Raw genomic sequence first — 144,179 nt, forward strand, 5'->3', positions numbered from 1 at the left:
TTAGATTACATTTAGATTTATGTTTATGTTGAGTTTAAGACTAGGTTAGATTTAGATTTACGTTAGATTAGATTTTGGTTTATTTAAGTTAGATTAGATTAGATTAGATTAATTTAGGTTTATTTTGAGTTAGATTTATGTTAGATTAGATTTATGTATTTTTATGTTAGATTTAGATTTACGTTAGATTAGATTAGATTTAAGTTTATTTTGAGTTTAAGATTAAATTAGATCTAAATTTATGTTCGATGGACTAACTTTTTTAAAAATTTAGGTTAGATTTTAGTGCATATCAATGAAGGTGCACTTTGCGTGTCAATGAAGGTGCGCTCATGATGTTAAGCATTGTATGAAAAACACTTTCTCATATGAAAACCACTGAAAAAGACTCCATTTTCCTACATGAGAAACTTTCCTACGCTCATCACAGCTTCGACAGTCCATGCAGACCAGCAATTCCACCTGCATGTTCGACTGCTGCTGCCATACAATAAGCCGTCATGATCAGCCAATGGAAGAGCAAATTGAGCCTACACAGAAATTAGTGATGCAAGATGACGATTCCAAGGATCACACACACACACTACACAGCTCGTCAAATCTAGAGTAAGAATTAAGTGCTTTGAGCAGGCATCAGCTACATTGCAAGAATGGTGTACCTGCATGCTACAGACAAAGATCTACTATGAAAATATATTAAGATGCTGTGAAATGCTACAGCTAGAGAAGAGGCAAAGGAGTTTTGTCCACAACATGCACTATCATGTAGACGTCGGTGTGTAGATTTCTTGTACCCACAAATATAGGCATTGACCAATAAAGACGAGATTATAACCCAGTGGTTCTGATCTCCGTGCACCTCGACACTGAGGTGTGTGGGGATTGGACATGACTAGAGAATGTGAGGTAGTTTACAGTGTGAACACACACACACACACACACACACACAGAGAGAGAGAGAGATAAAAGACGGAGGATGCCAATAGAAGATTAAATTTATGTGCAGGTTATAAGGTTTTCACCCTCATTATGAGTAGTGACGAGGATGTGGGGCCGTCCAACCGAAACATCTATCTCTCAACGAGGATCTTATGTCCTTGTAATCAATGCAAGCACTTGCGACGGACAAGACACGTTTCTTTGCAGCACATTCGCGAATTTGGCGAGTTTGATCCATCTATTATAGATCGAGTTGTTGCCAATTATAACTCGTTGGACTCTGATGCTGGCCAACAGGCAGCAATCTTGCAACCCAATAGACGTGTTCACATGCGCTTTGGTCAAACAACATATGTGAGGCCACAAGATGTAGCCTTTGACAACTCGGGGGATGATCATGCAGACCACATTCCCAACGAGGCAATGTTTGAGCCCAAGATCGATGAAATGATTGAGACGATCATGGATTCAGAAAGGCTTATCTATGATGATATGAAAAGTGAAGCCGATACACCATTGTATGATGGAGCACGTGTGTCTAGATTGAAGGCGCTCCTGGTTCTTCTCAACATGCAAACAAAGTTTGGATGGAGTGACACTAGCGTCACAACGCTTTTTAGGTGATCTATTACAATGTGTTTACTTTAATAAAAAAACTCTAGATGTATAATGAACTGATAGATTTTTACACAATTGTACCGTATTTTTTCGCTGTGTAGATCGCTCAAAGAGCACATATTTCCAGCTTATAATGTGATGCCAGATTCCAGAGAGGAAGTAAGAAAGATCTTGCGAAACTTGGGGATGGATTACAATTCGATCCACGCTTGTCCTAACGACCGCATTCTTTTCAGAGGGGAATACATAGACATGGAGAAGTGTCCAAAATGTGATTTCGAGAGATATCGCGTAGATCTCCACGAAACAAAAATTCCACAAAAGGTTTTGCAACATTTTCCTCTGCTTCCTCGCATCATGGAATGAGGAGAATAAATCTTTGGATGGTGTGCTACAGATTCCTACAGATTGCGCAGCCTAGAAACATATAGATGAAACATGGTCGGATTTTTTCAGGGAAGCTCGAAATATGCGCCTAGGCCTGGCTATGGATGGCGTAAATCCATTTGGTCAAAGATCAACATCTTACAGTGTATGGCACGTTGTCATCGTCAACTACAATATTCCCCCGTGGTTGACTACGAAGAAGGGGCACCTATAGCTAAGCTTGATTGTGTCGGGGCGGTATAAAGTGAAGAATATAAATGTGTATCTTCGTCCACTATTGGAAGAGCTACAACAACTGTGGATTGGCATAGAGGTGGTGGATATGAGTCGACACACAGGTCGACGGAATGCTTTGATCAGAGGCATTCTAATGTGGACCATACATGACTATCCCGGACTAACAGAATGCTCATGTGACTTACACTTAAACTCAAACACTGTAAATCTTGGTTTTTTTCAAGCTTATCTTTTATCATGTGTATACATGTAGGGCTTCAAACAAGCGGATACAAAGCATGTGTCACATGTGGACCTAGACTGAATGCACGTCGAGCGTTTTCATTAAAGAAGCAAATCTACGAAGGTCATCAAGCGTATCTTCCAGAGAATCATGTGTTACGCGATGGCTTTTTGGGAAGAGAGCCACCGAGGATGTCTGCGCAAGCATGGTTAGACTAGAAGGAGATGTGGGATGACAGTTTAGCTCCATGGATGAAGAGACTCTCTCTATGGTACGAGTTACCATATTGGCTCCGACTCATGATCAATCACTTGCTCGATCCAATGCACATATTCAAAAATGTGGGTAATCTGCTATGGGACCATTTGACCGGCAAGAAAGATAATTTGGGAGCCATGGTTGACCTTAGAAATGTGGATCGTATGGAGCAATATTGGACACAGACAACATCCGATGGATCGATAAAACCTCCTAAAGCACCATGGATTTTCACAGGAGCCCAAGAACGCAAAGTAAAAGACACCATTCGATCTGTGCAGACCCCCACTGGCGTAATGCACTCGCTCCGAACATGTTTTACTAAAGAAGGAAAGCTTACCGGTTTGAAGTCACACGACTGGCATAAAATGTGTCAGGTATGTTCATAGTGGAATATATCATAGTGGGAATTGTGTAACAAATTCGTGTGTGGACTTTACTATCATTGCTGCACGTGTTTTGTAGTTTATTTTACCGGTGGCCATTTAGGGATGTTTGTCTCTTGACGTCCGTAACACAATCTACAAACTTGCGAAGTTCGTGCAATGGATCTCACAAAAGGAGATCAACGTAGACTCCATACCATTCGCCAAACTAAACGCTGTCGAGGTGGTGTGCATGTTTGAGAAACACTTTCCTACTACCATGCTAACCATTCAGGTGCATCTTCTTGTTCACATAGTTGATGAGGTGGAAATAGATGGCATAGTACATTCCAGATGGATGTTCTTTTTTAACGTTCCATGAAAACACTCAAGGGATATGTGCGTCAGAAGGCACATCCGGAGGGTAGCATGGCAAAAGGTTGGCTGGTATCAGAGTCCCTAATGTACATTAGAGTGGCTAGACGGATTTGATAAAGCCCGGGACACGCTATGGAGAACCATAGATGATGAGCGCATATCTAGGATTGTCATGTGCAATCTCGGTGTTGAGAAGAAGATGATGGAAGATCTAGAGGCTAAAATCAATCGATTTTGCATGCTTCACAATCCAGCGATGCAAAAGTGGATTTCACAGTAGGAGGATGCAAAGCAAGAGCGACAAAGGGCACAAATCGAGTGAGATGGGGAAGATGACCACCGATGCACTATCCGACGGATCTAGAGAGCCTACCAAAATTTATGAGCTTAAGATGGTTGCACAACCAATTGAAAAGCGCACAAGAGTGCGGTGAAGAAGTGATTGAGGAGGAGTGGGAGTACTCTCGGGGTTGCACGACCAAGGTAAGTTTGCAATGTATGACTAGTGACTTTCTAGATGTTGGAACGGCCACTCATAATCTTTGTTGGTTGTAGTATAAGTCATACACAGCAGCATGGTGTAAAGGTCGACATTTTAGGGTGGAACGGATCGACAAAAAGCGTTCTACTCAAGATTGTGGAATCATGGCAAAATTTGAACAGTCTAGCCGACGGTGGTCCTCTGATGCAGATCCTCTGGTGGCGGAACTCACTTAGTTTGGCATGCTACAAGAGATTTTGAGGATCGATTATAGAGTATTTTTTGTCGACTTGTTCGACGTGCAATGGTTTAAGATAATCATGGAGGATCGCAATGCTACTGTGTGTAGAGGAGAGTCTGGTTTTCTTGAGGTGGATTCAACTAAGAAATGGACTGGCCTAAGAGACACTTTGTACTACCCGAGCATTGTGAACAAGTAAGTATGTAAATAATTAACATCCAATTTTAGAAGTTATGTGCTTGGAAGCTCTCATGTAAGTTATGTGGCTCTGGCAAGTGATATTTCATCCTACAAATTCTGCATCAAACTGGTGGTACGTCATAGAGGTAGCCCCTCGTAGTGCATGGACGTATGAAGGCTACCATGTGCCAATCATAGCGGCATCAATGGCAGAGATCGGAGAAGATGCTCAGTCAGAAGCTGTTGAGGTGGTGCCAGACGAGCATCAAGCTGCTACTCTCTATGGGGTGCATGCAGAGGATCTACAAAATGAAACGGAGGACATCTGTTTAAACGGAGAGCTCTATATAGATATAGGAAGTCATGCTGAGCTTTGTGAGGATGAGAGAGAGACCTCTTAAAGCCATAAATATTGTATTTGAACAATTTTGCTCCCTTTTATAATACATATTGTATTCACGTGGCTTTTTGTACATTTCTGTCTATATGCGTCATTGCGTCGTTGCATTTAATGGTCTTTGCGCCCCCTCCAGGTATGTATGCTCTAGGTATGTTCTCACAAGCAGGGATGACGAGCACTACGCTCCGAGTGCGATGGAGACTGAAGCTGCAATCACGAAGGTCTGCTCAATTTGAACCATGCTGCCCCAACGATAACATCCTCATGTTTGAGAGGGGAGATGAAGAAATCCCCTTTGTCCACATAGCTTTGGGCATGAAGCCTCAATTTTCCAATTAAGGGAGTACCTGAGACATCTTGTCCCTTGATAGCTCCATCGGATTTCAATGCATCTCCCATCTCGTGGGCTTGTATGCCTAGCTTGGTGGTCAACTCTGTGGATATGAATTTGTGAGTTGAACCAAGGTCTAACAAAATAAAGGCATCATGCTTTTGCATCTTTCCCCAAGCATAGGAAAGGAGAAATCCTTGGCAATGAGCATCCTCTTTTGGAGCTTCAACCATAGAGACTCTAGGAGGCTCATTGTGCACATTTCTTTTGGGGCAAGCACAATAGGATTGTCCTTGCTCCCCGCACTTGAAGCACCGGTTATCTTTGCAATAACACTCTAGCTCCTTGGGAGAAAGTCACAGCAGAAGGTCTCCAAAGCCTGCTCACATCTGTGTAGATTTGCCTTCTGGCCCTCTAAGTACAAGGCTGAGTCGTTGGCAAACTCAGCGTCCAGAAGCTCATCTCCCCGTATAGGGAGTGTTAAGCCCCTCAGACCAACCTGCTGTGACACCAAAAATCTGCTCATCGCCTCTGCATAGAACAGAAAGAGAAAGGGGGCAAGAGGACAACCCTGTCTGACCGATCGTGTGAGCATGAAGCGCTCACCTCTACCTCATACCAAAAGCACCTGACTGTGAGCCTGTCTGTACAAAGCTGACACCCCTCTGATCCAAGCATCTGAGAAGCCCATCCTGCGTAGAGTTCCCTCTAGAAAGTCCCAGTCAACTCTGTCGTATGCCTTCTCAAAATTGAGAAGAAGAATCACAAGGTCCTCCCCATGGAGCCGTGCCAGGGCAGAAGCCTCCTAGAAAGTGAAGATGTTGTCAAGGATACTGCGTTCCTTGACAAAACCTGTCTGAGTCCCATGTAGAAGGCTCTCCAAAAGTGGCTGAATCCTCAAACTCAGAGCCTTGGCAAGAATTTTGTAGGCTGAGTTGAGGATGGTGATGGGGCGCCACTGTCTAATCTCATACAAGGAGCCACCCTCCTTTGGAATGAGGTAAATCAGGCCCTCACTCATGCTATCCGGCATCACTCCTGTGTGCAAAATGTACTGAAAGGCACTACAAAGATCTGGGCCAAGCAGGTCCTAGTACTCCAAGAAGAAGCTGGGAGTTAGCCCATCCTCACCTGGATAGATACCACGAGGAAGGGCCCTAAGAGCCGTGTGCAGCTCCTCAAGCTGAAGAGGCATCTCTAGCCTCTGGCGCATGTCCTCAGTCACAAGACAAGGCATCTGTGCCCAAACCTGCTCCCTGCATGCATCCTGCCGCTCTGACTGGGGCTCAGCCCCCGACAGTAACTCACGGTAAAAGTCAGTAGTGACTGCACGCATATCCTCGGGCTCACAAACAACTGACCCATCGGGTCTCCTCAATTGATTGACCTTGGCATGCGAGTGTCGAGGTCCCACTGTAGATTTCTTGTACCCACAAATATAGGCATTGACCAATAAAGACGAGATTATAACCCAGTGGTTCTGATCTCCGTGCACCTCTACACTGAGGTGTGTGGGGATTGGACATGACTAGAGAATGTGAGATAGTTTACAGTGTGAACACACACACACACACACACACACACAGAGAGAGAGAGAGATAAAAGACGGAGGATGCCAATAGAAGATTAAATTTATGTCCAGGTTATAAGGTTTTCACCCTCATTATGAGTAGTGACGAGGATGTGGGGCCGTCCAACCGAAACATCTATCTCTCAACGAGGATCTTATGTCCTTGTAATCAATGCAAGCACTTGCGACGGACAAGACACGTTTCTTTGCAGCACATTCGCGAATTTGGTGAGTTTGATCCATCTATTATAGATCGAGTTGTTGCCAATTATAACTCATCGGACTCTGATGATGGCCAACAGGCAGCAATCTTGCAACCCAATAGACGTGTTCGCATGCGCTTTGGTCAAACAACATATGTGAGGCCACAAGATGTAGCCTTTGATAACTCGGGGGATGATCATGCAGACCACATTCCCAACGAGGCAATGTTTGAGCCCAAGATCGATGAAATGATTGAGACGATCATGGATTCAGAAAGGCTTATCTATGATGATATGAAAAGTGAAGCCGATACACCATTGTATGATGGAGCACGTGTGTCTAGATTGAAGGCGCTCCTGGTTCTTCTCAACATGCAAACAAAGTTTGGATGGAGTGACACTAGCGTCACAACGCTTTTTAGGTGATCTATTACAATGTGTTTACTTTAATAAAAAAACTCTAGATGTATAATGAACTGATAGATTTTTACACAATTGTACCGTATTTTTTCGCTGTGTAGATTGCTCAAAGAGCACATATTTCCAGCTTATAATGTGATGCCAGATTCCAGAGAGGAAGCAAGAAAGATCTTGCGAAACTTGGGGATGGATTACAATTCGATCCACGCTTGTCCTAACGACCGCATTCTTTTCAGAGGGGAATACATAGACATGGAGAAGTGTCCAAAATGTGATTTCGAGAGATATCGCGTAGATCTCCACGAAAAAAAAATTCCACAAAAGGTTTTGCAACATTTTCCTCTGCTTCCTCGCATCAAGCATTTCTTTGAATCTAAGTCCATGGCCGCCCTAGCATCATGGCATGAGGAGAATAAATCTTTGGATGGTGTGCTACGGATCTACAGATTGTGCAACCTAGAAACATATAGATGAAACATGGTCGGATTTTTTCAGGGAAGCTCGAAATATGTGCCTAGGCCTGGCTATGGATGGCGTAAATCCATTTGGTCAAAGATCAACACCTTACAGTGTATGGCACGTTGTCATCGTCAACTACAATATTCCCCCATGGTTGACTACGAAGAAGGGGCACCTATAGCTAAGCTACAACAACTATGGATTGGCATAGAAGTGGTGGATATGAGTCGACACACAGGTCGACGGAATGCTTTGATCAGAGGCATTCTAATGTGGACCATGCATGACTATCCCGGACTAACAGAATGCTCATGTGACTTACACTTAAACTCAAACACTGTAAATCTTGGTTTTTTTCAAGCTTATCTTTTATCATGTGTATACATGTAGGGCTTCAAACAAGCGGATAGAAAGCATGTGTCACATGTGGACCTAGACTGAATGCACGTCGGGCGTTTTCATTAAAGAAGCAAATCTACGAAGGTCATCAAGCGTATCTTCCAGAGAATCATGTGTTACACGACGGCTTTTTGGGAAGAGAGCCACCGAGGATGTCTGCGCAAGCATGGTTAGACCAGAAGGAGATGTGGGATGACAGTTTGGCTCCATGAATGAAGAGACTCTCTCTATGGTACGAGTTACCATATTGGCTCCGACTCATGATCAATCACTTGCTCGATCCAATGCACATATTCAAGAATGTGGGTAATCTGCTATGGGACCATTTGACCGACAAGAAAGATAATTTGGGAGCCATAGTTGACCTTAGAAATGTGGATCGTATGGAGCAATATTGGGCACAGACAACATCCGATGGATCGATAAAACCCCCTAAAGCGCCATGGATTTTCACAAGAGCCCAAGAACGCAAAGTAAAAGACACCATTCGATTTGTGCAGACCCCCACTGGCGTAATGCACTCGCTCCGAACGTGTTTTACTAAAGAAGGAAAGCTTACCGGTTTGAAGTCACACGACTGGCATAAAATGTGTCAGGTATGTTCATAGTGGAATATATCATAGTGGGAATTGTGTAACAAATTCGTGTGTGGACTTGACTATCATTGCTGCACGTGTTTTGTAGTTTATTTTACCAGTGGCCATTGAGGGATGTTTGTCTCTTAACATTCGTAACACAATCTACAAACTTGCTAAGTTGGTGCAATGGATCTCACAAAAGGAGATCAACGTAGACTCCATACCATTCGCCAAACTAAACGTTGCCGAGGTGGTGTGCATGTTTGAGAAACACTTTCCTACTACCATGCTAACCATTCAGGTGCATCTCCTTGTTCACATAGTTGATGAGGTGGAAATAGCTGGCATAGTACATTCCATATGGATGTTCTTTTTGAACGTTCATGAAAACACTCAAGGGATATGTGCGTCAGAAGGCACATCCGGAGGGTCGCATGGCAGAAGGTTGGCTGGTATCAGAGTCCCTAATGTACATTGGAGAGTGGCTAGACGGATTTGATAAAGCCCGGGACACGCTATGGAGAACCATAGATCATGAGCACATATCTGGGATTGTCATGTGCAATCTCGGTGTTGAGAAGAAGATGATGGAAGATCTAGAGGCTAAAATCAATCGATTTTGCATGCTTCACAATCCAGTGATGCAAAAGTGGATTTCACAGTAGGAGGATGCAAAGCAAGAGCAACAAAGGGCACAAATCGAGTGAGATGGGGAAGATGACCACCGATGCACTATCCGACGGGTCTAGAGAGCCTACCAAAATTCATGAGCTTAAGATGGTTCCACAACCAATTGAAAAGCGCACAAGAGTGCGGTGAAGAAGTGATTGAGGAGGAGTGGGAGTACTCTCGGGGTTGCACGACCAAGGTAAGTTTGCAATGTATGACTAGTGACTTTCTAGATGTTGGAACGGCCACTCATAATCTTTGTTGGTTGTAGTATAAGTCATACACAGCAGCATGGTGTAAAGGTCGACATTTTAGGGTGGAACGGATCAACAAAAAGCGTTCTACTCAAGATTGTGGAATCATGGCAAAATTTGAACAGTCTAGTCGACGACGGTCCTCTAATGCAGATCCTGTGGTGGCGGAACTCACTTAGTTTGGCATGCTACAAGAGATTTTGAGGATCGATTATAGAGGATTTTTTGTCGACTTGTTCGACGTGCAATGGTTTAAGATAATCATGGAGGGTCGCAATGCTACTGTGCGTAGAGGAGAGTCTGGTTTTCTTGAGGTGGATTCAACTAAGAAATGGACTGACCTAAGAGACACTTTGTACTACCCGAGCATTGTGAACAAGTAAGCATGTAAATAATTAACATCCAATTTTAGAAGTTATGTGCTTGGAAGCTCTCATGTAAGTTATGTGGCTCTGGCAAGTGATATTTCATCCTACAAATTCTGCATCAAACTGCTGGTACGTCATAGAGGTAGCCCCTCGTAGTGCATGGACGTATGAAGGCTACCATGTGCCAATCATAGTGGAATCAATGGCAGAGATCGGAGAAGATGCTCAGTCAGAAGCTGTTGAGGTGGTGCCAGACAAGCATCAAGTTGCTACTCTCTATGGGGTGCATGCAGAGGATCTACAAAATGAAACGGAGGACATCTGTTTAAACGGAGAGCTCTATATAGATATAGGAAGTCATGCTGAGCTTTGTGAGGATGAGAGAGAGACCTCTTAAAGCCATAAATATTGTATTTGAACAATTTTGCTCCCTTTTATAATATATATTGTATTCACGTGGCTTTTTGTCCATTTTTGTCTATATGTGTCATTGTGTCATTGTATTTAATGGTCTTTGCGCCCCCTCCAGGTATGTATGCTCTAGGTATGTTCTCACAAGCAGGGATGACGAGCACTGCGCTCCGAGTGCGATGGAGACTGAAGCTGCAATCGCGAAGTTCTGCTCAATTTGAACCATGCTGCCCCAACGATAACATCCTCATGTTTGAGAGGGGAGATGAAGAAATCCCCTTTGTCCACATAGCTTTGGGCATGAAGCCTCAATTTTCCAATTAAGGGAGTACCTGAGACATCTTGTCCCTTGATAGCTCCATCGGATTTCAATGCATCTCCCATCTCGTGGGCTTGTATGCCTAGCTTGGTGGTCAACTCTGTGGATATGAATTTGTGAGTTGAACCAAGGTCTAACAAAATAAAGGCATCATGCTCTTGCATCTTTCCCCAAGCATAGGAAAGGAGAAATCCTTGGCAATGAGCATCCTCTTTTGGAGCTTCAACCATAGAGACTCTAGGAGGCTCATTGTGCACATTTCTTTTGGGGCAAGCACAATAGGACTGTCCTTGCTCCCCGCACTTGAAGCACCGGTTATCTTTGCAATAACGCTCTAGCTCCTTGGGAGAAAGTCAATTCTTGACTTTGTAGACTCATTTTTCCTTAGCTTTATTGTTGTTAAAAGAGTTTCCTTGGGAAGAAGTTTGAGCATTGCTTTTCCCCTTTGCTTGATTTCAATCTTTGTTTTACATGGGCTTGGCATTCCTTTTTTTTTTCGAGAAAAAGATCCTTCTATTAGTTAATGAAAACTGCCCATAGGGCTACATCTACCTCTGCAAGAGAGGGCTACAACAAGCATGATGGGGAGACTCTCCCAATGAAAAAACAGCATATATACAATGAGGCTGAATCAAGAGATGGGAGGAGGGAAGAGCCACACAGGTGGACAGTAGTGTCATGTGAGCACCCCCTAGACTATGGTGTAGAAAGGCCCAGGGCGCCAGAGTCGAAGGAAAGCCTCTCGGCGCTCCCGCATGCGGTCGGAGCTACCCTGTAGTCCCTCAAGCTGTCCTCTGAGAGTATGGATCAGCTCTAGCCAAAAGTCACGAACAGTCTCTGTTGGTGGCACAGGGCGAGCCTCAAAGATGCAGAAACAGCGGGCCCGCCAGATGAACCAAAGTGTCAGGCCATTGATGAGCTCCCAACACTCCTCTCTCTCACTGCACCACTCCTGTGGAGTAAGCTCTATAGCAGGCTGGAGTGTAGGTCGCCCCCCCTGCATCACTATCATCCTGCTGGTGGAAGATAGCTCAAACTGAAGTGCCGAGCCCGTGACGGTGGACCAAGCCGCTGCCCCCCAAGTGTACTGTCGAGCCGTTGAGAGGGCAGGCATCAGCCAAAGAACTCGTAGCCACACCTGCTGGGCCGAGGGACAGTCCCAAAGACAATGACGCTGACTCTCCACCAACTGGTCACAGGCTGCACATACGGCCGAGAGATCACTATGCACAAGCCATCTCCCTACTGTTGTGACTCTGTGTGCAACCATCCACTGAAACAAAGTGACACGCCTCGGCTATCTGGAGTCCCACAGCCTCTGCCAAAAGGCTGCCAAGAACTCGACTGTGAGGCCCTCCTCCTGCCAATGACGTACTGCAGTGGGGGGGCCTCTCTCTGTGCTGCAAGTATATGACGTCCAAGCCGAAAAGTGTACTGAAAGAAGGGGACTCCTGGGCGGTCTCCAGAAGAGAAGGGTTCCCTCCATAGCCACTCACCAAGATCCCACTGTACTCGTGCCAGTGGACAACACTCCCAAGCCCATAGCCTCCAATGTCCTGTCTCAAGAGCTGCTGGGTCAAGGTCTATGACGCAAGTCCTCCCATAGATGCCCACAACTCGGATCCTCTGGAAACAGCACTCTGCGACCTGCAGGGCCTCTACTGCAACTCGCTGTAATTGTCCCCCACCCTGAAGCTCAAAGAACAGTGCTGGGACAGTCTCTGAGCAGGCCCTGACTGAAATGACAACCTCCAGTCGTGTGAAGGCTCCCATCCATTGGGGTGCTACTGGCTCTAGAGGCGTGAGCCACTCACCTGGAACTGACTCTGAGATGTCCTAACACATGCTCTGCACCGCTCTCATGCCCTGTAGCTGGAAACCCTGCACCTCCTCTGACAAACCTGTGAATTCTAGCCAATCACCTAGAGAGCGCGCTGGACCTGCTGCCATGGGACCCCAAGAAACATGAGGCCGACTTCCAACCAAGTGACCTCTCTGGGTGTTGACCATGGGGTTCCAGACGAGGGGCTGCCGTAGGCGCTCCTCCGTGAACGTCAGCTGTCTCTCCTCTAGGACTCGCTGTAAGAGCTCCCAGGATCGAAGCAAACTCACAGCGAAGCGGTCCTCCAGTCTCCTGCTCAAACCAACTCGGTGCAACTCTGTAAAGATCCATCTGGTCAAAGGTTGACAAGGGCCTCCTGACTGAGGCACCCTGTCACGAAGCCTCTGTAGCAAGAACTCCTTCCAGGGCTCCTCGCCTGGAAGAAGTCCTCTGACGACGAACTTCCCAAGAAGGGCTCTGCTCTGCTATGCTGGATCAATGATCCCAAGCCCTCCCTGAGAACAAGGAAGTGTGATGACCGACCAAGCAACCTTGGCTCGGGCAATCTGAGTGCCACGACCTGACCAAAGGAAGTTCTTGATTAGCCTCTCTACCTGGCTGATGGAAGAACTCGAGAAGATCCAGCAAGAAGTGATGTACCACATAGTCGCCAACAACACCTGGTTGGCAACTACTACTCTACCTGTCAGTAAAAGCCGTGTTGAGCTCCAATGTAACAACTTTCTCCTGATGGTGGACAGGAGAAGAGGAGCAATCTGCTGCACGGGGGACAAGTCCAAACCAACCTGACAACCCAAGTATCAAACTGCAGTCCCTGGGGGAATCCACCTGAAACCCTCTCCTGGCATCCAATCTGGCACAGGAGCACTGCCAACCGAGAAAGCCACTGTCTTTCTCCACTTGATCAGTGCGCCCGATGCACAGCAGAAGGTCTTCAAAGCCTGCTCACATCTGTGTAGATTGGCCTCCTGCCCTCTAAGTACAAGGCTGAGTCATCGGCAAACTCAGCGTCCAGAAGCTCATCTCCCCGTATAGGGAGTGTTAAGCCCCTCAGACCAACCTGCTGTGACACCAAAAATCTGCTCATCGCCCCTGCATAGAACAGAAAGAGAAAGGGGGCAAGAGGACAACCCTGTCTGACCGATCGTGTGAGCATGAAGCGCTCACCTCTACCTCCTACCAAAAGCACGTGACTGTGAGCCTGTCTGTACAAAGCTGACACCCCTCTGATCCAAGCATCTGAGAAGCCCATCCTGCATAGAGTGCCCTCTAGAAAGTCCCAGTCAACTCTGTCGTATGCCTTCTCAAAATTGAGAAGAAGAATCACAAGGTCCTCCCCACGGATCCGTGCCAGGGAAGAAGCCTCCTAGAAAGTGAAGATGTTGTCAAGGATACTGCGTTCCTTGACAAAACCTGTCTGAGTCCCATGTAAAAGGCTCTCCAAAAGTGGCTGAATCCTCAAACTCAGAGCCTTGGCAAGAATTTTGTAGGCTGAGTTGAGGATGGTGATGGGGCGCCAATGTCGAATCTCATCCAAGGAGCCACCCTCCTTTGGAATGAGGTAAATTAGGCCCTCACTCATGCTATCCGGCATCACTCCTGTGTGCAGAATGTACTGAAAGGCACTACAAAGATCTGGGCCAAGCAGGTCCCAGTACTCCAAGAAGAAGCTGGGAGTCAGCCCATCCTCACCTGGATAGCTACCACGAGGAAGGGCCCTAAGAGCCGTGTGCAGCTCCTCAAGCTGAAGAGGCATCTCTAGCCTCTGGCGCATGTCCTCAGTCACAAGACAAGGCATCTGTGCCCAAACCTGCTCCCTGCATGCATCCTGCCGCTCTGACTGGGGCTCAGCCCCCGATAGTAACTCACGGTAAAAGTCAGTAGCGACTGCACGCATATCCTCGGGCTCACAAACAACTGACCCATCGGGTCTCCTCAACTGATTGACCTTGGCATGCGAGTGTCGACGTCCCACTGTCTCAAAAAAAGCACCAGGCACTCTGTCACCCACCTGAGTCCACTGAGATGCCTGGCGGTGAAAGGCAAACTCATGACGCCTCTCCTATGTGCAAGCAAGCTCCTCTCGAGCCTGCTGTAACTGCTCCTCCAACCATGGACTGTCTGGATGCTGCTCCTGCATCCTCTGTAGTGAAGCAATGCCTCGTCTAAGACGCTACTCCTCCTCTCTCGCTGCAGCCCGTCGAGCCAGAGACTCCTGGAGAAAAAAATTGCTAAGCTGAGCTAGGTCTAAGGTCACTCTGTCTGCAGGCAGAGCCTAGCTATCCATGCCCTCTGTCCAGAGAGCCTCTACTCTCTCTCTGAGTGCCGAGTCCAACAAGACCCGCTCTGGGATACGAAGCATCATGCTCCCACTCCTCTGCCTGTCTGCAACTGTGAGGATCATTGGTGCATGGTCCGAGAAGGATGTCCCTGCCAGGATGCCCACTGATCCCCCCAAGTCACTGAAGTGGTCACTAGTGTAGAAGCGATCTATCCGCGATAGATTCACTCCTCCCACTCTGCGGTCCGATCTAGAGAAGGCTAGACTCTCTAGAGGCCTCACAAAGCCACAGTGTTGCCATGTATCCGAGACCCTCAAAGTCATACACAACCTTTCCCAAGCTGCTAACTCGACTCCATGCACAGTAGCATGGCTGCCTCCAAATCCTGTCAGAAGGGTCCTCCAACATGTTGAAATCCCCTCCTACACACCAATGGTCAGCCTGTGGCAAAGACTCAACAATCTGTGACCAAAACTCTGCACGAGCACTCGCCACATTGGGCGCATAGATGTTCCGAAAGCCCACAAGGCCACCCTGAACTTGCATAGTAATCCAGTGAGCCCTGCCTGGCACAATAATCCCTCTACCCACAATGGCCTGCTACAATGAGTCCGAAATAGTCATACATACCCCACCCTGGATGCCTCCAAGTCCAAAAGCAGCTGACCAAAAGGTATCATATCGTCCACGCAAAATCTGACCACATCGCCGAATGCGGCTCTCAGACAGATGGTGCTCGTGAAGCATAAGGAGATCAATCTCTCCTCCCACAAGGCAACGTTGAAGCTCCTAACACAATTGGCCCCGATGTCGTTGAAACTGGGGCCCACCTAGTCCCTGCACGTTCCACGAGATGATCCTCATGGGGAGCGAGAGAGAACAGATGCTGCCACAGCAACAAGACGGGCTATCTTTGAGGCTAGCTTGGATAGGGAGTAATCCGCATCCGAACGTCCTCTAGATAGGCGAGACTACAGTGAGTGCCTAGCCCAAGCCCCCAACCAGAGCGAGCCGTGCATAAAGAAACCTCCTCTGTCCAGGAGTCCTCATGAATGTATACATAGAAAGGAAAACACTGCGTATCAGTAAAAAAGTACACCACAATGTGCCTACATCCTGCTGAGTCTGGGGGTGTCACCGCAAACTTGGCCAGTGGCCACAAAGTCTGCAGCAAATCTCTAACTCCAAGTTCTCCCATGTGGTGAGAGAACTTGAGAACCTGTGTATGCAACCATCCCACCACTGAGTCGAGGGACCACTCTGTCTCGGTCCTACCACAGAGGGGGAAGGAGAAACCAACTGCTGAGTCCAGGGCATCTATCCCCCTAGCGGCAAGGAACAAAGCATGGACCCTGAAGCAGGATGCCTCGTTGTCTGCTGCAAAATCGCTGAGAAAGCAAGTGAACCCGTAGTCGAAGAAATCCCAGCGGCGTCGTAGGTCAATGCTTGTCAGACCACGAGGGATAGCTGCAAGGGATGATGTCTGAATCTGCAGAGGGGACCGCAAGAAGGGCTGACCCTCTCGCGCTAGGCGACTCATGGCAAAGGCACTGCCAACAGATCTCCTAGCTGTCGGCGAGGGACCAGTCTCCTGAGACGACTGTGGAACAGGAGCAGGAGGGGGGGGGAAGAGGGGGGGGGGGGGGGGGGGGGGGGGGGGGGGGGGGGGGGAGGAAAAGCGGGGTGGGGCGACAAAGGCAAAGAGGCGAGGTGGGGAGTGGACGGAAGCAGAGGGCGAGGGGGAGGATGAGGAGGAGGAGGGGAACTCTGAAGGGGGGGCGGCTGGCGAGGGTGAAGCAGGGGTGGAGGCTAGCGTAGGGGGATCCTCTTGCTCAAGAGGACCAAAGCAGTTCCCTGTGGGAACCCACTGCTGCTGAGTAGGCACCTAAGGGCCACTCTGAGTGTCAGGCTGTCGCTGTGGCCCCTGGCATCGACGGTCACGGGCCTGCTGCCACCCCTCCTCCGCTGGAGCCCCAGTCTCGGAGGGTGGCTCTGAATCTGTGTGTTGTGCCGCTGGCTGTGTGGCTGCGGCCCAGCCTTGGCAGGCTGGTGCAGGTCCTAGCCTCCTCCGTGGACAGGCCTTCGCTAGGTGGCCCATCTATCTGCAAATGAAGCACTGGTTCGGGAGACCCGAGTACTCCACAATCTGTCTAAACCAACCCCCACTCACCCGACGCAAAAGGATGACCTTCGGGAGCGTGTGGGTATCTCTGACCAAAACTCGAACTGAGGGGATGTCAGCCGCCTTGGCAGCTACTGATGCTGCCGTATGAGGTGACTCCAGGACAGTCCCGATGGCGGAGCCAATCCTGGAGAGAAGTGGTAGGTACTCCCTCCGTAAACCCGGAAAGCAGACTGAGATGGGGATGTCTGCCTCCTCTACTAGCACATCCGAAGTCGGGTCAAAACCATGTCGCCATTGTCGAAAGTGGACGCGTGATGCTCAGATGTCCAGTGGACTCATAGCTATGACCTTGGAAGCCATCTCGGAGGTCTCGAACTGTCTCTGGTAGTACCCCCGTCGGAGAATCTGGACATCCAAGATCTTGCCCACCTCTGCGAGAAGGCAGGCCTGGAGAAGGTCTCGCAGCTCTCCTCTGCTAGGACGGGTGTCGAGAATTTTGCACATGACCGAAGTCGCCTGCAAACGCTCAACCTCAGCGGCTAAGCTCTCTTGATCTGACGGCGATAGAGCAATTCAAATGGTGGGCTCAACGGGGTCATGCGAGGGGGCTTCGGATGAGTCCCTCTATGGCGGAGCTGGAGCCTCCATCTGTGTCTACTGATGTGGCGAAGAAGCGGGCGGTGAAGAGCCTCTGCAACCGAGCACGTCGAGCACTGTCCGAAGAAACATTGTTGCAAAGCCAATTGCAGGAACCTTCGCGAATGACGAAGACGGGGGGGGGGGGGGGGGGGGGGGGGGAGAGAGAGAGAGGATAAGGCAGTGAGCGAGAATTCAAGGGGCAGCGGGCGGGGGGGGGGGGGGGGGGGGGATGGCGGCCCGAGAAGGGGCAGCGAACGGGCTGGGGGGCAGCGGGCGGGGGGGGGGCAGCGGGTTGCTGTGCGCAAGGGCAGGCGGGGCGGGCTGGGCTGATGCACGCGGACGGGCAGCCTGGGATGGGCAGAAGCGCGCAAGCGCAGGCGGGGGATGGGAGGCAGCAAGGGGGGGGAGGGCGCAGCAGGGGGGGGTGGCGAGCAGCAGTAGCGAGCCAGTCAACAGAGCGGCTTGGCATTCCTTTTAGCCCCTTGTTGGAAATTGATGTGCAAAGCAACCATAGTGTGGTGGATTACTTCTGTGATAGAACAAGGATGTTGGGAGTTGACATACTCGGCCATTTCTTCAGGTAATCCCGCACATAATTTTTGCTTTTGCTCAACGAAGTCTATTTTTTGAAAGACATTAGCCTTGAGATGTAAATCCCAAAACTTGTCCACATATTTGTGGATAGACTCATGGGAGAGAAGCTTCAAAGTCCACCATTCGATAAACACTTTGTCCTTTGCATTGCTTGCAAGGAATTGCTTTTCATGATGGAAACTCGTAGAGATTTCCATGTCTTTGGGGATTTGCCACAACCACGAAGGCTGGCCCACCATTGACGAGCAAACTTCTTAAAGTGCATAGATACATGGCGTAGCTTGGAGGACTCCATGAAGCCCTTGTCTCCAAAGGCCACATCAAATTGCTGGATGAAGGCCTATACTTTGTCGGTAGCACTAAAGGTGCCATCATAGGTAAGAAAAGAGATACTCTTTCCTCCCTCTTTGAATTTCTTGAGCTTCACAGACCTTCTCCACGCAGGGTAGGATTTGTGATGTCCTCTCCTCTTATATTCTCTAGGAGAATAGCTATTGCTTTCATGAACAGAGGAGAAAGATGCTAAAGAGGGATCCAATGAGATTCTAGTTCAACAAATATCTACATACTTTCAAGCTCTCTCTCTCAAAGGGGTAAGGAGGACACTTGTCCAAAGACTACCCATGTTTCTTGAAATGCATTGTGCATGTTATTGGCTAGGCTTAGAGAGATCCAATGAGCTTTAAGCTTGAGCTACAAGGAGGGGTCGACCAAGGCAAGCAAGGGGTGTGCTTGGGGGTATACACCCTCTCACACACTCATTTTCACACATTCTCACTTGGTGAAAGTGGAAGAACTCTATCTCCTTTTCCAAGCTTGTTGAGAAGTTGCGAGCCTACACCAACACTCTTGGCTATGAAATGAAAATCCAACCAAGAGCCATGCTTCAATGCTTAATATTGCCATCTTCTCCATCTTCATTACAATGCTATTATGTATGCTAGCAAGAAGATTGATGATAAGTGAGGAGCTATTTCTTTCTCCTATTAATGATTCTTCTTCCTCTTCCCTACCCTCATTCCCCACTAGCTCTCTCCACCTTCGAAGGTGTTTGAGGCCTTGGGACTGAGGATGGGGATGGTTAATACTTTTTACAAGTCTATGTTATGCTCGTGATGCATGAAGCTTTCCATCTTCATTGCATCACCTAGGTCACAAGGAACACAAAAATTGTATTGTACCAAGTCTCTCTTTATGGGAGAATCTATAATACAAAATCCTATCAAAGGGGGGACCGGCTCCACATAAATCCGGTCCTCAACTATTGTCAAGTTCTCTAATTCTCTCTCTTGAAAAAATATTGTTCATGCCACCACCACACACACCCCCCCCCCCCCCCATCCCGCACCATTTTGCACTGCTTTGTGCTCCTCTTGTATCTTGCACCTCCCATGCTACCTACCTACCTCCATCGTCCTATGCTCATAATGCACTAAACTAACATGCGGCTCCTGTCCACCCTCCCTTAGCTCAGCGATGGCAGGCAACACATAAATGTATGCACCATCGTCCTTCTTGGTTTCGCTAAGGATACAGAATTTCACCTTGTTTGAATGCCCGAATTCCTCTGCTCCATGACAATTGGATGAATCCTCCATTCACCGTGCATATAGAGGGAGCAGAAAAAAATCCTCCCTCGCCTCTGTGGACATCTTGGCACACGGCACTCTGTGTGTGTGTGTGTGTGTGTGTGTGTGTGTGTGTGTGTGTGTGTGTGTGTGTGTGTGTGTGTGTGTGTGTGTGTGTGTGTGTGTGTGTGTGTGTGTGTGTGCGTGTGTGTGTGGACATGGCATCTCTAGATGTCTCCCACTCTCTCTATCTCTCCTCGACATCAGACACAGACCATTTGTCTATGCCTTTGGTCGCACATGGCGTTCTTGGCAATAAACCACCGAGCTCTAAACCACAACGATGGAACCTCATGATGCACCCCTCCCTTGCCAACCTTGATCCCTCTCCCTTTGCAACCATCCTGCTCGTCATGTGATCATAGTCATCTATGTCTTCCTTGCATTGTAGCAAATACCACCATAGCATATTTCACTGCTCGCATGCCAAATTCCAATAGCTTTGCCTTGCTCCATCGCAATGTTGACAACACACACAAGATTGCCTCCAGTTAGCATTTTAAAAAAACTCTCCGTCTATCCCTTTGCCTTCACTGCACATGGCATGACTCTCCCGCTTCTCTATTTCCTACACATGACATCTCTTCATTTTTCCCCCTCAAAGACAAAAAGAGCATCCTGCCCATATTTCTCTTAATGAAACCCATTTTGAAAATTTGGCACACCTATTTACTTGCAAAACTCCCTTTTGTACTTACATTTGGAAACTATCCATATTCCAACCAATTTGATTTAAGCTTGTGGGATAAATTGGAATAAATTGTTCTACCCGACCTTAACACCTCTCACTATCATCTTCTCTTTGTATTGAATAAGACCCATATATGAGCAGTACTGTTCTCATTCTAGTGATTCACACATTAGCCGGAATAGTTTCTCCATACAGTACGTACTAGCACTATTTTGGTCCACTCTCACTTATTAATAGGAATTCCAAAAGATCCCTTATTTTTTTCTCTCTCAAACATCCTTGCCTTTGTTTTTACAGTGTTCCTACGCGCCTCCTTGATTACTCTACCTGCGTGAGATCACCACCTCCTTGAGCGCTATCGCATGTACTCGCTTTCTCTGCACAAGCGAGATGGCCTCATGCACTCCAGGCCCTTGACACCCCTTTTTCCAAAGCAAAAGCATTCTCCCGTGCACGCTCCCCAACTAGCTCGCCTTCCCAGAAGACACAATCCCTTCGTGCTCGGAGGGGAAATGAATGGACATACTCCTTTTGCGTTTGTAGCTCCATGATGCCGATACTGTTCTACATTATTTCTTTGCCTCTATCCGGTTCGTGCTTGCATTGAGAGAGAGAGAGAGAGAGAGAGAGAGAGAGAGAGAGAGAGAGGAAAATATCTCCTTCACACCTGGTGTGCCACCTCCTGGTGTCCTTTTCCCTCGTGACCTGCCACCTGGACACCTGTCCGGCATGTCATCCCATGCCACCTCTTAGCGTTTCCGTCCGTTTCCCCTGCCATGCCATGCATCCCCAATGTTATCAGTAAATGAAGGTGGCACATATACATCTTGCTTTGATCGACAATGTAGAGAGAGAGAGAGAGAGAGAGAGATCATGGCGATGTGCCCTCGGGGGCCTTCAACCAGTGGCACCAAGCCCCTTCTGCAAAACTGGCGGCCACGGCTCATGCAAATTTGCTTTTCCTTTCCTAGAGAGAGAGAGAGGTATGGAAGGAAGGGAGCAACTGTGAGATGAGACAATACCGATCTGCAGACAAAAGTCTCATCTCTCCCCTTTTTCCTCTCCACACGTGTCATTTGCCTTCCTAGTCGGCATACCTTCTAATCTTTATTCCTTTTCGACAATGGAGATCCATTTTGAGTGCTTAGCATGTAATTTGTCACAGATCACAAAAAAAAGGCCATATGTCTAAAAATAATAGCGATTCATCTCCAAAGCCTATATAACCAACTCAAATTCTAGTTTTAGAATCTTGTTTTGATAATAGACAATCACTCTTCTTATGAAAATTCAATCTCACGACCAGGGGTATTTTGGAAATTTGAAAGGCATTTTGAAAATTTTGACAAAATATTCCAGGTATTGTGAATTTTTTTGAAATTGAGGTGTATATTGGAAATTTCCATAAATTACAGGGGTATTTGGTAATTTTTCCTTAAGAAAGATAATTTTTTTAAAAATGGAAAGACCGTCACTTTCTTGAGCAACTTTTTTTCCTCCACTCACTTTTCCTCTAAGAAAACAAAGCATCTCTTAAGATTCCCTCAAATCAACTTAAAAGCAAAATTGGCACAAAATTTAAAATGGAAAGACCATCACTTTTCTAGCAACTTTTCCTCCTCCACTCACTTTCCCTCTAAAAAAAACAAAGCATCTTTTAAGATTCCCTCAAATCAACCCAAAAGAAAAATTGGTGTGGCTTAATGGATTCAATAAGTTTTATAACTTTTTGGCTTTCTAAAAGAAGGCTTAGAGTAGTGTTGGGTTAGCATACTTTTAATGTTTTAGTGATGATGGAGAGATACCTTACTTACATGTTATTTGAGTTTTAAAATAGTACATGGATCTTTTTATTTCACCAATAGTTTTCACATCAAACATGTCTCTACTTTTCTTGCATTTTAAAGGAAGCCTCAGAGGAGTGTTGGGTTGAACATAGTTTTAATGTTTTTAATGATGATGGAGACATATCTTAAATTTTATTTTAGCTTTAAAATAGTGCATGGATCTTTTTATTTCACCCTTCATTTCACATCATGAAATGTCTTTACTTTTGTTGCATTCTATCATTTTAGAAGTTTAAAGTCAAGCTTCACTTTGTATAATTCTAGTAAATTCTACACACACACACATTGATGAGTTCTTTTTATTTTACATTTCATTTCATAGCCTCACATGGCATATTTTTTTTTGCATTCTATAAATTAATTTTTTTATTTTTTATTTAGCAAAACTCACAGATTGTGAGAGAATGAATTAAAGACAAAAAGAAATACATAGATAACCATACTCAATCCGAGTCATGGTTGCATTAGTACAACACACCATCACCTCAAGACCCTCGTACATCGGCCACCACATCCCGAACCTCATACATCGACTGACCAAGGGAGCCACCCTGCCACCATCATAATTTCACACAAAAAAATCAAATATCCAAATCACCAGTATGACTGCCACATAGGGCACTTCCATTGCACCAGAAGAGCCTGTCCCATACATCTCCGGGCACAAAAAACTAGTCGAAGCTAGAGAGAAGAAGAGAGCTTACCGTCGTAGTAAGGGCAGAGCCAAACACTCCATCACCAACGAGACTCCAACAATGCAATTGCACTCCGGGGGAGTCACGGCCGAGTGCCAGATCGATCAGACTGCCAACCAAGTCAGCCAAACTCGAAAATCCATACATACAGGCTATTGAGGTGATCCATACACCTTCTGGGTGCGACACAAACGCCAAAGACTGCCACTGGAAAGTAGAATACTGCCACCATCCCACCTTCCGTCGCGCCGGCTTCGAGCCCCACCCACAAAGCCACATCGGACAGGCCAAGCATCATGCATACCATCTTGCACCTGAGATACCACCACCCAGAACACCCATGGCTTATTTTTTCTTGCATTCTATAAATTAATTCTAATCATTATTCGAGAAAGTCTCTTCTATTAAGCGGCCGTGGATCGAATTTCTTCCTCATCACAACAAAGTGAGCCGGAAATACTAGCATAAATTTGCAAGATTTTTGAACTATTTTCTCACATATTTCACTGTTTTTCTTTCCTCTACCATGGTTTGCAACTAGCTAATCTTGATTTTCAACCGGTTTAAGGCTAAGCTGAGGCAATTCTTTCCCGAACACTGATTGCAGTTAAACTCAACCTTAATGACTTTAACACTTTCTTATTTTTTTAGAAAGCCACCGTTGGAGAGGGGGGATGGGGAACACCCCCAACACACAAACAAAAGCCTCCCTATAGCTCAGGGCACTCACAGCACCTCTATCCTCTAAAACATACCTTCAAAACACGCACTGCTTGCTAGCAGAGCTCCACTTGCACCTCACCTAATCACACACACCCTTAGCGGTACCACAATCGAACACACCCATGCCACGATGCTCAGTCCTTGCCCTCCAGCACAGATGACATCTCTCTCTCTCTCTCTCTCTCTCTCTCTCTCTCTCTCTCTCTCTCTCTGCAAATTCACACATCGATGGCTCAAGGCGTACACACACACACACGTACGCTACATCGCAAATTGCATAAGAGCATAAGACAAGAGCAAGGGGAAAGGGGAAATTGGCACCAAGAAGCAGACAATGTTCCTTCACTTTCCTCAAGACGATCTAGTACAATCAGCTCCGTCGACACAACCTCGACGAGCACCCAAAGAAAAACCAGACCTCGATGGCCTTCGTTGGCGCCATTCCGATGGTGGAGCTTTTTTCTTTGCTTCCTTGCCGCCACACACGTGGGAGAGCTTCCTCTCCTTGAGCTTTCTTCCCTCTTCGATGAGCCGAAAACCCGAGCATAAGAAGAAAAAGAACACCCTCTACCCTCAAGTCTTCTTACTTTTCCTTATATTTCTTTCCCCCTTTTTAATTCCCAAGGGGCAACGAAGGCGCGTCGTTGCTCCCTTCCCCTTATTGCTTTCTCGTTGTTTTCAAACTTTCCAAAAAGAGAGGCTTTTCAGCGAGCGCCCTTTCTTTTGGGTCTCCACCTTATCCTTTTGCCATTTTTCTTTCTTAGCCTTAAGGCTTATCCTTTGCCTTTTCCTTTCTTCCCTCAAGAATACCCACCATTTAACTTTTGCATTTTCAAAAAAAAACTCCCCAAGTACCCATTGCGCATGTCGTTCGTGCTCACACGTACACACACTTTTTGTCAATTTTTTGGGCCATTCTACATTGGAGTTCCACCTTGCAATCACCACACCCCTTGAACTCCACTGCATTCAAATCAAATCTGAAAAAATCAACTCGACTTGCCTTCGTTGTATTGTTTTCCAACTTGAAATTGGGCGTATCTCAACACCTATGTCTCCAAACATCGAGCCACAAATTCACTCAATTCCCCATGTTGCATACAAATATTTAAAAGCCTTGGCAAGCCCAAAAAAACCTCTTTCCGGTGCGCCTATTGAGGCAATCAAGTTGGACACACCCGACCCCCGATAAAAATTCCACAGGCCATCACTTGCCCATATGGGCTCCAAAGGGCAATCCAAAAAGACGGGCATGCTCCACAGCTCTAGCTTTACGTGTGTATCCATTGATTCTAGTTTTGGCCACCTGTCTGTACCTGCCCTACTTCTCGGGGATCTGCAAAAGTATTCCATCTTTGAACAATCATAACTTTCACACAGGGACTCCGTTTGAGGAGTCGTCTAGACCAACTTGCAAAGCATCTCAAAGACCATGTTCTAGAGCACCAAATTAGCATCTTGGGCACCTTTACCTGTCACCCCCAATTGGACCATTTTGGGCCCTTTTTGACCAAAAAAACCGCGTTAGACATACACTTTCACTATCATTTGCCTACCCAGGTTCTCCACATTGGCCTTGGTCCCTTGTCTTGTACCTGCTAGCACCCATACCTTAGCATACAACACTTCCCTGCACAGACCGACTTTGGTTCCACCATCATTGCCCACCTCCCTGTTGAACATTCATGTTCAACCAAAAGTAGCTTTATTGAAATTGAAACTTGTAACACTTCGCAAACACCCAAGCACACTCAAAAGCGCATAACCGTATGCACAATATGTATACTATGTACACAATTGTATATCTTCTACTCTTGAGTCCCTTCAAGTGGGTTGCCCAACCCCCCTGGTCAAAATCTGACTCACATCTGGCACCACTCCTCTATCAAAGTACAACTTGAGTTGTACACCATTTACCCTGTGCCTAACAAACTTACCATTAACTCTCACCAACTGATAGGTCCCATTCAAAAAGGCCTTTTGTACTTTGTACGGACCCGTCCATTTCTTCTTGAACTTCTTCTCGAAGGTGAAGTCCAAGTAGCTCTCACATTTGATTACCAGGTCTCCTTTCTCTATCTTATTTTCTGGTAGACTCTTATTGACTTTGGACACTCATCTTTCCTGTTGCTTCACGTAGTATACTACAAGAGGTTGTGTGCACTTGTGACGTTGTTAGCAACGGCAATACATTGGGTTTTTATACTCCCCGGCGTCGCTAAGACCGTCCTGTAAACATCGCTATGATCGTCGCTATAACCGTCACTATAGCCGTTGCTATATAGCGATGCTTATAGCGACGATCATAGCGATGTTTACAGGACACCTATAGCGACGTTGATAGCGATGCTGGAGAGCCTTATATAGTGACGCTCATAGCGACGCCCGAGAGAAAAAAAATTGGTGGTAGAGCATTGAATGCCCTGCCACCCATCAACCATATTGAATGTTTCAATAATTGAGTAAACCTAAATGAATCCAAGATAAGCCTAGATTCACCTTTGAAAGAAAGTGCAAGCTTAGATATAGACCCAAAGTAGTCACCCACAAGAAAATATAACCATTAACTCCATCATCCATAGTACTGTTTGTAAAATAAAGATACAAAACTGGCAAAAGTAAATTGATGAAAGTAAATCAATGACAATTGTACACATTATAGGCAAAATCACTTGATTGTTGAACTCTGCAAATGTAAGAGTTACAACACCATTGTCATCAAACGTCATCTCATGATACATATCCTATGACAAAAGGAAACTAATGCTATCTAGCTATGGCTAGACTGACGTCGTCTAATCAGACGTCTCATCGCGTCCAAGTGGCAAATCTGTCAAATTCTGCAAAAAAAAAAACAATAAGACAACTTTCTATAAGTATAAACATATAATTTTTTAAACAATACAACAAATAGAAAAGAGTAAACCCTAATACTAACCATGCCGTCGCGAGAACTCAGAATGTCCATCAGGGCGTTTAAGCCCTTCCTGCCTGCGTACTCGCGCTCGTATGGTGTGGGGTCGCGTCCTGTCATCAACACTGTCAAAACATACAAAGAATCCATTATGTTAGAATTTAAAAACCCCTAAACCCTAAACTATCAAACCTAAAGAGCAATGCGAAAACACTTACAAAATCGGCCTCAAATGATGCCCACTCGCTGCTCCCCAAGTGGTGCGAGCTCCCTGCCTCTACTCGTGCTTTGGATGCCTCCTTTTGTTGCTTCCACTTGTCGGGATTCTCGTGCGCTGCTTTCTTCGCATTCTTCCAATCTTCTTTGACCAGCCAATCTGGTCTGTTCCACCCATGCTTAATTGCTTTTTGCACCTTGGAACGCTTGTGCTTGTAGTATTCACGTATTCGAACCTTCATCAGGTCTTCATTAAAGCGGTCATCGCGTGTTGAAACGGGAAACTCATCATGAAGCATGCTGATGACTCTATCTTTTAAATCACTTGGTGATTCTTTCCAAGTGTTTAGTATGTAGTGTTTAAACACCTGAGAGCAAAGACCGTGCATGCAGGAGATCACCTTCTTGCCTTCATCATCCAAGATGATGCCGCCGTTGAAGTCGACGGAGTATATAGCTTGGACAAGTGGTGGACCTAGTTCTAATGTCATCACTAAACAACTATCCAACTTGCATCTCAATGTCCAAGTAATCCTTAATTATATTGACATTCAAACAATAGAGGTGAGACCTTTCAATAGAGCTAGCTTGGACATGAATGGATAGTAGGTTGGACAAGTGGTGGACCTCTTCCCCAAACCATCCATGGTAGTAAACATAGTAGCTATACTCCATTCAAACTTTGACCTCAAACAATAGAGATAGGACTATTCAATAGAACTAACTTGGACATGTGGTGAACCTTCAAACCACCATGGGCTAAAACCTCCATAACACAATGATTAGTAGGTTGGTCAAGTGGTGTACCTCTACCCCGAACCATCCATGGTAGTAAACATAGCTCGGCTCCATTCACATATTGAGCTTGAAACAATAGAGATAGCTTCTTTCAATAGATAGATGGGGGACCTTCAAACCACCTTAGGCTAAAACCTCCATAACACAATGTTTATTAGGTTGGACAAGTGGTGGACCTCTGCTCCAAACCATCCATGGTAAACATAGTAGCTCCACTCCATTCTTTCACTGACCTTGAAATAATAGAGATAGCTTCTTTCAATATATCTAGCTTGGACATGTGGTGGACCTTCAATAAACCACCTTGGGTTAAATTACTCCATAACACAATGGATAGTAGGTTGGAGAAGTGATAGACCTCTGCCTAAAACCTTCCAAGCTAATAGACATAGTAACTACACTCCATTTACACATTGACCTTAAAACAATAGAGATAGCTTGTTTCAGTACATCTAGATTGGACAGGTGGTGCACCTTCAAACCATCTTGGTCTAAAGCGTCCATAACATAGTGGATAGTAGGTTAAACAAGTGGTGGACCTCTTCTTCAAACCATCCATGGTAGTAAACATAGTAGGTACACTCCATTCACACATTGACCCTGAAACAATAGAGATAGCTTGTTTCAATAGAGCTTGCTTGGACAGGTGTTGGAACTTCAAACCACCTTGTGCTAAAGCCTCCATGACACAATGGATAGTAGGTTGGACAAGTGGTGGACCTCTGCCCCAAACCATCCATGGTAGTAAACATAGTAGCTACACTCCATTGACACATTGACCTTAAAACAATAGAGATAGATTCTTTCAATAGAGCTAGCTTGGAGAGGTGTTGGACCTTAAAACCACCAAGGGCTAAAGCCTCCATAAGATAATGGGTAGTAGGTTGGACCTAGTTCTAATGTAATAACTAAACTACTATAGAACTTGCATCTCAATGTCCAAGTAGGCCTTACTTCTTTCAATGGAAGCAAGGTTTGAGAAGTGGTGGGTATTGGCCTAAGAACCCCTCCCTATTTTAGTGACATAGCTTGGACAAGTGGTGGACCTAGTTTTAAAGTTCATTGTCCAAGGTGGATTAGTGGAAGACCCTGCTTCCTAGTGTCTAAGTAGTCATTGCTTCTAAAAATGTAAGCAAGGTTGGACAAGTGGTGGACCTACTTTTAATGACCAATCTCAATTTCCAATCTCCAAGTAGCCCTTGTGGAAGCTGAACTACTAATGCAAGAACAAAGTGGTTGGTGGTGGATAGTGGACTAGGGTTACTATGTTCAAGCATAGCTTGGACAAGTGGTGGACCTAGATTTAATGGCCAATGACTAAGGTGAAATATTAATGCAAACGCGAAATGATTGGCAGGAAGACCAAGTGGTGGAAAGTGGATGAGGCCTGCTAAGAGTATAGCTTGGACAAGTGGTGGACTAGTTTTAATGGCCAATGCCAACGGTGAACTACAATTGCAAGAAGGAGTTGGTTGGTGGTGGACCAAGTGGTAGATAGTGGACCAATTTTCCTATCTAGTTTTAATGGCCAATTCCAAAGGTGAAATATTAATGCAAGAACAAAGTGGTTGGACAATTGGCGGGGTGGAACCCAGTCGCGGATAGTGCTATTTTAGTGTAGTACAACTTGGACAAGTGGTGGACCTAGTTTTAATTGCCCATGACTAAGATGAACTACTAATGAAAACCAAGTGGTTGGCGAGCAGAACAAGTGGTGGAAGTGGACAAGGCCTACTAGAAGTATAGCTTGGACAAGTGGTGGACCTGATTTTAATGGCCAATGTCAAAGGGGAAATATTAATGCAAGAACAAAATGGTTGGACAATTGGCAATGGAACCCAGTGGCGGATAGTGCTATGTTAGAGTAGTACAACTTGGACAAGTGGCGGACCTAGTTTTAATGGTCCATGACTAAGGTGAACTACTAATGCAAAAACAAAGTGGTTGGCGGGCAGAACAAGTGGTGGCAATGGATAGGGCGTTGCCATAGTATAGCTTGGACAAGTGGTGGACTTAGTTTTAACAACCAATGCTGAAGGTAAAATACTAATGCAATAACAAACTGGTTGGACAATTGACGGTGGGTTCCAATGGCAGATAGTGGACTAGGCCTACTATGTTAGACTACATGTTGAACAAGCAAGTCGTGTAGGTTTTGGGCTAAGATCTTGCTTCTCGATGGGAAGGGCTCGGAAAGCAACAGAAGCAGTCATGGAAGAGTCTAAGACCGGTTCAATAACGTGACTTGTCTCTATTTTGATTACCCTTTTGGCCAAGAAGTTATACGCTATAGGAAGGTCTAGCAGTGGTGCTGCTTCCACCAATTCTCTGACCATCCGTTCTTTCATCACATCATTACTAGATTGGTTTTCAAGTGAAGCCATGTGATAGCTTTTGGGAATATGAACACCTTAATTGTCCCTTTTTGTGCTTTAATTCTATGCAGGTGGCCTTTGAAACTGATATGAAACTTGTATCTCTCTAGACTTTTTAGGGTTAGGATGCTTAAGTTGGGTACCCCAAAAGTTTTAACTTGGAAAAGGTATTAAGAAACGCCTTTAAAATCAAAACCTAGCAAGCTTTCATCCTAGCCCTTGGTTGCTATATTTTGAGTTCCTAGTCAAAAGTTATGATAGCACAGGCAACTTGGACTTGAAACAGGATAATAAAATTCAAAACAGACTATATTTAAAGTTTAGGTCCCATATGTGCCATGAGGCACAAACCACAATTTAGGTCATTATCCTTCTAATCTTAAAGGCTGCATTTTTGTTGCTTACCTTGCATTCGCACACAAAAAACACAAACCTAGGGTCGCTTTCACGCACAACGCAAATAGGTGATACTGTAGAGGTCGTCATCAAAGGAACATGTCACTATTGCCATCGTCGAGCAGGTCGCCATCGTAGAGCGGGTCACTATTGCAAACCAGGTTGCTATTGCAGGTGGTATCACCATCACAAAACAGGTCGAGACTGCAGAGCAGTTCGCCATCACTATCTGAGAAAATCAAGTCTCTATTGCCATCATCCAACAGGTCTCCATCGTAGAGCACGTTGCACCATCACATAGCAAGTCGCTATTGCAAAGCAGGTCATTATTGTAGAGCAGGTCGCTATTGCTGAACACATTGACATAGTAAAACAGGTCGACACAACAGAACATGTCCATCTTTCTCTCTCTCTCTCTCTCTCCCCCTCTCTCGCACTCCCTCTCATCAATTCTCTATCATTCTTTTTTTCAAAGAGACATAATTTACGTTTTTAGGTTTTAGGGTTTAGTATTGTTATTATGCAAATACACATATTGTATTACTATCAAATACACATATTTCAAACATACAGAGATATGCAAATATATTGTTTATGTAATATTAAATACATAGTGTATTAACAGTAAACGTGAATGACAAGTTGACTTACTTGTGTCAATTGCTTAAATCTTGGTTTGGCCAAATGGTTGGTCTTTGTTGCTGATGGCTACTTTCTTTGTCTGCTGTTTCTGAAATGGATGAAATATGAAATGTGTGAGCTAGAATTTTGGTGGATAGTATAATGTTGGGGTTTTTCTTGGTGTTACTGGTTGGGCAAGTGGTGGACCTTGTTTGGCTATAGATGCAAAAAATGTGATTCAACAAGGGCGGATTTAAATTTAGGCGGGACAAAGACATCCTTTTAACTAAACTTGCTTTCAAAATTGAATTTGGATGGAAAATTTTGAATTTAAGAGATGGTGAAGTTGATTTAGGTGGGACTATTTAAATTTGAGCGGCTTGATTTGAATTTAGGCGGGATTATTTAAATTTGGGTGATTTCATTCAAATTTACATGGGATTATTTAAATTTAACCAGTTTCATTTAAAACGAGCTAGCTTGGACAAGCGGTGGACCTTAAAACAAAACACAATGGATAATAGGTTGGACAAGTGGTGGACCTTTTCCCTAAACCATCCATGGGGGAAAATATGGTAGTTACACTCCATTCACACATTGACCTTCAAAAAATAGAGATAGCTTCTTTCAATAGAGTTAGCTTGGACAAGTGCCACGTGGACCTTCAAACCAACTTGGGCTAAAACCTTTATAACACAAGGGATAGTAGGTTGGACAAGTGGTGGACCTCTGCCCTGGACCATCCATGGTATTAAACATAGTAGCTATACTCCATTCGCACATTGACCTTCAAACAATAGAGATAGGACTATTGAATAGAGCTAACTTGAATAGGTGGTGGACCTTCAAACCACCTTGGGCTAAAACCTCCACAACACAATGGATAGTAGGTTGGACACGTGGTGGACCTCTGCCCAAACCATCCATGGTATTAAACATAGTATCTACACTCCATTCACACTTTGACCTTCAAACAATAGAGATAAATTCTTTCATACCACCTCGGGCTAAAACCTCAACTACACAATGGATAGTAGGTTGGACAAGTGTTGGACCTCTACCCAAACCATCCACGCTATTGGAGTAGAGAAAGGACTATTCAATAAATCTATCTTGGACAAGTGGTCGGCCTTCAAACCACCTTGGGCTAAAACCTCCATAACACAATGGTTAGTAGGTTTGATAAGTGATGGACCTCTATCCCAAACCATCCCTGGTAGTAAACATAGTAGTTACATTCCATTCAACATTGACCTTCAAACAATAGAGCTAGCTTGGATAGGTGGTGGACCTTCAAACCACTTTGGGATATAACCTCCATAACGCAATGGCTACTAGGTTGGACAAGTGGTGGACCTTTGTCCCAAACCATCCATGGTAGTAAACATAGTAGCTCCACTCCATTCACACATTGAACTTCAAACAAAAGAGATAGCTTCTTTCAATAGATCAAACTTGGACAGGTGGTGGACCTTCAAACCACCTTGGGCTAAAACCTCAATAACACATTGGATAGTAGGTTGGAAAAGTGTTGGACCTCTACCCCAAACCATCAACGTGATCAGACTAGAGATAGGACTATTCAATAGAGCTAGCTTGGATAGGTGGTGTACCTTCAAACCACCTTGGGCTAAAACCTCCATAAAAAAATGGTTAGTAGGTTGGACAAGTGTGGTGGACCTCTGTCCCAAACCATCCATGGTAGTAAACATAGTAGTTACACTCCATTCACAGATTGACCTTCAAACCACCTAGGGCTAAAACCTGCATAACACAATGGATAGTAGGTTGGACAAGCATTGGACCTCTACCCCAAACCATCCATGGTAGTACACATAGTAGCTACACTCCATTCACACATTGACCTTCAAACAATAGAGATAGCTTCTTTCAATAGGACTAGCTTGGACAAGTGGTGGATCTTCAAACCACCTTGGGCTAAAAGCTTTATGACACAAGGCATAGTATGTTGGACAAGTGGTGGACCTCTGCCCCAGACTAGCCATGGTAGTAAACATAGTAGAGATACTCCATTCACGCATTGATCTTCAAACAATAGAGATAGGACTATTGAATAGTGCTAGCTTGGACAAGTGGTGGACCTTCAAACCACCTTGGGCTAAACCCACCATAACACAAGGGATAGTAGGTTGGACAAGTGGTGGACCTATGTCCCAAACCATCCATGGTAATAGAGATAGTAGTTACACTCTATTCACACATTGACCTTGAAATAATAGAGATAGCTTGAATAGGTCATCCACCTTCACACCACCTTGGGCTAAAACCTCCATAACACAATGGATAGTAGGATGGACAAGTGGTGGACCTCTGCCCCATACTATCCATGGTAATAAACATAGTAGTTACACTCCATTCACACATTGACCTTCAAATAATAGAGATAGCTTCTTTTAATAGAGCTAGCTTGAAACCACCTTGTGCTAAAGCCTCCATGACGCAATGGATAGTAGGTTGGACAAGTGGTGGACCTCTGCCCCAAACCATCCATGGTAGTAAACAAAGTAGCTACACTCCATTCACACATTGACCTTGAAACAATAGAGACAACTTATTTCAATGGAGCTAGCTTGAACAGGTGGTGGACCTTAAAACAACCTTGGGCTAAAACCTCCATAACACAATGGATAGTACGGTGGAATGCTGGTGGACCTTTGTCCCAAACCATCCATAGTAGTAAACAAAGTAGCTACACGCCATTCACACATTGACTTCAAAACAATAGGGATAGCTTTGTTCAATAGATCTAGCTTGGATAGGTGGTGGACCTTCAAACCAACCTGGGCTAAAACCTCCAAAACACAATGAATAGTAGGCTGGAAAAGTGGTGGACCTCTACCCCAAACCATCCATGGTAGTAAACTAGTAGCTACACTCCATTCGCACATTGACCTTCAAACAATAGAGGTAGGAATTTTTCATAGAGATAGCTTGGACAGGTGGTGGACCTTCAAACCACATGGATAGCAGGTTGGACAAGTGGTGACCTCTATCCCAAACCATCCATGGTATTAAACATAGTAGCTACACTCCATTCACACTTTGACCTTCAAACAATAGAGATCTGACTATTCAATAGAGCTAGCTTGGATAGGTGATGGACCTTCAAACCACCATGGGCTAAAACCTCCATAACACAATGGTTAGTAGGTTGGACAAGTGGTGGACCTCTACCCCAAACCATCCATGTGACGAGACTAGAGATAGGACTATTCAATAGAGCTGGCTTGGAAAGGTGGTGGACCTCCAAACAACCCTTGGCTAAAACCTCCATAACACAATAGATAGTAGGTTGGACAAGTGGTGGACCTCCACCCCAAACCATCCATGGTAGTAGAAAAAGTAGCTACACTCCATTCACACATTGACCTTCAAACAATAGAGATAGCTTCTTTCAAGCAAGCTATCTTGGACAGGTGGTGGACCTTCAAACAATCCTGGGCTAAACCTCCATAACACAGTGGATAGTAGGTTGGACAAGTGGTGGACCTTTTCCCAAACCATCTATGGTAGTAAACAAAGTAGCTACACTCCATTCACACACTGACTTTGAAACAATAGAGATAGCTTTTTTCAATAGATCTAGCTTGGATTGGTGGTGGACCTTCAAATCATCCTGGGCTAAAACCTCCTAAACACAATGGAAAGTAGGTTGGACAAGTGGTGGAACTCTGCCCATGGTAGTAAACATAGTAGCTACACTCCATTCACAAATTGACATTCAAACAATAGAGATAGCTTTTTTCAAAAGAGCTGGCTTGGACAGGTGGTGGACCTTCAAACCACCTTGGACTTAAACCTCTATAACACAATGGATAGTAGGTTGCCTCATATTTGGGGCTCATAGCAGCACCTTGCACTCATATGCGATTCTTGATCCTTCATCCCCTGCCAATTTGGCCTTCCCAGCCCACTACAGCCCATAAGCTTCTTCGCCATCGTTGTGTTTGTCTGCAAAACAGAAAATCATCAACGGGATTTTTATTTCCACTTTTTTTTTTAAATTAGCCAACCTAATCAACCCCTTTAAAATAAGAGGATTTTCACACCCTCTTTGTGAAGCCGACACTGCTTTGAGCCGTTGCTTCCGACACAGCAAGCTTTTTCCTTTTGGTGGTGAAGTTGGTCGTTGAAGGCATAGCCTACCAAAGTGTTTCTTGGCAATTGTGTAGCAGATAACCAAGGCAATGTGTGGTGCTTTTGATGAATTCATTGCAGAAAAGGTGTTTAAAGATACTCAAACCAATTGTGCTCGACAATATTCTCCATCTTCAAGCTCTTTTGCAGATTCACATATGACATCAAAGATCGACAACTTCTCCAGAACCTGCTCAAGCAACAATATGCTGAGTTCAAAATTAGTTTTACCTATTGAGTCTCCTAGGTCTACCAAGATTTCTTTTATATCATCATCTATATTTTGTCAAAGTTTTGTTTTATTTTGTCAATTGTCAATCATGGTCATGTCCCTTTTGTACAGGTTATAGACACTACCACATAACAAGTGGTAAGACCACCCTTTGTTGTTTGGTTGATTATAGGTCTGTCTCACACTGATGGTTGTTTGAGGGAAGTACACACACACACCTATGCTATAGTAAAGGGGGGGACTTCTATTCATGGTTTCAGGTGAATGAAATCTACCATGGTCTTTCTCGAGTCCATTGTCAGTAGTTTGGGCTTGAGGGGGTGTTGTTGGGTATGCAAGCCCACTTGTCCAATGTCTAGCTCGTGGGTACAAGCCTTATAGCATGCAGTTGAAATCTCCAGTTTGCATGGCCAAAGTTATATATATGTAAGGTTTGCTTTACAAATTATCAATCAATAAAAAAAAGGCATGTTCTGTATCGAGCTCTCTCTCTCTCTCTCTCTCTCTCTCTCTCTCTCTCTCTCTCTCTCTCTCATTTTCTCGCTTTTGTTGCACCTTCTCCTTGCCATGGCTCCATGGTGGCAACCTCCGTAGCTGTGCCCCATCATCCTCCAAGGACCCTTGCACTTGCTTGATCACCCATTGCACAACTGTATCTACCAGCACACCCTTCAACCAACTCTCACATACCTTCATGGAAATAAAAGACATAGCCTAGGATTCCTCTACTTCCACCACTGGACATATCTGTTGCACTGGAAGCTCCACCATCTTTGACCCCATACTCTCCTCTTCACCAACAATGCACTCGATCCCAGCATCATCAAGCCCTTCTTCCTTCACCATCGACCCTTCAAGGTTGATCAACACACCATTTTTTTTTGCTTCAACTACCTATTATTCGACCTCCTCTTCCACCGTTGCATCATGCTTTGCCAAAGTAGAGAGAAATTCCTCCTATACTGCATCACCTTGGTCTTCATCCATAGGCACGGCCACCTCGTTCCTTTTGGTAAAATCCAGCACGTGTTGCACCACCATAGCACACTCCACTACCACTTTAACTAGCATGGCCATTAGCATAGCCCCACATATCATTTTTACCTGCATATCCCCATCGGTGGGCATGGACACCTCCACTTGGTGTCCATCAAGCATAACAACTTGCACTGCTCCCTGCTCTTCACCCATATTTATCGCATCTCCATGCACATGCAAAAGATCAAACTCTTCATACCCTGATTGAGATGAATCAGTTTCCCAACTCGTATTTGCATCCATAGAGTTGCTATCACTCGGCTCAACTTCACCCTTTGTCTCAATCTCAGGAATCTCCTACAACTTTACCACTTCCACTTCATCTACAAATTGTACACTCTAAACCCTAGCATTCTTTAAAGGAGTATGAACAACCATACCTCAAATTGGAAGTGCCTCTCTTGATCGTTCTAGATCCACCTTCACTTCCTCTATAATTTGATCCTCTCTGAACTGGAGTCCTCGGCATGGAAACTACTCTATCCCCTTATAACCACAAGACCCTTGGTTCTTTTTGCACCGGTACCTCCCTTTGCATCAACTTTGGCTCAACAACCATTGCATTAAATCTCTTGGGCACCACAACACTTGGCCAACCGTGGTGCACCTGTCAGTTCTTCAATATCTTCTTGGTTCACCATTTTGCTAGAGCCATCGCTTCTTTGTATGACATCGGGTCATCAATCTCCACCATGTCTTGTACTTCTTCATGCAAGCAGTCCAAAAAATTTCTCAATTTAAGAACCAACATTTTGTAGCAATTGTTACCTTGACCAGCTTCCCCCAAAGGGCTTCAAATTCCCATGTGAATGCTTGAAAATCCCCTTCCAAGCTTTTCTTCAACCCGTCCAGTTTCCTCTTTACCTCGTCCAGCTACGCATCAGCCACAAACTTGCTTCAAAAAGCTCATTAGCTTCTAGGGCTTCACAATTGGTCTTTTATTCTTCAGGTAGTCCATTAAACAATGGCTTCACTGTTTCACAAACTAGAGCAAGAAAACTTGCAACATGCCTTCTTCCCTCGATAGATTTCTTTCTAATAGGAACAAGCCTTACTCTTGGATCTAGGTCTCTGCATCTTCAACCCTAGTGAAAACGGGAAAACCCAACCATGCCATCTCTATCCAAACCTCGTCTTCAAATATCGCATCTTTGACATCGACAAAACCACCTCTTCAACTCTAAAACAAGAGCATTAGACCGCTCCTCAATGGGGGGAACCAAAAGATGGAAAGAGGAACACACCCTACACACACAAAATTGACCACGGCTTCCACAACACCCCAATAAACTAAAAAAATCAATCACAACACCACAATTCCATAGAAAAACCCCTATTTGCACACAACACGATGCACACATTGCAACACCACAAGTCAGCCCACTCACTCTACACCACTCAATTCACAACCTTCCACACCTACAAAACCTCTCTCTATCTTTTGTTGCACAACACAACCTTGAGGGGGGGCACACCTACCAACACATGCCTAGAAAAAAACACACACTACTCTACACTGCTCAATTCACAACCTTTTACACACACATCACCCCTCTCTATCTCTCTTAGCACAACACGATCTCTGGAGGCCACACCTGCCAACAAAATCTTGGAAACACACACACACACACACACACACACACACACACACACACACACACACACACACACACACACACACAAACAAGCAGAGAAGAAAAGGGGGAAAGGGGAATTGACACAAAATATACGGCAACAACGGCTTCACTTTGCTCAAAATGACCATTTACAAATCTCCTCTATTGACACACACATTGACGAGGTCAATCCCAATCCTGAAAGCCCTCGCAGCTTCACATAAACTCCACTTGGCTTAATAGCTCCTCTCGGCCAAAGCCAATATGCCCAAAGAAAAATGGAAAAAAGCGCCTACCAATTCAAAAAGACTCTTATTATAGATTCAAAAAAAGGAAAAAAATTTGGTCCCTCTTGCTTGTGTAGTTCTCTAGGAGCTCATTTTAGCATTTTCCGTACACTACACCCACTTGGCAATCCCCATTTAGCATTACATTGCATGGCATGACACCTCAACCACATTTTCTTCACTTCAAATTATGGGGACCACCCCTTGTCTTGTTTCGGCACCACCTCTCTTGGCTTGCTCCATGTGAGTTCTCTCTTGAGCCCTAAGGGGAACAATTAGATGCCGTGACGTCCCTTTAGAGGGGGCACCTTTCCCTCAGAAAAGTTTTGGGCTCCTGTAAGGGTCGCCAGAACAACCGCCCCCACAACACTCCACACCATCACTGCAGAGTGCCAACAATGGTAATGGACATAAAAAGACAATGGTCCACAACGATCGTGCCACCATCTTTGACCTCCAGCACCATCGAGGCAGCACCCCACCATAGCTCACCGACACTTTGAAGTAACTCTTACACCCTTGGCACCAACGGATCATTTGTGAAATATACAGGCTCAGACAAGAGAATTGGTGATGGGAGAGCATTGACGACCATGGTATTGAGTTTGAAGAGGAAATCAGGGCAAACAAACAAGGAAAAATGTACATGGATAGAAACGGGACTCAGTATTTACAAGTCAAAAACCCTGACGTGATAGACAAATGGGGATTATAAGTAAACACATAATTCTAGATATGGTAGCTAAAGAAGGACCACCAACTTTAGAATTTGAGGGATACGATCAAGTTGATTTGAAGCCTTTGAAACGGCTTAGTATGGATAATCCTAGGATCGAAATCTATTGGTGGGAGGATAGAAATGTAAAAGGTCTCCTGTGGACTGCGCATACCAAATCAGGACAACTAACACCCATGAAGATCATCTATATCTTCAAGATCAAAGATAAGGGATCAGCAGATCTACCAACCTACCAAGGTCAATTATGGATTTGAATACTTTAGCTCAAGGATTTGTAGCTGCATGTTTCAAAACGGGGATTAAACACAATATGGTAACTCAAATCTAAACTTTAAACAAAAACAACGTGAGTCTATTAGGGATTTTCAACTTGAATGAAGCAATACATTGCAAGATGCCCAGAGCTAGAGATACCGGCAAAAGAATGACTACTATCTTTGTTTCTAGAGGGACTGCTAACAAAGAACTTCATGCTATACTGTATAACAAGAATCATGTAACCCTAGAAGAGTGTGTGTCAGATGCTATTGACTTAGGAGACAATTGTGATATTTTCAACAAAGAAGATGTCCTTAAGGATAACCAAAGTGATAAAATAGCCTCCACTAAACTAGCACAAGTGGGAACGGCTGCTGCTGCAGCACCACTTTTAGCCATAGAAGCCATGCTCAAAAGGATGAATGATATGATGAATAACATGCAAAAAGCACCTATGACGGGACAAGGACAAGGGATACCTCAACAGGGACAACCAATTGGACCACAAAAATGGTGTGCAATTGAGGTTAAATAGACCAACCGCATGAGACCAATGAGTGCTATTACCGACCAAAATATGATGGGAATGTTCAGTATATGCCTATGAGGCCACAAGGACAACCCATGTATAGATATCAGCCTAATATGGCCCCAGCTCAAAGACCACCGATGGGTATGAAAAGACCTCAACCAGTATTGGGCCAACAACCTCCATTTCTAAGACATAATGCAGTGCATGTAGAGTACATGCATCCAAAGGGAGTCATATATAAACAAGTACTAGTGTTTGTTACACCCTATGTTGAGCCTACTCCATCTATGAGGAGATTGATATAATTCACATCCACCACCAATGGAATAACCTGTGACTTATACTCCACCAAAGCTTGCACCAATGTATTATGTAGCTAATCAAGGTGTTAGACCTCCTATGGTAAGACCCATGATTAAGCCAAGAACTAGAAACTGCCATAACTATGGTACACATAATCATTGGAAAAATGAATGTCCAGAGCCTGACAAGAACCTCAAGCCAGTTGAAGCTTATTTCATACAATGTTGCAAAAAGGGAGGACACTTCCAAGAAGATTGTCCTACAAATCCTTTAAACAAGGGTAAAACAATAGTGAATGTAGTCCAAGTGATACCTAGTAGCTCATTTGAGAGTGAACTGATTGTTCCAATCAAGATAATCACCAGAGCCCAGGCTAAGAAAAAGAAACATAACTCCTTTGATGATTCAGAGAATAAAAAAATTTCATCTCAAAAGACCAAAAGAAACAGAAACAAAAGGTATGAGATGAGAAAATAGAAACAACGGGCGGAAATCAAGGAGAAAGCAAAAAAGCTATTCCAGGAAAAGGTGGAAGATTCTGGAAGTGAAATAAAAGAAACTACAGTGAAATCTGGAGGATCAATTTTGGTTGATAAATTTTTTGAGCCTATTAATGTAGCCTTGGAAGCCTACCAAGCGAGTCTTAAAGCAGGCCAAAACATGGAAAACAAATTGAAAAACTATCCTTCTCCAGACATGGAAACAGCTAAGCTTGAAGCTTATCAAAATTTGGTAAGAATCACACAAGAGATGCTGGAAAAACAAAAACCCAAGCTCGAAAGTATGACAAAACCTGAGAAGCTTGCGAAAGGAAACAATAAAGAAAAATCCGAAGTGGTGTTAGCACCCCACCTTGAAACAAAAGAGCTAGAACTTATAGTACCAAACAATGAAGAGTCCTTAGATGGAATTCCATTCGTAGAAGCAGACTGGCCAGGACACTTGTGGGAAAAAGTTAGAGAGATTAATGATGGGAGCCTAACTCTAAAGTCAGCTCCTATAGAGGAAGTTTGGTTAGACAACCTACCTACTGATATGGACATGGATTTACAATGGGGATTGCGGATCTGAAGCTTCAAGAATGTCTAAACCATTGACCTTGAAAACATTACCCTCTTACTTGGGAGATAACGAAGATGAATCCATAGTGTGTAAGACCACTCAAGTGAAAAGAGTGGAACAAACCTTAGAAGTAGATGGCATTCATTCAATCATGTCTACACCCATCCAATGCACTCTTTCTTTGGGAGAACTGTTAAAAATCAAACCATATTTATGGAATGATCTATAGAAAACTCTAGAGAAGGTGGGAATAACGAAGCTAATCGCAAAAAAATTGAAACACAAAATGGATAACAAAGAGAATTGATTTGTTCCAATGAACAAATTTGGAGAATACTACGAAGGGGAAGAAGGAAACATGACCCTTCTAGTGAGGTATAATTTATATAGAAACCATGGCAATACTGGATAGTGGGGCAGGCATAGCCATAGCCACAAAAGCAGTATGGGAATCCTGGGGAGAACCAGTCATTAGACAAACTCGAATGAAATTGCAATTGGCTAATGGACACATCGGAAGACCCTTAGGACTGCTTGAAAAGGTGATAGTAAATTCCTGTGGGATTGAATATCAACACACTTTTGCAATAATAGACTTTGGGAAGAAACTCAATTACAATATCATATTGGTAAGACCTTTCATGCCACAAGTACAACTCATCCAAGATTGGGGAAACAATTATCTGTACTTGAAGCAAGTGGGATCAATAACGAGGGTTAACCTAAAAGATCACACTTATAGAGATGTCATGAAAACGCCCGTACAAGAGTTCGATTCAGTCTCTTCGGCTGAAACTAAGCTTCCATCTTGGTTGAACAAACATACTCCTATTTGGATGTGTGGAGCTTCAGAAAACGGGAGCTTAAAACAAGAAGAATGTATCTTAGAAAGGGATTGCACAAATGAAGCCTATGTACCTGAACCCTTTCCAGAGCATCTGTTTGAGCCATTTGAATGGACTCAAATTTTAGCAACAATGGATGTATGTGTAAATACGTCTATGCCTACTCAATTTTGCAATGAGGACGACTATGATATAATTTCCATACAAATAATCTCAACCCTTCACATTGAAGACGAAATGCAAAGATCCAACGACTTGATGAGATCTCAACAAGTCTTTTTAGACCTCTACGATGATGCAACAGATGAGTTAGAAGAACATTCAGCTACCTCAAATGATTCGGGTTGGAAAAAGAACATGTGAGAGCTAAGCTACTTATGAAAGGAGGGGGAAAAAAGTTTTTTGACTTTCCAAATGAGAAACCAAGACGATAGAAATGGTATAGACAAAATAGAGACACCATAAACGTGAAAGCTAGACCTATGTCATCAATATCCAATAAAACATAGTTCCTGATGAAGATAGATGCACATAATTGTGTCAAGAACAAAATCGTTGGTAGATATCCTTTAAACGAATAACATAAAATGACAAAAACATTGAGAAAAAAACTCAAGCAAAGCCAAAAAAACAGGACAAGGGTTCAACCATGACACGAGTTGAACGAAAAAAGAAGTATCACGAGTTGAAAAAATCTTTAAAGGAGATATATATGATCAAAATGGAAACCACAAAAGAGAATGGTACATATGTAATGAGTGTTCCATCCCATTACAAGAAATATACTCTCCAGGACCGAAAAAGCATAGTCAAAAAACCTATCAAGGAACTATGAAAACAGGGCGAGTTCTATGAAGGACCTAAAAATGAAAAAAAGATAAATTTGGCCAAACCAGGAGAAGATCCTAGACCCGCCTACATTGCAAATGACCTAACAAAAAAATAAGAAGATCTTTTGTTAAGCTTACTGAAAGAATACCGAGATATCTTTGCTTGGTCTTATAAGGATCTCAAGGGTGTTGATCCAAAAACCTGTCAACATGCCATACCCATGAGAGATGATGCAAAACCAAGTAGACAAAGGCCATACACATATAATGAGACATTTGCCACAAATATCAAAGAAGAGATTGAAAAAACAAAGGAAGCCGAATTCATTTCTGAAATTGAACACACAGATTGGCTGTCTCCAATTGTGGTAGTACCCAAGAAGAATGGAAAACTATGGGTTTGTGTCGACCTCAAGAAAGTGAATGCAGCTACCATTAGAGACAACTTTCCTCTTCCTATCAGTGAGCATGTTTTAGAATGAGTTGCAGGTAAAGAAGCTTACAGCTTTTTAGATGGATTTTGGGATACAATCAACTTTTGATTGACCTCAAGGACCAGCATAAAACTACCTTTGCAACGGAATGAGGTATTTTTGCCTGTCGGGTTATGCCTTTTGGCTTAACTAATGCTCCTTCCACCTTTGAAAGATTGACAAGCCATGCTTTTAAAGAATGTCTCAAGAATTTCTTGGAAGTATATATGGATGATCTATGCCATCAATCTGAGCGGATCATTTTGAACACCTCAAAAAGGTATTCGAAAAATGTAGACTTTATAGAATTTGCTTAAATTTTGAAAAGTGCACATTTATGGGTAGACAAGGAAAAATTCTTGGACACATAGTGTCTACGAATGGCATAGCTACTAATATGGTCAAATTTCATGTTATTGCTGATTTGCCTAGACCAACAACAGTCAAGGGGATCCAAGCTTTCAAGGGACATTGTGGATAGACGGCTGATTTACATGTACGCTATAATTGCAAAACCATGTATAGCTTGATTACACACTTTGAATGGATTGATTAGTGTGAAGAATCCTTTATGAAGCTTAAGAAAGCTCTCACTTCGGCTCTAATATTCAAAGCACCATATTGGAATAAGATATTCCACATACATGTAGATGCTTCCAATTTTGCCTTGGATGTATACTAGCTCAACCAGGAGCCGGAAAATTGATTTTCCTATTTCTTATGCTAGCCGACAGTTGAACATGGTAGAAAATGATTATACCACCACCAAAACGGAAGGATTAGGAATGATATATGCCGTAAAAATGTATAGACATTACCTAATAGCAAACAAATTTGTGCTCTTTGTGTACCACCAAGCCTTATTATACTTGGTCAACAAGCCATGCAACACACAAAGAATAGTGAGATGGTTCATCATTCTTCTGGAATTTGATTTCATTGTAGTTGTGAAAAAGGTCACTACTCATCAAAGAGCAAATCTTCTGTCTAGGAATATTTCAGGGGAACCACCTAAAGGAGTAGACGATGATCTACCGGATGCATATCTGTTATCTGTGGAAATGATACCTCGATGGTCGGAAAATATGGTATCATTGATAACTATAGCTCAAGTGGGTTCGCAAATACCATTTCCTATAACAATCCGATTAATTGAGCAATCGGCTATGTATTAGTTACTAGAAGGTAGGCTATACAAAAGAAATTGAGATGGAATATTGCTGTTGTGCATTAATCCAGAGGAGAAAACCCAATACCTAAGTCAAGCACATATTACCATAGTAGGACTTCAGTTTGCGGAATACCAAACTATGCAAAGGATCTTGAGACTTGGAGTATTTTGGCCAACTATGAGGAGTGAAGTTCATTCTTTTGTAAAGGATTGTCCTCAATGTCAAGAACAAACACCCATACCTCATGTAACATTGTTCCAAATGTCACATGTTCCTAAGTAGAGTAACTATCTAGTCACTTACTTATCGAGCCGAACATTTCCTCAGGATATGAGTAAACGCCGTCAAAGAGAAATTGAAACAGAGGCAAGAAATTATGCTCTTATTGGAAACCAATTGTATCAAAGAGGTAAGGATCATTTGCATCTTTGTGCAAATGAAGACGAATATATTCCCATTATAGAACAAGCACATCCTAGGTTAGCTGGAGGTCACTTTTCTAGTGAGACCACCACAAGAGCAATCTTAATGGCACGCATATGGTGGACAACACTTTTTACAGATGCCAAAGAGTATGTCCGGAGATGTGATGCTTGTCAACGAGCAAAAATGCCAACCCGTGTAGATAGCATACTGTTAGCGGCTGGACACACCCAACGGAGAATGATTGCTCGGCACGATATTATTTTTTGTAATTATTCTTTAATTGAGAAAAATCGTCACTTTACCTTTGTAAATAGTGGGGCTTGTAGAAGCTTCCAAATTGTATCCCATTTTTGACATTTAGATTGAGTAGATGGTTAAATTGGAACATTAGGGTGTGAGATTGTAAGGTATTTATACCACTTTTGACCTTAATGAGAAAAACCTTTGTCATTTTTTAAAAGTTCTATCTGTGTGAGTGAGCGTACTCTGTGTACGAGAGAGAGATAGAGAGTTTCATCTTGACGCTACGTGCGCACCGATGGTCGGAATCGAGTGCGGAGAAGTGCAGCGTGTTGTCCCTGACGAGAGCTACGTGTCAACACCTACATTGCGGGTGTACGGTCTGGTTTTGCGAACTCGACCCAAGAGCTACATCTGGTGATTCTATGAGCATACATTGTCTGTTTTCGCATTTCAGCATATCCACGCGTTCGCATTGAGTAGAGCTACATATTAAGCACTTTATTTTTTGAAAATGACGACCTGCAAATTTTGACCAGACATCCTACGCGATTTTGCACCCGGTGTTTAGGGTTGGGGTTTTGGTTTATAGACCTTAGGGAGAGCGACCTATTGGTGTTAATAGGGTTTCCTTCAAGTTCTGTGGCGTTTCGAGAATGTTTGATGGGTATTTGTCTCTTGAAAGCGTTGTAGGAAATCTCCTCTTATGCACTCCTGAAGGCTGTAGCTTAGACATTGGGTAGAGACCTCTGTAGGAAGTAGTCGAGAGTTGATCGAGTGTAGGTTGACACCCTATGCTTGCTTCCACGTGCCTGCGAGTCAAGCTTCATCCTTAGCTGACAAATCTTGTTAGGTGAGTTCTCGCTGTGCTGACGTTCGTCACGACGCATGATAAACACATTTTCTAGCACCATAGAGAGAGATAAAAGAGTCCAAATGTAACCTCATCTCAACATTCCCTAATATAAAAGAAGGCATTCTGCATTTTAAAAAAAAAAACACATGGCACATGCAATTCCTAGCATTGTGAGGTATAGAGAGAGAGAGAGAGAGAGAGGTAGAGCGGTCAAGAAAATTTGTGACAAAAACTAACCCCAAAATTTTCTATTTCGAAGGAAACCCGTGATTCCTCATATTACAGTGGAAACCGTAGAACTCCTTACCTCATTTACGTTATTCTGAGAAATATTGCATGAGACAAGCAAGACCCCTTGAAACTCTTGTTCTTAGTATAGCAGTCAAAAAAAATGGAGAGGGAGCTAGGAGAGCCAATCTATTGCAACGGGGCAAGAAACTCTGATAACCAATCTACAAAACTTTAAGATTCCTCTTCTTCTTCATGCAGGTAGCCATAATAGGCACGTTTTGTAGCACAATAGGAAGACCCCATTATGGGGCAACTTTTGAATGTCATACATGCAATGCTAATAGACTTGCCGATGAGTCTTGATACCTAAGAATACTATTTCAATGTGAATTGGGAGAACCAACCTACAATATTTGGAGAAGGAATTGTAAAAGCCAATCTACCACATTGGGTGAGAAAACCACAAAACCACTCTTACCACACTTGTGTGGTTCAACCTTTCTCTCCTTCTTCATGCAAGAACCCATGAAAAATCTGTTCTTGATGTCATAGAGAGAACCAATGATAGGAGATGTTAAATAACCTTCAAGAAGTCTCACAACTGAGTCTTCAACTCCAATGGTGTCATTTCATATTCAATTTATCCTATGACGTCTATTAAATTTAATATATCTTACTGATAGAAGAAGTGGGAGCATGCGTGAAAGGAAAGGTTTGTTAAAGCAATAGAAAGGATCTATCAAACAAGCCTTGAACTCATGTGCACTCTTTATTCCTTCCTTGGGTATAATACTCCAATTAATATGATGTGTTGAGGGTATTATATGCTTGCATTTGGAAGTTAGTATAGATAAGGAACTTCCTTACCTTAAGTACACTACTTTAATTAATACTATGATGTATTGAGGATATTTTATGCTTGCATTTGGGAGTAACTAAAATGATAAAACTTATGCACTCATTATGAACTTAGTGTTTTCTCTGTTGCTTGACAGAAGCATTTATGAGGACAAGGGACACATGCCTTTGTCTTCCTGAATCTACAAGTCATTCCTCTCATGTGAGTGCACGCCGAAAGGTTGCACGAAATTATCGACGTCAACTCGCTATACAACGTACAATATACTTGCTAGAGGATGCCTTGCCATGCTCAACAAATGGTCATGGTCGTGGTAGGAGTCCCTCCACATTTGTGGAGGGTTCTATCCATGGTGATGTTACTATTCCACAAGTTCCTTTGCAAACTGTCGTGCAAGGACAAGGACGAAAACAGCACACTCTTTCATGTTTGGATGCGACAAGAAGATATCATCGACAACGGGCAAGGCAACGCACTCCAACATAAGACAACAGCACCATCAACATGAAGGACACTTTTGCCCTCTCATAGACGCTCAAAATGAGGAACAGGTCCCGTATGTGCATGACACATCACTTGGAGGAATTGCTTGCATTCCACATGCCTATCCATGTCTACGAGGTGTCAACCTTCCATGCTACCATTGATACATGTCTCATTGCCTACAGATCATACAGGAACCATGTCCTCCTTCTGTGAGTTTTATGGTGCACGTCTTTGGCCATGTGAAATGAAGAAGGAAGATACACCATCAATGGGAAAATATTGTTGCAAAGGAGGGAAAGTATCCCTCTTTCCTCTTGCAAGACCGCCAGATGTATTGGAGAGGCTACTCACTATAGTGATGCTTTGAGTAGGTCTTTCAAAAGAAACATCAGGAGTTACAATAGTGTTATGGCAATTGCATCTCTTGGAGCTACCATTGATGAGACATTGATGGGTAGGTCTGGTGCATATTGCTTTCGTGTACATGGCGGTGTGTACCATCAAATTGGTTCTTTGCTACCACATGAAGCAGGGGCTCCCAAATTTGGACAGATATATGTATATGACACTGAGCATGAGGTTTGGAATCGTATGAGTGCCTTGGATGGTTTGAATTTGTCTAGTCTTGAAGCATTTTCAATGATGATGTGATCATGTAATCCGTATGCGAATGCCTTCTATAATCTTGGTAGAATGTTACGTGATAGTCCTCGTGTGGAGATCAAAATGACAATTTGTGAGAATAGAAATACTTCCAAGCAGTACTTGATACCTGTTGGCAATGAGGTTGCTGCGATTATGCCAGGTCAAGGGAATGTACAAACAGTTGGCTATCGGGACATTGTCAAAATGGAAGGCTGCAAAGGATTTCAAATCTACACAGGTCGTACATGCCACTATTGTATGTTCTTCTCTTTCCACGGGGAGAAGATGGATGGCATATCAAGCTTCCTTATGATATTGTGCATGGCCCTTTGGATGCCTTGGTTGGTCGAAAATGTGTCACTCAAAGAGAGTACTATGCATATCGGCTACATGTTCGTGCTGATACAGAGTCATGCTTGCTTCATGGGGGTCGTTTACTTCAACAATTTATGGTTGATGCATATTGTGCCATTGAGGAATGTCGTCTTGCACGGGTCCGTACAAATCAGCAGACGTTGAGGGCAGAATTGTATGCAGGCTTGGTTGACATGGTGCATTTGTCTGGGAATGATGCTGTAGTTGGACGGTCTGTAGGTCAAAGAATTGTCTTACCCTCATCTTTTATAGGCGGCCCTCAACACATGTACCAATTGTATCAAGATGCAATGGAAATTGTGCGTGCAAAGGGAAAGCCAGACCTATTTATCACATTCACATGTAACACCAAATGGCCAGAAATAAATGAGGCATTACTTCCAGGACAGGTTTCCTCTGATCGACCAGACATAACCACCATGGTTTTCTTCTTGAAACACTCGAGTATGATGAAGTATATCTTAAAGAAAGATATTTTTGGGAAAGTGGTGGCTTACATGTCTGTCGTGGAGTTCCAAAAGAGAGGCTTGTCACATTCTCATACATTATTGATTCTAGATCCTCGATGTAAGCCTCAATCAACATTTAACTATGACAAGATGGTTTGTGCAGAGCTGCCAGATAAAAATCGATTTTCAGTGCTGCATGATATCATTATTAGTTGTAACATTCATGGTCCATGCGGTGAGTTCAATAGTTCATCTCCTTGCATGGTTGATGGCCGATGTATTAGAAAATATCCACGTTCATTTTGTGAGCAATTAAGCATGGATAATAATGGCTACCCCATTTATATGCGACGAAACAATGGCTTCACCGCCAAGGTTAGGGGTTCTACTATTGATAACCGATGGGTTGTGCCATATAATCCTGTTTTGTCAACACTATTTAATGTGCATATCAATGTTGAGGTATGCTCGACAATTTCAACCGTAAAGTATGTCTATAAGTACATCTACAAGGGGCATGATAGGGCAACTGTAAGATTCCATACATCGGTACGTGATGCAGAAAGGGTGAACATTGATGAGATAGACATGTACACGGATGGCCGCTATGTATCTGCATCTAAGTCTTGCTGGAGAATTTTTGAATATCCTTTGCACAATGATGCACCAGTTGTTCAGAGATTGAGCGTGCATGTTCCGGCTGGTCAAATGGTGACTTTTCAAGATAATGATAGACTTAATGATGTCTTGCAAAGAGATAATGCAGAGAAGACCACTTTGACATAGTGGTTCACATGCAACTTAGAGAATCCTGAAGCAAACGGTAGTTTGTACATTGATTTTCCTCAAAAGTGGGTGTGGAATTCGGGTTCCAAGAAATGGACAAAGAGACGTCGTGGGAACACTATTGGGCGGATGTATTTTGTGCAGCCCTCTACAGGTGAACGATATTATGTCCGTTTGCTTTTGACTATTTGTAAAGGTTGTAAATCATTTGAGGATCTACGCTCCGCAAATGGTGTATTGTTTCCAACATTCAAGGCAGCATGCATTGCAAGGGATATCTTGGAAGATGATGGGGAATGGTTCGGATGCATGGAGGAAGCTTGCAGTACACATACAGGCTTGCAATTGAGACATTTGTTTGTGACCGTTCTATTGTTTTGTGAACCCTCCTCCCCTCATCTCTTATGGGAAAGATTTGGACATTTTTTGTATGAGGACTATCAACACATGTTGGAGATGAGATATGAGTCATTAGATGGTTGTACACAGGTTGCTGAAGGGTATGCATTGAGAAATTTGCATAACATTCTTGGTACTTTTGGACGAAGTTTAGCTAAATTTCCTGGAATTCGAATGCCTGATGAACGCTTTGTGACACGTGATGAAAATAGCTTGCTTTTCCAAGAGCAATGCCTTGACACAATGCAAGAGCTATCTGTGTCACGTGAAATGGAACAGAGTCTAAATGAAGATCAAAGGATTGCTGTTGAGGCAGCATTGCATGGACTGACTATTGATGGTGGGGCTATTTTTTTCCTAGATGGTCCTGCAGGGACTGTGAAAACTTATTTGTATAATTGTTTGTTGTCACGTGTGTATGGAGAAGGAGAAGTTGCATTGGCCACAACATCTTCTGGTATTTCAGCATTGCTATTGCGAAATGGACGCACTGCACATTCTAGATTCAAGATACCCTTGGACCTTGATAGTTGTAGCACATGCAATATCCCTGTTCAAGGTCAACTTGCTGAATTGCTTAGAATGTGCAAGTTGATTGTGTGGGATGAGGCTCCTATGATGCATCGATATGCCTTCGAGGCTTTGGATAGGTCTTTGCAAGATATCATGTGCTCAACAAATCCATTTGGTGGAAAAGTGTTGCTTCTTGAGGGAGATTTCAGACAGATCTTACCAGTGGTGTTCCAGGGAGCGCGTGCTGACATTGTTGATGCTACACTTTGTCGATCGCACTTATGGAATCGTGTGGAGATTCTTAGATTGGCACATAACATGCGTGTGGGAGGTGGTGATGTTGCAAATTCTGCCTATAAAGAATGGCTTACGGATGTAGGAAATGGGACTTTGACAATCGGTGATGAACAAATGATAGAAATCCCCCGTCACATGGTGCTTTCTTCATCCTCATTGGATGTATTGATAGGTTGCATCTATTCAAAAATTGATAAATATGTGGTCCATGTAGAATACTTCAGAGAGCGGTCCATCCTTGCTCCAAAAAACTCTGAAGTTGATATTGTCAATGCTAAGGACCTGTACACAATGAAAGGTGACGTTGTGCAATACTTTAGTGTTGACTCTGTGGGGGCGGAAAACTCGATGCAAGATCCTTTCTTATACTCTGTGGAGTTTTTAAATAGTCTCACCTTGCGTGGTGGATTTCCAACACATTGCTTGGAGTTGAAAATGAATGCCCCAATAATTCTACTACGGAACATTGATCCAAGTTGAGGTCTATGTAATGGGACACTCTTGGTGTGCAAGGCATTTCATGCAGAGGCAGAAGTTATTATAGGTACACGGGTAGGCACTCGGGTTTTCATCCCTCGAATATGTTTTGTGCATTCTGGTACAAAGTTGCCATGTTCTTAGAAGGAGGCAGTTCCCAGTTAGATTGGCTTTTTGTATGACGATAAATAAGTCACAAGGACAAAGCATTGCCATGTTGGGCCTATACCTGGTGACACCGATCTTCACTCATGGACAACTGTATGTTGCATTGTCACGTGCACGTTCAGCCCACTGGAGTGAAGATTCTCCTACGTGACATTGATGTAAACGAAACAATTGCACTAACAACAAATATTGTGTACCATGAGATATTAAACAATGCCATATGAAGGTTCCAATCCTTCTTTCTGTATGACGATAAATAAGTCACATGTCCAAAGCATTACCATGTTGGGCCTATACCCGGTGACACTGGTCTTCACTCATGGACAATTGTATGTTGCACTGTCACGCGCACACTCAACTGTTGGAGTGAAAATTCTCCTACGTGACGTTGATGTAATTACAAAACAATTGCACTAACAATAAACATTATGTACCATGAGATATCAATCAATGCCATATGAAGGCTCCAATCCTTCTCATCATTGTCTTCTTCTTTATATATGTTTCAATCATAAAATATTTTGTGAATTAATTTTCTACCTCTCTCCATAACATATACTAAACTATGTCATGTGAAGGTTTTGTTCCTTCCTCACATTGTCTATTTTGTGGTTTCTATTTGGGTATATAGATCATGGATCAAATGACTTACATCTCCGAGGTGTCCTTTCTATTAAATGTAGAAGATCATCCACATCCTGGTATGTTTTTGTCCACCATTAAGACATGATGTGGAGACTTATTCTGTTATCTTGGGACCTTGATTTTTTCTTCCATTATTTTAAGCAGAGCCACTTTTTTGGTGTGCACCTTTGCCGCACAAAAAAATTGTTAGGACCATCCGCAAGCACTACAAGACCAATTGCGTGTGCATGAAATTAGAAATTCACGGCATAAAGTAAGATTCATGGTTTTTTTGTTTCCTTATGTGTTACGGACCTTAGGAAGTTGCCATCTATCGGTATCTTTACATTGCGTATTTTGGCATACTCGTCCGACGTTGAGTACGGTGTCTACTCGGTAAGGAAGGAGTGTGTGTCTTCCCAAGATGAAGATGATGCTCAATGGTTTGCTAGATATGAAGGATACTCCGTTCCCGATGATTGGGAGTACCTCCAGAGTTCTAGGTTCGCTGAGTTGATCTACCAAATCTACTTGCCTAAACAACTTGCATGTTTGGCAGTACCATACATAGCTGCAATAACTGGTATGTGTAAATTGTTGTGTTTGGTGCTTCAATTGTATTATTTTAAAAAAAGTCTCCCTTTTTTACTGCTATTGTTTGTTAATCCAAGAGATAATCAACTTTGGGATGGAAAAACGGTCCTTAATTTAGGAATGGAGAAACTCCAAGCCGATTGCCAATTGCATGATGAAGCGAGCTACGTTGATATTGCCTGTTAGATCATTTGTGGCACGATAATGTCCTTGATTGTGTTTGCTTCTATGACAAACATACAATAGCTTTGCCATGCTTGTGATCCATTTTAGGCAATGTTCTTTGAAAATCTGGATACATTTCTAAATGTCTTGGTGTTTATTATGACTTTGTAATTCTATGCAATAGAGTTTTCCACTTGCGATTTGAGTTTGAGGGATCCAAGATATTAGGTTCATATCTTAGAGATCTTTGTTTAAGCACAACAATTCTATGCATTGATCCTCACGTTTGTGAGAGGATAGGTTGCTATGTTGAGAGAGAGAGAGAGAGAGAGAGAGAGAGAGAGAGAGAGAGATGTGCAATAAGGAAGAGAGAAAATCATGCATGTTGCTTGAGAAAAACATTAAAGTCTCTCTGTGTCTTTTCTTGAACTTGCACCTCTTATGCTTTGTGTAGATTATGTTTTTTTGTATGATAAGATGTTATGTTCATAATATTGTGCAAGGGATTGCTTCCTTTGTGGTAGCTGACACATAGTTCAACTTTATATGCATTGTGATGTACTTTTTAATGGTACAGCTATGGAAAACATGAATAACAATGCCATCGTTGAGACCAAGTTGGATGGTATTGAGTTCACTCCTCCAAGGTTTGCCAATGTTCGAGCGGCAAAGAGAAGTGCTCGATGCGTGGGATCCTCTTCTATTAATCCTGTGGTAAATGATGGGAATCATGAACTCATGGCTGCATTATGGGACTTCTTTGTCCGTAGTGAGTCTAGGCAATTGGACTTTGAACGACACTTGGAAGCACTTTTGGACGTGGCTTAGCAAGCGAATGGCCAACAAATTGTAGACCTTCGCAATGAGGTGCGTTTATGTGCACAACGCTTCAATGGAGGAATGGCCCAGGTTGAGGAGAACCAATTCAACTACTTATAGTAATGGAAGTGGATTATTGTTTTTCTTTTAGTTTCCCTTTTCCTGTCTCTCTCTCTCTCTCTAAAGTTAAAGAAAACCATGTACTTATTCTACTCTCTCTCTCTCTCTCTCTCTCTCTCTCTCTCTCTCTCTTCATCCCCCCCCAACCTCATGTGTAGTCTTTTAAGTTTATGTTATGTAGTTGTTATATTCATTCAATTCTCTATGCACTTTCTATTGTTGCACAAAGCCAGTGTGATTTAGGTTGATACCATAATGCATTATTGCACATAATAAAGCATTTAAGATATGGTTGTCACTACCTTCAATTGGATGCATAAAAAATACTTACACATGTTATCCTTCTAAAGAAGGGGGGAGGGGGGGTTACACAAAATTGAATGATACTGCTTCTTGGCCGCAGCAACGCACGGGTCACATACTAGTATTTATAATAGTTTTAGTTCTTGGGAAAGCCATGGAATTTCACTTCAAGCAATGACTACTTTTGCTTTTTAAAGCCATTTGAAGGGTGGGTTTACTTTGCATTTTGAAGGAACTTCCCTCCATGTGTCATCTAAGGCTATGGTCATGTGAAGCTTAGTGGTTTGTTACATCAGCCTAAAATTTTCGTTAGCGTGTAGATTTTCATCGGCTTACTATGCCTAAAAGAGCATAATTTTCAAAATACATCGGTTTCTTGCCGATCAGTCCTCTTTCTCTCTCTCTCTCTCTCTCTCTCTCTCTCTCTCTCTCTCTCTCTCTCTCTCTATTGTTTGCATCTCACTCTCCCTCACTACTTGCTGCTACCCTTGACGTTTTGGACTGTCGAGCCTGTCTTAGTTAAAATTTTTGAGGCTTATAAACAACTAAGCTTTGTGTGGCCATGTCCTAATGAATCTCCCTTTGTAGGATTGCACAAACCTTCCATGTCGTAAATGATCTCTCTCTAGCCTTACTGGTCAAAGCTCAATAGTTGCACGCATGTATCCGTGTTTTATGTGTGTGTGTGTGTGTGTGTGTGTGTGTGTGTGTGTGTGTGTGTGTGTGTGTGAGAGAGAGAGAGAGAGAGAGAGAGACCCGTTGCCTTTGTGTGTATGTGTGTGTGTGTATGAGAGATAGAGTTGACATGCCATTTCGTTGAGGTGTTGGAGCGTTGCAAGAAGGCCTTCCACATTTGCATTGCTATACTGAAGTGCAGAGAGCTCAATGATTCAAAAATAGGAGACCAATGATTTTTTGTGGATGTCCTGCATGCATTGTGTGTGTGTGTGTATGAGAGAGAGAGAGAGAGAGAGAGAGAGAGAGAGAGAGAGAGAGAATGCGATGTTATTGATTGCAAGATTTTGTGTGTGCTGAGAAATAGAGAATGGTCCATGTGATTCATCATGTGTGTGTGTGTGTGTGTGTGTGTGTGTGAGAGAGAGAGAGAGAGAGAGAGAGAGAGGGGGAGGGGGGCTATCACACCAGTATGAGAGAGGGAGAATAAGCATTGGTCTTACAATCAGCAATCAACAAAGCGACGATCAATAGAATCCACAATTAAGAATCATGAATCAACATTGACATCTACAAAATCGAGAATTAACGTAATTGAAAAATTTTGATCCGACAAATCCAAGGCAGAAGGTGTGTAAGCCCAAGGCAAGAGCGGACCTCAACAGATAGCAAAGGCGGACGACAAGAGGAAACTTTGGAAAATCTTCGCTATTTTTTAGGTCTTTATGCTAGATTTCTTGCTCTTGCCTTGGGTTGACTCAGAATTCAAAGGTAAATCTCAAAAGTCATAGGTGGGATTGCACTAAGCATAGGTTTTTGCAACCGCTTAAAGAAAAATTAGATTTTTTGAGGCAAATCTCAAAAATTTGTAAGGGGGGTTGCACTAAATCAAGGTGAGACACAATACTTTCTCCCAAAAACTCAAAAAGCTTACATATGAGAAATTTTAGGGGCAACTTTATTATATTTGAAGGCTATTACACTCAATATCTTTACTTTATAGGTTTTCTCACCTTCAAATCTAAAATTTAGAGATAAATTTCAAGATCTGTAGGTGGGATTACACTAAACGAAGGACTTTTCAATCATTCAGCTATACTATGTTTTTTCCAAAAACTTTAAAAGCAAATTTACTATATTTTAAGGCTATTGCACTAAACTTTTTTTGAGGGTCTCCACATGTCCTTGCTGGTTGTCCTCCTTTCTATAGGCATATTAAAGAGCCTTTAAAAATTACATGAAGTACTCCAAATTCAATGCAAATCAATTCTTTCCCAATGCCTTGAAATAGTCAAAATTGTACACCTAACATCGTGTTAACCTCTGTGTGTGTGTGTGTGTGTGTGTGTGTGTGTGTGTGTGTGTGTGTGTGTGTGTGAGAGAGAGAGAGAGAGAGAGAGAGAGAAAATCCACCATTTTTCAACAACGTGCAAGCTATAGTATCCAAAATTGTATGCGTGACGACTTGCATGTGTGTTACGCATACGCGTGTGCACTATGTGTGTGTCACCATCACCGTGTGTGACACACACACACACACACACACACACACACACACACACACACACAGCAATCTGCCACTAGCAACTAGACAAAGAAAGAGAAAGAATGAGGTGGGTCACCAAAATTAGAACCAAGACTTGATTAGGGTAGCTGCTGGTGATCACATATAGGTACAATAGGCCAAGCGGTGGTGCTGTGATATGTAGCAGCAATAACTTGGTTGTGAAGCAGAGTTGAACAGGGGAGAGGCACTGCTTTCTTGTGGGGAACGCTTGGTAGTAGCAAATGGGTGTCCATGGGTTTGCTCAAGACACTGAGTGTTTGGGCTGAGGAAAAAGAGTTGATGGCTTAGGTGGGAGCACCTCCAACCATAACTCGACATAGTGTATGTGTGTGTGTGTGTGTGTGTGTGTGTGTGTGTGTGTGTGTGTGTGTGTGTGAGAGAGAGAGAGAGAGAGAGAGAGAGAGAGAGAGATAGATAGATAGATAGATTTTATTATCGTCCTCGGAGGTCAAATATGACCTATGGGACCAAAGTTACATGTGATGTAGTATGTGTATGGCTGATGAGTGACTCTCGATGCTCCAAAATTGTAGTGATGAGAGTCGCAATGGAGAGCCCACACTTTGGCTGGGAGAGGAAAGTGTGTAGGTCTAAGTTATGGCTGAAAATGTGAGAGAAGCAAGTTTGGATGTGATCAAAAGCTGAGCACTCTAGTAGTGTGTGGTACTCAGACTCTTGAACTTGCAGTGAGCATAATGTGCACAATCGATTTGACTCTTCTCCATTGCCCCAACGCCCTATCTCGCATCGAAGGAAATGGGAGCTAAGGCGAATTGCTGCGATAGTGCGTATCGCGGACAAGGGAATAGGCTCAAGCATGTAAGTGTGAGTACGGTTTCCTCTCTCAGCGAAGAACATGGTTTTGTAGTTGAGGGCAATATAGGTGGTGTAATGTATGAAGCGTGACCCAACGGATTTCTCCCAAGCCGTAATACATTGGCGTTGTAGAAAAGCTTCATTCACTTGAGAGTCAATTGAAGCATCATGTAGCAAGTGTAATGCATCCCATCTCCCAAACCACTTCTTTATGTCTTGCATCCATCCCGTGCTCAAGATCTTGCTTTTATGCGTCTTTTGAACTTTTTTGCTTGCTTCCCTTGCAATTGTAGGAAGTCGATGTGAGGGGTTTTGACGCATCTTTATCATGTACTCCACAACCCTTTCCATGCCCATAACCTCAATTGGAAGAGATCCCGACTCAAGAAGTAGGAGCATATATGGTGTTTGTGTCTTAACTTGGAGAAAGTTTGTAAGAAAACGCTTTTGGACATTCTCAAACTCTTTCCAAGTAGACTTTGAGATGCTCCCGCCCCACACTTCAACTCCATAAAGAAGAACCGGTGTCACCAATGCATCAAAAAGATACTTCTTGAGAACCCAACACTTGATGTTTCCCGCATTACACATGTTCTCAAATGCATAATATGCTCTCTTTCCCGCTTCCAAACGACGCATAGCACATTCATGCCACTTGTGATTGGATGGAACCTCAAGGCCAAGGTACTTAAAGCTCTCAACAACTTCAAGTGTCTCGTTGTTGTACACAATGCATGGCTTCTCGTTATGGTTGGTTTTCACAAGCATAACCTTTGTTTTGGATTCATTTACAATCAGCCCACTATGCAAGCAAAAGTTCTCAAGGACAACCATAAGCTTTTGTGCATCTTCTAAAGTGTGTGCTAGAAGCACTACATCATCCGCATACAACAAAAGCATGATTACCGCATTGCAAATAGTGACCTCTTCAATGCCTCCTTCTTGCATAAAGTCAAGTACCATTTGTTCCAATTGATCGATGCATAGACCAAAGAGAGTTGGTGATAATGGACATCCTTGTTTAACCCCAATAGTGCTTACAAAAATTTCTGAAATTTCTCTTCCCATGCGCAATTGACAAATCACCTTCTCATAGATTCGAGAAACCGCAAGCATAAACTCACTTGGCACTTGGAGTTCTTCCATCCTTCTCCACAAATTGTTACGTGGAATCATATCAAAGGCTTTCTTAAAGTCCACAAAACAACAATACAATGGCTTGCCTTTCAACCGACTTTCCTCCATGAGAACACAAAGAGTGACAAGATGATCAATGGTGCTATGGCATCGACGAAAACCCGCTTGTCCCTTTGCACGCTTGTCATTCTCTTCAGCCCAATCACTCAATTTCATTTCCATTATGCACCCAAACAACTTTGCCATAAGAGACCCAATCATTATAGTCCGGTAGTTGCTTACATTCTTTACATCCCCTCCTTTATGCAAAGGCTTAACCCAATTAGTACTCCAATCATAAGGCATACCATGTTGAAGTGCAAGGTTGAACATATCACACATCCACTCATGGGTAAAATCTCCCGTCCATTTGATCATCTCCGGCTTAATACCTTGAAGATCTCCCGCTTTGCGAGTGGCCAACTTTTCAAGCCCACCGCATACATCCTCAATAGTAAAAAAAGACGGCATACATGGGAGTGAACCATAAAATGGCATTTTTTCAGTATTTTCTTGCTCATATAATTGCCTACAATGTGTGTACATATCCACTAGACTCAAGTTACCAAAATTCTCAATCCGCTTGCCTCTCAAGTTTCTCCAAAATCTTCCACATGCATGTGCCTTTTCTTGGACTTGAAATTCTTGTTGCTTTACTTCCCATCTTCTTCTCTTCTTTTGAATCAATGCCTTGTATGTATGCAAATGACTTTGATAGTTGTCTTTGTCCATAGTTGCATCAAGCTTTATCAAGGACTTTCGAGCATCTTAACATTCTTTATCAAACCACCTTTTGCGTGATCTATCTTTGTTGATACCATGGAGATGCTTTATGGCAAAGCATTCTTCCGCACAAGAATAAATAGCTTTTTTGAAAGCTTCCCATTTAGTTTCCAATGGTGCATCACATTGAAGCTTTGTCATCCATAATTTTTGCTCAACCATTTCAATGTACATTGGTGCCCGTTTGAAATCCATACATAGTGATAACTTCTCTTTCCTTTGGCTGAGATTATCATGCTTAGTTGCTTCTCCACATGAAAGGTCAATACATAAGGTGCGATGGTCGGATTCCGGGGTCCATTGACCAAATATAAAACTCTTTATGCGATACATGATGGCTTCAGAGAGTAGCATATAGTCAATCACACTATACCCATTATGTCTTCTACATGTAAATCCATTGGTTCCACTCCACAAAGATACACCATTGGCAATGAGCATACCCGTGCTATTACACATGTGTAAAAGTAACTTTCCATAGTGATCCGGCTCTTTCTCATCCATTGAAGTACGATCATACAAGTGAACTTCCTCCAACTCCCTTGAAATATATGGCATATCAAATTGTTGAGTATTATGTTGCAATGTTTTTGTGCGAGCATTCATATCCCCAAATACAATAACATCACCTTCACCTTTGAAATAAGCAATGTCCTCTTCCAAATCAGAAAATGGTTGATCTCTATCCATGCAAGCATAAAAGGGAGAATCATGATGAGGAATGTAGCAACCGGCTACAAAAATGGGTGCTCTTTTTGGTGTCATAATTTTCAGCCATACATAACGTTTGTACTTGTCATCTTTCACAATTGATACAAAATCTTCCAATCCTTTCTTAACCATACATGCTAACCCTCCTTGTCCTCTTCGTTGCTTGAGATTCTTTAACCACATCAATGAATGATACATTGTAATCCTCCAAGCAGTCAATCCTTTGTGTATCATGCTCCCAAGTTTCAACAAGAAGTACAACATCGGCTTTGCTTGTTAGTTCATCAATGCCAACCCCCGTATTCCATGGGTATCCATTACAATTCCAAAAGCATATTTTCAATTGTAACTCGGTCTCATAGGTCACGCATCCCTATTTGCTTGAGAGACTTGCCTCCTCCTTGGGCACATTTTCTTCATGAGAGATCTCCTTGTTTTTATTATTCTTTTCCTCATATGCCTTGCGACGCATATTTTGTTGCTTAATAGTGCGATCTTCACATACAAAACATTTTGTATCCCTCAAATAGATCCAACTATTATCAAGGATAATCTTTCGCTTGGTCTCATCCGGCATGGTGCATACAATTGGCCGTTCTCCCGAGCGAGGAGCTCCTTGCTTCCCCACTCTATGTGCTCCATAGACCATAACTCCGGACATGCCAAAGTGGGTTTGAAGAAATCTTCAATAACAATGGCAAGAGAAGGAGGTGTCTCTAACTTCTCTTCGGGAATTCCACGAATAACAATGTTCTTGGAACGTCGCTCCCGTTCTTTCAACTCCTCCACATCCACATTCACAACATTCTTTGTTTGAACCATAGCTTGCATGAGTGAGGAATTAGAAACCACATTGCTACCACATACATCAGCCCAAGACTTGTTTGTGCATACATTTTTCATGTCGCATACATCCCGGCTCATAGTGTCAAATTTCTCCTCTTTCAATACATGGTCATGCTCTACTTTGTTCATCCGCTCCTTCAAAGCATTCAAGTCCACAAGAGAGCGTTTACATTCCTTGACTTCCTCTTCAAGTTGCATCAAACGTGTTGTTTGCATCTCAAGTGTCCTCTTGAGATTTTCATTCTCAACCACAAGTACCCTTAGTGTGCCATTCTCCATTGCAAGTGCTCGTAAGTCTTCGCCTTGTTTGTTTACAGTCTCTTGCAATGATACCAAGTACGCCATGATCATGGTTTCCGATGTCGTTGGTTGGGTGGTTGTGTTGCTATCTCCACACTTAGGAGATTTTGGATCACTTTCCACAATGGTTGTGGATCTTGTTGAAGAAAAAGAACCCTTGCGAGTGCCGGAAGACATTGTATGTAAAATAGAAGATGAGAATCAATTTTGTTGAACCTGTTCACTTCGAAAATGCTGCTACAGAAACGTCTTCCATAGCTCTGAAAATTTCTGTCTTTACATCAATGCGTAGAGGACTTCGTGCTCTTCGATTGAGGCTATAGATCACCCAAATCGGAGTTCGGATGAAGAAGTTATGATCAAAAGAGTGGACTGCTATCTACTAGGTCAAAAAACGGCTGCACTGAGAGAGAGAGAGAGAGAGAGAGAGAGAGAGAGAGAGAGAGAGAGAGAGAGAGAGAGACTTTCCTTGGTAACCTGGTAGCCCTTCAAAAGTGACCCCAGAGCGTAGCACCAACCAAAACCTATCTTGCTTCAACCAATAGAGGGTTATGAAAAGCATGTTTATTGTCAAGTCATGGTTTTGATAGCATGGCACAACAAAATCAAGCTGGTAGAAATATGATACATTGTTGTTGGTTGATTAGCAAGGAGATATGGGCACTTTGAATTTATTAGAAGTCGTGTGAAGAATGAGTCGCTCGCAACCATTTGACTAAAAATACTCTATGTGCTCATTAAGAGAGAGAGAGAGAGAGAGAGAGAGAGAGAGAGAGAGCTATCCAGTCCTCAACTCAAAAGAATTGAGAAAGGGAGAAAAGGTGGAAAAAGGGATAGCAGAGATCTACTCTATGAATCTTGATCTCAAGATCTAATATGAGAGAGAGAGAGAGAGAAAGAGACAAAAGGCATAGCTATGCATTGTTATCTTGCTAGAGTGATTGCAAGGACTATCGTTTCACTCCTCAAACGTGGGCGAGCGCACACACACACACACACACCTACCTATATATGTCTCCGTGTGTGTGTGTGTGTGTGTGTGTGAGAGAGAGAGAGAGAGAGAGAGAGAGAGAGAGAGAGAGAGAGCACACGCCTACCTATACATGTCTTTGTGTGTGTGTGTATGTGTGTGTGAGTGTGTGTGTGAGAGAGAGAGAGAGAGAGAGAGAGAGAGAGAGAGAGAGAGCTCCAATTTCCATGATTTTCTTGGCCGCAGTAACATGCGGGTCACATACTAATTTATTTTATGTGGAATAGAAAGTCTCTCGACTTTACATTTGAAAAGGCTTCTCACTTCTTACATTCTGAAAATGCTCTTCTTACATTCTGAAAAAGCTGTCATTTTTTACAATCTTATCATTTACTTTTGCATTTTAAATTAGATGTTTTGCAAGGTGTTTTTTGAAATGAACCAGTGTCACTACAATCTTACCCTTTACTTTTGCATTTTAGATTAAATGTTTTGTAAGGTGTTTTTTGAAATGAACCAGAGAGTGGCACGCCATCTCCTTCCTTAAAAATTTTAAGATGCATTATAAAGAATATAGATGGATGGGCTAGAGATATCTTGACGTCCCTTTGCATTTTTCTTCCGCCGCCTATTCTGAACCCACCCTAAGGCTGGGTTCAAACTGAACCAGCGAAAGAAACAAGCCTTCGCAAATCTGCCGCCGCCTAGTGTGAATAGTGTGGACGAGGAAAAATGAAAAAGTGAAGGGGGCTGAGAGAGGCCATCAACTCTTCGTGGGAAGGGAGGGGGGCGGGGGGGGCGGAATAAAAATGGAGGGCTCAACGAAAGAGTGCCTCAACTCCAACCAATCAAATTTCGCCATGCAAGATTGACGCCCCTTTGCATTTTTCTTCCGCCGCCCAGTCTGAACCCACCGTAAGTCAATTTTTGTAGCGCATCTTTGCGCTCTATGCGTTGCAAGTGTCCAGCGGGACGCAGATTCTAGGCACTAACGCTGGAAAAGTTTCAAGTTCTCAGCTTCTCACTCTCTTGGTCACTCTGCCCGTCTCGTCTGCCTCTCCCGCAGACAACTCTAGCAGCATGCACATCGTCGTGCTGCCATTTCCTCTGCAGGGCCACCTGAATCCATGCCTAATGCTAGCCAGAATGCTCGCATCCCAGGGCTTCACGTTCACATTCGTGCTTACAGAGCAGCTAGCTTCCAAGTTGGAAGAAGGTGGGACATCAGAGGCTTCTGATAGTATCCGACATGCCACAATTCCTGATGAAGCTGCTTCCAAATCAGCCAATAGCGGCCCCTTCAGCTTTCCGAGAACTCTTGAGATGGTCGATCGCCTTCGTCCCAGCTTCGAAACCCTTCTCAGCAAGCTCGTTTCATCCCCACTGGGCGTCTCGTGCATCATCATTGATTGCTTTGTCTTATGGGGCAAGCAAGTCGCCTCCAAGTTCAACATACCTGCATTTGCTTTCTACACCACAAATGCTCACACTTTCACAGTTTCCTGTCACACACGCGCCCTTGTCTCAAAAGGATTTGATGGTTAGTTTTTATTGTATTCATCCTTTTGCCATATAAAGGTTGCGTGATGACATATGAATACATTTAATTTTGAGATTTGATGTGTCCTCACACGATGATTAGCCATGTCTTTGTTTGGTAAGGTCTAGCTTCCTTTGTAGCCTGTAGGAAAGCTGATGATTGACTTGACTTGCAGCCATTGAACTCTCTTGCAGAATTGTTGCACCGGTAACAAATGAGCTTGGTCAATCGCATGTGGCACTTCATCTGCTTTTGTAGAAAAATTAGCACATCATACATAAAGTAGTGGATTTGAGTGACCAAGGTACTGGAGAAGCTGGTGGCAGGTGTGGGTGAGGAGGGAGGAAAGGGGAACTAAGAGAGGCCCACACTGAGAATCAGGGTGCGTTCTAGAGCAGTATAAACATAGTAGAAGTAGGATTCATAGGTTGCTTTGTGAGCTATGATCGGATCACCATGCACTTGGACTCTATTCACTTGGCAGCTCTACCCACATCCATATGGTGTGGCTATTGGAATGGGAAGCTAGCTCTTGTGGTGGAGGTCTGGCTTGTGTGCTACTAGCTCTGAGGCTCAATATTGGCTCTATGGATGAGAGAGCTTAATGTCCGTTCCTTATTCTTGTGACAAGATTGCGTCAGGGCAACATTCTATTCTTGCTCATTCTCTATGGACATGCAAAAAACCTGTAGATAGCGCTCATAGGACACATCCATATCGTGTGGCTATTGGAATGGGAACATAGTTCTTGCGGTGGAGTTTTGGCTAGTGTGCTACTAGCTGTGAGGTTCCAGGGTGAGCTCTTATTGGCTCTATGGAGCTTAATGTCTATTCCTTACGCTTGTGACAAGATTGCATTAGGGCAATGTGAGACTGCGAACTCACGAACTCCCCTTCGCTTCTAAAGAAAATGAGAGAGAAAAGGAAAAAACAGAATAGTGTGTGTAACTATCCACCTAACCTTTGCTTATATAGGAAGAGGTCTTACCTTTTAGGATAGCCGCCGCTTGAAGCTCCCATTACCCTTGGCATTTTCATTAGCCCTATGTCCCACGTTTACAACCTTTCCTTTTTATAAGGACCCCTAAACATAAACCAGGTTTTGAGCTGCTTGCCGAAATCCATGGCTAATTTTGGCACCTTTGTCCTCGTGCTCTGCAGCGCACGCTTGGCATACCTAGCTATCCCCCTATCCACACACTTGCACTTGGTTTGTCTTTAGTAGCTAAGTCTTGTCCAAAGACCCAACCTATTTTTGGATCTCGCAATTTCACTGATCTTTGATTGCTTATCACTTTGTAGATACACGAGGTTGTATAATCTTGACACCTTTGTCCTTGTGCTCTACAGTGCACACTTGGCATACCTTACCATCCAACCTATTTACACACTTGCACTTGGTTTGTCTTTAGTAGCTAAGCCTTGTCCAAAGACCCTATCTGATTTTGGATCTTGTAAATTCACCGATCATTGATTGCTTGTCACTTTGTAAATACACATGGTTTTATCGGATGTTCAACATCTCACCCCCCTTAACTTAGATTGTTGTTCTCAATGATCACGTTGAATAGCGTAGAAAGAAAAGATTTCTTTTCTAGCAAAGCACATACCAAACTAGATACAACTTACCATTTTCTAGCTTGGTTTCTTGTTAACTTACCATTTTCTAACTCGGTTTCTTGTCGAGAACTGGACCTTGTACTCATATTGCCTCTTGCAATATCTACAAACTAGATAGCTGTATCGAGGACACTAATGAACTAGTAGTCAATCTAACAACCCCACTAGAGATCAGAAATTCTTCTATATGAAGATTCTTTTAATGATCGTAAGGGTTTTGTTAGTCTATGACTCTCCATGGAGTGAGAAGATTGTGACTATTTTCTCCACCTCTTCAAAAGATGCATTGTCCTCAATGTTAGCTAATTACTTGGAAGCTTAAGTTGTGTCTCATACCACACTGTAAAGCAATCCATGTAGCTCAATAAACTTGTCTCTCTAAGATCCTGGTCTACTTGACCAAAACAAACAAAATAATAATCCGATGAAAATTCTTGTTCAGTTACATAGATGTCACATGCACATCTAATCCTATGTGCATGTGGACAAGCTAACTCCTATTTCTAGGGTTTAGGACAGTCTAGGAAGTGTTATGGCACCCTTGTGAACCTATATGCAGCACCTGCATGTCCAAGTGCTTTTAGAAGTTGCAGATTTTAGCCACAATCCCAGCGTTTCCAGATTCATGCTCATATCAGCTAGCGTTTTCTGTTTTTCAGTCCACGTCGACCACCACAAATGAGCCCACAGTCTCGTTGAGCTTGCACATCCCACTCAACATCCCTAGCGTTTTGCATTTTCAGCCCTTAGCCTTGCTGATTCAAGCATTAGTAATAAGATCCCATCAGCATCTAGGACCATTGTATCAGCATTTGTGCATTCTAAAGCAGATACCTCTAGCGATAGAGAGGGGGGTCCTTGGAGGGGGGTTTGGGATCCCATATGGTGTTAGTCTTCTCTCTCTTTCTCTCTCCTTCACTCACAATATCATTCTCTCTTGTCTCTCTAGTCTTTGCACATCTCTCATGAAGTAAAAGGAACTCTCTCATGAAGTAAAAGGAACCTTAACTACGCACTGAGCACTCATCGTGAGTATTCATCCTCACTCACTTCCGCTGCACATTACATTGGTATCATATTTCTTTGGTTCTTCTGACAGTAGCTCTTCCTCTTTCGACTCGAGCGAGGAGGATAAAAAGGGCAAGAAGCAAAGCAAGAATCAAAGTTTTGGAAAGAACAAGAAAAAGGTAAAGAAGATCAGATTCCGATCGGTTTTTGACAGTTCTACTGAGGAGTCATCCTCAAACAGTTCGGACTGCGATGATCACATGTTTTATGCAAAGAAGAAACACTTTTACAGAGCCAACCAATATGATTTCCTCAAAGATAAGAACAAAAAGACTAAGGAATTTAAAGAGGGTGGACAGTCAGTGGAATTTAAAGAGTCAGTGAAATTCGAATCCTTTTCCGGATTCCGAGATGTTCCCAAGGCTTTGGCTTTCATTCAGCAGTTTGATATTTTAACAAACTTGGACACTCCAAGTCAAGAATCAATCGTGACAACACCAAAGAACCACTTCAAAACAATTCACATATCACAATAGATTTGCACTGGCCCGGCGGAGTTCCGTGCCTAGAGATATTGGCCCCAAAGACTGGCACCCCTTTCGGTATTTCTTTATGTATTAAATCAATGTCAAAGTACAAAGAGCGGTTAGGGTTTCACTCTTAGACTCTGCGTCGAGATGCTCTGAGAAGTGAGCCCTAAACCACTAATATAAAGGTTACAAGGGATGCCCAAAAGTAGAGCCCCAAAAGCTTTCAGTCAAAAGCAGTTTCTCTCTCTCTCAAGAGAGCCCGTAAAATAAAGCAAATCAACTCTTTCTCTCTCTCCAATTCCTTGCGTAGCAAAAAGCTGCCAAAAATTGCATCGCTAGGAACTTTTTTCCACCTTCGTGATTCACTCCGCAAATCCCGGAACTGCTACCACGTGGCATTGGTGCCAGCTTTTAGGGTTTTTCAACCACTTAGGGTTTCAGCCAGCAGTTAGGGTTAGGGTTTCCAGAAATTAGGGTTTCTGCAAAATTAGGGTTTTTGGCAGAAATTAGGGTTTGCATGATTTTTAGGGTTTCTGGCAGAATTAGGGTTTCTGCTGTCGGTAGCCACGTCATCACTTTGTGACATACCCCCTTCTTGAAAGCATTGTAATCGACCGCGATTATGCTTGCAAAACCGACAGAAGCCATAAACCGTCTTTGCAAACACTGACTGTTAATACCGAAGTGCTAGGAATGCACATCTAGCTAGCACATGTACCAAATCGATAGTCACATCACATGACATCATAGGACATCACTAGACATCACAGGACATCACATGACATTCAACATTCATTCGGATCGTAGACCATGATTTATCGGCAATGTAGCTAGCAATCACATCTAGGTCCAATCGGGACCTCATCGATGTCCGATTGACTAACCCCTATTGCAACCATGTCTATTCGAGATCAATCAGACCAAAATGCTGTAGTCATTTCGTCGATCAGTTCTTGCAATTAAGAGAAGTCAAGAACAAATCAGTATCATAATCAGGAATTCCATTTCATTAAAGTCATTCAGCAGAATACTGTCAGCTTTCAGTATCCCTGAAGCTCAAAGAGACATCAGTGACTCTAGTATCTAAATCAAGGCATCTGTTGACAAAGGAGCGGAGCGACTCCCCTCTTGTGCATCCCATTGCACCAGATCTCCGGCCAAGCTGAATTCTGGGTTCCGTTTGGAATAGACTATGCTAAACCACAAGCATCGAGGTAAAGTTTGACAATCTGAGGAGTATCTGCTAGGTCCTCCTCCATCCACTTCGCATCCAATGCAGGATAGTTCTTGAATTTAATCAAGAACCGCCTTCGGACTTTACCTTTAGTTTTTGTATCCTTATGTGCCAAAATCTGTTCAGGAACAAGGATCTCCTTGTTTTTTTCCACTTCGGTTGCTCATCAAGCTCCCCATCATCAGGCACATCACCCTTAAAAGGTTTCAAGAGACTCACATGGAATGCATTGTGAATCCTCCAAGTATCAGGCAGTTTCAATCGGAAGGAGACATCATTTATCTTTTCAGTGATCTGGAAAGGTCCATTGTATCGCATACTGAGCTTTGGAAAAAGCCTCTCCTTTCCTTTTTTCTTTCTTAGGCGTGCCTTCTCAAAACGTAAGAGCACCACCCAATCTTCAATTTCAAGTCGTGACGATGGCGATCCGTTGTAACAGACTTGGACACTCCAAGTCAAGAATCGATCGCGACAACACCAAATAACCACTTCAAAACAATTCATAGATCACAATAGATTTGCACTGGCCTGGCGGAGTTCCGTGCCTAGAGATATTGGCCCCAAAGATTGGCGGCCCTTTCGGTATTTCCTTATGTATTAAATCAATGCAAAGTACAAAGAGCGGTTAGGGTTTCACTCTCAGACTCTGTGTCCAAATGCTCTAAGAAGTGAGCCCTAAACCACTAATATAAAGGTTACAAGGGATGCCCAAAAGCAGAGCCCCAAAATCTTTCAATCAAAAGCAGTTTCTCTCTCTCTCAAAAGAGCCAGTAAAATAAAGCAAATCAACTCTCTCTCTCTCTCTCTCTCTCTCCAATTCCTTGCGTAGCAAAAAGCTTCCAAAAATTGCGTCTCTAGGAACTTTTTCCCACCTCCGAGATTCACGCCGCAATTCCCGGAACTGCTGCCACGTGGCACTGGCGCCAGCTTTTAGGGTTTTTCAGCCACTTAGGGTTTCAGCCAGCAGTTAGGATTAGGGTTTTTGCAAAATTAGGATTTCTGGTAGAAATTATGTCGGTAGCCACGTCATCACTTTGTGACAGATATATCATTCTCTGAAGGGCACTACTCAGAGCACTCCAAGATCAGGAGGGCACAACATCGTTCTTGAAGGGAAATGCACAAACATGGTGGTCCACTCTTCTTCTGAGGAGAGAAGCCCTGATCAAGTGGTTAAAGTTCAAATGGCTCTTTATTTCTTCTTGGTTGACTTGAGAGTACGAAGGAGATGTGAGAACCGCTTGGAACCATCTTCGGATGACCAAGGGTGACACATGGATGCATATTGTGAAAGATTTTGGGATTCTTTTCTACCGACCTCTTCGTTTAAGAAGGTCACTTTCGAAGAGCAGATTGAGCGGTTTTGTTGCCGACTCCCTAAAGAAATCGGAGATTACTGCCTTGAGCAAAAGTTCGAGTCCATACAACAATTGATAGGACATGCTAAGCGGGGATTTTCGATACATTCGAGTAACTTGACCTACCTCACTGATGAAGTTTTGACACAAAGGACCGGACATAACTCGACAAATGACAATAGAAAGAAGAACTTTGAGAAAAGAAGGATGCACGATCCCGATTGACTGTGGAACAGAGAGCTGACTATCTCAAAGAGGGAAGTGTTTTGGTTGCGGGGAACAGGGACATATGTCCACAAAGTGCCCCAAAAAGGCATAGCAAGGACAATTGGAAGAAAGGCCAGAGAGCTATGGGGCTGCAAAAGAACGTGGCAGAAAAGGCAAGATGAAAACAGGACTGGTACCAGATTGCATGGGGACCAAACCGAGTTAGATGGACGAAAGTACGGATTTGTCGCGCATGGGGCAAAGTAAAAGATCAGGAAGCCTTCATTATCTTTGATGGAGGAGCCAAGGCCAACTTCATTTCACTTGAATTGGCGGCTCGACTTGAAATTAAGCCCGATAGGATGGGGCCACCGGCCGAGGCAATTCTAGCGATGCCCGGACGGGTTGTTGCCATTACACTTGTCATTGGCAAACTTCATTTGCATTGTTAGGGGTATTTAGGGTACGAGGACTTTTACATCATGCCCTTGGAAGGGTGCGACGTCCTCCTAGGAATCCCTTGGTACCACAAGAACAACGCCGTGGTCAACTATTGGGCCAAGAAAGCGACTTTGACAAATGAGAAGGGCATGAAAATTGTACTTGATGTAAAATTGAAGGGCGAGTCCGTCCCTATTGTATCGATTTCGGCCATTTCGAAATAAATGAAACATTCTTTTCGTTTACTTGCTCTACTTGAAAGAATTGAATGATGAACAATGAACGAACATGTGTGAATTGGATAAAGAACGACAAGAATTTTTGCATACACATGCTGACTATTTCTCAGAAGGCCTACGAGGCAAGTTACCTCCATCTCGTCCTGAGGACCACACCATTGACTTGATTATGGAAGCACACCACTGAACCGGCCACCTTACCGTGTTAGCCGAGCCCAGAATGAAGAAATCATGAACCAAGTGAAAGACCTTCTTGAAAAGGGTCTCATCCAGCCTAGTACACCACCTTACTGTTCTTCGGTTTTCCATTACTAAAGAAAGACGGATCTTGGAGAATGTGCATTGATTATAGAGATCTCAATAAAATCACCCCATCAAGGACAGATTCTTGATTCCAAGGATCGATGATATTCTTGACAAACTTCAGGGATCCTCTTGTTTCAGCAAGATTGATTTGAAAAGTGGATATCATCAATATCAGAATTGCTTCGAAAGATGTCTACAAGACAGCCTTTCGGACAAGTTTTGGTTTATACAAATTTTTGGTGCTTTGGACTTACAAATGCTCCAACAACTTTCAACCGAATGATGGATAGGATTTTCCGAGAGTATTGATCTTTTGTGGGAACTTTTTTTTGATGACATTATAGTTTTCTCCAAGAATGAAGCAGAGCACCAACACCATCTGCTACAGGTCTTTCAGACATTGCGCGATCATAGATTGGTTATTGATGCTAAAAAGGTCGAGTTTTTCTTGTCGGAGATGCATTTCTTGGGACACATCATCTTAGTAGTAGGAGTACAGATGGACCCGGCCAAAATTGAGACTATTCGCGATTGGCTTGACTTGAAGAATGTTCATGAAGTTCGAACCTTTTTGGGCTTGTGCTCTTATTATTGGGGTGATTCATTCGTAACTTTGGAAAGATAGCTTCACCTTTGCACTTATTGACTCAGAAAGGAGTCCCTTTCTTGTGGGGACCGACATAGGTGATTGCTTTTTAGACAGGAAAAATTGACGACTGGACCAATGTCGGCTTTGTCAGATTTGCAAAAGCAGTTCGAAGTTTATTTTGATGCTTGTGGTCGTTGTCTGGGAGCGGTCAAGGTCATGTGATTGCTTATGAAAGCAGAATGTTTTCAAGGCTAGAATTGGTAGCACAGATCTATGAGTAAGAGTTATTGGCAGTGATCCATGCTCTTACACAATGACGACACTATTTACTCGGAGCCGATTTCACAGTTTTTACAGATTACGAGAGTCTACGCTACTTCTTGTCACAGAAGCAACTTTCGGAAAATCAGATGTGGTGGGCTAATTTCTTGTCACAGTTTCACTTCCAGATTGTCCATGTTTAGGGACATAAAAATTTAGTGGCAGATGCATTGTCTCTGAAGCCCCTAGTCTTGGCTATTTCTACGATTCATCACAGAAGCTTCGAGGATATGGTTGACCAATACGTCTCAGAACATGACTTTGCAGACAATTTTACTCGGATACAGAATGGGGAGATAATTCCAAGGTATTCCATATGGGATGGCTACTTGATGAAGAAAACGATGTTGTGTGTTACACGACCCTTGAGGGAAAAAGTCTTGACAGAGTGCCATTGTCCACCTTTAACGGGTCACCGCGGCATCGATACCGCCTTGAAGGGTGTGGAGCGTTACTTCTATTGACCGAGACTCAAAAAGGATGTGGACGACTTTGTTTGCAATTGTTTAGTATGCCAAAAGGTCAAGTTTGACATACATAAGACACAGGGTGTTACTACAGCCTTTACCCATTCCCACTTGCCCTTGGGAAAGCATTGCTATGGATTTTATCTTTGATCTCCCGAAGAGTCAAATTGGGCACGACGGCATTTGGAACGTCATTGACAGATTTAGCAAACAAGCTCACTTCATTTCAGTAAAAGAAAACAATCAAGCCGGATCATTTAGCGAGACTGTTCATTGCTCGGATATTTCGGTTACATGGCATGCCTGAGACCATAGTCTCCAACAGAGACCCCTGATTCACGAGTTTATTTTGGAAGGCTATTTGGGAGAACATTGGCACGCAGTTGCAGTTCTTGTCATCATTTCACCCGCAGACAGATGGGCAATCTGAGATAGCCAATTCAGTGGTTTTGGACTTGCTGAAGTCTTACATCTCTAATCAGAAGACTCAATCTACCTTTGGTGTGATTTGCCTACAATAACACGGTTCACTCTTCGATGGGGAAGGCGCCATTTGAGGTAATCGAAGGTGCTAAGAAGGTCCCTTCCTTTCTAAGCACTAAAGACGAGATTTTTGAAGCCGATCAATATACAAGGGATTTGGACACTGCTTCTGCCAAGATTCGAGAGGCTCTAGAGAAGTCTCATGCACGGCACAAGAAGGCAGCGGATCAACATTGACGCGACTTGAAGTTGAAGGAAGATAATTGGATGCTTTTACGTTGTGAGAAGGCACGCCTAAGGAAACAAAAGGAAAAAGAGCGGCTTTTTCCAAAGCTTAGTATGAGATATTATGGCCCTTTCCAGATTAAAGAAAAGATAAATGATGTATTCTTCACACTCAAGTTGCCAGATACTTGGAAGCAATGCTTTTCATGGAGTCTATCGAAACCCTTTAAGGGTGAGGTGCCAATTGATGGGGAGCCTGATGAGCGACCCGGAGTGGAAGAGAGCGAGGAGATACTCAATTTTGGCACATAAGGAAAGAAAAGTGAAAGGTAAAGTGATTCGGCGATTCTTAGTGAAATTTAAGAACTATCTGGCATTGGATGCGAAGTGGATTGAGGAGGAGGACCTAGTAGATACTCAGATTTTGGAACTTTACCTTGAGGCTTTCGGTTTAGTTGCGTCTACTCCTCCGAGCACCCTTACCTTTCATCTTCACCTGCAATGTTTCACGACAAAACTGTTCGAGTGGTCATACTTGCTTGCAAGGCAGAGTCAGCAGGAAGACTGGTATTCTGCGACAGTAGTAAGGCTACCTGATAACTTGTATGGTAGGTGTTTACATCGCACCATATCTACATCCGTAGTACCCACCCATTTGGAGGAATCTTCATTGGTTATGCATCCACATGCATCAATAGCAGTCAACATCAGAAGCACAGATAGAAGTTCGGCAGTTGTATCTCACCTTTAACAGGGAGGGATGTCACGTGCACACTTCACTTGCGCTACGTGGACATGTTCTGCCACGATCTAGCATGATCCAATAGCTTAGGACTGAGCCTGGCACCTTTGTGAGCCTCTAGCAAGGCGTGCATGCCCAGGCCAGTCACACTTGCATACCCTCTCTTGCACATGACAACATTTCATCATACAGGCATTTTACCGCGTGAACCACCTCTAAAGGTCATTTATCAATAAGCGACTTTTTATTTACCCTTGTTGGAATGTAAGTAGGGCAAATGGCTAAAGGAACTGTAAAAGAAACCCATTGGGCGCTCAGTAGAAGCATAATAGAAGCAGAAGAAGCAAGGAGGCAGGCGCCTGATCGGCAGTACCTAAGGATCTCTAGCGTTTTCTTAGATTCAGCCCAGCGTTTTCAGCAGCAAAAGACCAGTATTTTCAGCCCATAATACCTGTGTTTTCAGATCAGCCCTGAACCTCGCCTTACCGCACCCTTCCTGGTTGCAGATCCTCGCCGTATCGACCATCAGTAGCAGAATCAGCCTAGCGTTTTTGGTTTCAGCCAAAAGCAGCCAACACTTTGCAAATTTAGCCCAGATCAGCTAGCGTTTTTGCATTGCACCTCCGCATGCATTGGCAATTGCAGATCCTCGCCGCAATACCGCCGTAGATTGCAGATCTCTAGTAAAAGTACCTAGCATTTTCAGATTTCAGCCTTGACCACGTCGTCGTCGTCGTCGTCGTCGTCGACATCGCCATCGTCATTGTCGTTGTCGTCAACATCGTCGTCGTCCACATCATCGTCATCAAGTACCACAACATCAATACCCATTAGCATCAGTATCTCAGCATCTCAACATCCAGTCATTGTTTGAGCATTTGTGCAAGAATAAAGAAAGTACTTGCTCTGGCAACAGAGCAATGGGGCCCTTGAGGGTTGGGACCCGACATCCTTGTGTCGTCTCTTTTCTCTCTCGTTCACTCAGTTCAGTTTAGTTCTTTCAAGTGAAGTAAAGTGTCCCTTGTGTTTGTGCGGAGTACTAGATCCGAGCTAAATTCATAAACACTTCCACTGCACTTGGCAGTTGAATCTGGTGCAGACGGGACTGCACAAGAGGGGAGTTACTCCGCTCCTTTGTCACAGATTACTTGGATGGAATAGCCACTGAGTTTCCTTTGGATTTAAGGATATTGCGGTGCTGACAATATTTTGCTATATGACTTTATGAAATGGGAATTTCCGAAATTGAACTTGAATGATGTGTACTCTCCATGTGATTTGTTCGAGTGCAGGAACTGAAAGACGAAATGACTGCAACATTTCGGTCTCGAAAATCTCTATAGACATGATTGCAATAAGGATTAGTTAATGCGACATCAGTGAGGTTCGAGATGGATCTAGATGCGATTACTAAATACGTTGCTGGCAGTCATGGTCTGAGATTTGGAATGAATTTTTCTGTGATTAATTTGATCTGTCATGTGATGTCATGTGACGTGATGTGACTGTCGTCTTTGTACAAGTGTTAGATGCGTCGTGTCTAGTGCGTCGGTACTTAGAGTGAGTGTCTATTGAATTGATTTATGGGCTTTGTCTGTTTTGTAGGCGTAATCGAGGGCGATTACAATTCTTTCAAGAGGGGGGTATGTCACAAATTGATGATGTGGCATGACCACCCCCGGGCAGACTGATGATGTGGCAGCCTGTACGAACAACATGCCACATGGCAGCAGTACGGAATCCCACAAAACGCGCTCGCAGGCTGACGTGGCAGATTGTACGAATTTCCGCGTTTCACGTTGGCTGCTGACGTGGCAGGGTTGTACATAATTCCGTATTTTGCACTGGTTGCTTTTTGGCAGTTTTTGGAGTGAGTTTGCTTTTGGGACTCATTGTTTTTGAGTTTAATTGCTTTTGGGGATCTGCTTTTGGCATCCCTTTGTAAGAATAAAAGGAACCCAAGGGCCTCTCTCTGGAGAGCATCTGGATGCAGAGTCTGAGAGCTGAGGACCTGCGGGAGTTGTACTTTGCTCAAAGGTTAATACAAAAAGAAATACCGAAAGGGGCGCCAGTCTTTGGGGCCAATCTCTTGGCATGCAACTACGTCGGGCCGTGTCGACTCAATTGAATTGTGATTCATTTGTGAAGTGTTTTAAGTGAATCTCTCTCTCCTGCTGCGACAGATTCTAGACTTGGGGTGTCCAAGTTTGTTACAAGTTTCTTGAGTTTTAGCCTTTTCTTTAGATTCATTGTGAGAGGTTGTGCTCTAGGTGTAGAAGAAGATTGAGAAGAAGAATTACTGTCATTCTTACCAATGGTCTTACCGTGCTTACCATTCGGTTGGTCTTGAGAAGTACTCGACGTGTTCTCCTTCGGCTTGCCTTTGTTGTGCTTCATTTCTTGTGCTAAGGCGATTCTAACGGCGTCATTATAGTCCTTAGGGCTGAAAACTTGCACATCGAACTTGATGTACTCATCTAACCCAAAGAGGAAAGCCTCCTTGCGATCCTCATCCGCGCAATTGAACGCCAATTTGCAAAAGGCGGTTAGAAAAAGACATAACAGGGGATCCATTTTGCCTAAGACCACACCAATCTTCTTTTAACGAATCAAGGTACTTGAGCATGAAGCGAGCCTTGAGCTTGAGCTTGTCTTGGAAGTCGACCCAACCGAAAGAAAGGGGTACGCCTTCCTCGGCATGCTCAAGATGCTAAGCCATCTGTGACTCTTGCCAAGCTTGATACCAATTAATGGCATCACCCGCCACTAGGTACATGGCAACAGTCAAAAGTTTACTGTTGCTTGTTTTCTTGATAGTCGCAAAGTAAGCATTAAATTCATGCAACCAAGAATGATTCAAAGAAGCATCCATCTTAACATCATACTTATTAAACGTCAACTTCTCAGTGACTGGTTTGTTGGAATCTTCGTCACTACATGTGCTACCTGATGGCTCGTCGACCTTCTTTAGTGGCTTTGTCGTCGAGGAGAGTACCTATAGGACCAACTCACGCATGCGTTGGTCTCTCTGCGCCTTTCGCTCTAACTCCATAGCTGCTCGCTTCTCTTCGGCCGCTATGCGTTGAGCCTCACGTGCTTGCTCACGCTCGAGCTTCATAGCTGCCCTTTGTTCTTTAGCCGCTAAGCGTGCTTGCTCACGCTCACGCTCCATAGCTGCCCTTCTTTCTTCCATGTCGGCGCGTTGCACCTCTTGTTGTAGCATCATCTCCATCATCGACTTGACCAAAGCCTCCATAGGATTTGGTGCAATCCGTGGCATAGATGGGGATGGGGGAGGATCGGGGAACAATCCTCTTGGTGTAGAAAATTCGTTCTCTCCAACTCCACTCTTAACCCTATGTGCCTTTGGACAAGCTATCTCAGGTCTAGGGTTCAGGTTTGCTTAGGAAGTGTTCTGGCACCTTTGTGAGCCTGTGAGTAGGCTGTGCATGTCCAGGCACTTAGAGTAGTTGCATATCCTCTAGTTGCACACAATATGATCATCAGCATGACATTCGGTACCCATCATGAGCATTTTACAGTGCATAGAACCCATTTTTCCTATTTACTCATTTTTCACTTATTATTTAATAAGTGACTGTTGGAAAAGTGAGTAGGGCAAATTTGCTAAGTATCTATAAAAGAAACCTAGCGCTAGCTCTTTTTGGCAGAAGAGGCAGGAGAAGTTCCAGCAACTTGCAGTGCACCTTCTCAGCAAGACCGGCAGGAGGCCCTAGCGTTTTAAGCCAACAAAACCAGCCAACGTTCTTGGATTCTCTCCATCAGCATTTCTGCAACAGATTCAGCCTAGCATTTTTCAGCAACAGTAGATCCAGCCTGGCGTTTTGCAGTTTTGCAGACCTAGCCTAGCGTTTGCAGATTCCGGTGTCAGATCAGCCCCAACACATCAGCGTTTTCAGTTTTCAGCACTTAGACACCGCAGATTCAGCCATTAGCCTCGCAGATTTCACCTACCCACAACAAATCCTCGCCGTACCATTGAGTCAGCTAGCGTTTTCAGATTCAGCCCGCTGTCCGCAGAAATCAGCATCTGCGTTTTCAGCGCATCGTCGTTGCCATCACCATCCTTGCCGACACAGTGTCAGAGATCAACAGGAAGTCAGCGTTTTGCAGATTTTATATTTTCAGCCCTAGGGTTTTCAGATTTCAGCCCGTCCTCGTCGTCGTCATCATTGTCGTCGACATCGTCGGCAAGTCCTTTGCATCTAGACCATTGTACCAGATTTGTACAATCAATAGCATAGACCTCTCTCGCCATAGAGAGGGGGCTCTTGGAGGAGGGTTTAAGAACCGTCTGGTGTCGTATTCTTCTCTCTCTCTCTCTCAGTCTCAGCACCTTCATTCACAGTAGCATTCACTTTGTTTGTGATCATTGCACTCTCTGAAGAACGAAAGGCTCTCCCTTCCGTAAGTAAAAGGAACCCTTGAGCTTAATCCGGAGCACTCATCTTGAGCAAAGTCAACATTCACTTCCGTTGCACCTTACGTTGGTATTAGAGCTTTGGTAGTGTTCTGTATCACTCAAGGAAAGAACCACAAGAAATTTTTTGCTTGTTGCGGTTGCACGTAACCCAAGTCCAATTGGGCATGTCGATTCTTAATTGTGTTTTTGAAGAGTGACAGGTAACCCAAGAAAGAAGGGTTTGTACAGCCTCCCCTTGTTCCTCTTTTCACTCATTGAGAGTGGACCGTGCACTTAGTGGCCGACCAATCGACGTGAGGTGGGAAAAAGCGTGAGCGCAAGGTTGCCAAGGGGTAGGCCGCAGGGAAGAGTCAAGCTCGGGTAAGAGAAAAGCCTTCTCAAACACCGATTGCAAGCTAAAGAACTCATGAACCTCAAGAACTCTAGAACCTCAAGAACCCAAGAACCTCAAGAACCGAAGTTCCTCGCGAACTTAAGTACCCAAGATCTCAGTGTATGGTCATCACCTGAAGCGGAATGGATACTTTGCGTGAAGGTGATGAGCATGGAGGTAGTGACGAAGAATTTTCCCCACTAGGAGGATTTTTTTCCGACCCTTGATGATGGACACGATGCTACAACAAGAGGCGCAACGTGCAGCCTTGGATCGCAAGCGTGATCAAGCGCGCTTGGCGGCCGAGGAAAGAAAGGCAACCTTGGATCGCGAGCGTGATCAAGCGCGCTTGGCAGCCGAAGAAAGAAAGGCAGTCTTGGATCGCGAGCGCAAAGAAAGAAAGGCAGCTATGGAGCTTGAGCTTGAGCAAGCACGCGAAACCGAAGCTAACCCCGATTGAAAAAGCTACACAAGGAATTATAGGAGGGTACATAAGGACAGAAGAACAAATCATTTATGCTAAGGAAGGTCGATGTTATCAATTTCACGTCAAGGATCACATTAAGAAGGCTTGTCCTAAGACAACACCACCTAAAGAACCCAAAGCACCGCCAACTACCACAAGCACTTTAATGAACCAATCTGAGTCTCCACATGTTTCTGACACACACATTGATGAGTCTCTCTTTAAATGTTAAGGTCATGTGAAGGGTCAACGTTTTGTCATATTGTTTGATTCAGGCAGTATGCATGATGTGATTGGTGCCTCTTGTTGAGAGAGCCCGTAGAGGTTAGCCAGACAACTCCTCTCGAGGTGTTGGGCTTTGCTCCCAGTATGGACTCTCTCATTACGCAAGAGTGCCTTTATATGTTATTCACTGTTCAACAAGATGCCTTCCGTAGAAAATTTTGTCATGTTTCCTCTCTCAGGATGTGATATGATTTTGGGCATTAGATGGTTTCGTGAGCATAACCCTCTCATTGATGGGTAGACCATACTCTCACTCTAAATGCCAAAAGTGACTCCTCAATGATCATTCGTGGTGAGGAGGGTCTGTATTCTTTACCTCTCATTTCTCATATGCAGGCGAAGCGTGAATTACGAAGAGGAGCACAAGCGGCATTCATCTATGCCTCTCTAGTTACCCAAAGCATTCAGGCTCCAGATAGGTATTCAGCTTTGTTTACCAAGTATGAGGACCTCTTTTTGCAGGATGATCTTCCACCCTGTCTTCCTTTGGAGCAGCCGGAGGACCATCTCATCGAACTCACGGAGAGGGCACATCCAGTCAGTAAGGCACCCTACTGTTTGAACAAGACTCGGGAAGAAGAGTTAGAGCGGCAACTCACGGAGTTGGTGGCCAGAGGATTCATACGTCCTAGTGTAAGTCCTTTTGCTGCTCCTATCTTATTTGTCCGCAAGAAGGATGGTTCGTCTCGTTTGTGTGTTGATTACAGGGCATTGAACAAGATCACCGTCAAGAACAAGTTTCCGATGCCTCGCATTGAGTATATCCTTGATAGGCTCAATGGAGCAAAGGTTTTCAGTAGGGTTGATCTCAAGAGTACCATCAGGTAAGGGTATTCAAAGGCGACATCTACAAGACCACTTTTCGCACAGAGCGAGGGCAATGGGAGTATGTGGTCATGCCTTTTGGATTGATAAGTGCCGTGGGTACATTTAATCGTCTCATGGTAGGCCGTTTTGGCGATATGTTTTGTGTGTGTGTGTTCATCTTTCTTGATGATATTCTCATTTTTTCTGCATCGTGGGAACAACATGAAAAGGATATAGAAAGGGTTTTAAGCCGTTTGGATGCGTGTCAGCTATACATTACAGCTAAGAAATCTGAGTTTTTTCTCACTGAAGTTACTTATCTTATCTGGGTTATATTATTTCTGCAGAAGGCGTCAAGCTAGATCTTGCGAAGGTAGAACAGGTACGTAATTGGGATTTGCCTAAAACTGCATATGATGTGTCTTCTTTTCTTGGTTTATGTCAAGCATATAGTTCGCACATAGAGAATTTTGCACGCATTGCCGCATCCATGACAGATGTTTTGAAAGGGGTAAAGATTCGCCGACAGTGTGTGGATTTGCCCGAGGCAACCATTGAGGCTTTCGCAGCTCTCAAGGTTGCGTGACAGAAGCGCCGTGTCTTATCCTTGCCTCTTGGGATGACCCCTTTGAGGTATGGACGGATGCAAGCAATGTCAACATTGGTGCTGTGCTTCAGCAACATGGTCGTCCAGTTGCATTCCTTAGTCGGAAGCTAAATAGTGCAGAAAAGAACTATTCAGTTTATGACAAAGAACTTCTGTCTGTCATTCACTCTCTCAAGCATTGGAAGCATTTTCTGTATGGTAGAGAGATCACAGTTCGCTTAGATCACCAAGCCCTCAAGTGGCTCCAGTCTATGCCTAGTGTACATTGGAGTGATCGCCAAGCACGGTGGTCACAATTTTTTGAGCAATTTGGAGGTTCGATTTAGTATGTGCCTGGAAAAGCTAACCTTGTTACAGATGCGTTAAGTCGCAAAGGACAGATGTTGGCTCTTGAGTCAAGATCCACAGTTTCTCTTCAGGGTGTGTCTTTCGATAGCATGAAGAACGAGTATGTAGATTCCGAGTTTGGTAAGCAATGGTTGTAGTCTCTTGCTTCCCAAGGGCCTAACAATTATCTCATTCGTGAAGGTTTGTTGTATTTTCGTCACCGTCTATGTGTGTTGCCCTCTCTGAGGACAACCATATTGCACGATGCTCATGACTCTCATATGGGTGGGCACAGGGGAATGAACACGACTCTGGAAAAAATAGAAATATTCTTTTATTGGCCTAAAATGCGAAAGGATGTGTTTCGTTATGTCACGCAGTGCACCATTTGTCAAAAGGTAAAAGCTCCTTGGGGTAAGTAGCAAGGCCTCTTGCTTTCGCTGTCTATTCGCAATGGACCTTTTCATGATATTTCTATGGATTTTGTGACTAATCTTCCACCTAGTTTGCATTTAAGGAACACTCAATGTTTGACAATTGTTGACCGTTTTAGTAAGTTTTGCATGTTGATTCCTTGTAAGGCCGCAATCACTGCACAAGATGTAGCACGGTTATTCATAAAGCATTGGTCCCCCTCTGTGGTTTGCTAAAATCACCAATTGTTTCAGATAGGGATGTTAAGTTCGCGTCCACTTTTTGGCGTGTACTCTTTGAAAATTTTGGCACTAAGTTGAATTTTTCATTAGCTTTCCATCCACAGTCAGATGGTCAAACAGAGATTTACAATCAGTTGACTTTTGATGTTTTGAAGTCATATGTGCATGATCAGCAGTCTCATTGGGAGCTCTATCTCCCTTTGGGTCAAGCAATTTTGAATGACTCTTATTCCTCTGCCATTCCATATGAGGCAGCTTTTGGATGTCCGTTCCAGTCACTTTTGACTCGCTCGGTCAGTCTAATGCCTGATGCCAATGCTGAAAGTCAGTCGTTGGATGAGATTTCTGAGAGTGTAAAGCTTCGGCTAAGCAAGGTTCATGAGTCTTACTCACGACAGGTTAACAAGCATCGTGCGGATGTTAGGGGATTGGGTTTATTTAAGGATCATAAAACGTCTTAAGCAAGTTGGAAAGAAGTGTCCTAAGTTGTCTTTCATAATGTATGGTCCATTTCCTGTCATTGAAAAGATTAATGAGGTTTCGATGAAATTACAATTGTCTAACTCATGGTCAATGCACAACGTTTTCCATGTTTCTTGGTTGAAAGTGTTTAAGGGTACACCTCCAAAGGACATTTCTGAAGAAGAAGAGCCGGAGATCATCGATGAAGTTGAAGTGATTGAGGAACCCACGAGGCAGTGTGGGTCGATGAAGAGTTTTTCAGAGATTATCCAGAGTTGTTGGCAGACTACAAGGAAGCCATGCAGCTCGATACTAATACCTCACTTTGAAAAGGAGGGGATGTCACGTGCACATCTAACTCTATGTGCATGTGGACAAGCTATCTCAAGCCTAGGGTTCAAGTCGGCTTAGGAAGTGTTCTGGCACCTTGTGAGCGTGTGAGCAGGCCGTGCATGTCCAGGCACTTAGAGTAGTTGCATATCCTCTGGTTGCACACAACATGATCATCAACATGACATTCAGTATCCACGATGAGCATTTTATAGTGCATAGAACCCATTTTCCCTATTTACTCATTTTTCACTTTTATTTAATTAGTGACTTTGTTGGAAAAGTGAGTAGGGCAAATTTGCTAAGTATCTATAAAAGAAACCTAACGCTAGCTCTTTCTGGCAGAAGAGGCAAAAGAAGTTCCAGCAACTTGTAGTGCATCTTCTCAGCAAGACCGGCAAGAGGCCCTAGCCTTTTCAGCCAACAGAAGCAGCCAACGTTTAGCCAACGTTTTTGGATTCTCTCCATTAGCATTTATGCAGTAGATTCAGCCTAGCGTTTTTCATCAACAACAGATCCAACCTGGCGTTTTCTAGTTTTGTAGACCTAGCCTAGCGTTTGCAGATTGTGGCGTTAGATCAGCCCCAGCACATCAGCGTTTTCAGTTTTCAGCACTTGGACACTGCAGATTCAGCCATTAGCCTCGTAGATCTCACCTACCCACAACAAATCCTTGCTGTACCGTCGAGTCTGTAGCCATCGTTTTCAGATTCAGCCCGCTATCCGCAGATTTCAGCATCTGCGTTTTAAGTGCATCGTTGTCGCGTCGTCGCCATCACCGTCCTCGCTGACACAGTGTCAGAGATCAGCAGAAAGTCAGCGTTTTGTAGGTTTTTTGCATCTGTCGATGGAAGCAGGACAGAGAATGCAAAAACGCTAGCTATCTGAAGCTGAATCTGCAAAAAATGCTCGCTGTTTTGGGCTGTGCGGACAGATCTGCAACAATTGGGTGATTGCAACGAGGATCTACGTCCTGACGGGTGGGGTACGGCAAGGCTAGGGCTGATCTGGAAACGCTGGTTTTATGGCTGAAAACGCGAAGGCTGATCCTGTAGAAAACGCTAGAGAAGCCTGAGATGCTGCCGGTCGGGTACTTGCCTCCTTGCGTCTCTCATTCATTTGCTAATTATTGAGCGCCTTGGGCCTCCTTATATAGCCAAAATGTGTTGGGTCGAGCTACTATAAGGATTCCCCCACGATTATGAAATAAAGTCACTTAATAAAATAAATGACTTATTAGAGGTGGCTCACATGCTGTAGAAAAACTTGGTTCATGTGGTGGGAAATGCTCATATTGGGTACTGGGTGAAACCGGCCGGTAGGGCGGTAGGCTTTGGCTTTCACCCGAAATTGTTTACTTTAAACTTTACGACACAGAGGAACTTCACGAATAAGCCTGTGACTGGAATTCAACTTTCAAGACAAACCACGGCCTGACAGCTAGAGCGCTACCAAGCAGACAACGACACCCTGTTGGCCCCAAAGACTGGCGCCCCTTTCGGTATTTCTTTATACTTATTATACTTGGAGAAAAACCTGTAAACTTCTACAAGCTGTCCCACTCTTGTCGGGCTGAAATTCCTCTACTCCAACCCGATTTTGACAACATAACCACAACAGAAGTCTCCACGGACAAAATCCCAAGCAAACATAGACTTTCCACGCACTTTAGAGCTCTTTTGCAAAACCTGGCGAGAAATTGCAGCTCGCTGAATTCTCTGTTTTGCGCTCCTATCCGCGTACCGATCACTTTTCTGGTTAGTCCTCGAGCTCTCGCACCTGTAGCGTCACTTGTCCCTTGAATTAGACAAGATTCCTCGCGGGAAATCTCTCTAAATTGTCCTGTACAAGCACCCAAGGGCCAATGTCTTCCCAAGGCTCCCCTAGCAAATAAACGATTCAAACACTTGCACCTAACCCTCACCAAGCTGTCCAAACCTGTCCATGGCTGTAATTGCAGGTTTTTGACCCAATTTCGCCAGCATAACGGCGCAAATATCCCTGTAGGTCAAAAGTACACGTCAAGGACACTTTCCCTTGCAGTATGGAAGCTTTCTGGTGAGCTGCAGGTCAATTTCAGCATGCTGTAATTTTCTGGTTTGCCACTGTTAGGTGTCTACTACCCTGTACACGCATCCCAAGCCCTTTCCGAGGCTCTCCTTGCAATTCCCTGTACTTTAGGTGTGAAACCCTAAACCTGCAAAAAAACCCAACAGGCTGTAATTCTCTGTTTTGGACCGTTTCGAGCGGAGCGAGCACGCCTACGCGTGTCTCAGGTGCTCCTACACGCAATGGGACACTTCCCCTGCAAATCGGGCGAGTTTTCATACGAAAAAACTCTCCGTTTTCGCATTCCTTTGCGATGGAACTGTGTGTACCTGAAGGGGATTAGCAATTAGCTAATCCTGTTCCCGTACAGAAGGCTCTTGCCTTGGCAAACGCGCATAAAACCCCTAGAACTGTAAATGGTCATCTGAGAAGCCCAACTAGTGGGGCATTACCATATGTGCAAAGGGGAGGGAGAGATGCACGAGAGCAAATCGTCGCGCTACATAGAGCAAGGGAGAAGGCAAGCTTTCCATTAAAGCTGTGATCACCTGCACCCACTACTCACACACACTGTAGCACACACTGCAAGTCAAATCAGCCCCCTCTCTCAATTTGGGCACCCCCTCTTCATGCAAATCTGGCAGATGCATTTGGAGCCGCCATGTGTCCAGTTTGCCTCTTTTGAGTTAATTCCCTAGTACCCACCAACTTATAAGTGTCGCGAGGGACCTAAATGACTTTGAACTGAGCCTAGACACCCTTTTATTGCTCGGATTCCGGTGCCGATTAGCCCGACCAACTCGTGGTGATCTGCCCTTCCCCGTGCGCATCTAACCCTAAGTGTACGTGGACAAGCTACTTCATGACATGGGTTCAGTTCAGTTCAGTCAGCCTAGATTAGGAAGTGTTTTGGCACTTTTGTGAGTCTGTCCGCAGACCGTGCATGTCCAGGCACGTAGAGTAGATGCATATCCTCTGGTTGCACACAACATGATCATCAACATTACCATCAGATTCCATCAGGAGCATTTTACAGTGCAGAAACCTATTTACCCTATTTTTGTCATTTTTCACTTATTAATTTCAAGTGACTTTTGTTGGGAACTAGGTAGGGTTCCCCGCCGGCAGTCAACACAGCGTTTTCAGCCAAAGACCAGTCTAGCGTTTTTCACCAAGGACAGCCAGCGTTTTTGCAGACAGCAGGAGAAGCTTGGCGTTAGCAGATTCCAGCAGTTGACTTAGCGTTTTTGCATCAGCACAGATTCAACCCCTAGCGTTTTTGGATCAGCAGTCAACCTAGCGTTTTTGCAGATTTACCGCGGCAGTTCCTCCATCTAGACCAGCGTTTTTCAGTTTTCAACATCAAGACACCGCAGAACAAGTCCCGAACTTTGTAGATCTCACCTTCCCGCAGCAGAACCTCGCCGCACGGTCAGATCAGCCACAGTTTGCAGATTCAGCATTTGCGTTTCAGCGTGTCATCGTCACCTCGTCGTCATCGCCGTCGTCACCGACATAGAGTCAGAATTCAGCGGGTGGGGATTTGCAGATTTCAGCCATTAGCGTTTTCAGATTACAGCCTGTCTCGTCGTCGACATCGTCGGCAAGTCCATTGCATTGTAGAGATTTGTGCAATCAATAGTAGGCGACTCTCGCCATAGAGAGTGGGGCCTTCGGGAGAGGGTTTGACAACATTCTGGTGTCGTATTCTTCTCTCTCTATCTCTCAGTCTCAGCACCTTCATTCACAGTGTTTACCACTTTGTTTGTGATCATTTGCACTCTCTCACTAAAGGAACGGAAGGCTCTCCCTTTCGCAAGTAAAAGGAACCTTGAGCACAGTTCGGAACACTCATCTTGAGCAAAGTTCAACATTCACTTCCGCTGCACCTTACATGCCCTTCCCGACTGCGGGTGAAACTCTCGGCCGTTGGCCATTTCACATTGGCCACGCAATGTCCGGGCATTTGCAACTTCAAAAAGAGGGTCCCAAAAATTAAACAAAAATCATTGGAAAGAAACCAACTCCTCAAGTTAGCAATTGCCATGTCCTCGTGACACTGGGTCATGATGCTAATGATCCTGGGTTGTGCAATCAGAGGGTATGCAAATACTCTAAATGCTTGGACATGCACGGCCCGTGTACAGGCTCACAAGGGTTAGAACACTTCATAGGCTACCTAAACCTTAGAAGTAGGAATAGCTTGTCCACATACACATAGGGTTAGATGTGCACGTGACAATAGCACATCGCAGAGTGGTTTGCTTTGGTGAGGGTGGAGCATTGTTTAATGGTGCTTACAACCTCCCCATTAGATTGAGACATACCGAATTGACTTTAGGCCGCTATATTTGAGAACATAGGATTCTTGCCCAGAAAATCCAAGTAGGGTTGTATTAGTAAGTAGGGTGGCATTAGTTGTTGCTTCTCCTACATGTGCTGTATCAGCTGCTACAACTGTATCCGATAGTGCTAACTGGCTACTTAGTTTTATCCCTTCTTGTTGCTTAATGCTCTTTCTGCTTTTACCTTTTCTTTTGCCTTTAGCTAAGGGTTGATCACCCCCCGGGTGCCTTCTTTATAGACATCTGGCACCTAAAAACAACTCATCTGCCGTTATTACAGTAGTGCTAACTGTTAGAGTTCATATTCGTGTTCGGTGGTAGCTCAGGTATCTCCCATGAGCAGATTAGGGAGTGGGGGCTGTTTTGTGGATATGCCCGACCAGTGTGAGGTTGTTCTCTCATGTCGGGTCGTGTCTAGCCATGTTTTGCTCAGGTTTTGGCTTTGTTCCATGGTCACATAAGCTCTTGGAGGATTTTATTTCAGGCTCCCCCTATTTTTCCCTTTGTCTCCCATAGGCTTATGATGCCCTTTCCCTATTTTCCCTCATTTACCAAGGTCGTGGGGCTGGAGGTCAGGGTCCGGCATGTAAGGTGCAGCGGAATGAATGATGAACTTTGCTCAAGATGAGTGCTCCGAACTGTGCTCAAGGTTCCTTTTACTTATGGAAGGGCTTAATGAGAGAGTGCAATGAACACAACAAAAGTGAATGGACACTATGCGTGAAGGTGTATGAGACTGAGAGATAAAGAGAGAAGAGAATACAACACCGGAGACGTTGTAAAATCCTCCTCCGAAGGCCCCACTCGTTGTTGGCGAGAGTGGTCTACTATTGATTGCACAAACTGGTACAAAGTGGATGAATGAGAACTGATGCAAGTCTAGGGCTATGTCGATGTTGACGACGTGGATGACGAGACCGATTGGTTATAAGCGATGCACTAAGGCTGAAAAACGCTGCAGGCTGAGGCTTAAAACGCTGATTTGTTGCGGTGTTTGGCGATGATACCGAGTGCCGAAAACGCAAGGGCTATGGCGATGATGCTATTGGCTGAAAACGCTAGGGTGCTGGACTTATGGGGATGATGGCTTGAGAGAGAGAGGGGAAACCTGCTGCCTTTGGCCCGTGTTCTCCTTGCTCTTCTGCCAAATATTGCTAGCCTAGGTTTGCTTATATATTATCTTATCCAATTTGCCCTACTCAGTTCCCAACAAAAGTCACTTGAAATAATAAGTGAAAAATGTTAAAAATAGGGAAAATAGGTTTAATGCACTGGAAAATGCTCCTGATGGATTCTGTTGGATTCTGATGGTAATGCTGATGATCATGCGGTGTGCAACTCGAGGATATGCATCTACTCTAAGTGCCTGGGCATGCACGGTCTGCGAACAGACTCACAAAAGTGCCAGAACACTTCCTAAGCTAGACTGACTGGACTGACTGAACCCTTGTCATGCTGTAGCTTGTCCACGGACACATAGGGTTGGATGTGTCACGTGACATCCCCTCCTTTTTAAAGTGAGGTATTGGTACCGAGTTGCATGGCTTCCTTGTAGTCTACCAACAACTCTGGATAATCCTTGAAAAACTCTTCGTCGACCCACACCGCTTTGTGGGTCCCTCGATCCTTGAACTTCAAAAAGTATTGTCTCACTTCTTCTTCGAACCATGTCGAAACAGATGCAACAACACTTGCTCCGGCTCCATGACTTGAGCTTCATCGATGATCTCCGGTTCTTCTTATTCCGAAATGTCCTTTGGAGGTGTTCCTCGAAACACTTTCAATCAAGAAACATGGAAAACGTTGTGCATTGACCATGAGTTAGGCAACTGCAATTTCATTGAAACCTCATTTATCTTTTTAATGATTGGAAATGGACCATACATTCGAAAAGACAACTTGGGACACTTCTTTCCAACTTGCTTGAGACGTTGCTTCATGATTCTTAAATACACCCAATCCCCTTCCTTGATCGAAACATCCTGACGATGCTTATTAGCCTGCCGTGAATAAGATTCCTGAGCCTTGCTTAGCCGAAGCTTCACACTCTCAGAAATCTCATCCAATGACTGACTTTCAGCATTGGCATTTGATTGACCGAGTGAGTCAAAAGTGACAGGAACGGATGGCCAAAAGCTGCCTCATACGGAGTTAGACCAATGGCAGAAGAAAAAGAGTCATCCAGAATAGCTTGAACCAATGGGAGATAGAGCTCCCACCGAGACTGCTGATCATGCACATATTTAAAACATCAAAAGCCAATTGATTATAAATCTCTGTCTGACCATATGACTGTGGATGAAAAGCCGATGAAAATTTCAACTTAGTGCCAAAATTTTCAAAGAGTGCGTGCCAAAAATTGGACACAGAGAGGTACCAATGCTTAATGAACAACCGTGCTACATCTTGTGCCGTGACTGTGGCTTTACAAGGAATCAACATGCAAAACTTGCTGAAACGATGGATAATTGTCAAACATTGAGTGTTCCTTGAATGCAAACTTGGTGGAAGGTTAGTCACAAAATCCATGGAGATATTTTGAAAAGGTCCATTGGGAATAGGCAGCGGAAGCAAGAGGCCTTGCTGCTTACCCCGAGGAGCTTTGACCTTTTGACATATAGTGCACTGAGTGACATAACGAAACACATCCTTTCGCATTTTAGGCCAATTAAAGAATCTTTCTATTTTTTCCAAAGTGGTGTTCATTTCCTTGTGCCCACCCGTGAGAGAGTCATGTGCATCATGCAATATGGTTGGCCTGAGAGAGGGCAACACACATAAACGTTGACGAAAATACAACAAACCATCACGAATGAGATAGTTGCTTGGCCCTTGGGAAGCAAGAGCCTGCAACCAATGCTTACCAAACTCGGAATCCGCATACTGATTCTTCATGCTGTCGAAAGACACACCCTGAATAGAAAATGTGGATCTTGACTCGAGCCAAAATCTGTGCTTTGCGACTCAACACATCTGCAACAGGGTTAGCTTTTCCAGGCGCATACTCAATCAAACCTCCAAATTGCTCAAAGAATTGTGACCACCATTCTTGGCGATCACTCCAATGTGCACTAGGCATAGACTGGAGCCACTTGAGGGCTTGATGATCTGTGCAAACTGTAAACTCTCTACCATAAAGAAAATGCTTCCAATGCTTAAGAGAGTGAATGACAGCCAAAAGTTCTTTATCATAAACTGAATAATTCTTTTCTGCACTATTGAGCTTCCGGCTAAGGAAAGCTACAGGACGACCATGCTACTGAAGCACAGCGCCTATGGCGACATCGCTCGCATCCGTCCATACCTTAAAGGGATCATCCCAAGAGGCAAGGATAAGACACGATGCTTCTGTCACCGCAACCTTGAGAGTTACGAAAGCCTCAATGGTTGCTTCGGGCAAGTCTACGCGTTGACGAGGAGTCTTTACCCCTTTCAAAACATCAGTCATAGGTGCGGCAATGCGTGCAAAATTTTCTATGTGCGAACTATATGCTTGACATAAACCAAGAAAAGAACGCACATCATATGCAGTTTTGGGCAAATCCCAATTACGAACCTGTTCCACCTTCGCGGGATCTAGCTTGACGTCTTCTGCAGAAATGATATAACCCAGATAAGCGACTTCAGCAAGAAAAAATTCAGACTTCTTAGCTGCAATGTACAACTGACACTCATCCAAACGGGTTAGTATCCTTTTGACATCCCTTTCATGTTGTTCCCACGATGCAGAAAAAATGAGAATATCATCTAAAAAGATGAACACACATATACCGACCATATCGCTGAAACGACCTACCATGAGACGATTAAATGTACCCACGGCACCTGTCAATCCAAAAGGCATAACAATATACTCCCATTGCCCTCGCTCGGTGCGAAAAGCGGTTTCGAAAATGTCGCCTTTGAATACCCATACCTGATGGTATCCACTCTTGAGATCGACCTTGCCGAAAACCTTTGCCCCATTGAGCCTATCTAGGATATACTCAATGCGAGGCATCGGAAACTTGTTCTTGACGGTCATCTCGTTCAATGCCCTGTTATCAACACACAAACGAGACGAACCATCCTTCTTGCGAACAAACAAAATAGGAGCAACAAAAGAACTTACACTAGGACGTATGAATCCTCTAGCCACCAACTCCGTGAGTTGTCGCTCTAACTCTTCCTCCTGTGTCTTGTTCAAACCATAGGGAGCCATACTGACAGGCTGTGCCACCTCCATAAGCTCGATGCGATGGTCCTCTAGCCACTCTCGTGGGAGAGGAGATGGAAGATCATCTTGCAAAAAGAGATGTTTAAACTTGGTAAACAAATCTGAATACTTAGCTGGAGCTTGAATGCTCTGGGAAACTGGAGCAGCAGAGTTGAATGCCTCTTGCGCTCCTCGTCGTAATTCACGCTTTACCTGTACATGAGAAATGAGAGGCAAAGAATGCAAACCCTCCTCAGCACGAATGATGAGGGGGGAGTCAGTTTTGGCGTTTAATGTGAGAGTGTTAGCCTCCCAATCAATGAGAGGGTTGTGCTCACGAAACCATCTTATGTCCAAAAGCATATTACATCCTGAAAGAGGAGGCACAAGAAATTTCCTACCGAAAGCAGCTTGTTGAACTATAAACATTACATCAAGGCACTCTTTCGTGATGAGAGAGTCCATACCAAGAGCAAAGCCAGAAACCTCCAGAGGAGATTTCTGACTAACCTCTAGGCGGGCTCTCTCAACAAGAGAGGCACTAATCACATCATGCATACTGCCTGGATCAAACAATATGATAAAACGTTGACCCTTTACATGACCATAACACTTCATGAGAGACTCATCAATGTGTGTGTCAGAGACATGAGAAGATTCAGCTTGGTTCATTAAAGTCCTTGTGGTTGCTGTGGGTGCCTTTGGTTCTTTAGGTGGGGCTGTCTTAGGACAAGCCTTCTTAATGTGACCCTTGACGTGACATTGATAACATCTACCTTCCTTAGCATAAATCACTTGTTCTTCAAGCGTGATGTATCCTCCTATAAATCCTCTTGCAACTTTTTTATCCGGGGTTAGCTTAGGTTTTGCAGGTGCTTTAGCTTTACTCTTAGATTCATTGTTAGAGTTCTTTTCCGAAGAAGTTAGAGGAAGATGGGCTAGAAGAGTTACCATTCTTACCGTTCTTACCATTCTGCGTGTTCTGAGAAGTCTGAGAGATTCCTTGAGAAGTTTTGTTCTCCTTAGGCTTTGCTTTGTTGTGTTTCATCTCCTGTGTGAGAGCAATCGCTACTGCCTTGTTGAGATCTATTGGATCAAGCACCTCCACATCAAACTTGATATACTTGTCCAATCCATAAAGAAATGCCTCCTTGTGCTCCGCATCCGATTTGCGTAATTGAGTGCCGAGGGAAAAACACGATTAGAGAAAGACATAACTGGCATACCATTTTGCTTGAGAGCGTGCCAATCGTCCTTCAATCGTGCGAGGTACTAAGGTGGCATAAACCGCGCCTTCAGCTTGTCTTGGAAATCATCCCAATTGAAGGAAAGGGGCGTGAATTCGTCGGCTTCCTCTAGGTGCGCTGCTAACTGTGCCTCTTGCCATGCGTGGTACCAATTGATGGCATCACCGGCAAGGTACATAGCTGCCGTCAAAATCTTGTTATTTCCTGTCTTCTTAGTTGTCGCAAAATAAGCATTAAATTGATGCAACCAAGAATGAATAACCGTAGAATCCATCTTACCATTATACTTACTGAAAGTCAACTTCTGTGTGACTGGATTGTTGGAGTCCGCATCTTGGCTTGCGCCACTTGAGGAACTACCAACCTCTTTGGCTGGTTCGGACTTCGAGGCAAGAACCTGTTGAACCAATTCTTGAGTGCGTAGGTCTCTTTGAGCCTCACGATCGGCCTCAAAGGTTGCTTGTCTTGCTTCGGCGTCCTCCTTTCTTGTGCTTTTCTTTCTTTTCGTCGTTCGTGCATCGCGCTCGCGTTCCAAAGTAATGGGAGTCGTTTCTTTTTGTGCCAATGCAAGGCGATTCGCTTCTTGTTGTTGTGTCATCATGTCCATCATTGATTTCACCAAAGCCTCCATAGGGTTTGGTGCAATCCCTGGCGTAGATGGTGAAGGGGGAGGGTTAGGAAAACGTCCATGGTGAGGAAATTCTTCTTCACTACTTTCATGGCCATCACCTCCATGCGAAGTATCCATTCTGCTTTGGGTGATGACCATGCACTGTGATCTTTGGTTCTTAAGTTCACGAGAAACTTGGGTTCTTGTGGGTCTTGGGTTCTTGAGGGTCTTCTTTCGCTTGCAATCTGTGTTAGAGAAGGATCTTCTCTTCACCCGAGTTCTACTGTTTTCCGCGGGCGCACCCCTTGGCAGCCTTGCGCTCACACCAAGGTTGCTTTTTCCCACCTCACGTCGATTGGCCGGCCGCTAAGTGCACGGTCCGCTCTCAATGAGTAAAAAGAGGCACAAGGGGAGGCTGGACAAGCCCTTCTTTCTTGGGATTTCTTTCACTCTTCAAAAACACGAATAGGATGACACGCCTATGTGAACTTGGGTTCGTGCGACCGCAACAAGCAAAAAAATCCTTGTGATTCTTGTGGTTCTTTCCTTGAGTGATATAGAACACTGCAAAGCTCTGATACCAATGTAAGGTGCAACGGAATGAATGATTAACTTTGCTCAAGATGAGTGCTCCGAAGTGTGCTCAAGGTTCCTTTTACTTATGGAAGGGAGAGCTTTCCGTTCTTAATGAGAGAGTGCAATGAACACAACAAAAGTGAATGGACACTATGCGTGAAGGTGTATGAGACTGAGAGATAGAGAGAGAAGAGAATATGACACCAGAGACGTTGTAAAACTCTCCTCCGAAGGCCACACTCTCGTTGGCGAGAGTGGTCTACTATTGATTGCACAAACTGGTACAAAGTGGATGAATGAGAACTTATGCAAGTCTAGGGCTATGTCGATGTTGACGACGTGGATGACGAGACCGACTCGATGGCTGAAAACTGATGTGCTTGCTTTGCTGTCCAAAAATGCTAATGGGCTGAAATTTGATGATGCAAAAAACGCTGGTTTTAGGCTGAGATCTGCTTGCTGAAATCTTTGGTTATAAGCGCTGCACTGAGGCTGAAAAACGCTGCAGGCTGAGGCTTAAAATGCTGATTTGCTGCGGTGTTTGGCAATGATACTGAGTGCCGAAAACGCCAGGGCTATGGCGATGATGCTATTGGCTGAAATGCTAGGGTGCTGGACTTATGGCGATGATGGCTTGCTGAAAAACGCGAGGTGCTGGCCTTGCTTGGAGGAAAATCGCCACCAAGGGGGAAACGGTCTTGCTTGAGAGAGAGAGGGGGAACTTGCTGCCTTTGGCCTGTGTTCTCCTTGCTCTTTTGCCAAATAGTGCTAGCTTAAGTTTGCTTATATATTATCTTACCCAATTTGCCCTACTCAGTTCCCAACAAAAGTCACTTAAAATAATAAGTGAAAAATGTCAAAAATAGGGAAAACAGGTTTAATGCACTGGAAAATGCTCCTGATGGATTTTGATGGTAATGCTGATGATCATGCTGTGTGCAACCAGAGGATATGCAGCTACTCTAAGTGCCTGGGCATGCACGGTCTGCGAACAGACTCACAAAAGTGCCAGAACACTTCCTAAGCTAGACTAACTGGATTGACTGAACCCTTGTCATGCTGTAGCTTGTCCATGGACACATAGGGTTGGATGTGTCACGTGATAGGGCAGGCTGATGTTGAGCTTATATAGGGAGCAGGGGGGAGTCATATCTATAGTAGTGTGCAGTGCCTTAGGGGTAGGAGGGCGTCCCTAGAGGGCAGCCCTAGCACGGGTGATGGGCAGGAGGCGTTGATCTGCCCAACGTTTTCTGCCTAAAGCCCTCATGTTTCCCCTCATGCCATGCCCAACGTTCTTGGCAGCACTCAGCCCATGAGGGCGCCCCTTTGCCATCCTTTGCCTGCGTTTTTCCTCGTTGTTCCCATAGCGTTTTTTGTGGACAGCAAGTTGGCGTTTTTAGTGGCATGAGGAGAGGGTAGCATGTCGCCAATTCATGAGGAGCAAGCATTACTTCCTAGCGTTTTCTCCTTAGGGCATCCCTATGGTGGACGATCTCATGCAGAGGCAGTGGATCTCTGATGCTGGCCTAGGAGAGCAGAGGATTCCTTCTCCCTCTAGAGGGAAGCCATACGACGACAGCCTTGAGCCTTGATTCCTCTCTCTCCATATCCATCCTGTTGCCGGGAGGAGATGTAGTTCGGTGCAGCCCATGTGGAGACCGTGTCAGTGGTCTCGTGTGCAGAAGCAGTTGGTAGTGTTAGTAGCAGTCGCAGTTGTGTGTGTCCTCAGATCTATCCATTGGCATGTCAATTCTATGTCGGACCACCCTTGGTCACTTGTATGAGTAGATTGTTATGAGCATGGAGAGCCTTTCCCAAATCTCTCCCTCTCTCTCTCTCTCTCTCTCTCTCTCTCATTCTCAGATGTCCTGTCTCATTCTACCTATGTGATCTCTCTTCTCCATAGGTGTGCCTTGTTCATGTGTTTGGCATTGCAGGTGTTCTAGATTGGAGTCACCGGATCACGAGCCATGTCTTGTCCTCATGCATCTTCCGCTGCCACCTTTGACATGGTATCAGAGCTCTACGGTGTTACGACCACCTGAGTGCTTGGATATGGCTGATCCGGTGCGGTCTTGGACATGATTGAGAGAGAAGAAGCTTGCTTTTTTTTCTGGTTTTCTCCAAGTTTGGGGAAGCTTTGGGTATGTGGAGGCCTTGGATCCCTGTCTACGACTTCCCCACCTTTACCCTTGATTACCCCGACCTCTCTTCATCGAGGGGAACCCGATGGAGACTCTAGGATGTGTAGCAATGCTGGATTGCTTTAGTTATCCTAGATGGAGTCATGTTACGGTGCTTTTTCACAAGGAGAGCAAGCATGCGGTTGTTGGATCTAGAGGGAGAGCTACTCAGTTCCAGCTTCTTCTTCAGAGAGAAGTGTTTGGACAGCAGTAGGATCTTCTTCATCCCTTTTGGAGGAGCTTTCTATGGCCGTGTTCTCTTCGAGGAGATGGATTGGCAGATTTGCTTTGCCTTTTGCAAATGGACGTCTTTCTTGGAATTGTCGATGGAGCTACCTATCCAATGGGTGGCAGGTTGATGATTCAGTTGCACTCTTGTACGGGATTGTGGATTATGGATGACAGAGGGAGGTTTCTTCCCGACTTGAAGCAGGGGATGTTCCACGATTTTTCATTTTCCATCTATGGATGGAAGTTCCATTTCCGACTTCAGTAGAATCTTGTTATCGCAGTTCAGGTACATGTTTTAGTGCGTGCTGGAGTTGGCTTTGACAGGCAGAGGGGGATACTTCTACCTCCAACCACTTCTTGTTTGAACATCTAACTTCTTTGGATGAGGTTTAGAGGTGGAGCATGTGGTGCTAGACCCTTAGCCAACAATGACAACAGTACGAGGAGGTTATGTTGCAGTATGGACCCTTCCTTTCTCCATGTTTTCTCCTTTCCCCAATGGTAGTGTGGCCCTACAAATTTGGTCACTTCCTTGCCCTCTTGTGAGCTTGTGAGTATCAGTTGTGGGACAGTTTACGATCCTTGTAAGCTAGTCTACACCAGTTTTGGGACAGGTTTGCAACCTTCTATGGGTAGGTTTTCTTGATGATCGACAACAGATTTTTCGCGATCCTTTGGATGACAGCTTTGTACGTAGTGTCGACAGTTGGTGGAAACATCTAGTTCCTACTCCCGCAGTCAGCAACATTTGGATGCTTCTTCCATACAACCCTTTGGAGAGCTCCAACCTTGGGGGTAGCCCTTCTTCAGGTGTGCAGATTTGGCCATGGATGGCTAATATAGCAGGTTCTTTCCTTGCAGTTTTGTGCCCAGCTTTTTGGCATGTTACAAATCAGCCCCAGCGTCCTTCATGGGCTAGTTCCCCAAGTCGGTTCCTTTACTCTCCGTTTGAGTATTGAAGTTATGTTGTGTATTGGATGTTGATTGCACAGTTTAGTTGTGGGTATGTTCTCTTCAGCACAAGTACAAAGGACAGTTTTCTTCTGATAAAGATTTTAAGGAAGCAAGTTACAACAGCGGGAGTATATATGCTCTTTCGTGTCTATATGCAGTTTGGCACATTGTCTTGGATTGCACCGACTGGTTTGATCTTGGCAGATGCAGAGTTGTGGCAGACATTTGGTTTGATCCCAGGGAGTTTGCTTGAGTAGCTAGGTTCTTGTTGGACCTCGACGGCTGCTTTTACAAACATGATCCTTAGGTGACGACCCTTCAGGTCTTCCTATTGTTAGCAGTTCGAGTTTGCCGATGGTGTGATTCTCTTTGAGTTTCCATGAGATTCAAGTCTTGCTATGCAATTACAAAGGAAGCAGTTTTACTCCAAGTTGTCTCAGATTTCTTTCTGGTGGTACTTATTCTCTTTTCCCAGGATTGAGTAGGATGGGGACTTCCTATCTCCGGGGGAGTTCTCAGCTTTAGGTTTGGAGCTTTCAGTGACAGTGTTCGCTTTATTCCGACGTGGGTTGAGTCAGTTGTTCCCTCAGAGCGTACTCTTGAGGATACTTCTCTTTTAGAGGGGGGGCTTCTAGGGTTTTACCTTTTGTCGACTAGCGGTGCTCCATTCTGTGGAGTACCACGCTTGGTGTCTTTTAGTCCTTGGTTTTCCTTACCCATTTCTTGCGGCTTTGGATGGTGTGCTTGAGCCCACAATGAAGTTATTATCTGCGTGGATGTTTTTCTTTAGCCATTTTTGGTGGTTGCCCTGTCTTCCAGATTTGTGGTGTGACGGTTGCTCTTCCGAGTGCACCCGAGCAATAGTTCCTATGCCTGGTCTTCCAGATTGATCCATGGAGACTGTACCATACATGACACACCTACCTCCCTTATCCTTAGACTGGCATGTTATCTTTCGTACAGGTGGACAGTGATCCTTTTCAGACTAGGAACCAATTATTACAGTTAGCCAACATTCTTCAAAGAAGGGAGACAGTCTTCTTGGTTCTCCCAAATTTGGTTCTAGGTTCCATAGGTATATCATCATTATTATTTTCCTTTCGGATTCACCTACCCTTGGTGATCAGTTACACATGCAAAGACGGTTGGAGAGTTATGACAGTTATCCATGGTTCGGGTGTTCTCCCTTCAGAGGGGGATATGGAGCCAGCTTGGGAGTCAGTTTCTAGGACTACTTCCATACTGTTCTTGTGGTTCTTTGAACGGCGGATAGGGTTGACAGTCTATTTGGTTGCTTTCTACAGCACCTTGTTCTTCTCTTGCAGAGCTTGGGATGTCACGTGACACATCCAACCCTATGTGTCCGTGGACAAGCTACACCATAACAGGGTTCCCGTCAGTCCAGTCAGCTAGATTAGAAGTGATCTGGCACTTTTGTGAGTCTATTCGTAGACCGTGCATGCCCAGTCACTTGGGTATAGATGCATATCCTCTGGTTGCACACCGCATAAGCATAAGCATTTACATCAGATTTCATCAGAGTCAGTTTGGGGCTTTTTCCAGTGACTTTATCCTATTTTCCCTATTTTTGACATTTTTCACTTATTAATTTAAGTGAATTTCCAACAAAAGTAGGTAGGGCAAATTGGTAAGAAAATATATAAGCAATCCCAAGTTAGCACTCTTGGGCAGATGAGCAAGGAGCACAACAGGCCCCAGGCAGCAGGTACTCCCTCTCTCTCAACAGGAACTCCTCAAGCACTCCCCCATCAGCATAGCGTTTTCCTCATCGCAACCACTCCCCTTCCTTGGCGTTTTTCCCAGCCATTGCTTGATCACAATCACCCTTGCATCTAGCGTTACCAAATCAGCCCTTACATGCCACAGGAACTTCAGCGATTTCAGCATTGAAGCCAGCAGTAAAAACGCAGCCCTAGCACAGCATTATCCAGCGTTTTTCAGCCCTCTGTCGCAGCATACCCTCAGCGTTTTCAGCCTTCGATTGCAGCAGTACAACGCTGCCCTAGACTTGCTCTTCTCAGCGTTTTTTATCAGCCCTAATACCTGCGACAAACCAGGGATTTTCAGCCACAAAAACAGCGACTAAAACAGCGTTTTCAACACCCCAAAGTGGTCCCAGATTCTCAGCCATTATCCCTTTGTGGACAGCAGATAGAAGAGCACCGAATTCAGCCCTAAAGTCATCATCGTCGTCACCGACATAGTCACGAATTGCATCAGTCCATGCATCATCATTGTACACCTTTGTGCAATCATAAGTAGACCACTCTCGCCGACGAGAGTGTGGCCTTCGAAGGAGGGTTTTACAACGTCTCTGGTGTCGTATCTCTCTTCTCTCTTTCTCTCAGTCTCATACACTTGCACACACAATATCCACTCACTTTGTTCGTGATCATAGCACTCTCCATAAAGAACGGAAGGCTCTCCCTTCCATAAGAACTAAAAGGAACCTTGAGCAAATATGGATCACTCATCTTGAGAAAATACAACATTCATTCCGCTGCACCTTACATTGGTATCAGAGCTTTGGCAGTGTTCTGTATTACTCAAGGAAAGAACCACAAGAACCACAAGATTTTTTTTTTTGCTTGTTGCGGTCGCACGAACCCAAGTTTTCTTGGGCGTGTCGATTCCTAATCGTGTTTTGTTGAAGAGTGACAGGAATCCCAAGAAAGAAGGGCTTGTCCAGCCTCCCCTTGTGTCTCTTTTCACTCATTGAGAGCGGACTGTGCACTTAGCGGCCGGCCAATCGACATTAGGTGGAAAAAAGCAACCTTGGTGTGAGCGCAAGGCCGCCAAGGGGTGCGCCCGCGGAAAAGAGTAGAACTCGGGTGAAGAGAAGATCCTTCTCCAATGCGATTTGCAAGCAAAAGAAAACCTCAAGAACCTCAAGACCCTCAAGAACCAAGTTCCTCGTGAACTTAAGAACCAAAGATCCTAGTGCATGGTCGTCACCCGAAGCGGAATGGATACTTCGCATACAGGTGATGAGCATGAGAGAGGCGACGAAGGATTCTCCCCACCAAGAGATTTTTCCAACCCTCCCCCTTCGCCATCTACGCCACGAGTTGTTCTAACTCCTATGGAGATGATGGTCGAGTCAATGATGGACATGATGCTGGCACAACAAGAAGCGACTCGCATTACGATGGAACGAAATGAAAGAAGCGCACTACAACAACAAGAAGCGACTCGCATTACTTTAGAAGCGAATCGAGTTGCGTTGGCACAGCAAGAAACGCCTTGCTTTCGAACGCGAGCGCGATGAACGAACTGAACGGAAAGCAGAAAGAGAGGCCGAGCGTAAAGCTCAAAGGGAGCTACGCACTCAAGAATTGCTTTGCCAAGTGCTAGCCTCGAAGACCGAACCACCCAAAGATCGTGGGAGTTCCTTAAGTGGTGCAAGCCACGATGCGGATTCCAACAACCCAGTCACCGAAAAGTTGACTTTCAGTAAGTATGATGGTAAGATGGATGCTACGGTGATTCATTCTTGGTTGCATAATTTATTGCTTATTTTACGACAACTAAGAAAACAGGAAATAGCAAAGTTTTGACTGCAGCTATGTACCTTGCCGGTGATGCCATCAATTGGTACCACGCATGGCAAGAGGCACAGCTAGCCGCGCACCTAGACGAAGCCGACGAATTCACGCCCCTCTCTTTTAGTTGGGCTGATTTCCAAGATAGCCACCTCAATACCTCGCACGATTGAAAGAGGATTGGCGCAATCTCAAGCAACATGGTATGCCAGTTATGTCTTTTTCTAACCGTGTTTTGCAGCTAGGCACTCAATTACGTAAATTGGATGATGAGCGCAAAGAGGCTTTTCTCTTTGGGTTAGACGAATACATCAAGTTTGATGTCGAAGTCTTTGACCCGCGGATCTCAACAAGGCGGTAGCGATCGCTCTCTCCCAAGAGATAAAGCACAACAAGGGAAAGCCTAAGGAGAACAAGTCTTCTCAAGGGACCTCTCAGAATACACAGAATGGTAAGAACGGTAAGAATGGTAATTCTTCTAGACCTTCTTCCTCTAATTCCTCGGAAAAGAACTCTAACAATGAATCTAAGGGTAAAGCTAAAGCACCTGCAAAACCGAAGCTAACCCCTGATGAAAAAGCTTCACAAGGAATTGTAGGAGGATACATCACGACTGAAGAACAAGTGATTTATGCTAAAGAAGGTAGATGTTTTCAATGTCACGTCAAGGGACACATTAAGAAGGCCTGTCCTAAGACAGTTCCACCTAAAGAACCAAAGGCACCCACAGCAACCACAAGCACTATCACAAACCAACCTGCATCTTCTCCGGACTTTGACACACACATTGATGAGTCTCTCTTGAAGTGTTATGGTCATGTAAAGGGGCAACGTTTTATCATATTGTTTGATCCAGACAGTATGCATGATGTGATTAGCCCCCCTCTTGTTGAGAGAGCCCGCCTAGAGGTTAGTCAGAAATCTCCTCTCGAGGTTTCTGGCTTCGCTCCTAGTATGGACTCTCTCATCACGAAGGAGTGCCTTGATGTGATGTTTATCGTTCAACAATCTTCTTTTCGTAGGAAATTTCTTGTGTCTCCTCTCTCAGGATGTGATATGATTTTGGGCATTAAATGGTTTCGTGAACTCGATGCTCACATTAAATTTGGGGCTAACACTATCATTTTACATGCTAGCACGGATTCCCCCCTCATCATTCGTGCTGAGGAGGGCTTGCATTCTTTGCCTCTCATCTCTCATGTGCAGGTAAAACGTGAATTACGACGAGGAGCATAAGCGGCATTCATCTATGCTGCTCCAGTTTCCCAGAGCATTCAGGCTCCAGCTAAGTATTCAGAGTTGTTTACGAAGTTTAAACATCTCTTTTTGTAGGATGATCTTCCACCTCGTCTCCCATCCGAGCGGTCGGAGAACCATCACATCGAGCTTATGGAGGGAGCACAGCCTGTCAGTAAGGCTCCCTACCGTTTGAACAAGACAAAGGAGGAAGAGTTAGAGCGACAATTCACAGAGTTGGTGGCTAGAGGATTCATACGTCCTAGTGTAAATCCTTTTGCTGTCCTTATTTTGTTCGTTCGCAAGAAGGATGGTTCGTTTTGTTTGTGTGTTGATTACAGGGCATTAAACAAGATGATCGTCAAGAACAAGTTTCCGATGCCTCGCATTGAGTATATTCTTGATAGGCTCAATGGGGCAAAGGTTTTCAGCAAGGTCGATCTCAAAAGTGGATACCAAGGTACGGATATTCAAAGGCGACATTTTCAAGACCGCCTTTCGTACCGAGCGAGGGCAATGGGAATACATTGTTATGCCTTTTGGATTGACAGGTGCCGTAGGTACGTTCAATCGTCTCATGGTAGGTTGTTTCGGCGATATGGTCGGTGTATGTGTGTTCATCTTTTTAGATGATATTCTCATTTTTTCTCCATCGTGGGAACAACATGAAAGAGATGTTGAAAGGGTACTAACTCGTTTGGATGAGTGTCAGTTGTACATTGCAGCTAAGAAGTTTGAATTTTTTCTTACTGAAGTCACTTATCTGGGTTATATCATTTCTGCAGAAGGCGTCAAGCTAGATCCCGCGAAGGTGGAACAAGTTCGTAATTGGGATTTGCCCAAGACTGCATATGATGTGCGTTCTTTTCTTGGTTTATGTCAAGCATATAGTTCGCACATAGAGAATTTTGCACGCATTGCTGCACCTATGACTGATGTTTTAAAAGGGGTAAAGACTCGTCGTCAGCGCGTAGACTTGCCCGAGGCAGCCATTGAGGCTTTCGCAGCTCTCAAGGTTGCGGTGACAAAAGCACCGTGTCTTATCCTTGCCTCTTGGGACGATCCCTTTGAGGTATGGACGGATGAGAGCAATGTCGCCATAGGCGCTGTGCTCCAACAGCATGGTCGTTCTGTAGCTTTCCTTAGTCGGAAGCTCAATAGTGTGGAAAATAATTATTCAGTTTATGATAAAGAACTTTTGTTTGTCATTTACTCTCTTAAGCATTGGAAGCATTTTTTGTATGGTAGAGAGTTTACAGTGCGTACAGATCATCAAGCCCTCAAATGGCTCCAGTCTATGCCTAGTGCACATTGGAGTGATCGCCAAGCACGGTGGTCACAATTTTTTGAGCAATTTGGAGGTTTGATTGAGTATGTGCCTGGAAAAGCTAACCCTTTTGCAGATGCGTCAGTTGCAAAGGACAGATTTTGGCTCTTGAGTCAAGAACCACATTTTCTATACAGGGTGAGTCTTTTGACAGCATGAAGAATCAGTATGCGGACGCCGAGTTTGGTAAGTATTGGTTGCAGGCTCTTGCTTCCCAAGGGCTCAGCAACTATGTCATTCGTGATAGATTGTTATTTTTTCGTCAGCGTTTATGTGTGTTGCTCTCTCTTAAGCCAACCATATTGCATGATGCACATGATTCTCTCACGGGTGGGCACAAGGGAATGAACACCACATTGGAAAAAATTGAACGATTTTTTAATTGGCCCAAAATGCGAAAAGATGTGTTTCGTTATGTCACACAGTGCACTATATATCAAAAAGTAAAAGCTCCTCGGGGTAAGCATCAAGGCCTCTTGCTTTCGTTGCCTTTTCCCGAGGGACCTTTTTAGGATATCTCTATGGATTTTGTGACTAACTTACCACCAAGTTTGCATTCAAGGAACACTCAATGTTTGACAATTGTCGATCGTTTTAGCAAATTTTGCATGTTGATTCCTTGTAAGGTCACAGTCACGGCACAAGATGTTGCACGGTTGTTCATTAAGCATTGGTACCCCCTCTGTGGTTTGCCAAAGTCCATTGTTTTAGATAGGGATTGGTACCCCCTCTGTGGTTTGCAAAAGTCCAATTTTTGGCGTGCACTCTTTGAAAATTTTGGCACAAAGTTAAATTTTTCATCGGCTTTTCATCCACAATCAGATGGTCAAACAGAAATTTACAATCAATTGGCTTTTGATGTGTTAAAATCTTATGTTCATGATCAGCAGTCTCAGTGGAAGCTCTATCTCCCATTGGTTCAGGCTATTCTAAATGACTCCTTTTCTTCTGCTATTGGTCGAACTCCGTATGAGGTAGCTTTTGGCCGTCCGTTCCAGTCACTTTTGACTAGATCGGTTAGTAAATGCCTGATGCCAATGCTGAGAGTCAGTCATTGGATGAGATTTCTGAGAGTGTGAAGCTTCGGCTAAGCAAGGCTCAAGAATCTTATTCTCGGCAGGCTAACAAGCATCGTCAGGAGGTCTCGATCAAGGAAGGAGATTGGGTATATCTAAGAATCATGAAACAACGTCTTAAGCAAGTTGGAAAGAAATGTCCTAAGTTGTCTTTTCGTATGTATGGTCCATTTCCAGTCATCAAAAAGATTAATGAGGTTTCAATGAAATTGCAGTTGCCTAACTCATGGTCAATGCACAACGTTTTCCATGTTTCTTGGTTAAAAGTGTTTCAGGGAACACCTCCAAAGGACGTTTCGGAAGAAGATGAACCAGAAATCATCGATGAAGCTGAAGTCATAGAGCCGGAGCAAGTCTTGTTGCATCGGTTTCGCCATGGTTCGAAGAAGCAAGTACGACAATATTTTTTGAAGTTCAAAGATCGAGGAACCCATGAAACGGTGTGGGTAGACGAAGAGTTCTTCAAGGATTATCCAGAGTTGTTGGCAGACTACAAGGAAGCCATGCAGCTCGGTACCAGTACCTCACTTTGAAAAGGAGGGGATGTCACGTGACACATCCAACCCTATGTGTCCGTGGACAAGCTACACCATAACAGGGTTCTCGTCAGTCCAGTCAGTCTAGATTAGAAGTGATCTGGCACTTTTGTGAGTCTATTCGTAGACCATGCATGTCCAGTCACTTGGTATAGATGCATATCCTCTGGTTCCACACCGCATAAGCATAAGCATAAGCATTTACATCAGTTTCCATCAGAGTCAGTTTGGGGATTTTTCCAGTGACTTTATCCTATTTTCCCTATTTTGGACATTTTTCACTTATTTATTTAAGTGACTTTCCAACATAAGTAGGTAGGGCAAATTGGGTAAGAAAATATATAAGCAAACCTAAGTTAGCACTTTTGGGCAGATGAGCATGGAGCACAACAGGCCCCAGGCAGCAGGTACTCCCTCTCTCTCAACAGGAACTCCTCAAGCACTCCCCCATCAGCATAGCGTTTTCCTCATCGCCAACCACTCCCCAAAGTGGTCCCAGATTCTCAACCATTATCGCTTTGTAAACAGCAGATAGAAGAGCACCGAATTCAGCCTTAAAGTCATCATCGTCGTCACCGACATAGTCACGAATTGCATCAGTCCATACACCATCATTGTACACCTTTGTGCAATCATAAGTAGACCACTCTCGCCGACGAGAGTGGGGCCTTCGGAGGACTCATACACTTGCACACACAATATCCACTCACTTTGTTTGTGATCATAGCACTCTCCATAAAGAACGGAAGTCCATAAGAACTAAAAGGAACCTTGAGCAAATATGGATCACTCATCTTGAGAAAATACAACATTCATTCCGTTGCACCTTACATGGGAGCAGGATCTTCCTTTGATCTTGCTGTGGTAGCTGCATTCTTAGTATTGATGTGTTTCCGTTATGCTGGATGTTTGATCCCGATTCACTTTGAGAGTGGGTGATATTCTCTCGGGTGGTGTTCCAGACAGATCAGTACAGTTTCACTCTTAGCTCCGATGAAGTTCCTTCAGATACAATTAGTAGATCATCATTCTATATGGTGGTTGGTGTAGTTCTTTGGTTCCTCATCATGGACATATAGTTCCATGATAGCCTCGGATTGTCCCCTTCCTTGGACTTCCGTAGCAGCTTGGAGTTTATGGTATGTGGTATATGACCGGAGGTGCAGATTTCCGACTCTTTCCTCAAGGGTGGAGTACTTTAGACTTGGAAAATGATCCGGATACCAATCTTTTATGATTTTTACCCTCAATTCGGATACATACTCTTGGAGCGGTGAACAGCAATACCTTTTGTAGATGTCGGTTGTGCGACTTGTGAGTCGGTTGGCTTGAGGAGATTCTTGATAGACCTGGATTTACTTTCAGAAGATAACATTATACTTCCCGGACGTCTTTCTGGGGTAGCAGTTGGATTGTATTTACTGCAAGATACTTTCCCACTGCAGAGTTTGTAGCAGATATCCTCGTCAACGAAACCCTCTCTTTACAGTTGCAGATTGCTCACTCTAGCTCCTTGGACCCGTGTCTTGTCTAGGATCTGAGAGGGGGTGTTAGAGTTCATATTCCTGTCCGGTGGTAGCTCCGGATCTCCCAGAAGCAGATTGAGTGAGGGTTGTTTTTTGGCTGTGCCCGACCAGTGTGAGGTTGTTCTCTCATGTCGGGTCATGTCTAGCCATGTTTAGCTCGGGTTTTGGCTTTGTTCCATGGCCACATAGGCTCGTGGAGGATTTTATCCCAGGCTCCCCCTATTTTTCCCTCTGTGTCCCACAGGCTTATGATGCCCTTCCCTATTTTCCCCCATTTACCAAGGTCGTGGGGCTGGAGGTGTGGGTCGGGCAGGCTGATGTTGTGCCTATATAGGGGAGAGGGGGGGGGGGGGGGGGGGGGGGGGGGTCATTTCTATAGTAGTGTGCAATGCCTTGGGGGCAGGAGGGCGCCCCTAGGGGGCAGCCCTAACACGGGTGATGGGCAGATCGCCTAGAGTTTTCTGCCTACAGCCTTGACGTTTCCCTCATGCCATGCCCAGCGTTCTTGGCAGCACTCAGCCCATGAGGGCCCCCTTTTGCCATCCTTTGCCTGGCAGCATGTCGCCAGTTCATCAGCAGCATGCATTACTTCCTAGCGTTTTCTCCTCAGGGCGTGGACGATCTCATGCAGAGGCAGTCCATCTCTGATGTTGGCCTAGAAGACCAGAGGATTCCTTCTCCCTCTAGAAGGCAGCCATACGATGGCAGCCTTGAGCCTTGATTCCTCTCTCTCTAGAATCATCCTGTTGCTGGGAGGAGATGCAGTTCGGTGCAGCCCATGTGGAGACCGTGTCGATGGTCTTGTGTGCAGGAGCAATTGGCAGTGTCAGTAGCAGTCACAATTGTGTGTGTCCTCGAGGCTCGGATCTATTGGCATGTCAGTTCTATGCCGGCCACCCTTGGTCACTTGTATGAGCAGATTGTTATCAGCATGGAGAGCCTTTCCTAGATCTCTCTCTCTCTCTCTCTCTCTCTCTCTCTCTCTCTCTCTCTCTCTCTCTCTCTCTCATTCTCAGATGTCTTGTCTCATTCTCACTATGTGATCTTTCTTCTCCATAGGTGTGCCTTGTTCATGTGTTTGGCATTGCAGGTGTTCTAGATGGAGTCGAGGTACCCACCAGATCACGAGCCAGGTCTTGTCCTCATTGCATCTTCCGCTGCCACCTTTGACACTAAGAAGGACTCAAAAATCATTTGCTATCATCAGCTGGCACCCAAAAAGCTCTTCCAGCATAAATAGTGTCACCTCAGCATAGTCTATGCTGCCATATCAGCATGTTTGCACAGTCGAGCGAGCGGTGCCACAATTTTCTCGGGTCTGGGTGTTGGGGTTCTACTCTTGATTGGCTCCACTCTGTCCAGTCGTGGTCATGCCATGTCACCAGTTTGTGACCAGATGTACATGTGTCAGCTTGGTTTCAGTTGCGATGTTTTACTATGGACAAATTGCCACCCTTTCGGTAGTAGGTATTCCTTGGATTATCTAGTGGAAGGGTTTGGCAATGCAGCCAAATTGAGTCACCCCAGCTATTAGATATTTGATAATCAAGCATCTCATCCAGATGGTTGCACCACAACCAAGATTTGGCGATATGGATAAACCCAATGGCTCAAATAGCTCACTGGATCTACATATTCCATAGTGGTAAGGCCAAATCTTGAGCTCTTTGCATGCACACGACCATGTGGGAGAAATAATAGAGTGAGTGACGGATGCAATGAATGATGAGCATCCCAACATTAAGCATAGCTGCAAGGTGAGATTCAGCCACGAGGCCCAAATCTTGAGGCATCTTGCATGCATGTAGTCCATAGTCTACCAAGAGGTTGCACCCAACCTTGATCATGTAGGAAAAATAGGTAAGATTTGCCCAGATGGCAAAATCTTGAGGAGGCACTTTGCATGGATATAGTCCATGGTCTAGGGAGAGGGGGCTTTATGACGTAGGAAAATTGGCATAGATTGTGTACAAGCATCCCAGCATGATGCATCGCTACAAGGGGAGATTTGGTCATAAGGCCAAATCTTGAGGCTCCTTGCATGCATGCAATCCATAGTCTAGCTAGAGGGTTGCATCCATTCTTGAGCATGTAGGAAAATGAACATATGTTGAGTTATTGTATGAGCATTCAAACACAAGGAATTGCTGCAAAGTGAGATTCAAACCATATGGAAAAATCTTGAGCCTCACTTTGGGATGCACAAGGTCCATGGTCAAGCAACATGGTTTCACCCAACCTTGACTTTGTAGGGATATTTAAATAGATTAATTGATGGACCCATTGTTCATGCATTGCAGCAAGGTGAGATTTGGCCATTTGGTAAATTATTATTGCAATTTTCAAGCACATTGTCCATGTGAGCATCCAAGCACGATTCATTGCTACAAGGTGAGATTTGGCCATATGGCCAAATATTGAGGCACTTTGTGTGCACGTAGTCCATGGTCTAGCGAGGAGTTTCATGCAACCTTAACCATGTAGGAAAATTAACATACATTGACTGATGGATCCACTGTGTATGAGCATCTCAACATGATGCATTACTACACGGTAAGATTTGTTCATTTGGCAACATCAGGCACCGTTGCTCACATTCACACACTCAGAGTTTATAGGGTTATCAGACAGGTTCTCACACAGACTGATACAGAGGGGATATCCTTGGGGAAGAAAACAAAGAGCATTTTCTCCATATTACCAAGGTTGGATTTATTGTATGGTCGAGAGACATGGATTCACGCCTCTCGCACTGGCTTTGACGTGCCATGGAACAGCTTCACACCTCCTCCCATCAGCTGCAGATAGAGACAATTGTAGACAAGGCGACACTTTGGTACTTCCAGAGCAGTGGACGTGCTAATTATGTGTCTCAGAGACAAATATAGAGAAGCATTACATATATTATGAGATACGAGGACGAGTATGGGGTACCCAACTGTAAAAAAGGATAAAACATTCCCATAAAAGGGAATCTTTGTTTTCGAGATTGTGTTTTAAGGCTAGGGAGAGAACGGACATGTGGCGGCTACTGTTGGAAATTGTCAGTTTTGGAAGTTGCTGTTGCATGAGGTTGTCGTGGCAGGACCCTATGGGCCATTGCGTGGTTTAATTAGTGAAAGCGCGCCACTGTGAGGCAACTGCCATCGCACCTGCAGGTAGAGGTTGCTGTTGCTTGCCGCAGCGCTGAAGAAAGTCAGGCGGGTACTGTAGCCGTCACGTGTTTGCGGCAGCCGTGGATGACGACAGCAGGCTGCTGATTCCGATTTGCTGCAGCGCTTGAGAACGATAACAGGCTGTTGTGAGCCGTGGACGACGACAGCAAGCTGCTGTTTCTGGTTTGCTACAGTGTTTGAGGACGACAGCAGGCTGTTGTTTGCAGTCGTCATTTGTTTGCTGCAGCGCTCGAGGACGACAGCCAAATACTGTAGGCGCCATCCGTTTGCTGCAGCCCCGAGGTATGAGCATGGGTTTTTTTAGCCCTGTTTTATGTTTTACAATAGAGAGGGTTGTGCACGGCAGGCAATAGCTGGTACAATTGTGTTTTATACGCAGGGAGTTGATCCCATGGGATTGCACGAGTTGGAGAGGTAGACGAACAAGCACAAGCGATCGTTATTGTGCATAGGCATTTGCAGGTGGAGCAGCCTGTTGGTTGCAGCCGTGAGCTATTTGCTGCAACAGTGGACCACGACAGACAGGTATGTACATCTTGCATAGTATTGTATGTATATTGTAATTGTAAATAGAATCGTCAAAGAAAATGGAAGCAGTGGTCTTTTTTTGCTTTCCTTGTCGTCGCGTGTAGGGCAGCCTCTGTAAACGTGCGTACCATCTATTGTTTGCTACATTGGTTATGAATTTATGGATAGTGCTACTGTTAATGCATGTCGTAGTTCAGTCGGTTGTATCTTTAGGGTTATTGTGAAATGGCAAGGATGAAGCATCTCGCCAGGTCGGCAGACGTACAACCCTCTAGTTCAAAGAGACCTCGAGGGAGACCTAGGCTCTCGGAACAAGAGAGAATGGCTCGTACAGAAGGCAACAAACCCAAAAAGATTGTTGCCTTCTGTACGAGCCATTCTCTCTTGTTCCGAGAGCCTAGGTCTCCCTCGAGGTCTCTTTGAACTAGAGGGTTGTACGTCTGCCGACCTGGCGAGATGCTTCATCCTTGCCATTTCACAATAACCCTAAAGATACAACCGACTGAACTACGACATGCATTAACAGTAGCACTATCCATAAATTCATAACCAATGTAGCAAACAATAGATGGTACGCACGTTTACAGAGGCTGCCCTACACGCGACGACAAGGAAAGCAAAAAAAGACCACTGCTTCCATTTTCTTTGACGATTCTATTTACAATTACAATATACATACAATACTATGCAAGATGTACATACCTGTCTGTCGTGGTCCACTGTTGCAGCAAATAGCTCACGGCTGCAACCAACAGGCTGCTCCACCTGCAAATGCCTATGCACAATAACGATCGCTTGTGCTTGTTCGTCTACCTCTCCAACTCGTGCAATCCCATGGGATCAACTCCCTGCGTATAAAACACAATTGTACCAGCTATTGCCTGCCGTGCACAACCCTCTCTATTGTAAAACATAAAACAGGGCTAAAAAAACCCATGCTCATACCTCGGGGCTGCAGCAAACGGATGGCGCCTACAGTATTTGGCTGTCGTCCTCGAGCGCTGCAGCAAACAAATGACGACTGCAAACAACAGCCTGCTGTCGTCCTCAAACACTGTAGCAAACCAGAAACAGCAGCTTGCTGTCGTCGTCCACGGCTCACAACAGCCTGTTATCGTTCTCAAGCGCTGCAGCAAATCGGAATCAGCAGCCTGCTGTCGTCATCCACGGCTGCCGCAAACACGTGACGGCTACAGTACCCGCCTGACTTTCTTCAGCGCTGCGGCAAGCAACAGCAACCTCTACCTGCAGGTGCGATGGCAGTTGCCTCACAGTGGCGCGCTTTCACTAATTAAACCACGCAATGGCCCATAGGGTCCTGCCACGACAACCTCATGCAACAGCAACTTCCAAAACTGACAATTTCCAACAGTAGCCGCCACATGTCCGTTCTCTCCCTAGCCTTAAAACACAATCTCGAAAACAAAGATTCCCTTTTATGGGAATGTTTTATCCTTTTTTACAGTTGGGTACCCCATACTCGTCCTCGTATCTCATAATATATGTAATGCTTCTCTATATTTGTCTCTGAGACACATAATTAGCACGTCCACTGCTCTGGAAGTACCAAAGTGTCGCCTTGTCTACAATTGTCTCTATCTGCAGCTGATGGGAGGAGGTGTGAAGCTGTTCCATGGCACGTCAAAGCCAGTGCGAGAGGCGTGAATCCATGTCTCTCGACCATACAATAAATCCAACCTTGGTAATATGGAGAAAATGCTCTTTGTTTTCTTCCCCAAGGATATCCCCTCTGTATCAGTCTGTGTGAGAACCTGTCTGATAACCCTATAAACTCTGAGTGTGTGAATGTGAGCAACGGTGCCTGATGTTGCCAAATGAACAAATCTTACCGTGTAGTAATGCATCATGTTGAGATGCTCATACACAGTGGATCCATCAGTCAATGTATGTTAATTTTCCTACATGGTTAAGGTTGCATGAAACTCCTCGCTAGACCATGGACTACGTGCACACAAAGTGCCTCAATATTTGGCCATATGGCCAAATCTCACCTTGTAGCAATGAATCGTGCTTGGATGCTCACATGGACAATGTGCTTGAAAATTGCAATAATAATTTACCAAATGGCCAAATCTCACCTTGCTCATACCTTGCGGCTGCAGCAAACGGATGGTGCCTACAGTATTCGGCTGTCGTCCTCGAGCGCTGCAGCAAACAAATGACGACTGCAAACAACAGCCTGCTGTCGTCCTCAAACACAGCAACAAACCAGAATCAGCAGCTTGCTGTCGTCGTCCACGGCTGCAGCAAACACGTCACGGCTCACAACAGCCTGTTGTCGTCCTCAAGCGTTGCAGCAAACCGGAATCAGCAGCCTGCTGTCGTCGTCCATGGCTGCCGCAAACATGTGACGGCTACAGTACCCGCCCGACTTTCTTCAGCACTGCAGCAATCAACAGCAACCTCTACCTGCAGGTGCGATGGCAAGTGCCTCACAGTGGCGTGCTTTCACTAATTAAACCACGCAATGGCCCATACGGTCCTGCCACGACAACCTCATGCAACAGCAACTTCCAAAACTGGCAATTTCCAACAGTAGCTGCCACACGTCCGTTCTCTCCCTAGCCTTAAAACACAGGCTCGAAAACAAAGATTCCCTTTTATGGGGATGTTTTATCCTTTTTACCAGCTAGGTACCCCATACGGGGACCATTTTATATACTCTTCAGAGAGGGCTTCGGGCCTCTTTGTAGGGTGGTGGATTACACTGATAAGAGATGTACGCAGGCACAGACATGCTTTATTACGGGGTGCGACAAATATGTGGATGCCCAATATATTATGAGATATGGGGACGATTTCATATTCTCTTCAAAGAGGGCTTGGGGCCTCTTTCTACGGTGGTGGATCACACTGATAAGAGATGTACGCAGGCACAGACATGCTTTATTACAGGGTGCGACGTGCCGACCCATTTACAGACAGGTTTTGGAATTCTTTCATAGCGGCAGCTTGCAGCAGGACTCCAGGACATGTTACTTTTCAGCTCATGGGATGAGATAAGCAGATATAGATGCCATCGTCCCTCTGGCAGACCACGTCACCGATATATATACCCTTGCTACATCTAGGCCATTATTGAGAGGCATAGAGCAACTCCTATGAGGTTCCTTACAGAGGAGGAGATTGATACCATGATGCAGCGGCCCGTGAGGTAGTTTATGTGATGGTACTGACAGTGGCAGCCCACTGAGGAGATCAGGCTTGCTGCCAGCTGGCTATATTTTTACATTTCATCAGTTGTTACTTATTTACTAGGACTGGACGTTTGGACCATATGACACGACATAATTTCTTGGTCTGGTAGGTCTTTTAGGCCTCCTGCAGGCATAAATAAACATTTCATTTCATTTATTTATGTCATGTGCGAGTGAGCTTTCCTCTCTTTGTTTCTTATGGCCACACTAACATAAGACTCTAATAATGGGAGTTATCAACTATTTTCCTCATGGTTAAGATGCTAAGGAGCAAGAGGCAGAATCTCAGATTTGTGAGAAGATTTTGATTATTCAGATGAAATCGTGTTTCACAAGAGTGCGTTTATTTTTGCAGATCTAGAGAATATGGTAGATGACATTCCTGGACTGTTACCTTTGCGAGTTCGCGACCTCCCACAATCAATAGTGGAAATTCCGGCTTTTGCCGTAAGTCTAACTGAAGATTTTCAGAAGACAGCAGGTATAATCTTCAATACGGTCGCAGAGTTGGAAAAGGAACCGCTTGAAGTATTAAGAAGCCAAGTTCCTTGTTATACAATTGGGCCCATGACACTGATGCTGGATACAGGGAAACTGGCGGGGGTGCAAACGGTCGGTCTTTGGGCTGCAGAGAGAGAGTGCCTTGATTGGTTAAATACAAGGCCTGATTCCTCTGTATTGTTTGTTGCCTTTGGTAGCTTGGCAAACATGGGTGGAGATCAGGTTAAGGAACTTGCAGAGGGATTGGAAGCCAGTGGGCAAGCTTTCCTGTGGGTCATTCGGACAGACGATACTCTATCGAATTTGTTTGCCAGAGGGCTTTCTGGATAGAACAAAGGACAGAGGTTTAATCATCTCTTGGGCTCCTCAACTGGAGGTCTTATCACATGCTGCAGTTGGGGGTTTTATCACTCACTGTGGATGGAACTCGCTGACTGAGAATCTATCACTGAGGGCTGTTCCGATGATTTGCTGGCCGCAATTGGCTGAGCAGAGGCTGAACAAAAGGCTAGTGGTGGATAAGTGGAAGGTTGGGTTGGAGCTGCAAGAGGAGGGCGGGATTGTTAAGAAGTCTGAATTGGAAAAGATGATCAAAGAACTGATGCAAGGAGAAGTGGGAAGAGAGCTGAGGACAAGAGGCTTGGAATTCAAGGAAACAATTTTATCAGCAGTGCAAGAAGGGGGCTCTTCCAAGGATTGTCTGAAGGCTCTAGGAGACGACATCAGGCGTGTAGGATCGGTGAGTTGTAAGATGGAGTGAAAGGGACAAGGTTCAGAAATTATGCTCTTGATTATGCTTCATCTTTGACGTCCCAGGGTTGGAATCTGTTTTGAAAATTAATTTGGCATTTTCTGATTTGCCTTGCCATTTATTTCCAGCTGACCAAGTTACTGCAGATGCCATTCAATCGAAGGTGGCATTCGGGATATAGTGTATTGTTGCTTTATTAGCCCTACAATGACGTCTAGAGCTTGCCTTTCTACCAAAGTCTTTGGTCGTAAAGGCGGTTAGGTACACAAAATCGACAAAACGTTTTCTGTGCACATGTTGGGAGAGAGAGTTGTGATGGCTCTTAGTGTATTGTATGCTTATATGGCCATAAATCTGCATTATCCTAGATTCATCTAGGTATATATTTTAGTTGTATATAGTACACATGCAGACTTCACATTGTGAAGTTTTCATCCCGAGTTATGACGAGTTGATATTGTGCTAATTCTTTCTGTCTTTTGTGGTGCGTATATCTTGTCAACTACTACATTTTTGTTCTAATTTTTAACGCTTCTTTTAGTGCTAGGTACTTAGTTCTACACCCACTATTGGGGCACTGATGACATTAGTGGGAATGTTGTATTTAGTCAATACTATGCATGATGGAGCTGATGATTATATTATCTTGTGGATGACTACCATGAGCCTATACCTTGCACATTCCGTTAAGGGTGAATCTGGCCTTATCTTGGATTCATCTAGGTATATAAGTATGCATTATTAGTTCTTTAGCCCATTTTAGGTCCTTTTAAGGGTTATTCTTTGGTGCCCCCTTATGCTAGCTGTCCCCAAAATTCAGATTGGATATTCACTATCATTATGATAGAGTGGGTTGACTGTTGTTGGCCTTTTTCGCTCCTATCTCACATGCAACTTCTCTTTGGCCGCTTCGAGACGTTAGTAGGGTCTTTCTTTCTTTCTCTGGTCTCATACCATTATGGTAAGCTATCTCCTTCGTGGTATCAAAGCAAGACAACAATGGCCTTCACAAAGAAAGTACCTACTACTCTGCTGTTACCCTTTGAGACAAGATTGACAGAAGCCAATTTGATTCTTTAACATATAAAAACTTGAAGAGATCCTCAAACAAAACTCAAATTTTTTGTGTTCGAATATAGTAAGGTCGTTCATATTCGTACTATAATGTATAATCTCAAATATACTGACACGAGTAGCAAATAAAATGGACAACTAGTGTCATTTGTATCAAAATATCCCCATACAAAAAGGGACAAATTAAAACCTTACCCTTCTCCAAGTTCCATGCACATACTAGCATTGTTTTCAACCCTAGCCTCCCATTTCGAACTTCTAAATGTTCACTATGATTGCTAGACTCTATTTGGCTATCTATACACAAAAAGTTTTGGACAGATTCTCACAATAATTCTCACATTGCGACTTACCTCAACATCATGAGCTTCTACAAGGGAGGCATCGCATACCTAGCTAGGTACGATTGTAGGCAGGGAATCGCGGGGGGCCGGTGGTCCCTTGCCCCCAATCGTACCTAGCTAGGTATGTGGTGCCTCTTGAGCAGAAGCTCATGATGTTATGCATTGTATGAAAAACACTTAAAAAGACTCCATTTTCCTACGTGAGAAAATTTCTTATTTTGTGCTAGGGACATAGCTAGAACAGAATGCTCTTCAAGGACATCTTCACTTTCTCTCACTTGAGTCATGTAAGTTTTTGAATATGCCTTTCAAAGGTAGGCCTTGCAACTTTTATCCCTTTACCAAGTCTAGCCGGATTGAAGGGCTTGAACCTTGATTGTGGATTGTAGCCATGCATGTTCATCTTTTTTACGCTATTATATGTTGGGTGCCCTTTGCTAAGTTTTAATTTGTGTATCCTTCGTGGGAAATACTTTTTCCCTCTTTTATAGCATCCCCCACATGACGATCGACCCCTCTATGGTGGTATAGCTTGTGGTTTCACGGTCCGTAGCTCACGTCTTCAAATGGCATGGGGTGATTTGAGTGGGAATCTACGGTTTAGAATAGGGGTAGAAAATCGAGGACAATCTTGATGGTCCGATAAACTGGTGAATGAGGGGGGTTGAACTAAGGATAAATTAGTCCTAGATCACTCCTAGTTTACTCATAGTTCACCAGCTAGGACTAGTTTATCCTTAGTTCACCCCCTTGTGATCGATCAGTCGAGATTGTCATCGACTTGTGATGCTTATTCTCAACCATAGATCCTCCATAAAGAATCCCTTGTGTGCAATAGTGACGAGGTCAATACTAAGAGGGAGTTCCCGTGTTCGAGCGAAACTTTTCGAGCGATCCCATTATCGAGCGAGACCACTAGATCTATCATTATATAGATCGAGAATTTCAAAGCATATGAGTTGTTGCAAAAGCAATTAGCTACCAAAAGAGAACCTTTTCTAGCAATCCCAAAAATGAAAAATCTCGGTTATGATTTTATAAGCCCTAATTTTTCAAAGTTCAAAATTGGGAATTGTAGTTATAAATCTTGCTAAATACCTTATATCTTTTCATAAATCTTGGTGGTATCATCAGCTTAACCTTCAAAATCAAGACCAAGAAAATGTTTTTTAAAAAAAGCAATGCACTAAAACTATGATGGTATAAGTGTTGCATAACAAAGCATATGAATTCTTGTAAAGAACAATTAACTACAAAAAAAGCCTCAAGATTGGAAGTAAATTATCAATAGAGAAATAATACAAAACAACTAATTTCTGACAAGAAAAACAATACAAATGAACAATTTGCTCAAACCAACACGCCCTAGTTGAACTGCACAAAAAGCAACCCACCACCCTACAATGTTATTAGACCAAGAATCATAACAAATCACAATCTCCTTGTATGAAAGGTAATATAAAAAAATCTTACACTTTAAACATTCGATCTTCTATGCCCGTAAAATTAACCCTCTACCCCAAAAAAACTACAATCTAAAATCAATTTAAGGCATAAAAGCACCACACACACACACACACACACACACACACACACACACAGGATGTGTGATGTGCTCAACCTTGCACTTTAGCATTATGATTGGAGTACTAATTGGGTCAAGCTTTTGCATAAAAGAGGGGATATAAAGAATGTAAACAACTATCGGACTATAATGATTGGGTCTCTTATGGCAAATTTTTTTAGGTGCATAATGGAGATGAAATTAAGTGATTGGGCTGAAGAGTGACAAGCGTGCAAAAGGACAAGCGGGATTTTCGTTGATGCCATAGCACCATTTATCATCTTGTCACTCTTCGTGTTCTCATGGAGGAAGGTCGGTTGAAAGACAAGCAATTGTATTGTTGGTTTGTGGACTTTAAGAAAGCCTTTGATATGATTCCACGTAACAATTTGTGGGGAAGGATGGAAGAACTCTAAGTGCCAAGTGAGTTTATGCTTGCGGTTTCTCGAATCTATGAGAAGGTGATGTGTCAATTGCGCATGGGAAGAGGAATTTCAAAAAAATTTGTAAGCACTATTGGGGTTAAACAAGGATGTCCATTGTCACCAACTCTCTTTGGTCTATGCATCGATCAATTGGAACAAATAGCACTAGGCATGGGGGACTCACTATTAATAATGGAAGGATGTCACCGCGTGCATCAAAATTAGAGAAACCGCCCTATGTACGATATCTTACATGCTAACCCACCCCCTACATACGGAAAGATTTGGACGTTCTTGCAATGAGCCATCCCCCCTCATACGGATTTCGTACGGAATGTCATGGCCCACTACTTCATTTGAGATAACAAACCACCATGAAAACCAACAAAGATAATGAATATTGAACTAAGATAAACCAATCGATTCAATGTGATTGTCAAAAAGCGAATAGCATTTTCCTTGTAAACTGATACAAATCTCAATCTCAAAACATATGATTAGTAGGCTTCCCACATGGGATTTAAGGCATACATATGAAATGGATTGTTCTCTAAATAACAAATAATGCATACTCTTAGACAACGACGAAAAACTTCACTCATCAAATCAAAACACATTACAAAAAAACCCATTAAAAGATTAACAAAAATACTTATATGTGATACGAATGCATATCTATTCTTAAGCAAAATGCAACTTTTAAAAAAGCACCATTTGTATTTAATTTTGAACTTGTACATAAAATATAAATCTTAAAAATTTCGCCAGAGTCTCCTTTGTACGGAGACCTCTTTCTCAAAAAAAATCAATACACCCTTTTCTTGGGCTCTCACATGGGATTTTCATCACATAATTTTTTTTTCCAAAAAAATTATCCACTTCATCTTGGGCTCCCACGTGGGATTAAGGATTATCTTACACATTAAAATCAAACACATTTTCAATAGAGTCAAAGTAATCTAACTTCAAAGTGTGGTATGACCTGCATATCATAGAACATAGGAAACCTCCAATCACATAGTTTAATCACACGATTACCAAAAGGCCATGTCCACATCATGTGGCGATCATGTACAAAACAAACACAAAATGAAACATAAAAGTAGGCTACCAAATCAACTTAAGAACTCTCAAAACCAAACTACATTCCAAGTGCTAGTATGTCATGCTTCTCATACCACACAATCAATAAAATGGCATGTCCATGTCATATGGCTGCCGTGAACATAAAATACGTAAATCAAAATATCAAAATGAAATGTCTGAAGAGAGTTTTCCTAAACCAAGTGCGCACCCCGTAATCAACATTTCATTGGTCCACATGCCATGTCGGACAAACATCTTTCATAGAGCACATCATCTTTTTATGCAAGTACTTTTATCTAGGTCTTGAGTACAATTCTAAGTGAATATTTTCAAAGCGTAGTCATCCCTCATCTTTGCCACTTGCATCTAGCATAAGTATCAACCTGTAAGATTCAAAAAATAGTTACGATTATAATTAGCAAATAAATATAGCTCTTTATTGTACAAACCAATCCCATGAACTTTTCTCTTGCACATGCTTGAACCTAATTTGCAAATGAAGTCAATTTACCTTTCACATACTCATTGAAGACCTTGTAGTCCTTCGCATCATGAACTTCTCCTTCTCTCTCTTCCAGACAAGCATCGGTAGAAGAACTAAAGGGACATGTCTCACTTGTTGTTCCCTAATACATTGGGGATCTCCCATCCACCTCATTGGATGCACCGCTAGAATCTAACCTAGGACGCTTTGCAGGGGATGCAACACCAATTTTGTACTCTACTATCACCTCATCAACTGTTCACCTTCCATATCTCCTCTTGTTTTCACTTACTGGTAACATGCGTGAGCCTCCCAGAAATCTATAGTCATTTGAAGCTAAACCACCAGAGTCAATCTCTTCTCTGAGCTCCCTATATGTAGCTCCCTCTCTCCCCATAACAAAACCAAGTGTGTTTGTTTGCCCTGTCCCTTCATTGAGGTTAATCACAATCTCTTTGATGGCCATACCCGAGTTTGATTATTTGTAAGACAAGCCCCATTCATAAACAAGAATACTTGCAAACAAGATCTGTGTGTGTGTGTGTGTGTGTGTGTGTGTGTGTGTGTGCTCACTGAGCCCATGTCTCAAAAAGCCCCTTCGTTGGATAAAAATTCATCATGTATGTCACAATCAAATGAGCTCACCCTCACATCTTTCTTTATCAATGAAAGATGAACTTCCATGCAAAATCTAGCACAAAGATTTCCAAGGTTTTGCAAACTGGTCTATCTTTTGTCGCTTGGATAGTTCCTTGGAGAGAACAACTTCGTAGCATTAAATAGTGCATTGTCAAAAAATCGCTCGCTTACTTTGGCCAACAAATCATTTACAAATTGTCTACCCAATTCAATACTTGCCTCTAATGTTCCAGCATTAGAACTTCTAGGCAAGTTTTTAAAGTGCAACTTATGAACACTGATTACATTTTCATTTTCATCTTTGAATGTAAGGTCACCCGCAACAACATTTTTCAAAAACAATTTCAAGCATTTGGAACCATCTCGAAATTTATGGCCCAAGTACATTGTAGAGAAAGTAGTGAGTGTAGCATCAATCTCATGCCCAATAGACATAATATCTACATGCTCTTTTTGAAACATTAAATTCAATATATTTACTTGCTTAAGCAAATCTGCAAGAAAATGCATCAAAAACTGTACTTGAAAGGATGTATCTTTCCTCTTGTTCTTATCTTCCGACTCACTCGGAAGCTCAATGGGTTCTACATTCAAATTGACTTGCAAGGCAACTTGGGAGGTGTCACCCTCCCTTCCCCTCTTTGTCAAATTGAAAGCTTGGCTCAATGACAATTGCTTAGATGCATTATTGCTTGACTTGGGAGCCATTTTGGACTGTCAAAAAGATCCAAAACTCAATAAGGTAAAATAGGAAAAAGTTCATTTTTAAAGCTTTAGTTAAACATGCACAACTTTAGTGAGAATCAAGTGCTAGTTAAATCTTTAAAGGTACCATGTTTTTATGAACAAGGCGTATGTAAAAAACTTAAAAAGCCGGAAGCAAAACTATTCACTACTCACACAACTCAAAGAGATGAAAATACACTTAAAAAATTTGGTCTACCTGTCTTTTTATTTGTCGTTGATGTCATACTATAGATCTCAAGATTGTGAAAGTAATGCCCCCATTAACACGAAGGCAAGAAAACTGGATCCTAAGACAAGGAAAAAAATAACTTATTGAGCTCTTTATGCAAACTCTAATGTTAACAAGTTGATTTTTTTATATCATAAATCACACTAAAAGTAATACCCACCACTAAGTCAATACAACAGATGTTACTCTGTGTGACTATAGCTTGGAATTTGGAGTATTCGCTCAACAATAAAGGTCTCCACTAAATAATCTACAAAGAAACATGTTCCATTTCCAATCAAGGGACTTCAAAAATCACGCTTAACTTTTCAAAGTTCATCAAAGGGTAAAAAAAAGAACCAAAATCACACTAAAAGTAATACCCACCACTGAGTCAATACAAGAAATGTTACTCTGTGTGACTATAGCTTGGATTTGGAGTATTTGCTCAACAATAAAGGGCTCCATTGAATAATCTACAAAGCAACATGTTCCATTTCCAATCAAAGGACTTCAAAAATCAAGCTTAGCTTTTCAAAGTTCATTAAAGGGTAAAAAAAAAGGAACTAAAATCGGCCTACATTGATCATTCGATGATTGACAACTGACAAATGGCAGAGAGGGGGAGCTCATAACGCGATGAGAGGTGGGAAGGAACCGGCCTGGAACTGTGTTGTTGGAGAGAAGTGGATGGAGTTTGGACTCCGAACTACTAGGTCGTGCACAATTAGCATGCCCGAGATGGAGTGCACGCTAGAGGCGCTTCCAGCAACACCGCAGGCTACAATGCCTTGTGAACGAAGCCTCAAAGTTGACCGTTGGAGCCTTGTGCCCTGCAAAATCGCAACCTACACATGAAGGAGGCTTGGAGCTGTGAGCGCAAGGCTAAGGGGAGGCTCTTGGAGAAAGTTGGAGCCAAGAGTCTTGACGAGTCTTGAGTTTGATGCAGTTTGTGACCCGACGCTTGCAATGCTTGCAAAAAACCTAGGTTAAGTGTAATCCCAAATTTTAAACTTAAAGGTGAGAAAACCTACAAAATTTAGAGAAACTTAGGTGTATAAACCAACAAAATTTAGAGAAACTTAGCATAATTTGGTGTACAAACCTTCAAATTGAGTCAGTTTACCACTAAAATTCTCATAGGTAGGTTTGCCAAGTTTTCAGAACAAATTGTTTTTCTAGTAGTGAACTTTTGTCGGTATTACACTAAAACTTGTGTAAATTTCTCAGTTTTCTTCAAGGCAGCTCAAAATCCAGCCAACATTTTACGATATCAATTGGTTCAAATACAATGAACCCCGGGTTTTTTCTAAGACTGGGGGGGGGGGGGGGGGGGGGGGGAGAGAGAGAGAGAGAGAGAGAGAGAAGAGAGAGAGAGATAGTTCTATTATCGTCCTGGGAGGTCAAATATGACCTATGGGACCAAATGAACATGTCACGTGGTGTGAGTGGAGTTCATAAGTGACTCTCGATGCTCAAAAATGGCTGAAATGAGCGTCGCAATAGAGAGTCCACATCGTGGTTGGGAGAGGAAGGTATGTAGGGAGAGATCATGGCTGAATATATGGGGAAAAGAGGACCTAATGTGGTCAAAATTTGAGCACTCAAGTAGTGTGTGGTACTCACCCTCTCACACTTGACGAGGGCATAAGGTGCAAAGTCGATGACACTCCTCACCAGTGCCCCAACGTCCTGTCTCGCAGCGTAGAGAATGGGAGCTAAGATGAATGGAGGCAATGGTGCGGATCACACTCAACGGGATGGGCTCAAGGATGTAGGAATGGGTTCGGTTACCTCGTTCCGAGAAGAAGAGAGATTTGTAGTTTGGGCAACGTGTGTGGTGTAATGGCTGAAGCGAGAACCTCCGAATTTCTCCCAAGCCGTGATACATTGGCGTTGTAAGAAGGCCTCATTAGAGAGAGAGAGAGAGAGGAGAGAGAGAGAGAGAGAGAGAGAGAGAGAGAGAGAGAGAGAGAGAGAGAGAGAGAGAGAGAATTCACACATAATGTCATAAAAAAAAGAAAAATCCTAAAATACCCGAGTATTTTGTCATGAATTCCCAAAATGCCCTTCAAATTTTCCAAAATTCCCAAAATACCCCTGGTCATGAGATTAAATTTCTCTAAAGATAAAAAGGTTTTTTGCTTTTTTATAAGAAGAGTGATTGTCTATCATTACAAGATGCTAAAACTAGAATTTGAATTGGTTATGCAGGCTTTGGAGATGAATCCCTTCATTATTTTTGGACATAATCGCCTGTTTTGTGAGGTAATATATGACAAATTACATGCTAAGCACTAAAAAAAATGCATCTCAATTGTCAAAAGGATAAAAATTAGAAAAGCTTGAACAATCCGACCAAAATAGATACATGGGTACTTTGGGAATTTAAAAATTTGAAGGGTATTTTGGGAATTTCAACAAATTAGAGGGGTTTCAGCTTGGCTTTAAGACAACAAAGAAATTTACATAAGTTTTAGTGTAATTACCGACAAAAGCTTCTAATTTTGACCAAAAAAATAGAATTTCAAGTTTGCCCTTATTTTCACCATGCCATGAAAGTAATCATCGATGCACACACACACACACACACACACACACACACATAGGCTTACTAATGTATTTAAGGTGGCTCAGGTAGTTGAATGTAGCCCCAATGTAAACCCCCCTCTGTTGAGCCAGCAGAGGATCACACCCACATTTTTGCTCACACTCATCATTTTGTAACCATTGATTGTAATAAATGTCTTTCCGACATTAATTTTGATTTGAGCCATTCATTAAGTAACGGGACTCAATTGAGTTTCCAGCTTGTAATCCCGAAGTAATTTCACTTGCTGATGTAATTAGTTAGAGATGTTCTCACCTCCAAGGCTGAGGTATATAAGCCAAAGTTTTTGTAACCTAGGGGATTCAGATTTTAATAATCAAAGTGAGTTTTTGAGCGCCGTGACTGTGTCTGAGAGAGAGAGAGAGAGAGAGAGAGAGAGAGAGAGAGAGAGAGAGAGAGAGAGAGAGTCTTATCTACTTGCTACGCGAGCTACGGAGCCGCCATTGGAGAAGCGACACCGCCATTGTGTTAGCAACGGCGAGAGCTACGCACAGATACCAAGAGTGCGCGCTATCGGCTTCTATGTGTGGTAAGTTCCTACGAGCTTCGGTGTGAGTTTTCTTCCAACTCGTGTGTCGGAATGGAGCGTGCAGCATATCTATAGAACCACAACGAGTAGAGCTACACATTAGTACCATCGGGGTCAAGTTTCGATCACCTGTATTTTTCGGCCTGTCTTCATACGCGTTTACCGCACGGAGTGGTTATAGGTTGATTTTGCAGTTCAAGTCTTTAGGGTGTTGTTCTTACCTAGTGTATAAACTTCCCCTTGAGTTTGAGATCGATTCAATGATTCTAGATCCTGTTTCGTATAGCATTCGTTCGTAGTACGGATTTCAGTCACTTGCGTATTTTAGAACTTAGATTTGATTTCCTTAGTAGTGATTGTCATTAGAAGGTCGAGTAGGTGATTTGACACCCACCTAGTTGTTTCCATGCGCCTGCGGGTCAAGCTCCGTCCTCGTCTGACAAATTCTGTTGTTAGTTGAGTTCTCGCTATTTAGCTTCCGCTAGCGGCGTAACCGCCTTAACATTTGGCGCCGTTGCCGGGGACGAGAGCCCTAAGTAGGTGACCTTAGACTAATCCTACGAGGTGAGTCGTATAAACTACTTTGTATACTTTAGTTAGAAAAGATCTAGGAGTGGTGGACTCCGAAGATCTCGAGAGATACTAGGAAGTGGGGTATTCCTGGGTCTTTCGTGTTGACAGTATTTTTAGTTTAGCTTAGATTTGTTTGTTGTTTTGTTGGTGTTGAGTAGTTGTTGATAGAAGAAGAATTTGCTAGTGTGAGTGGCAGTGGATCTCTTTAAAATCACAATTACCAAACCCATTTTATGATTAGGAATAGCTTAGGTAGGACTTCATTTGATCCTGATCTAGAGCTAGTAATCATTGGAGTATTTGCTTGATATGGTTGATTGCATGTTAGATCACTAAACCGTCGAGTTAGTAGTGAAACTTGCAATAAACAAAAGTCAGAGAAATTTTCTGTGTATCTGGGAGTTGCTGAGCACTTGAGAAAGCTTTAGGAAGGATTCTGTGCCAAAAAACTGGAAATCTGCAACTTTAGACATCATACGCGTATGATGTCTAAATGACCAAACAGAGACCAAAACAGAAATTTTGACTTTACCAGAGTGTTCAAAAGGGGGGTTATACCCTAATTTCAACTTAAAACAAGAGCATTAACACTCAAAGAAACCCAAAAAGACAAGTCGGAGTCCAAGAAACGCAATGAATAGGAAATTTTGGATTCAGATCTTGTTTTTACATTCAAACCTGACAAAAACACTTGAAACTCAATTATAAACATTGGAGAAGGCTTAAAACCAAGAATAGTTAAAATCTGGGACAAAAGACATCATACGCGTATAATGTCTTTTAGCACATCCACTGCTTATTTTTTATATCTGACTTGATAAGATTGTTACAAACACTGTAGAAAGCATAAATATCAAGTCTTGACCCAAATTGATGAAAAAGACATCATACGCGTATGATGTCTTTGACCTAATTTTGGACATATTTTGATACTTTGCCAACACAGATCCATTGTAATAGCTGTCTAGAGGTTATATTTCAAGTTTCATCCCATTTGGATCACAATTGACCCAAAACAAGTCAAAAGCAAAAAATTGCCAAGAAAAGCCTAAATTAGCCATAACTCGCTCAAACAGAGTTCAAATTGAATTTTGTGAGTGGACAGAGCATAAGGGGGCTACTGAGAGTGAGCATAACCAAAATAGTCCAAATCTGTGAAAAAAGACATCATACGCGTATAATGTCTTTTTCAGCATAACTGCAACAAAATTCTCACTTGATGAAACAGAAGTTGTCCAACTGACAAGATTAAACAATTGACCAAGTATCAATCAGTTTGGATCAATTCTGACCACAAAAACTTGGAAAAACAAATTACCGAGACGGAAAAGTTAAAGTCCTTTAGGGGAATTGATGAATTTGAGATCGGGCAGGAATCTCCAGAATAACCAACCAAAACAAGGGGAACAAGCAAGTGTCATATTAACCGAGGGAAGTGTAAACCAAAGTTGGGTGCAACCATTAGAGCCGATCTTTGAAGGAAGTGTTTCTGATACTTCTTCGGAGAGATCTTACGAGATTTTCACCGAACACTTGGAACACTTGAACATGAACAACAGAGAAAATATGGCAGCAGGATCATCAAACCCTTCCGCCACAATGAAGCTATTGTTCATAAAATACTAGTACGACAATGAGAAAGGTGCCAAGATCTACAAAGATGGAATGGACCGCTATTGTGTAAAGATAGAAGATAGACCTAGTGAGTTCAAGGACTTAGTGCCTGTGAGCTATAGCGGAGATAGATATCTAGATGACGAGGGTACCATGTACTTGGTAGTCCTAAACCCTAACATTGTGGACAAGTGGGGATTGATGGGCACCAAAGCCAAAGTAGATGAAGAACTTGAGGAGAAAGCACCAATAATGAACTTCCCTGATGCGAGGTTAAGAAGAGAGAATGAAACTACAAGGATCAACACTGATAACATCTATGTGGGGCTATAAAAATATAATAATGGGGAGCAAGATCTCTATTATAGATGTGAAGAACCCTACACCGGAGAGTTGACAGACCAAAAAAGACTTTATGTCTTTACCTACACAGAGGGATTGGAAGTGAAAATTGCCGCTTACGACAAGTATGGGAGGCAATACACAACAATGGGCAAGAAAGAATTAGAAGGATATACATACTTTGGGGGACCACTACATCAGTATTATGTTACTTCTAGCTCACAAAGACCAGCACCAACAAATGGAGTGCAAAACCCAATGATAACAGGAGGACAAAGAACTCAGGCTGCTAACTCTTTGAGTCAACCTCAGTACTCGAAGCCCGGACCAATGGGATCATTACATTCCAGAGAGTCAATGGATACGAATCGAGGTAGTGCAGTTCCAATCCCCACGTATACCACTCCAGGTCCAAGGTTCGAAGCGGAACCATCACATTTACCTCCTAGTAGTAGACTCAGGGCAGGGGAACCGACAAGGGTAACCCATGAAGTCCATGATGCTAGAGAAAGCTTTAGCCGGGACACAGGAGCAATGAGATTGGTAGCAGACCATAGACGTATGAGACCATCTCAAGTAGCCAAGTGTATGCCAAAGAAGTATGGTGGTTCAGGAGATCCGTATGCACATGTGTCACTCTTTAAGCAAGTCTTAAGAGCTGAGCAGATAACAGATTTCCATACACAATACGAGGGATTTGGTCTTACTCTAGAAGGTACGTCATTGACATGGTTTCAACCACTGAACAGAGAGGGATTCCATGACATTGACCATTTGCTAAGAGAGTTTGCTGAGGAATTCTCAAAACGAGGGATTAAGCACAATACGGTCTCACAAATATATGCTTTTAAACAGAGAGAACACGAAAAAGTGAAGGAAGATTCACTTCGCTTCAAACAATACATTGAGAGATGTCCAGTACGTGAACGACCACAAGATGACAGACTATCTGTCCTCTTTATTGAAGGATTGAGAAACGACACTCTCAAGAAGGACTTGCACTTGAAAGCTTGTACAAGTTTCGATCAAGTAACGAGAGAAGCATTGTACTTAGTGGATAACTGTACGGTTTATGGAGAGGTGTCAGCGGATACAAATTTTGCATCCAGTAGCTCTTCCTCCGTAGCGAGCGAGACTACCACTAAAAAGAATGTTCAAACAACAACCATGCCAAATGTAGAGTAAATGATAGAAGATGCTCTAAAAAAGATGGCACCATACCAAAAACCATTGCCAAAACCACTGAAATGGTGTGCTATTGAACAAAAATGGACAAACCATCCAACAGAGGAGTGCTATTACAACAAAGGGTATGTAAGGGAGCGTCAGTATGCACCTCTTGCTCAATTAGCACCACCTCAGGTACATCCAGTACCTCGATACCCAATGGGAAATGTACCAAGACCTATGGGGATAGAAAGACCGCAACCGGTATTGGGACAACAACCACCTTTACCAGGAGCAAGACCAGTGGGCATTAGATATGCACCAACCTTAGAGAATCAGGAAGAACAAGCCTTAGTGCCTGTTCAAGCCTATTATGAAGAATCTGGTGCACACATGTCTCCAACTGTGTATTACCCACCAGAAGAACCCAAACAACCAGAACCATGGGGCATGATTGGGAATGTTGGAACACCAACAGTTACAAGTGCTTCTGATGAAGAGAGATACAATTTGGACGCAAGAACATTGATGTTCATAGCTCATGGAGGGTTAACAGGACAAAGACCATCCTATCCACAAAGGACGAATCAAGTGGGACCAAGACCAGCACTAGGACCCTGTTACAAGTGTGGAGGTGACCATCTGATGAATTTTGTCCACATACGGAAATCATTAGAATTAACGCTTATTGCACTGAGTGTGGGGTTACTCACTTCATTGGGGATTGTTCAAAGAATCCAAACAAAGTGCAAAATACGACATTGAATATGCTAGAAACTATTCCTACCAGCAGTGGGTCTGAAAATGAAACTCTGATACCAACGCAAGTTGTTACTAGAGCTCAAGCTAAGAAAACCACTAGAGAACCTGAGAATGGAAAGTTAGCGACTGAAGTGGTTAGTCAAGGACCGCGGAGTCAGAGAAACACATGGAAAGCTAAAAAGCACGCATGAAGTTGAGAAAAGAACGTGAAGACGCTATTCTAGCTGAGGAACTAAAGCGAACTAAAGATAGATTAGAAAAACTTGAGAGTCAAAACGGGAAACGAGAGATGAGCCCGGAAAGAACGAAACAAAAGAGTATCAAAGAAACAACGAGCTTAAGCTCAGGGGGATCAGTGCTAGTCGACAAAGTACACGAACCATTGGACGCACTGATGAGAGCTTACGAAGCTAGGTTAAAGAACAACCAAACACAAGAACAGAGGTGGATGACATACCCAAACGCGGAATTGGAAAAGCAGAGACTTGAAATGTGCCAGAGAATGATCGAGACTGCACAAGCCTTATTAGAACCACCAAGAGAAACAATGAATTGTGGAACGGAAAACCCAATTCAGCAAGAGACTATCATTTCATGGGTAGCTGAAAAGACTCCCAGTGCACAAAAGCCTGAAAATACACACAAGGATGACCGCATAGTATTGAACACAACCGATCAGGAGATAGAGAGTTTTCATCCAGTCATACAGAGGTCTTACGGAAGAGATGAGGATTACAATGAATTTTGGAAACAAGTGAGAGAGGCAAACTTTGCAAACGAGCTAAGTTGCCAAGCTAATCAGACAAATTGGGAAAAGGACATCAGGAATCCTCCCATAGTGGAATTTGAGGCAGGATCTCAAGTGGACTTGGATCTGCAATCTTACTGGGGAGATGGGGGCTCTGTTAGAACAATGGAGAGCAAACCTCATTCACTGAATACCTTACCTTCATACTTAGGAGAGTATGAAGCAAAATCCGAGATTAGAGCACTTCCCTCACGAAGAATCTCATCAGAAAAAGTCATGGACTCGCAAGGATTGATAGAGATCTTGTCAACACCAGTGACATGCACTATCACTCTAGCTGAGCTTTTGAGGCTAAGACCACATATGTGGACCACTGTAGGAAAATGCTTGGAGAAATTTGGGATAAAAGACCCAACATCGAGACTGCAAGAGGGTATACAAGAGCTGAGCAAACCACAAAAGAACGCTAAGCCTGTACCCTTAAACAAGGTCGGAGAGTATTGCGAAGGTGAAGAGGGGAATACAACCTTACCAGTTGAATTCCAAGGAGTGAACACGATGGCAATACTAGACAGCGGAGCTGGGGTAGCCATTGCTACAAAAGAAATCTGGAAAAAATGGGGGAAACCAGCAATAAGGAAGACTAGGTTGAAACTCCAATTAGCAGATGGACACATGGAGAAACCTATGGGGTTATTAGAGAAAGTCGTAGTGACTTCTTGCGGCATTGAATACGAACATACTTTTGCTATTGTCGATTTTGGCAAGGAGAATAACTATGATATCATACTGGGAAGACCATTCATGAGACAGTTGAAAATGGTCCAGGATTGGGGCTACGATCACATATACCTGAGAAATATGGAAACCACTACACGTGTGAACCTGAGAGACCATAGCTACAAAGATGTGAACCGAACACCGGTAGAGGAGTTTGATTCAGCTACTTTGGCGGGATCCAAATTTCCAGCTTGGTTAGGTAAGCCCAAGGAGTTATGGATGTGTGGAGCCTCGAAATGTGGAAGTCTGAGGCGAGAAGAATATGTTTTAGAAAGGGCTATCGAAGACGAAACTTATATAGGAGAACCCTTTCCAGAGGACACGCTTGAACCATTAGAATGGACACACATTCTAGCAACCCTAGATGTTTGTGCAATTCCGGATGGTCCCACAACGAAATTTTGCAACAAGGACGGGTACGACGTGGTTCCGTACTTCATGATGAGAACTACACTCGAAAAAGAAACTGAAAAGAACGATACACTGGAAAAGGAAGATGAAGAAGAGGTGTTTCATGACATTCCCGATCATCCAGAGTGGGGAAATGAAGCACATAACGAGTCAACGGACAATTCAAGCGGAAACGAAGAAACTATAACGGATGTCCGATTTTATGATTTTCCGAACCAAACTAAACAACGCCAGAAACGCTATAGAGCAAAGAGAAAAACAAAGGGAGTTAGAACCAATCCGATGCCTAGAATAAGAGGAAAAAATCAATTCCTAATGCTAGTAAGGGCGGAAGATTGTGTTAAGGACAAGATTTCTGGAAGAATGAGAGGCAATGATCAAAAGAGCTTACGAAAAGACAAAAGAAGCTCAAGAAATCAAGTTCAAAGGAATGAAACGAAAACTGAAACAGAAAAATCAGAAAAGAACAAGCGCAACAAAGAACACACGGAGTCCAAGTTAGAACATAGAAACAAGTACAGAGAGCTCAAGAAAACTCTGAAAGAAATTTGGACGACAGAAATTGAGAGTGGAGAGGACGAAAACGCCAAAATCAAGGAAAACATGGATGTTCCCTCTCACTACAGGAAATTCACAATAGAGGATAGGAAGGTGGTATTAACCCAACCTATTCGAGAGAGAAGGGAGAACGAATCTTATGACGGACCGGAGGATGCAAAAAAAGTTGATTTAGCAGCTCCAGGTGAGACACCTAGACCGGTGTACATAGCCACAGATTTGTCTCCAGGCGAGGAAGAGAGACTTTTGAGTCTTCTCAGAGAGTACAGGGATGTGTTTGCATGGTCTTATAAGGACTTAAAGGGAGTTGACCCATCAATATGCCAACACACAATCCCACTAAAACAAGACGCAAAGCCTAGCAGACAGAGACCATACACATATAATGATACGTTTGCTAAGCGAATCAAAGAAGAGATAGATAAGCTAATGGAAGCTGAATTCATATACGAGATTGAACACATCGATTGGGTATCTCCGATTGTGGTGGTACCCAAGAAGAACGGAAAACTCCGAGTGTGTGTCAACTTAAAGAAAGTGAATGCTGCAACAATCAGGGACAATTATCCCCTACCGATAACTGATCATGTTCTAGAGCGTGTATCAGGGAAAACAACATACTCCTTTCTTGATGGTTTTTCAGGATATAACCAGCTAGCCATAGCACCGGAAGATCAACATAAAACAGCTTTTGCAACGGAGTGGGGAATTTATGCTTATCGGGTTATGCCTTTTGGTCTAACCAATGCTCCTGTAACCTTCCAGAGGCTAATGACGCATGCTTTCAAAGAATACTTAAGGTTGTTTCTAGAAATATACATGGATGACTTATGTGTACATTCTCTTCTGAGAGATGAGCATCTAGAACACCTAAGAAAAGTATTTGAGAAATGTAGGACATATCACATTTGTCTCAATCCTGAGAAATGTGTGTTTATGGTCCGACAGGGCAGAATTCTGGGACATATTGTCTCACAAAACAGAATATCCACGGATCTAGAAAAGATAAAAGTTATAGTGGATATGCCTAGACCAACCAATGCGAAACAAGTACAGAGCTTTATGGGACATTGCGGATATTATAGACGATTCATTTACATGTACGCTATAATAGGCCAACCACTTTACAGGCTAATAGTGAACTTTGAATGGACAGAGGAGTGTGAGGAATCATTCAAGAAATTGAAAGAGGCACTCATTACTGCTCCAGTCTTGAAATCACCAGATTGGGAGAAGATATTCCATGTGCATATAGATGCTTTGGCATATGCAATAGGATGCATTCTGGCTCAGCCAAAAGAAGGAAACATGGATTTTCCTATCTGTTACGCCAGTCGACAGCTCAACAATGCAAAGAAGAATTACACCACAACAGAGCGAGAAGGATTAGGAATGATATATGATGTGAAGAAATTTCGGCATTATCTTCTAGCCAACAAGTTTGTGTTTTTTACGGATCACCAAGCCTTGCTCTACCTAGTGAATAAACCATGCAATACTGGGAGAATAGTGAGATGGTTCATTATCTTACTGGAATTCGACTTCACGGTCGTAGTAAAGAAAGGAAAAACACATCTTAGAGATGATCATCTTTCACGATTGACGAATGGAGAAGACCCTATAGGAGTGGATGACGACATGCCAGACGCGTACTTGTTCAACATAGAAATGATACCGAAGTGGTCTCAAAATGTCATTAGCCTATTAACCTATGGAGGAGTGTTTGATAGAAGAGAATACAACCAGAAACATATTGCTATTCAGCAATCCAAGAATCTTCAATTGGTTGCAGGAAGGTTGTATCAATTGGGAAATGATGATGTTTTACGACTATGCATCAATCCTGAGGAATATAATTTATATCTGCACGAAGCACATGTTCAGGAATGTGCAGTTCATTGTTCAAGAAGGAACACATATAGGAATTTGTTACAATTGGGAGTCTATTGGCCAGGAATGAAAGAAAGCATACATGAATATGTCACTACATGTATTGTATGTTCATCAAACCGCCAGCAGAGTATTCGACATTATATCAGATAATGATCGCTCCGGAATGGAGTCAGTATATTGTTGAATATCTCACAAATAGAACTTTCCCAGAAGGAACGTCAAAAGCTCGTCAGAAATCTGTAGAGACAAAAGCTATAGATTACGCTTTAATAGGAGATCAACTCTATAAGTGAGGTAAAGACAACCAGCTTAGGATTTGCGCATCACAGTCTGAGTATGTGATAATCCTGGAGCAAGCTCATGGAGGAGTAGGTGGAGGCCATTTCTCAGGTGATAAGACAACAAAACTTGTCTTAGCCGCAGGAATATGGTGGCCAACATTACATATGGACGCTGAGGAATACGTTAAACGGTGTGATGACTGTCAACGGACCAAAATACCACTTAAAAGAGATGATATGCCGCTTAGACCAATGATGGGGACAAGAGCTTTTGTAAAATGGGGGATTGATTATGTCGGACCCATTTCACCTCCTGCATATAAGACTCATGCACAATACATCGTTGTGGCTACAGACTATCTAACAAAGTGGGTCGAAGCAAAGGCAACTCAAAAAGCAGATGCCAGGACCACGGCACAATTTCTATATGAATACGTCTTTGTACGATATGTATTGCCAATAGAAATTGTGAGTGATCAAGGCACACATTTTATAAATGAAGTGATAGAGATCCTTCTAGATGAATTCATGGTAATCCATAGAAAATCAACCCCGTATCATCCACAAGCAAACGGACAAGCTGAAGCAACAAACAAAACCATATGCACGGTCCTTACGAAGATTGTATCTGAGTCGAGAACTGACTAGGACCAGAAGTTGCATTCAACATTATGGGCATATAGGGTAGCATATAAAAATTCAATAGGAATGACCCCATATAACATGGTTTTTGGGCTAAATACTATCTTACCAATAGAATTCTTGATTTCAACCTTAAGGGTGGCTAAGGATCTAGAGTGGACAGGGCACGAGCTTTCTGATAGAATAGATGACCTAGAAAAGCTAAACGAGCTTCGCCTAAAAGCAGTAGCTTCTATCTACGCTCAAAAAAGGCGACAAAAGAAATTTTTTGATAAGCACGTGCGGACTAAAGAGTTTAAGGTTGGGGACTATGTCCTAGTTTACACTCTGAAACAGCATGCTAATAAGCTTAAAAAGCGAGGGATGGGACCTCTGGTGATTAAAGATCTATCACCAAGTGGAGCAGTCAAGCTTGCTACATTAGACGGAGAAGAAATGCCCAATTGGATTAGTGGATGCAGAGTGAAAAAGTATCTTTTGCCGCTAACCCAAGACATGCTTCTCAAAATACATCAAGAAAAGCTGCGTGTCCAGAAAAAGAAAAAGATTGTGGAGGAAGCGCAAGCCGAGGCGAAGGAAAGAATGGAGAAAAGAAGACTACTGCGTCAGAAACAGCGCAATGAAAGAGCAATACGAATAAACGCAGTCAGTATAACAGAAATGGATAATGACAAAGAAGAACCCATCATTGAATGCAAAGTAGGAACCAACCAAATCAAAGCCAGAGCACTATTGGATTCAGGAGCTCAAACTAACCTACTTTCACTCAGTTTGTATAGACAATTGACAAATGACACTAAATTACAAACTGCCAAGCAAGAGTTAAAGAGTTACTGTGAGAATTCAATCAAAACTGTCGGATGCACAGTTTTACATATACAGATTAACCAGTATGTGTATCCTCATATGTTTTACGTGGTTGAAGACCAAGCTACACAACATCCATTATTGCTAGGACAACCATGGCAGAAGCAATACAATGCAATGATTGACTGGAGTTCTAAATCAGTGCTTATCAAATACGAAGGTGAAAGTCAATCAGTTAAGTTCACCAAAGGAGCAGAGCCAACTCCAAAAGAAGAATCCAAGAACAAAGGTAAACAACAATCAGAGAAAAAGAAGAAGCAATGGCAACCTAAAGTTTCTATACAACTGGATTGCTCTTCGACGAGGAACTCTCAACATTGGATAAGGAAGACAAGCAATAATATAACAGCTCAACCTTGGGAAAAAACGGAGTCAAAGTTGGTATGGAGACCAAAAAAGGTTGTGCCAGAGAACACAAAGGTGGAAAACAGAGTCTTCAATACCAGACAACAGAGTGATTCCAGACAATCAAGGACAGTGAAACAGATCTGGATTCCAAAGAAGTTCATGATGGCACAAAGCTATAGCAAGCAAATTTGGATCCCAAGGATTTGTAAACAGGAACTCCCTTCAGTACAATCCACGGAAACTCCTAGGTATTTCAAGGCGAGGAAATCAACACAAAGAACAAAGCACGTTTGGGTCGCAAAGAGTTTGTGGCAAGCACAAGCGAAGCGGAAGCAGATTTGGATTGTGAAAAAGAACAACAAGGTAAAGAAGAATCCATCTACTGATTCTACTACCGAAGTGCCAAAACCAACCCAAAACCCGACCACCAATCCTTCAATCAAACAAAGAGCAGCTTTATTGGAAAGACTGTTGTATCATTGCTCTACAATTGCATTGGGAACTTATGACCAAAACAACTACAATGCTTCGCCCACAGACACTTCATAGTCGTCCAGGAGGACTCAGACTAGGAGGGGGGGGAGGTATACAGGTATACAGGAGCTACAAAGCAGCTACAAGCGAAAAAAAAAAACAAACAAACAAAGAAAAACAAAAATTATATTACAAGGGCAGTGTCTTACATGATTTCGCAATTTTTATGTTTGATTGCGGATATTGATAATATTTATGCCCTTACATACCTTGTTTTGCAACAAGAAGAGATCAAATGATGAATTTGGGTCTCTAGACGTGTAAATATCACTAAATAAGAGTGTTTTTGGAGCTAAAAAGTGGTAATCCAAGTCCAGAAATCACAAATAAGTGTATATTCATATACACAGGGTTACCAGCTATTTATTGTGTATGTTTGGAATTTTTTGGCTTCAATTTGCTATTTTCCTTCATTTTTTATGATTTACTTAATAAAAGTAAAAGAAAAATAAAAAAGAAGGTGAAACGAGATCAGAAAAAAGAAAAGAATAGATGGTGATGATCCTAATGACAAGGGCAACCCATGGTAAAAATTGAGTACAATTCGGGAAAAGTTGCGGAAAGCCCGAAATGACAGAATTTTGGCAAAGTGGACAGATTTCTCAGAAAAAGGTCAAACGGAGTCCAAATTGAGAAATTTCAAATCCTAAAGTGCATTTCACGACGAGATAGGAGCACATGTCAAATTTGGTAACAAGTGATCCAGGAAGTCCAAAGTTAAGTATTTTTTACTTCACTTACAGGCTCATTTGCACTATTACCCACTTGGAGAGAGCAAAGAGCACACAGGAGCATCCAACCTTCTACAGCCTTCTACGTCTGCTATGAGAGCTCAGAGGACACCAGACATGAGAGGTAGACTCGTTGCCATAATCTTTTGATGCTTATCATTAACTTTTGTCGCGAAAACTGAGCAAAACCAAGAAACAAGAGCAGACGAGGAATGAGGTAGAATGCTAGGTAGTGGCACAACCGCCTGACCAAACCTTGCAAGAACTTATAGGTGGGTTACCCTAGTATAGAAGATGGGTTTCTAACACTCAAAGCTCGAGGAAGAACGACTGGAAAAACCCTAGGTCAACAGAGCCTGCAAGAGGCAAACAGGAAAAAGTTATCGAAACGACACAAAACTTCTCAGGAAGCTTAACAACATCGAGGGCAATGCAACCATGGAGTATCTCCAGGTTTGGACCACCAAAAGTGGGTCAAAACAACCGATTCGACGACAGACACACAAAGCGTCATTTTGGCATAACGGCTGAAATTGACGACCGAATGAAATGAAACTTCACAAGCAGCTTCAAGTAACTATTGATGACTTATATTTGCAAGCAAAACCCAAAAGAAAGCTGATTCACTTACCGATGGTGAAAAAGACGCTTTCGGGCAACCAAAGGGAGAAAGATGGAGAACAGGGAGCCAAAGTCAAGTTCAACCAAATAGATGGTTTCACAAAATATCCAATGAGCTGGAAATGCAACTCTCGAGAAGAAAAGTTGGAGAAATTCAACTCCAAGGCAAAAAGACGACTTTGGAGACTGAAATGCCTATAAGGGGGCTTTTTAGCTAAACTGATGACTTCTTAAGTTGAAAACTAGTTAGCAGGGCTTAGGGCACTAGCACAAAGCATTCTTTGCACAAAAGGACCAACATTTCAAGAAAAGACATCATACGTGTATGATGTCTCACAGCATGAATTTCACATCCATTTCAACATTTGAGTGCATAGCCTCATTCCACATGTTAATCACATCCTATGAACCAAGTATCATGAGAATTGGAGTTAGAAAACCCAAGGAAAACCAAAAAGACGCAAAGTAGGCCATAAAATTGATTTTTGGTCCTAATTTTGTCAAAATAACTCCAAACTCATTGAAACTTTGTAGGATTGTTGTTAAACACATCTACAAGCTATCTGGAACCAAAAAGCACCATTTGGACACAAAAGACATCATACGCGTATGATGTCTATTTGCACTTACATAGCCAAAACTGCTCATTTGTCATCATACATCCATTATATATATCTAATACATGCTACATATGAAATTTGGAACCATTTGGTCAAGAGGATCACCCCATTAGCCCAATTGAGGGAAAATCCTTCACCTAAAGCCTATTTTTGGCCCAAATCCAACATACTCAAGTCCAAACCAAGATTTGAGTAGGAACAGTCCTTCAGTAGTACATGGGGAGTCCACAGAACCAATCCCATGCAAAATTGATGAAAAAGACATCATACGCGTATGATGTCTCCAGAGCCATTTTTAGCCCAAAATCTATCCAAACTTCATAAATCCACTGAATAAGCCTATCTAAAGCCAAATCCAAGCTTATAGAGAAATTTGGTCCAAAAATACACTAAAAGACATCATACGCGTATGATGTCTCACTATGTGATTTTGGCACCTCAGGGCTTCAACCACCAAACAGAAGTGATCTACATGCCATTTGAAAGTGAACCACCAAGTTTTATCCAATTTGGATCATAAAATCCAATTCCCTTTCAAAAATTTTCCAAGAGCCGGAACTGGACTAAATTGGCCAAAACTTGACCAAATGGGATCCAAACTCAAATCCAAGCATATGATAATCATGTATACACTATCAGCTACAAGCACAACCAATATGAAGTCATTTTGACACAAAAGACATCATACGCGTATGATGTCTCCAGCATGATTTTGAGCCCATTTTGCATATTTTTTCACCAACCTTACATCCTTAGGCCCTGAATAGCTCATGTTTCAATTTTCAAGTCATTTGGATAGTTAAAAGCTTCATTTCGGCTTTCAGTACTAAAAAGACGCTAACTTCTGAAATTGGAGTTACAGGATCCATGGATTCCACCAAGTCATCGGCAACGAAGAGAAAAAGACCGACAATCAAAGATGCTATTGCAGAAGCGGAACCATTTGACATTCCAGCAGAAACCCTCAAGCCAACCAAAACTTGGGTGGAGGAAGCAATATTGGAGAAAGAGGGAATAAAGATCTACCAGGGGACTTTCAGAGATCCTCAAGGGCAAGCGGTGGATGTACCGATGATCCCACAGGAATTGGTAGATTATAGCAGGTCAGAAGACATCAGCAGGTACCTGGAAAGGGCAGACTTGCACAGTTGCTTCACCTCGAGACCATCAGGTGTGGATACAAGAAGAGTGTACGAGTTGGCAACATCCATTCAAAAGGATGGAAAAGCCACATTGACAGTCATGGATGGAGAGAAGGTAGAAGTACAGATCACTCCACAGCTAATTGCAGACGCATTGAAGCTGCACAACAAAGGGAGCTCGGTCAGGGAAAGAAGGGAGGCCATAGAGGTCTATGAGTCCAATAAACAGAATGCGACCTATGGAGATATGAAGGACCCAAGAGCGGCAACCCTTTGCCGACTGTACAACCAATTTCTTCATGTTTGCAGTAAAAGACCGCAAAAGTATACAACACCACCCCATGCCATTGCGACCACCATCACATGGGCATTAAAGAGCAATATGCCAAAAGAGGTGAATTACGCTCAACACATCCACGAGCAAGTAATTGCCATGCACAACGAGAAGCCAAAATACATAGGAGGAGCGGAAATTCTAACAAGAATAGCTTATGAAGCTATTGGAGCTAGAGATCAGTGGCCAAAGGCTCCCTCCCAGAATGAGTGGCTTAGAGATGCCGACGAGGAGGAAGAACAACCCGAAGTATCCTAGAGGGCATCCACAAGAGCACGCCGGAAACTAGAAGTAGTTTCAGGACCTGAAGAGGATGTGGACGAGCCACTTAAGAAGAAAGTAAAGAAGAAGGTTGCTCCCAAGCAAACCAAAAGTCAGAAAGCGGCAAGAATGGAAAGATTAGTGGAGCAGTTTAGAGCGAAAAGAGCTCTAAAGGGTGACTTTGAAGAAAAGTGGGTGTCAGACCCCACTAAAGTCGGAACTAGCTCGGCCAGGCCACATATTGATCAATACGATCAATATATTAAAGCTTATGAGGAGTCAGAGGCTATTTTGGAGCAGCAACCTGTTGAGCCATACACTGAAGACGAGGTACAACAATTAAAAGCTGAGCTGAAAAAAGACGACAAGGGGAAAAGGAAAGTAGATGAGTCTACTAAGCCTCAAGAGAAAGATGGGCAAGCCGACAAAGGGAAAGCCAAGGAAGCTGAGGACAAACATCCCTCTATGACTGATGTACCAAGCCTGAAGAAGACGGAAAAAATTGTGGAAGAGACCACAGTAAAGGTGGACACAGATGTTTTGGAAAAGCCAGAAGCCGAGACCAAAGAAAAGAAGATAGATCCAGTTCAGCAAAAGAGAAATGATTATGAGGATCTGGTAGAGATAGGATACACCGAAGAAGAGGCCCTTGAGGCAATTTATGTGATCACCCTACAAAAACAAGATGAACGGAGAGGGACGGAGAAAAAGACAAAGAGCAAAAAAGAAAGTGAAGAGAAACTGGACGAACCGAAAATACTAGAAGAGCCAAAGCCAGTGGAGGTGGTGGCGGAAAGAGCTTTAGAGTTGACAGATGATGATGAAAAAGACATGCACATGGTGCATGAACTGCTCAGCAAGATAAAAGAAAGGTCCAAGGCAAAGGAAGTAGAGATTGAGACAGCCAAACAAAGGGAAGCGGAGTTGTAGAGAAATTTAGAGAATGCTATGACTGAATCTGAAAGTCATAAAGCATCACTCTATGACGCGGAAAACGAGAGAGACGGCTTGATACTCCAACTAGCCGAGGCTTCAAGAGAAGTAACAAGTGCACAGGAAGCAAGGGAGCGGATAGAGGATGAGTTGGAGGCGGCTAAGGATGAGCTCATTGAGCTAAGGGAAAGAGTCGAGCTCCAAGAAAGAACAATCACTAGACTCAGGTCTACCCATAGAGCTAGCAGAGCAGGAACCGAACAAGAGGGAGCTATCGTACCAGTTTTGGAAGACCAGGTCCGAAGCTTACAAAGAGAGCTAAGATTAGAGCAAGTGCAAAGGTTGCACATTGCGGAGGGATCATTGGCCGCAGAGGAGAGGCTCACATTAGAAAATCAAACACTACGGACAGAGAATGAGGCCCTCCGCAAACAGCTCCAAGATCTACAAGAACAACAAAGAAGAGAGTCAGAGACACCACAAGAAGAATCAGGTGTAGCAGCCATAGAGCTACCAGAAACTGGAGAGGCAACCACAATTGAAGATCCAGCCCCAGCTCAAGAGGTGGCCTCGACTTCAATAATCTCTGAAGAAGAAGAACAAAGGCTCCATGACCAAATAGAAAAGTTAGCAGAGGAGAGTGCCAAGGCGGAAATGGAATGGGAGAGGAGACTCCTAATCTCCATTAGACTTCAGGGACTAGACACAAAAGTGCTCCATGAACAGTGGATGCAACCCAGCCTGCCTTTCCCTTTGATGAAATTTGAAGTGCTAAAGACGAAAAAGAGAATAGAGGAGGAGCAGTATGTCGCTCTTTACGAAGGCGACATCACAAAGGAGGAACAATCAAAGAAGATAGTAGATTCACAACCTAGATAGAGGAAAGGTTGGCTGAACAAATACCCAGCCTACCTCATCTACTTGGTGGAGGCACCAAAGGAGATTCGCGAGGATGCAACCTTCTGCCCGGTGCCAAGAGTCAGAAACTGGAAAGAGCATGGCAGGATTGCAGAAAAGAAGCCAAATTGGCTTAATTATCCCAGGATGCCAGGACCAAAGGCAGGAGAGAGAATAGGTAAAGCCTACATGGTGAAAACCCTAACGGGCACCATCAAGCTCTTTACTGGCTCTCCTGACCTTTCATGTCAGATGCTCAAGAAAATCTGCAGGACTCTCTTAGCTTGCATTGAAGTGTTCGCGCCAGATAAAGCCACGACCTCAAGTCTACTATCGATGGCCGACACGGTGTCTGATATGATGTACAATCTTTCATTGCAGCCTTCTCCAAAAGTGTTACACCTCCTATACCAAAGGATTATGTTTTTGCCTAGCTTCCACATGCAAACATTCGAAGAAGCTTTCTACACCGGCTTTTTCACCCACGAAAGTAAAATATTCGGCCCAACCTTGACCATCGGCAACCTACGATACGAATCACATTTGCAGATGCTCAAGATGACAGGACTTTATTGACCAAGCATAAAATTCATGTCAGGGACGACATGAACGCGGAGGGGGGGAGTGTTGAGCCAGCAGAGGATCACACCCACATTTTTGCTCACACTCATCATTTTGTAACCATTGATTGTAATAAATGTCTTTCCGACATTAATTTTGATTTGAGCCATTCATTAAGTAACGGGACTCAATTGAGTTTCCAGCTTGTAATCCCGAAGTAATTTCACTTGCTGATGTAATTATTTATAGATGTTCTCACCTCCAAGGCTGAGGTATATAAGCCAAAGTTTTTGTAACCTAGGGGGATTCAGATTTTAATAATCAAAGTGCGTTTTTGAGCGCCGTGACTGTGTCTGAGCGAGCGAGAGAGAGAGAGAGAGAGAGAGAGAGAGAGAGAGAGAGAGAGAGAGAGAGAGAGAGAGAGAGAGAGAGAGAGAGAGAGAGAGAGAGTATTATCTACTTGCTACGTGAACTACGGAGCCGCCATTGGAGAAGCGACACCGCCATTGTGTTAGCAACGACGAGAGCTACGTACAGATACCAAGAGTGCGCGCTATCGGCTTCTATGTGTGGTACGTTCCTACGAGCTTCGGTGTGAGTTTTCTTCCAACTCGTGTGTCGGAATGGAGCGTGCAGCATATCTATAGAACCACAACGAGTAGAGCTACACATTAGTACCATTGGGGTCAAGTTTTGATCACCTGTATTTTTCAGCCTGTCTTCATACGCGTTTATCGCACGGAGTGGTTATAGGTTGATTTTGCAGTTCAAGTCTTTAGGGTGTTGTTCTTACCTAGTGTATAAACTTCCCCTTGAGTTTGAGATCGATTCAATGATTCTAGATCCTGTTTCGTATAGCATTCGTTCGTAGTACGGATTTCAGTCACTTGCGTATTTTAGAACTTAGATTTGATTTCCTTAGTAGTGATTGTCATTAGAAGGTCGAGTAGGTGATTTGACACCCACCTAGTTGTTTCCATGCGCCTGCGGGTCAAGCTCCGTCCTCGTCTGACAAATTCTGTTGTTGGTTGAGTTCTCGCTATTTAGCTTCCGCTAGCGGCGTAACCGCCTTAACACCCTCCCTTATGTATACGGTATGAGCATGAAATAATGAGGGGCTACCCCTATTGTATATTCTTATGTACAAAATCCAAAACCCCCCCTATTGTACAGTCACGTGGTACCGTACAAAAAAACACAGTGAATCCCCCGGGGAAGAAGGCATTAAAAAGGTCACTATTTGCAATGTAGTAATCATGCTTTTGTTGTATGCAGATGATGTAGTGCTTCTAGCACACACTTTAGAAGATGCACAAAAGCTTATGGTTATCCTTGAGAACTTTTGCTTGCATAGTGGACTGATTGTGAATGATTCCAAAACAAAGGTATGCTTGTGAAAACCAATCATAAGGAGAAGCCATGCATTGTGTAGGACAATGAGACACTTGAAGTTGTTGAGAGTTTAAGTACCTTGGCCTTGAGGTTCCGGCCAATCACAAGTAGCATGAATGTGCTATACATCGTTTGAAAGTGGGAAAGAGAGCATACTATGCATTTGAGAACATGTGTAATGCGGGAAACATCAAGTGTTGGGTTCTCAAGAAGTACCTTTTTGACACATTGGTGACACAGATTCTTCTTTAAGGAGTTGAAGTGTGGGGTGAGAGCATCTCAAAGTCTACTTGGAAAGAGTTTGAGAATGTCCAAAAGATTTTTTTACCAAACTTTCTCCAAGTTAAGACACAAACACCATATACACTCCTACTACTTGAGTCGAGATCTCTTCGGTGTGAGACAGGGTGTTGGGGAAATGGAGAAGAGTCAAATCGATTGTGCACATTATGCTCACTACAAGTTCAAGAGTCTGAGTACCACACACTACTAGAGTGCTCAACTTTTGGTCACATCCATACTTTCTTCCTTCACATTTTTAGCCATGCCTTAGACCTACACACTTTCCTCTGCCAACCACAATGTGGGATCTCCATTGTGACTCTCGTCACCACAATTTTGGAGCATCAAGAGTCACTCATCAGCCACACACATACTACATCACATGTAACTTTGGTCCCATAGGTCAGATTTGACCTTCGAGGAAGATAATAAAATCTCTCTCTCTCTCTCTCTCTCTCTCTCTCTCTCTCTCTCTCTCTCTCTCTCTCTCTTAGGCCTAGGGTAAGACCGGGTAAGCCAAGGGCAAGGACACACATGTGGTAAAAGGGATCCTATTATTGATCTCTCTCTTTGCGAGTGGCCAACTTTTCAAGCCCATCGCATACATCCTCAATAGTAATCCACAAGACTCAAGTTACCAAAATTCTCAACCCGCTTGCCCCTCAAGTTTCTCCAAAATCTTCCACATGCACGTGCCTTTTTCTTAGACTTGAAAAAATTGTTGCTTTACTTCCCATTTTCTTCTCTTCTTTTGAATCAATGCCTTGTATGGATGCAAATGACTTTGATAGTTGCCTTTGTCCATAGTTGCATCAAGCTTTATCAAGGTGGTGCTTGGATGAGAAGAGTTATAGATACAAGGTGCATTTTTGAATACCCTATCACATTTCCTACATGTATGAAGCCGCTTCTGTGGTGATTGTTTTTTTTTTTTAATTCTTATTGCAGGAATTCCATCAAAGAGACATGTGGTAGCCAAAGCC

General features: G+C 43.5%; 1 protein-coding gene and 1 pseudogene across 2 annotated transcripts; both read left to right on the forward strand.

Annotated features, from left to right (window-relative positions):
* The first annotated feature begins 48,608 nt into the window (after nucleotides 1-48,608).
* Nucleotides 48,609-49,973, forward strand: LOC147432897 (uncharacterized). Its single transcript, XM_086492005.1, has one exon. It carries the CDS (start codon nucleotides 48,609-48,611, stop codon nucleotides 49,971-49,973), a length of 1,365 nt encoding a protein of 454 aa, XP_086348131.1.
* Nucleotides 49,974-63,253: 13,280 nt separating this feature from the next.
* On the forward strand, nucleotides 63,254-114,298 carry LOC147432898 (7-deoxyloganetin glucosyltransferase-like; annotated as a pseudogene). Its single transcript, XR_015185579.1, has 3 exons — nucleotides 63,254-63,836; nucleotides 113,295-113,420; nucleotides 113,529-114,298. The product of XR_015185579.1 is annotated as a 7-deoxyloganetin glucosyltransferase-like (transcript).
* The last annotated feature ends 29,881 nt before the right edge of the window (nucleotides 114,299-144,179 follow it).

The sequence above is a fragment of the Adiantum capillus-veneris genome, chromosome 20, assembly GCF_014529385.1.
Source record: "Adiantum capillus-veneris isolate H3 chromosome 20, ASM1452938v2, whole genome shotgun sequence".
Lineage (NCBI taxonomy): Eukaryota > Viridiplantae > Streptophyta > Polypodiopsida > Polypodiales > Pteridaceae > Adiantum > Adiantum capillus-veneris.

What these genes read in the sequence shown, in the direction of transcription:
- LOC147432897 (XM_086492005.1), top strand. Translation starts at nt 48,609, where the DNA reads ATGCCACTATTGTATGTTCTTCTCTTTCCACGGGGAGAAGATGGATGG.